This window comes from Crinia signifera, chromosome 1 (assembly GCF_055691185.1).
Source record: "Crinia signifera chromosome 1, ASM5569118v1, whole genome shotgun sequence".
Lineage (NCBI taxonomy): Eukaryota > Metazoa > Chordata > Amphibia > Anura > Myobatrachidae > Crinia > Crinia signifera.
Window position 1 is genome coordinate 356,743,607 of NC_139217.1, and position 144,179 is coordinate 356,887,785.

The window sequence follows — 144,179 nt, forward strand, 5'->3', positions numbered from 1 at the left end:
ATCAAAATGGTGACACCTGATCTTCAAACCATCAGCACGTTATTGCTACAGTATATAATCCACCTTGTGACACCTGAGCGTCACACCATCTGCACATTTATGCTATATAACCATCTTGTGACACCTGAGCGTCACACCATCGGCACATTTATGCTATATAACCATCTTGTGACACCTGAGTGTCACACCATCGGCACATTTATGCTATATAACCCATCTTGTGACACCGGAGCGTCACACAATCAGCACATTTATGCTATATAACCATCTTGTGACACGGGAGCGTCACACCATCAGCACATTTATGCTATATAATCCATCCTGTGACACCTGAGCGTCACACCATCAGCACATTTATGCTATATAATTCATCCTGTGACACCTGAGCGTCAAACCATCAGCACATTTATGCTATATAACCATCTTGTGACACCAGAGTGTCACACCATCGGCACATTTATGCAATAAAACCCATCTTGTGACACCGGAGCGTCACACCATCAGCACATTTATGCTATATAACCATCTTGTGACACCTGAGGGTCACACCATCAGCACATTTATGCTATATAACCATCTTGTGACACCGGAGCGTCACACCATCAGCACATTTATGCTATATAATCCATCCTGTGACACCTGAGCGTCACACCATCAGCACATTTATGCTATATTATCCATCCTTTGACACCTGAGCATCACACCATCAGCACATTTATGCTATATAACCCATCTTGTGACACCGGAGCGTCACACCATCAGCACATTTATGCTATATAACCATCTTGTGACACCTGAGGGTCACACCATCAGCACATTTATAGTATATAACCATCTTGTGACACCGGAGTGTCACACCATCAGCACATTTATGCTATATAATCCATCCTGTGACACCTGAACGTCACACCATCAGCACATTTATGCTATATAATCCATCCTGTGACACCTGAGCGTCACACCATCAGCACATTTATGCTATATAACCATCTTGTGACACCAGAGTGACATACCATCAGCACATTTATGCTATATAATCCATCCTGAGACACCTGAGCGTCACACCATCAGCACATTTATGCTATATAATCCATCCTGTGACACCTGAGCGTCACACCATCAGCACATTTATGCTATATAACCCATCTTGTGACACCTGAGCGTCACTCCATCAGCACATTTATGCTATATAATCCATCTTGTGACACCTGAGTGTCACACCATCAGCACATTTATGCTATATAACCATCTTGTGACACCTGAGCATCACACCATCAATTTGCATGTGCACTGCACTCGTACTGCGAATGAATAGTATGGGTATGTGACATCGGTCATACTTTGACATCATAATGTCAGTGATGGAGAATGGGCAATAGTGTAGTTGGCACCCATTAAGTATTGCCTATTTCAAGCACAAATTCCTTGAGTTTAGCCATGTAAACCTGATAAATTTATGAATACTGCTGGGCTTTGAGTACATTACTTCTGACCACCTGAGACCCCCTGGCCACATCCTGTATTTATTATGGACAATGTTTTGATTGGCAATATGCATACTGTGTTTACAGAAAATGTGAGTGGATCAATATAATGCAAACAATGCGTCTGGAAATGAAACGTTGGGTTCCTGCAACTTCCCTATGTATACTGGACAATATTATATGGCCAACAATGGTGGTTATTAGCATTGCACATGTAAATAAACTTGCACATATGAAACAGACCTTTGACACTTATCTGTGATCAATATAATCAATTTTGCCGTCCACGTCCCTGACCTGCTCCCAGCAGGGGTAACTCTCCGGAGCGGGTTATATCCCCCATAAAGTCCCCCAGAGGCAGCGCTGAGGAGTCCGTGTGGCCTGCGGAGAGGGGGCAGATGAGCCGGGACCCCCCTACACGCTGCACTCGGGCGCATCAACAAGTGCGCGGCAGCAGGGGAGCGGGAGGGCTGCATATCCCAGGGTGCCCAGCTATCCATCACCGGCCCAGGGGGCCAAGCACTGCCTCCAGCCAGTAGGTGTCACCACCAGCAGGCTTCTGGGCCGGTGCCTTCAAGGGGACGCACTGTCACGCACAGAGCAGCCTCTGCCCCGTGATCTCCTGGTGCTCACTGTCCCCCCCCCCCCCCCCCCCCGCTGCTGCGGCATGTCAGGGCTGAGGGGGGAGTGTCCACACGCTGCCGCGCTAGCAGCTTACACTGTCAGCGGGAGGAGACTTCTAGCGCGGCAGCGGCTATTAACTATGCAGGGCAGGCAGAAACAGGCAGGGCGGAAATCGGCAGCTATGAAAGGGGCAGGGCGCAGCGCCCTGTGAAATAAGCCTAGCCGGAACACTACTACCCTGTATAGCACTGACTTGCTGACACATTACATGTATCTATAGCAGCCTACCCTGTATAGCACGTCTTACTGACACATAGTGTGTATCTATAGCAGCCTACCCTGTATAGAACTGGCTTACTGACACATCGTGTGTATCTATGGCAGCCTATCTGTATGGCACTGGCTTACTGACTCTTTGTGAGTAACTATGCAGTAGCGCACGCAGGGGGAGTTTCTGAGTACCCAGAAAACCCCCCAAGGAGTCTAAGGGCCCTTGGCTGAAAGCTGAGGGTCCCCTCTTTCCATGGGTACAAGAATTCTAAAAATCGGCCCTTGGGAACCGGAGATATCTGACTTCAAAGCAGTGGTCCCCATCCAATCCTGTTAATTGCTCTTCCCAGTCAGATATTTCAGGTTCTGCCTGATTAAGAGTTTTTCTGAGGGTATATTCCAAAAGCTGGGATTCTCCCCTTTGATGGAAACTAGTAGCTTGTCTCTACTGTTCCCAAAACCAGATATATCAGCCTTCCAGCAGCTGGTTACTGCTCCAGCTCCACACACCTGGTATGTAGTTTTATATACTCGTTGGCAGATTGCTCTGCCTACTGAACTCTGATCCCCTAGTCACCAATATCATTTGGTAGGTGGGATTCTCTAGTTTTTAATTCCTGGAAACTGGAGATATCTGCAGTCAAGCAAGCTGTCCTCCCACCAGAAAATTATGAATAATAAGCCCACTCCACTATACACCCCTCCTCTGCATATTAAACATCCTCTACCACCCTGGAAGTTATGTATCAGGGCCCCTTCATTATGCCCCCTTCTCCCACCCCATCTACTACCATCTGTGCAGTAAAGGTGTAATTAGTGGAAATTACTGATCCAGGCCCTACATGCTGAGCGGTTGATATAATACCCCCTACCACCTGGGGGACATCAAAGCTTCCCCCACCCCTACCGCTGGAGGATCGGTAGGTGCCCCAATACATTGCTATGCCCAGGGGTCTACACTGCTGTTGACGCCCCTGTATGTGTATATATATGTATATATATATGTGTGTGTGTGTGTGTGTGTGTGTGTATGTATATATATATATATATATATATATATATTATTATTATTATTATTATTATTTATATACATTTGGTCTATCTATAATACTTTAACTGACCCGGCATATACTGGGTCACCTAAGTGTCCATCTCCGTGCTTTGCTCCGCCCCTCTGGAAACCCCCTTCTGAAAATCCTGCGTTTGCCACTGACTACACTTGTAATACAGCGGTAAACTATGTGCCCTGCAATTGATATATGTACCCTAATAACTGCATAAATATTCTGTCTTTGTTACAGTCACTGTCATATAGGATGCAGTTCTTGATGTACTCACAGTTGCTATTATTACTTGTTTATTGTGTGTGTGTTGTATGTTTATTCACAAAATCAATAAAAACTACTGAATTAAAAAAAGAAAAAAACAAGTGAAGGACTGGATGAGTTCATGTGTATCGCAGAGGTTGAAGGATTAAATCAAGCTGGTTTAATAAAGCTTTTACGCATATAGAAAAACAACTAAACAAGGCCCACATAACGTCTTTGAGAATATCAAATTAAAGTTTGTGGAGCGAGCACAAATATGTCTTTGCATTGATCCCAAGTAGGCTTAACAAATAACAAAGAATTTGAAGAAAAAGATGAAATAATGTACAAAAGAGAAATATGATCTGAAAGAGCGGATGATGGTAAAAAAAAGTCCAGGATGAAAGAACTAGAAGACTTTCGTTTGCTGATGGTGATGAGGAGCCAAAAAAAGAGGGTGGTTCTGAGTTTGAATATGGCGGAGACAGGAAGCTAAACAAAGTTAAACAGAAATCAGTGACAAGCGATGAAGGTCAAGAGTCAAGCTGAGGACAGCAACTAAAAGCAGGCTAAGCAGAGTAACTAGCAGAAAGCCAATATGCCAGAAGTGTCCGGGAAGTGAGCAGCTCAGAAGACTTTTTGTACTCACATTAAACAGCTTTAACAAGCAAGAGCAGGACGAGGCTCAGATTATGCAATCTCTTCAAACCTTAAGGCAGCGAGTGGAGGCTCCGTCACCTCTGCCTCCACCGGCACCTTCAGCAGCTGCAGCCCCAGCTGGCCCCTCCATATTCCGAATCCAGCAAAGTTCTATGGGAGTCCCAAGGAATGTCTGGTCCAGTTCGACATACAAGCATCTTCTTTCCTGTTTGAGAGGGCAAAGGTTACATACATCATTTCGCTACTGACCGGACAAGCTTTGGCATAAGCCTCTCCGCTCTGGGAGAAAGACGATGCTATTACCAATCAGAGTGCCAACTTTATTGCTGAATTCCGGAAAGTGTTCGATGAGCCTGGTCAAGTAACCTCAGCTGCTTCAGCGATCCTTCGGCTTAGACAAGGAACCCAAACTGTGGGTCAGTATACATTGCAGTTTCAGACCTTAGCTTCTCAGCTGGGTTGAAACGATGAGGCCTTGATGGCAACATTCACTCAAGGTCTTTCGGAAAAGTTCAAGGATGAGTTGGCATCACGAGAACCAGCTACCTCATTGGATAGCCTTATTTCTCTGTGTACCCGAGTGGACCTGCATCACCAAGAAAGGGAAAAAGAGAGGGAGCAATCTCGAAGATTCAGTTTCAAGTTAGCTACTTGATTTATTCCTCCTGCGTCTTCTACCTGCTCTGCTCTGCAAGCTTCTGCTATTCAACAGGCTGAAGAACCAATGCAAATTGGGAAATTTCGTCTTCCTTTTGCGTAGAGAAAGAGAAGATTCAGAAATTGCATGTGTTTATATTGTGTTATTTCCTGGACGCTGACCAAAGCATCAGGGGAAACAACAAAGCTTAACTGATCATGGATGGGGTGGTCAGTTTAGGTACCTTGTTATACACCCCTACTCGAGTCTCTGCAGTGGGATTCACTATTGATGTCACACTTCTGGATCAATGTACTCCCATCGTTCTCAAGGCCTTCTTGGATTCAGGAGCCGATGGAAATTTCATTACAGCACAGACTGTGCAGCACTTAGGAATTCAGTGTCAAGAGCTGACCAATCTCCTTCATATCATAGAGCAGTGGTTCCCAACCTTTTTTCTCTTCCGTACCCCTTGATTAGGCTTTTCATTGATGAGTACCCCTCCTCTCAATTTAAAATATAGACAGCACTTATGAGTGGAAGTGAGTGGTATGACGCTGCTTCTTCCACCTGTGTCAGCGTGTGGCAGATGATCGCTGATGTCTGAGGGTGGCACGGGTAGCTCCCAGTGGATTGCTGGTCAGGCAAAAGTAGTAGTAGTAGTAGTATGTTTATTTATAAGGCGCCGCAAAGTGTCCGCAGCGCCGTACATAGCAAACAAAAAAAACAAATTACAAGGTAACGTACAGGGTGTGTTGAAAAATACAGTATAAATAGGGGTATAGCTGGTAGAACTAAAATCAGCATCAGTTCAGAAGTAGGTGTGGAAATTGTCGAGGAGACTGAAGATGAAGTAGAGGAAGGGAAGAACAGGACAGGAGCACAGGTGAGGTAATGAGTTTGGGTGAGTACGTGAGGAAGGAGGACCCTACTCATAAGAGTTAACATACTAAAAATAGTTGGGTGGATGAACGAAATACAATAGGATAAGAAGGAACGGAGGGGAACGGAGGCAGGATAGGAGGATCAAAAGAGGTTAGGAGGAGGGATAGGCTAGTCGAAAAAAGTGGGTTTTGAGGGAGCGCTTGAAGGAGGTAAGGGAATCAGATAGCCTGATGGGTGGCGGGAGGTTGTTCCAGTGCAGGGGGGCAGCGCGAGAGAAGTCTTGGACACGGGAGTGGGAGGAGGTGATTAGGTGAGAGGTCAGTCGGCGGTCAGCGATGGAGCGAAGAGGACGGGAGGGAGTGTGGATAGAGATCAGTGAAGAGAGGTAGGGAACTGTGGAGGAGGACAGAGCCTTGTAGGTGGTGGTGAGGAGTTTAAAGAGAACTCGGAAAGGAATGGGGAGCCAGTGAAGAGATAGACAGAGGGGGGAGGCGGAGGTAGAGCGGCGGGAGAGGAAGATGAGCCTAGCAGCAGCGTTAAGAATGGATTGGAGAGGTGCGAGGCGGGTGAGAGGTAGCCCAGAAAGAAGGATGTTGCAGTAGTCAAGGCGGGAGATGACAAGAGAGTGAATGAGAATTTTGGTCGCGTCAGTGGAGAGGAATGGTCTGATGCGTGAGATGTTGCGTAGGTGAAAGCGGCAAGACTGTGAGAGAGCACGAATGTGGGGGGTGAAAGAGAGGGAGGAGTCAATGATGACACCGAGGCAGCGTGTTTGGTCGGTGGAGGTGATCTCGGTTTCACCAATGCTGATGGAGATAGTGGGAGAAGAGGGGATGTTCGGGGGATGGAAGATTAGAAGTTCAGTTTTAGCCATGTTTAGTTTCAGGAAGCGTTGGGTCATCCAGGCTGAGATGGCCGTGAGGCATTCGGAGACCTTGGACAGGAGTGATGGGGATAAGTCGGGGGAGGAGAGATAGATTAGGGTATCATCAGCATAAAGGTGGTAATGAAAACCATAGGAGCTGATGAGGGTGCCCAGAGAGGTGGTGTAGAGGGAGAAGAGGAGAGGGCCAAGGACTGACCCTTGGGGAACACCGACTGGCTGTGGGGTAGTAGGAGAGGAGGAGCTCGGAGTAAAGACGGAGAAGGAGCGATCGGAGAGGTATGAGGTTAACCAGGAGAAGACCGTGCCAGTGATGCCAAAGGAGTGGAGGGTGTTGAGCAGGAGAGGGTGGTCAACAGTGTCAAAGGCAGCCGACAGATCAAGCTGGATGAGGATAGAGAAGAGGCCTTTGGATTTAGCCGATAGTAGATCGTTAGTGACTTTGGTCAGGGCAGTTTCAGTGGAATGTAAAGGGCGGAACCCGGATTGGAGGGGGTCTAGAATGGAGTTAGCAGTAAGGTGGCTTAGGAGACGATTATAGGTCAGACGTTCTAGGAGCTTGGAGGCAAAAGGGAGGAGGGAGATGGGCCTGTAGTTGGATGGAGAGTTGGGGTCCAGATTTGTTTTTTTGAGAATTGGGGAGACAAGAGCGTGTTTGAAGGAGGAAGGGAAGATCCCAGAGGATAGGGAAAGATTAAAGAGGTGAGCCAGGTGAGAGCAGACTGACGGACTGAGACGACGGATAATATTGGAGGGGATAGGATCGAGCGGGCAGGTGGAGGGAGAAGCGGATTGAAGGATAGATTGGACTTCCGCAGCAGTGGTGGGGTAAAATGAGGACAGGGGTTGGAAGGAGGGGAGTGGAGATGTAGGAGGGGAGGAGGGAGAGGGTGAGGTCATGGCAGCAGTGATGGCAGTCCTGAGAGAGGAGATTTTGGTTGAAAAGTAGGTAGCAAAATCAGCGGCTACGATGGAGGACGGAAGAGCTGGAGGAGGGGGGGAGAGCAAGGAGTTGAAGGTGGCGAAGAGCCTGCGGGGATTGGATGATTGCGAAAGGATGAGGGACTTAGATTCCTTGGCCAGAGCAAGGACAGAGCTGAAGGAGGAAAGAATGAATTTGAAATGGAGATAATCCGCAAGGGAGCGTGATTTCTTCCAGAAGCGCTCAGCAGTGCGAGAGCACTTTTTAAGGAATCGGGTGATAGGCGAGTGCCACGGTTGGGGGTTGGAGCATCGAAGGGGGATAGAGGAGGGAGGGCAGGCAGAGTCCAATGCCGAAGATAGGGTGTCATTATAGAGGGAGGCGGCGAGGTTCGGGCAGGACATGAGGGCGATTGGGGCGAGAAGAGGACACAGCGTGTTTGAGAAGGCAGCAAGATCAAGTGTGTTGACGTTATGCCGTGAGACAATGCGCTTGGGAGGGGGGGTGGGAGAGGGGGAAGCAGTGAGGGAGAAGGAGATGAGGTGATGGTCAGAAAGAGGAAAAGCCGAGATAGTGTAGTCAGTAAGGGAACAAGAGCGAGAGAAGACGAGATCGAGGGAGTGTCCTTGGATGTGGGTGGGAGAGGTAGTCCACTGAGATAGGCCAAGTGAGGAGCAGAGAGAGAGGAGTTTGGAGGTGCCAGGATCAGCGGGGTTATCCAAGGGGATGTTAAAGTCACCAAGAATGACAGATGGCAGGTCAGAGGAGAGGAAGTGTGGAAGCCAGGCGGCGAAGTTGTCAAGAAATTGGGAGATAGGGCCAGGGGGGCGGTAGATTGCAGCGACACGGAGATGGTAGGGGTAGTATAGACGGATAGAGTGAGACTCAAAGGAGGAGAAAAGGAGAGAGGGTTCAGGGTGAATGACACTGTGGGTGCATGAGGCTGAGAGGAGAAAACCCACACCGCCACCTTGGCGACCGTCAGGTCTGGGAGTGTGAGAGAAAGAGAGGCCACCATGGGAGAGAGCAGCTGGAGAGACAGAATCAGAGGTGGAGAGCCAGGTCTCGGTGATAGCAAGGAGGTGGAATGCTCTAGAGATGAATAGGTCATGGATGGCAGGGAGTTTGTTGCAGATGGATCTGGAGTTCCATAGTGCACAGGAAAGAGGGGGGGTGGGTTGTGTATTTATGTGGATAAGGTTTTTGGGATTGCAGAAGCGAGGGATGGTCGTTGGGAGGGTGAGACGCTGATGACGCTGAAGACAGAACCATAAGTGACACAACATGGTTCTTCTCCATAGCAATGGGTCTTCTTCTGCCATCAAAATACTTTTTTTCATCTTCCGCCATTACCAATATTATTTTCAAGTACCCCCAACTGGTCTGCAGAGTACCCCCAGGGGTACTAGTACCCCAGGTTGGGAACCACTGTCATAGAGGTAGATGGGAACAAGTAACATTCTCCAGCATATGTTCCATTACCACACCAATCTTTATGAGAGTAGAAGCTCTCCACATAGAGACTATTTTTTGTTTCTTCCGTCGGCAGAGAATCCTGCTATTCTAGGCCTACCATGGCTTCAGTTGCACTCGCCCACCTTAGACTGCAGGAAGCCGCAAGTGTTAGCATGGGGTTCAGATTGCCCTGGTCGGTGTCTCACCAAGGTCAAACGTTCCCATTGTGCAATTTCTTCGGCCAGTTTGTCTTTTAGCTCTTCGCTTCTGGCACCCTTTCAAGCTTATGTTGATGTGTTCAGCAAAAAAGAAGCAGAGAAGCTACCAGTCGAGGTAGGCTAGTGGGGGTGTGAACAGGTTTGGAAGACGTGTACCACGTCTGCTCGCCACGCTTTGGGGCTGACGTGGATAGTTGGGGTGTTTCAGGAACACATTTTCACCTGTCATGTCTCGCAGGTTAAAAATGGTGGTACTTATGTATTAGCTAATATCGGGCGGTGGGGATTCTGCGGCGGGCGGGGGCAGCTGGGCGGACATGGGGGGTTGACTTACAGTGGCCGGGGTGAAGGACGGGTTGTGGGCCGCCCGGCGGGGATTAAGCGGCGGCCGAGTGGGGGTGTTACATCCAGACGGCGGTGCAGCAATGTCCGCCATTCAGCGTAGTCACCGCTGGGGGAGCATCACATGGTTTATCAGCTCCCCCAGCGGCACTACGCTAATAGTATACATTGCTGGCGCCGGGGAGAACTGTCCTGGCGGCTGGGACTGCGGGGAGCCGGAGGCACCGGGGACATCCTGGATGGTAAATATCATGCACACACACACACATTACACAATCATATCCCCACTATCCACGTCATACCCGCAGTCTCCACGTGGGTGTGGAGTTATTTTAGAAAGTGTGGCGAGCCCGAAGCGTGGCGAGCGGCTCAATGCACTCGCCACACTTCGGGCTCGGTGGCTCGCTGCACTTTCTAAAATTAACTCCATGCCCACGTGGACACTGGGGGTATGACGTGGATAGTGGGGATATGACCCTTTATGTATTAGCTGAGCTCCAGTTACATAAGTTGCGTAAATTGCTTAGGTTACGTAGTTTACATAGCCAGCATAGTGGTGTATTGGTATTCTCAATACACCACTACGCAAACTATGTAAGGGGCGCCCGGCTAATACATAAGTACCAAAATGGTCAATGCTTCCGACACAATGGGCCTTATCCTGATCTGAACTCAGTACAAATTTGTTTGGAAAATCGGCAAAACCATGTGCATTGCAGGTGGGGCAGCACTCCGCACCATGGAATTGCCGGTGCTCTGCTGACAGGTCACGGGCATGACTTATCATCCGTCATGCCTGTGGTGCAGTGTGCGCAGGGCATACCGGCCCCTGAGTCCCAGGGGGGCCCACACCGCAAATGCTGCATACTTTTCTATTTTCAATACTTACCCTCCAGAGTCCTGCAACACCACCCTCAGCGTTGCTGAATCCCTGGTGATCTGCGCATGTGCAGCATGGTCCTACAGCGACACGCTGCTGGTGCCACTACAGAGATCAACGGGAAAAAAATGGCCGGCTGGAGGAGGCTCCACATGGGCCTCTTCCTCTCTATAAATGCCTCTGGGTTTTTTATAATTATAAATAGGTAAATAACTATATATAGCTTTATTAGGTTGCTTCTAGCAAATAATTTCTGGAACACTCTAATAATAACTGAACAATTGATTAAGAGAGCGCACTGAGGTTAAAAAAGAACAAATTAATATATTTTGAGGCAATATTGGTCACTACTAATTTATGTACATAAAGAATAATAATGGACTATACATTAGACATATACTTCTCCATAAAAGATTATTGCTCAAATTGCACATTCTAGAGCGCTATGCACAACCTCCCCATATATACAGCAGTCAAAGTCAGTTTGCATATAGCAGGTTACCTCACGGGGGATCCCAAAGCGGTTGGACCCAATAAGGTTAAATTCAAAACTCTGCCATATGTGGGAAATACTTAAGGGTGCACAGTCTCAGAGTCTCTTACCACAAACACAGCCCATGATCTGGGGGTCCAAGGAGGCAGTGGACCAGCCAATGGTTGATGTCAGTTCGGAATGCAGTGGGTATGTGGATGTTCCCAGCTGAGCAATGATCATTTTGTCTGCCAGAGCAGGGGAGAGAAAAAACTCCCTTCCAGCGATAACTGTCACAGCTGATGCACTGCATGTTCCCCCTGTCGGCTCCAGTGCGCATGCAATGATCTTGTTGGCATCATTTCCCGATAGCCGCAGCAGCCACTATGTGGGCTGTCAATGGGGCATCGACACCTGCAGCTACCGAAATTGATAGCTGCAGGAGTCAGAAAGGTCATTACTGAGAACTGAGGTGAACTTTCTAGACCTAAAAATATAAAATATTGAGAATGAGAAAATTGAGACCACTATATACACCACACCGTTTGTTTCCAACACATACATTGACCACAAAAGTAACCATCTGAGCAGTTAGTTCACTAATGTTCCAAAAGTCCAATATATATCAAAAGGAACTATTCTAATGAAAGTAACTTTAAAAGCAGTTCAGTGTTAATGATGTCTAAATTGGTTGATAAAGGTTATAAACCAAGTTTACTAAATAAAGCCTTTGATGAAACAACAGATATTCTGAGGAGCAAATTATTGGAAAAAAGGGCACCATCTAATAAGTTCTTCTCCAACTTCCATTAATTGTCCTTTAATACCCAATATTCCAGCTTTCATAAATCTATTGAAACTTCAAACGTAACTGAGATCTATTATTAAAAGACCCAGTTTTGGTTAACATACTTCCAGAAAGACCTAAATTTATATATAGGCATGCTCCAAACATTAAAGACCAACTGGTCTCTAGTGCATACATGGAAAAACCCTTGGGAGAGACCTAAGCTCCACTGGGGCAGGGACTGATGTGAATGGTGAAATATTCTCTGTAAAGCGCTGCGGAATCTGTGTGCGCTATATAAGAAACTGCTAATAAATAAATAAATAAATAAAGGGTTTTACTGATGTGACTGCTCTATGGCCTTTATTCAGATCTGATCGCAGTACAAATTTGTTTGGAAAATGGGCAAAACCATGAGCACGGCAGGTGGGGCAGATGTAACATGTGCAGAGAGAGTTAGATTTGTGTGTGTTATTTTGTTTCTGTGCAGGGTAAATACTGGCTTCATTATTTTTACACTGCAATTTAGATTTCAGTTTCAACACACCCCACCCAAATGTAACTCTCTCTCACATGATACATCTGCCTCACCTGCAGTGCACATGGTTTTGCCCATTTTTCCAAACAAGTTTGTACTTCGATCAGATCTGAATAAGGGCCCATGTGTAGAGTATGTCCATCATCTTGCAATAAATACACTGAAGTCATACTGAATGAAAGGAGATTTAAATATAAACAATTTATTACATGTAAATCAAGTTACGTGATCTTTGCCATTCGTTGTTCATGTAACAAAATTTTGTTGGTAAGACAACCAGGAGCTTAAAAGTACGACTCGCAGAGCACGTAAGGAATATTAAAATGGGGTATGCAGAGCACCCCTTCTTCTTATATCTCAGAGACCAACAAAACAGTTCTTGTGATTCTCTAACAGGTATCCGGACTGATCATGGACTGACTCATGATAGACAGTGATATGGTTGACCACTAATGGTCAACAGTCAAAAGGTCGACAGAGTCAAAAGGTTGACAGGATTTTAAGGAGCGACACACAATAGGTCGACAGGATCTAAAGATCATCATGGAAAAGGTCTGCAGGGTTTAAAGGTCGACAGGCAATAGGTCGTCATGGTCAAAAGGTTGACAGGGTCTAAAGGTTGACAGTCAAAAGGTCGACAGGGTTTAAAGGTCAACACACAATGGGTCGACATGGTCTAAAGGTTGATAGGGTTTAAAGGTTGACAGGCAATAAGTTGACATGGTCAAAAGGTCGACATGGAAAAGGTCAACATGAAAAGGGTTGACATGCATTTTTTTACTACATTTTCAGCTGACATGTTCCGACAGGCGGTATTTCATGCCCTACCATCCACTAGGGCGTGGAGGGAGAATAAAATAGTGTTCCGAGCCCGAAGCATGGCGAGTGCAGTGAGCCATGCGAGGGGACGCGATACACTTAGACAGTGTCCATGTCGACCTATACACCCTAAAAACATTGAAAACTCATGTCAACCTTTTCCATGTCAACATTTTTGACCATGTCGACCTTTTCATGACGATCATATAACCATATCGACCTTGTGACCCTGTCGACCTTGTGACTGTCGACCATTAGTGGTCGACCATATGACTGTCTATCATGAGACAGTCTATAACCAAAATAGAGATACCCAGCTGGCGAGAACCAAAATGCGCTGGCTTTATGATTTAAATGCATTAACTCCAAATGGTTTTAATCACGAATTCGAAATGAAATGCTTTTTAGTATGATGTAATCATAATCCATATAAACTGCTTCGGATGCATTTCTATTTTAATGTTGTTTTTAAACTTTGTTGTTTTATTGTCTATTGATATTCATGTATATACTGTTATGCATAATTTTGAGATTACCCTGCTGGTCAGTAATTTTTCATGAAGTTTACTGTAGCCCTTAAAAGTATGATTTTGAAATTCTAATTGTAAAGGCCCATACACACAGAAGGTTTGAGTGGCTTTCAGCTCAAAGCCGCACAGTGTGTATGCCCCGGCGATGAGTGGTGAGCGTTGCTATGTGCTCCCGCATCATCGCCAGGAAAGCCGCTCATCTGCTGGTATTACCAGCAGATGAGTGGCTTTGAGGACGGCTTTGCATAGCAAAGCCGTCCTCCCCTCTCCGTCTGCATTCCACCATACGTCACTTCCGTGGGTTCCACACTCCGGAAGCTAACGATTATTTTAGGCGTTTTACTGTTTATGTTTTGCCTAAAAAATCTACTACAAAATCCAATATTCTATTGGTCCTGGTGCACAGGACCATAGTAAATATGAGAGTGGCACTGAGCTATCAAGATAGAATTCCATGTTTTGTACACAAAACACGATGTAAACTCCATTAACCCGGAAACAGTTACCCAGCAGGGTATAAAGATAGCTACAGATTCAGTCACTCTGTAGCCTTGAAAAATACAGCAGCTTGCTGCCGAAACGCGTTGGTCAAAAGAGAGACTGATCTTTCTAACTGGGCTGTGGCCTTGTCCACTCCCGGCCACTACTCAGGTATTATTTGTTTTTATTCTATTTTAACCATTTGTATTTTATTTTTGTAATAAATCTGTGTGACCCTTATTTTCATACCACGCCACATGTGAGACTATCCATTTGGGATGTTCAGTGATAACGACCATTAAAGAAACCATTATGAGTATGCTGTCGCAAGTTGTGCTGTAAGTACTGTACGCACCCTTGCTATTCAGGAACTCTCACGTATGGTGATATCCCATAAAGAAACCTTTATGAACACAGTGTAATATGACTTCTTGTAAGTTTGGTATGCCATTCAGGTTCCCTATGCACCTCCATTAATTGGAAATTCCACAATTACCAAAACTTACACATGCCTTTTTTTCCTTTTTGCTATGAAAAAATTATATCTGGACCCATACCAATGAAGCTCTAAACAGTTATTTTGGATCTAAAGAAACCATTATGATTTGTGAGTTCGGTACGACTTCACCTACTTTCCCCTTCATTCACATCATCTATTTACTTTGAAATCTTACATGTTTTATTCTTTATTTTTATTCTATATGAACATCACATCAATTGTTCACCATCACCTACTACACGGAGCCAAGCGCCATCAGTGTTGTTTTCTGGTTACAGTCAGAAAGGTCAGTACTGCCCACCGTTCATACATAACCAAGGGCGTAACTAGCATAGGTGCAGGGGGTGCAGCTGCTATGCTGAGAGGGGCCCACTTTGCCTGTCAAAGTATCATGTGCTGTATATATTTTTCAGCATTAGGTGATTAATAGTGACCCTTACAAACTTTTGCTATGCGGCCCACATATATATAGTTATGCTACTTTACATAACCCCTGCATAACTGCGTGTTATCTTAAAGATAACAGTGCTGATACTCCCATAGCACACTTCTTCTGGAAATAAATGATAGATCGGCTAAATTGACCAAAAATCCCATCCAGAGACATAGGCATGGATAGGCCATTCCTCCGATGTGTAAAGTGATCATTGATGTGACCACAACACTTTCAGTTTTGGAGCCATGGTGTGAAACTGTGCATGCAGGGGTAAATGTACTAAGATGGGAGTTCTTTTGAATATTGGATGTTTCCCATAGCAACCAATCAGATTCTATCTACTATCTTCCAGAAAGTACTAAAACATGAATAAGAAGTAGAATCTGATTGTTTGCTATGGGCAACATCTCATCTTCATGATCAGGATCTGGACTATGGCCCTTATTCTGCTTGACTCACAAAGCTGCTTTGCGAGTCCACCAAATGTCACCCAACCACCCCCCTTACATGCCGAGTTCCCTGCACAGATGTGAATAGATGTTTAGCATAAACATCCATTCGCAGCCTTGGGTGCAGGGGAGAAATAATTTGATGGTCGCCAACCATTGAATGATTTCTCCAGCGCACCCAGATGTAAGACACCTCTTTGGTGTCTTACCTGTGTGAGCGCCCTGAGCGGGAAGTGGGTGGGCAGCTGACATCAGCTGCCCGCCCCCGGCGTCACCAGCCCAATTGCATGGGAACGCCCAGTGTTTTAATGGGAATGCCCATGAAACGCTGGGCTTTCCCATGGACACAGCAGCCCCACGCCCCCCACCTGCACTACTAGCCTAGGTGCAAACAGGATGGCACATGCCACCGAGTGTCTGCACATGTGCATAATCACGCATGCTCAGACACTCGCCATTGCTCCCCTGTGCGAACATGCAGGGGAGCAAGGCAATCAGAAGAAGGGCCTATGGGTCAACATGCATTAGGTTAACATTCAATAGGTCAACCACTATTGGTCAGTATATTTTAGGTCCACATTCAATAGGTCGACCACTATTGGTCAACATCCATTAGGTTGATGTGGACAATAGGTCAATAGAATAAAAATGTCAACATGGTCAAGATGAGTTTTCCAATTTTTTTTTTCATTTTTGAACTTTTTCAGCCTTTAGTATCCACATGGACTGCAAATGGGAATGGTAAAATGTGTTGAGCGCAGTGGTAGGTGAGCGAGGCATCTGGCCTGTAGTGTGAGCCATGCAAGGATAAGCGTACTGCAATCTAAAATTGATACAAAAAAAGTTTAAAGCTCATATTGACCTTTTTCATGTGTGGCAACCTTTTTCCATGTCCACCCTGGGCATTCAAACTTTTGGGGCCAACTTAGACAATGTCAACCCTATGATCCCCACCCAAAGCTGGGTACACCCAAAACGATTAATTGCATTACATATCGGTGACATGGTTTAGAGCGATATATAGGCCGCATCACTCAGTGAGTACCCCATTGTGACATAATCCCAGGGGTCATTATCTAGGCCGACCTGTCTGGCATGCTGCATGCCCAATGGGACAAACCGGGGAATGACGGCATGCATCGTGCAGGAAACACATGCCGTTTACTGTGTATTCTGCATAAGTGCACTGCTTATAATTGCTGTAACATTTATTACCTCTGGGAATGGAACTGTGTTAGCGTGGAGGTTCTATCCCCATGTTTGTGTGTGAGATTAGCAATATCAGTAGGTGAATAGCATCTAATGAAAAACCAAAGAGGTGTATTGTCTGATATACTGGAAGTTTGATGTGCATAGAGTATATCTCCCCTCTCCATCATAATGTAGGTGAAGTATCCAATGTCGCATTTATATCACATGTATTTAACATGGAGAGACGAGTGAAATATATGTCTCATGAGATGTCTGTCAGGAAATACGTGGAGCAGCAGCTGGAAACATCCTCCTGGGGGTATCATCAGGCTGTTGCCCTCAGGCTCTACCCATTGTTCTCCCGTGTCAGTGGCGGCCGGTGACCCTCCTCCCTGCGTGCGCTCTAGTAACAAGGAACGCCTGCTCTCTGCTCCGTGTTTCCAGTAGGACGATTTTAAACCTAACATCCCGCGGGCTTCCGGTCTCGGTGGTGCGGGTGCCGGAGCGGGATGGAGCGGCGCTGAGAGGCGGCTCCGCGGCGGGGACCAGCCTGCACAGAGAGCGGGGGGGAGAGCCCCGGGCCTCAATGGGCAACCGGAGCTGACACCCTGCTCCGGGCACAGCGGGACAATGAAGCTCCTGAAACCCACCTGGGTTAATCACAATGGTGAGGGAGGAGCGGGTGGGGTGATGGAGTGGACCCGGGGAGCCGCGCATATCGAGAGGGCTCCAAATGAGTAGAACTTGTAAAGGGCCGGTGCCTGGTCAGTAGCCAGAGTTAGTGTAGGGGTGGCACCTGTGTGCCCTGGCTAAGTCTCCCCCTGGGAACCCCCATTGTCAGGGCGAGGTCAGACACCCATCGCAATGTAGGGGTTACTGACTGTATGTAATCCCCGTCAGCAGTGTGTCAGAGATTTGCAGCCAGGTATGCTGCCCGCATACCTGGCTGGAAAGCTCCATATTCCCCGGCACATCCTGGGCATCTACCTGCCTCCTCCCTCTTGCTGATTCCTGCTGGGGATGGAGCAGCGCCCTGTAGTGCTACTGTTGCAGCTGTCAGGATGCGATACTTGTGTTACCTTTATACATATTGCTGTGTTCTTGTATAACTTGCCTTGTATACGTGAAGTACACTATATTAGTGGGCTGCATTATGTTAGTAGCTGAAATACTCAAAATGCTCTGTTTCATGTAAACAAAGCTGCATATTTTTTTTTTTTTCAATTGTAGGCAAACCAATCTTTTCGGTGGACATTCATCCCGATGGCACAAAATTTGTTACTGGAGGACAAGGTGGGTGTTGTAGATGTGAAATAGTCTCAAAATCTATTAAGAGTTGGTAGACAACCTAAGTTTCTTTTTTTTTTTTGAATGAGTACTATCCTCCTGTATATATGCTTACCCAGAGGCATTATTAGAGCTGCATCTTTTCTCTGAGTTTAATATTGCGCTATGGAAAGCCGTCCACCCCCTGCTGACAGTGCCAGGCAGGGGGAAAGCAGATGTATCTGGAGTCTTTTCATCCTATGCTTGCTCTAGAACTGAGCATCTGAACTTAGGGCTGTTGTAAGGCACATACACACTAGGAGATTTTCATTTCAAAAGACTCTGAAAAATATATCTTTCACCAAAGTAGTACATACAGGCTGACCTATTTTCCTCACTGAGCAAGAGATTTTCAGTAGGTTAAAGACTTTGCTGAAAACTTTCATCATAACCATAACAAATTATACATTGGGCGCAGTGGCGGCGGTAACATATACATTGCTGGCTTGCAAAAAATGTAAGGCATGGCTTTGTGGGACAGAAGATGCCGCACACCGGAATGGCCATTACACATTATGCTGCACACCGTAATGGCCATTACACATTATGCCACAAGTGCCGCTTACCTACATGCTCATTGCTAGGGTTTTCTTGTTCCTTGCCAGGGGTAACATGCACAGTGCCAGGGGGAAGTTACTGTGTGCCCTGCACTGTGCAGTAAAGGATACAGCCGGGCAGAGTGGTGGGAGCCAGACTGTCTCAAAACAAGTTTATCCGTCCATGGCGTGGCTATTGTAATGGTTCTAACTGTGCGGAGTTTGTATTTTCTCACTGTACTTGCATGGATTTACTCCAGGTATTCCATTTTTCTCCCACAATCCAAAAATCTACTGGTAGGCTAATTGGCTCCCAACAAATTAACCTTAGAATGTCTGTGTGTGCGTGTACTTGTGGTAGGGAATATAGATTGTAAGCTCCACTGGGGCAGGGACTGATGTGAATGTTCAAATATTCTCTGTAAAGCGCTGCAGAATATGTGTGCGCTATATAAGAAACTGTAATAAATACATGACATGCTGACTCGCCAGCATATCGGAACTCGTGGCCTGGCAGCCAATCGGGCATCGGTGGCTTTTATTTGGCTGCCGGGCCCCAAGCTCCAATTGGATTGCGAGTCGCGTCGTTTGAAATAGCCACGCCATGGACGGATGGACCTGCTTTGAGATAGCCGGGTTTCCTACCGCTGTGCCCGGCTGTCTCCTTTAGTGAGTGTATGGACCTTAAGTGTTCTCTGCTTATATACCGGGTATTAAACCAAGCATATACAGATAGTGGTGGATATGATCTATAGCTGGGGTAGCCAACACTAGTCCTCGAGAGCTACCAACAGTGCATGTTTTGCAGGTCTCCTCACAGAATCACAAGTGAGCTAATTAGCTCCATCTTTTAAAATGTGTCCGTGATTAATGAGTGCAGCAGCTAGGTTGTCTGGAAAATGTGAACTGTTGGTAGCTCTCGAGGGCTAGGGTTGGCTACCACTGATCTATAGAGATATGCATGTAGCTCCAGGGTAAGCAGTGCAGGTGCAATTATGACCCATTTGCTCTTAACTCTGCAGAAGCCTCTCTTTAAAGATCTGGAAGCTTTGTTAAACTGTATTTCAAAATACCGGCTAAGCCTGTATTGGGCCAGATGCACCAAGTGTCAAAAAGTGATAAAATGGAGAGTGTTAACAACCAATCAGCTCCTGTCTGACATTTTTCAAACACCGTCTATGATATGGCAGTTAAGAGCTGATTGGCTTGCTGTTTATCACACTTCATTTTATTACTTTTTGAAGCTTTGTGCATCTGGCCCATTGTATTGCTGAAGGCCTAACAGTTCCTAAGCATCCTGCACCATGCATTATTTATTTATTTACTTATTTATTTCCAGGGCAAGATTCTGGAAAAGTTGTTATCTGGAACATGCCACCTGTTGCTAAGGAGGAAGATGAGAAGAATGAGAGTATTCCCAAGATGCTGTGCCAGATGGACAACCATTTAGGTACCAGACCACATCGCAAATAGCTGCTCTGGGGGTTCACACCTCTTGGTTGAACAAGAGGCAAACTTAAGATGGTGTCAAACAACCCAGGGATGGGGACTAGCGTTGGAAGAGAGGACACAGTATGAGCAGTTCGTTATCCTCACCCTGCTGTCACTTTGGAATTGGATTAATCTTTGCGTACACTCTGTTTCAGCCTGTGTGAACTGCGTGCGATGGTCCAACAATGGAGCATATTTAGCGTCTGGAGGAGATGACAAACTCATCATGGTGTGGAAGAGATCAGGGTGAGCTGAGGACATCTGTCCACACTGCGCCTCGGCTTGTGCTGGAGTGTATTGAAGTGTCTCACTTAAGGGATTATAAACATTGAAAATATGTCTATGTTCTGTGCCAAATATGAAGCCTGTTTTATATCTTGTTGATATTCATGTCTAGGGGGTCAGAGAAAATCTCCCTAATCGTCTGAATGTTTTAAAGCAGACATACTGCTTTAGAGTATTTATTTAATTGGCCGTGTGGCCCAGCAGTAATGGAGTCACACCTGGCCGTAGAGGATATCCTGTGATTGGAGATGGCTGTCACTTGATTGCGTCATATATGCTGCAGAATGCCTCTGGTCACTTATAATGCATTTATAAATGTAGATGTTTCAATCCCCTTTTGCACCTGTAGATAGTATTTAGTCTTTTTTGATTTTATTATTATTTTAGCTGAATTGAATTCTCCATGGCCCATGTAACATATAGGGGGGGGGGGGGGGAATGGTTTTGACAACCTTCCTAACGAGTCTGATTTTATACAGAACAAACAATAGAATAAGGGGAGTTTGTAGTATGGACACTGAGCAATGGTACTGTCAGGAAGTGCACTATTATTATTGGGATAGTACTCTGTGACTGAAGCACTTCCTTTGTCCTACATAAAGAAGAAACATGACGGACTATTGGATTAAATCATAGGAGAATCATACAGTACCCAGAAATGATTGGCTAGACTGCATGACATGTGATGGGATGTATCCAGAAGTATATAGGATATTGTTCTACTTTGTGCTCATCTCTCAGATACATCGGACCCAGTACAGTTTTTGGCTCCAGCAGCAAACTGGCAAATGTAGAGCAATGGCGCTGCCTCTCCATCCTCAGGAGTCATTCGGGAGGTGAGTACCTTATCTGAAAACATGATTTACTACAGACCTATCTGTCTCCCTCACAATAAATTGCAGTGTCTCATATAAAATAAAGCTTTACTTCACCTGCGTTGTGAATTTCCTCCTGTTTTATCTCAGATGTAATGGATGTGGCATGGTCTCCTCATGATGCCTGGTTGGCTTCCTGTAGTGTGGATAACACGGTTGTTATCTGGAATGCTGTGAAGTTCCCCGGTAGGTTATACACCCCTTCTGCAGGTTATACTATGTTTGATCATCCCAAAGTCCTGATTGAAATATTTAATATTGTCATTTCAAAATTTGTATCTGATCAATATGTTTCTAATCTTAGAAATCATAGCTACATTGAAGGGTCACTCCGGATTAGTAAAGGGACTGACTTGGGATCCCGTGGGAAAGTACATTGCATCTCAAGCTGATGACCATAGTCTGAAAGTTTGGAGGACCATGGACTGGCAGCTGGAAACCAGTATCACAAAGCCCTTTGATGAGGTACAAGATATGTGTTGGAGCTTTTGAGCAAATATTGGTCTTTCTGTGGTTTGTCCAATTCTCAGCCTTTTATGCATATGTTACACAGTATTTTTACATATTGTGTTTCCTACAGTGTGGAGGGACCACCCATGTTTTGCGTCTTAGTTGGTCTCCTGATGGACATTACCTAGTATCTGCTCATGCAATGAACAACTCTGGCCCAACAGCACAGATTATTGAACGTGATGGCTGGAAAACCAACATGGACTTTGTGGGACATCGAAAAGCTGTCACTGTTGTGGTAAGGTGACATCTGATATTCCTTTGTTAAATAGAATGTTACATTTATGTTTCGTTTTTTTTTGTTGTTGTTTTTTTCAGTTTATGTACTTTGCCAGTTATAAACGCCTTTCTCTATGTTGTTCCAGAAATTCAACCCAAAAATCTTCAAAAAGAAACAAAAGAATGGGAGCTCCAGCAAGGCGAGCTGTCCTTACTGCTGCTGTGCGGTGGGGAGCAAGGACCGCTCGCTGTCTGTGTGGGTGAGTGAGGTCTTCTAGTGCAGCGCCCATATTATGATGATCTGTATTTCAGGGACTATATGTCCCATTAATAAAATGTTTATGGGACTTATTTGTTGAGTAGCATATCTTGCTTGCTTTACTTTCACCACAAAATGTTTGTTTTGCGGTTTAATCCATTTATTTTTTATTTTTTTGCTGAATCTCAAGGTTGTGTGACTGAATGCTTGTAGATCTTTCAGTTATCGGAACACGTTCTAGCATAACATCCACCTACTTATCTAATAAGACTGTCTGATTTGCTTTGGTTTATTTTTTTGCAGCTCACCTGCCTTAAGAGACCTTTGGTGGTAATCCACGACCTGTTTGACAAATCTATTATGGACATCTCATGGTACTATATATACTCAATTATGCTTTATGCTGGAAATGTTCACATTTTTTATGCTCTTCCTCGTATTACTCTACCATTGCAGTTGGCAAGTTAAAGGGGCGCAAATTGATTGTAGCATTCATTGTAACAGCCTTCTCCTACTATATGTGTATGTGCGTTACAGCACATAAAATTTTGCCTTTTTAAAAATTAAAATATTCTCTATTCACTGAGTTTAGGTGAAGGGTAATGGAATGAGCTCTTGATTTGTTAAATAGGGTTATTAACTTACTGATTGATAACATTGCAGATCTACTTATGCATCATTCTTAAAATTGTCATATTAACTTTAGAGTGAATTGTGGGCAGAGCGCTACCTGGGAAAGGATGCATGTCTGGGTGCGCTGCTGAAAAGGGCATGTTGCCACTCAGGGAACGTCTGGCATTTGTGGAGATTAGCTTTCCCTTCACTGTGAATAGATGCCATGCACATGGCATTATTTCCACAGCATCTTACAAAGTACAGAAACCGTATTCCCAAAACAAAAAATGAAATGCTGTAACCTATTGCTTTTTATTTTGTAATCAAAAAAATACATTTGAGAAGTGTTTGCTGTGAATTAACAGCACATTCATCCAGTCTTCATTAATGTTTACCACTGTAATCTACTTATGCCTGTCCACATTGTAAATAGTAGATAGACAAGAAATATAAATTGTCCACCCTGGATTCTAATTGGGCACTCGATATGTCAGTTTGACACAAATGTACTAATGTCAATTAAGATATATATTTAGTTTATGCACATTTTTAATTTGTTATATGCCCCCTTATACGTATGTCCAACAAATTCAAGTTTACACTTTATAACAGAGTATCCTTTAATAAAATCTGTGATCGTCCAATAAAAAAATTATTTTGCTCTTTGTTTAAATAGTACCCGATTGCTGATGATTATTATTACTACTCCATGTGTATCACTGCTTTGTTGAAGTGATCGACGTTTATCCTTACATTTATTGGTGTCCCAAGAGTTTAATTTGCAGATGAACCTCTAGAGAAGTGACAGCAGCTCTGTTCTGTGCATTATCACTCTCAATCCTTGTTTCCTTCCCCTTCATTATTATAAAATAAGAGTCAACAGCCATGCTCTGTTTGTTTTCCAGGACCCTGAATGGCCTGGGCATATTAGTATGTTCCATGGATGGATCAGTCGCTTACTTGGATTTTTCACAAGATGAGCTTGGTGACCCACTAAGCGAGGAGGAGAAGGTACTGTGAAACTCATCCTTCCTGTATTTTGACAATATGTTGCAGCTGGAAACCATGTATACAATATTTGTTTCTTTTGAATCCTGCTACTTTATATGGGTATTTCTACTGTCCACATTATGTTATGCAATATGCATTGCAGAATAATATCCATCAAAGCACTTATGGAAAAAGTCTAGCCATCACCACGGAGTCCCAGCTGCCCAACACCATCATAGAGAACCCGGAAATGCTTAAGTTTCAACAAAAGAAACCACTGCAGACAGATGTAGAGCATGCCTTTGCTCACAGGGATGCCCCAGCACCAAAGGTGGCCAGTATGGTAAATGGCGAAAGTCTAGAGGACATCAGGAAGGTAAGAAGCTGCCACTTAATGACTGCATTTGTTTGGGCGTATCTTTCACTAACCGCATGTGTTTATTTTTTTTTGAGAGTACCTTATGCTGGGCATACACAGTAAGATAAAATGCTTGCCAGACTGACATTATATGACACTGCAGACATCCGGCGCACACACACAGTGAAAGATCAACAGTGTGGGTGAAATTTTTATAGGATGAGAGAGTTAGAAAGTAAGCGATTTGGTGAGAATCTCCAGGTTTTTTTTTTGTTTTTTTTAAAGCAGCAATCCCTTATACTGCAAAACCAGTTTGTTGCAGTGTAAATAATTGCCGCTTTAAAAAACCTGAAGATTTCTTACCAAATCTCTCACTTTCTGAATCTCTCATCCTATTACATTTCCCCCTGTATGTCACTTGATAGCGGCACTCTGCCATGTCCTTTCCATGTGAAGGAACAGGGGAAATGTCCATCCATCTGTGGCAGCCACAGCAGGGCACATACTGCCTGATGCGACCAGTCACTTTGAAAATATCCAATCTAAGGGACATTCTGGACGATCCGGCACATCTGACTGATCACTGTTTTCAGAACCGTCGCCTGCATACACGCTGCACTCGATCCATGTGATATCGGCAGATTGGACAGATAATTGCACTGTGTATGCCATACATTACTAATCACTTGATAATCAAAACAGAGCTGGAAACCTTCAGAATTAGTTACTTCACTCTTATGTGCATAAGTACATAATGTACCAAAGTAAAGCCAATTTGTAGGGTATGCGGTCATTCAACAGGCAATAGGCCCACATGGAAAAGGTCAACATGAGTTCTTTATTATTATTGTTATATTTTTTTTGAACCGACTTGTTCATACTTTACCGTTCCAACAGGCATAGAGGTAGAAGCATGGCGCAGGGACGCGGTACGCTAATACAATGTCTTTGTTGAACAATGACAGTGATGGCTAACTGACACTCCAGCTGTTGTTGAACTACACATCCCAGCATGCCCTGCATGCAGTTTTAGCATGGCCAAATAGTAAAACTGTATCAGGGTATGCTGGGATGTGTAGTTCAACAGCTGGAGTGTCAAGGTTAGCCATCACTGACCTATGATGACAGACACCAAAAATAGTAAATAAAAACAAAAAAAACCTTGTGGACCTTTTGACCATGTAGACATAATGCATGTTGACTTTTTTCATGTGTCAACTTATTGCCTGTCGGCCTAAAGATCCACACCCAAATTTAGAATACTTTGGGCTTGTAGCATATAGTTTATGCTTTTAAGAAATTGGCAAAATGAGGGTAAAATAACTACTGAGGCTCAAAATGCAATATACAATGTTTAAATAGGGGCCATTTAACATAAGTGACTGGGAAGGACAAACTGGATTCGGTACTTGTGTAGTTTCACGGCGCCACCACGCGCACAGTGAAACTTTGAAACTTGGCAGCCTGCCAGACGCTCTGTGTTTACTGTGCACGTGCCGCTCTAGCTATTCTCAGCGCAGCGCGTGGCTGCTTTCCTGATGTAGGCTACGTTATCAGCGTAGCTCTGGGCAGCAGCAGCGCACGCTGCCTCGCGCTGACAGGTCACTGTGGTACTTGTAGTTCCACAGTGAAATAGGCAGTCCTGCGCACTGATGACAATGCGGGCACGTAAACTGGACACCCTGGCAATTTAGACGCTAAAGCGTCTAAATCCAGACTCCCCGAACTGAACACCCCGGCGATTTAGACGCTAAAGCGTCTAAATCCAGACTCTCTGCAAACCACTAAGACGGGGGCATCTAAATTTAGACGCTAAAGCTTCTAAATTTGGCAGTGTCTAGGGGTACACTATTAAACCTGTTCACAATGACACTAGTCGACGTAACAGCTGTCGAACTTGTTAATTCCGCTATCCACGCCAACCATGTATTCCGCGGGGCTCGCTGCGCTCGCCACACTATATAAATGGCCCATGCGATGCGATTTTCCTACGCAGAATAGTCCACTAAGCAAATTGCTTCGTGGGCGCTGTGATAATACACAAGTACCGGTAACTGGTTTCCACCATTACCATAGCCAAGGTCAGGACATGCAGTAGAAAATGCATTTTTGGAATGTACTCAAAATCCATTCTTTTCGCTGATGTCTGGGCAGACAGTGCATATCCAGCAATGTGACTGAGGTCAGGGCAGGCTGCTGACAGTATCTTCAGGGTTGTGGTTGCAGCATGTGGGTAGACCGTGCATCCCCAGAAACGTGGGTGTGGCCGGAGCAGGCTGCTGCATCACCAGGGCGGTTGCTGTGGCAGACCTTACATATGAAGAGGTCAGGGCAGATAGCCCACAGGATGGAGTAAATTTACTAATGCTGGCCACACATCAGACCAACTTTCCTCCAACCATCCAACTAGTTGCTTGGATGGAATAAAAATATGGTACTGGATGGGAGCAAAGGACAATCAGAAATGTGCTCACAAACCCAGGAAAATGGAGAAATACATTCAGTCAAATTGTTTAAATCAAACAGGTTCAACTACAGTACCGTGTCTGAGCGACAGCTGTTGTCCTTTACCAGATTTTGGGAGCAAATGTATGAAGTAAATATTACATTTGCTCCCATCCAGTACCATATTTTTATTCTATCCAATCAACTAGTTGGCTGGTTGGAGGAAAGTTGGTCTGATGTGTGGCCAGCATTAGATGGGCGTTCTATTGTAGATGGAATGTTGCCCATAGCAACCAATGAGAGTATATCTATTATCTTCAAGAACAGGGATGGGGAACCTTTCCAGCTATTGTCGAACTATGCATCCCAGCATGCCCTGCTACAGTTTTTCTATTTAGCCATGCTAAAACTGTTGAGATATCTTCCACCCTGACAAAAGTCCATTCCATCTGACAGCAGGACAGGGACTGCTACATACAGAGAGGGCTGTGAGGGCATGATGTAGCTCAGGGATTCAGTGGGACAAAATGGAGGAGTTAATAAATGTGAATACTAGTTCTTCATTGTTGAGTTTATTTATAAATGGCTGTAATACCTGGCATTGCCCGGATTTGAATCTTCAAGTTATCAATGAGTTGGATGTAATGATCAACATGAAAGTAATTAGCAGCTCTTCCAGCACACACTTCAGGTGGCTGCCTAGTGTGTTTGCTGTTTTTGCAGTGTATCACTGTTTTTGCAGTGTATCACCAATAGCCCTAATCACTTTTACATTGCAACATGAGTTTAAAGTCTGCCTCCCATTATCACTTTAGCTATTCCAAGTCTTTTGAGTACACATTTTATTTATTTTTCTACCTCCATTTTTGTCAGTTTTTTAGTTAATTGATTTATGGTTATTTCAGGTAATTGAACTATGGTTCTTTATTTTAGTTCATTAAAGTTTTCCTGTGTTAAAGTACTGCCCAATGTACACCAATAGAATGTCCAACCGGGACCTTAACTCCTCTAAAACCTGCCAATGATACAACTGGGTCATCTCGCGTTGTTTCTTTTCCATTCTGTACATGGCCGTCCCACCTGGACGGACTGATAGAGAACAATGAATTGTGTGTGTGTGTGTGTATTAGTTCCAATACTGCCGGCACTCACTCAATACTTTCAACTTGCTCTGGTGCCTGAACAGGCATACATGCAATCCAAATCCCCCAAGAAAGGCGATAAGAATGACACTGTCGTACAGCAATTTAAAAAAACTTTTAGTGAAAAGATGCGGGTCCGCATCTTTTCACTAAAAGTTTTTTTAATTGCTGTACGACTGAGTGTCGTTCTTGTCGCCTTCTTTGGGGGATGTGGATTGTGTGTGTGTGTGTGTGTGTGTGTGTATCTATGTCTATGTATGTCTATCTTGTAGAAAAACAGCACTCACAATATTCCTCCGGAAGGTGCTGGGGTGTCTATAAGCTCAAACCACACTCCTTGTGGGTCAAATACATCAAAACGGTAAAGAGCGCACTCACCAGACTTGTATAAAGGGTAAAACTTCAAGACTTTATTTGATCCATTTTGAAATTCAAAGCAAGGTGACCTTGCTTTGAATTTTAAAATGGATCAAACAAAGTTTTGGAGTGTTCTCCTTTAAACAAGTCTGGTGAGTGCGCTCTTTACCGTTTGGATATATGTATATATGACTTGTGGGACAAGTTGTGGCTAGGTCTTACATATGTAAATAAAAACTTTTTAGTGGAATTTGTGTCTGAATCTGAAAATGAATTATTCAAAAGATGCATTTGTTTTATTTAGCAAATCTATGTTCATCAGGAAAATAGTGGTTCTTTAGCGGTATAACATTTTATTGTCCAACATAACCTCTAAGCTTCAGTTTTAGTTAGGTTAACTATATTTAGTGGCTGCTTTTGTCCCCAATCCTCTAACCCAGCTTCTAACCGTATCCCTGAGATTATGAGGAATGAATGTTAAGCTGAGAGATGGCGGTTATATTTTTAATGGTAGTAATTCTATGTTTGCTGCAGAATCTTTTAAAGAAACAAGTTGAGACACGGACAGCTGATGGTCGGCGTAGGATCACCCCATTGTGTATTGCCCAGCTGGACACTGGGTACGTATGTGTGCTATAGCTGCAGTTTGCCTATTTAGTCAGATGTCACAAAACTGAATCTGGATTTTTGAGGCTCACATAGTGATTATTCAAATGTACCATTGCAGGGACTTTTCTACAGCGTTTTTCAATAGTATACCGATATCTGGGTCACTCGCAGGGTCGATGCTCTCCTCTCAAAGCAACCAGCAACTCATATCTCTAGATTCGAACACTACCAGCTCAATGGGGGCAAAGTCCAGCCTAGAACCTACAGGGAATGCAAAACCAGCAGAAGAGACTGCAATTAAAGAGAGGTATTGTATGCATGTTCTCCCTTTTCATTTAATTTAAATAAAAGAAAAAAGTTGGAAAGGGTAGAACAATTTAAATATGCATTGGATGAATGATTTAGTCATTTCAAATAACTAAGCATCAAAAAGGGTTTAGATTATACCTCAAAGACAAAAAAAGTGCATACTAGATGGGCCAAGTTATTCTCATTTGCTGTCAAATTAGGCGCTTCTTTAATTATTCACAGATTCTACAATGGAAAGCAAATTTGTTTTGGAAACTCTTCCAAACACTCTTTTAATAGTAGTTTCCACTTGTAGATTGCTTTCACCTGTCTGTCCTATTTAGTATGGTAGAAGTCTGCTTTTGAAGACTACCACTTTGTACTTTCCCTCTAAAGCAGTTGTGTTATAGTCTGGGGCAGGCCTAAAAAAGGAACCAAAAACTGAATAGGGAAGTGAAGTTGAAGTATACCTTGTGTTATCCAAGACCTAATAATATTGTCAGTGGTACTGCTGAACAGTATTACATGTACACCACAAGTGGTTTGCAGCACCATACATTGACACACAATAGAACAATACAGGGTACACAGAACTACACATAAAAGTAACTGAAACCGCACAGGTAACAATTAGCAAAGGAGTTGTATGCATAGTACCAGTGATGGGTCGTTGCTAGAGAAGAGCTGCTGTTATAGATGGTAGCTGAGTAGGAGACTGCTGTATTTGAAGAGTGAGAGAAGATGGCCTTGCTCCAAGGAGCTTGCATTCTAGAGGGAGGAGGAGACAGGTGACCTGAGGTGCAGGCAATCTATGGGCCTGATTCAAAGTTTATCACTATTACAATAGTTATAATATCCGTTTGATTATCAAATGACTGCGTATGGATCGTAGCACACATGCACCAGCCCAGATAGAGGAGTAAAAAAGTGAAAGGAGGTTCTTGCATAATTTGACTGACAGGAATTTGGCATTTGAGGGTGCTAACTGGCCATTTTCTAAGAGTATCTGAACAAATCATATTGGGTGGTGATATTTTCACAATTCACTTGCAGAGTTGTACAGGGTGGGTTATCTTTGTCTGGGCAGCGGGTATCTACTATATGTAATCTGCAGCAATGTAGATGAGCGATCACCTCTGAATTAGGCCCTGTGGCTGAGCTTTGGTTTACGAACTCCACAGCCCTAGATCAGAAACTTTTGATTGGAAAAATACCTATAATGGCTAAAGTCCACGCAAGCTACATTGGTACCTTTTTGGTAGTGTGCCCTCTATGCAAAGGCTCTTTTTTTATACACAAATAGAAGCTACACCTATTTATTTTTTTATTTATAAATGCTGTTTCTATTACAGTGCAGTAAGCATCCTTTACTCGGATCTACAAGAAATTACTTCAGTTACCAGAAACCTGCTTTCCTTAAATGCGCCATTTCCAATCCCATTGTACACCAGAAAAATTGGAAATGAGTAAACCCTCCCCCAAAAGTGACAAGCAGTGTCTGCACAGCGTAATCATTGCTATAACAATGCAGCTACAAACAAAACAATACTGCAATTAATATTGTACAATTGCATGAAAAATAAGTCAATAATACTGCTTTCACATTGCACAACCTGCTCTGACCCGGTTTTTTAAACGTTTCTTTAACCGAGTCAGAGCAAATTTAACCCCCTTCACATTGCATGTTGTAAACGGTATATTACTGGTTAATTACCGTTTTTGTACCTTTCACATTGAACCTGTTGTGAAAGGTAAACGGTAATTAATCAGTAATATGCCATTCCTCCCCTGGTGCTTGCCAGCGCACACTGCGCACTCAAGCACACCAAGCAAAGCTACTCCAATGATGGGCATTAGAGCTGCATTGCTCAGGGGCTGACCCGGAGGCGGCAGCCAAAGCAGCAGCCCACCGCCGCCGTACCAACAGCCAGACCAGTACCTACCTCCCTCCCCTTCCCCGGGCAGAAGCCCCACTCACCCGCCTTCAGCAGCATCTTGCTGTGCGGCTGCTGCCTTCACCTCCTCCGCTCCGACCTGCGGGAGCTGTGGCCGCGCAGCTGGGATGATTTGTGGAGGCCTGTTAGGAGCACTCCCGAAGCGGCCGCTGCTCGGGTCCCCGGGCCACCCTCACCCACGCCTCTCTGATGGAGACTTCCGTGGGACCGGCCGCAGGCAGGGGGCAACGTGGGAACCGGCTGTTCGCCGCGGGGGAGCCTTTTCAGGCAGACTTCCCCTCCGTGACCCCGGCCGTCAACGCGGTCTTCTGCTGTTTCCCCAGGTACCTGGGGAGGGTGTGGGAGATGCCGCTTTACCTGGGGAGGGTGTGGGTGATGCCGCAGGTGCGAGGGGGGGGGGGCGCGAGTTTCCACTGGCCAGGTACCAGGGGAGGGGGGTCAAGTGTGTAGGGTCCAAAATACCGGTTCAGACCCGTTCACACTGCAGAAAAAATGGGTCTAAACCGTGTAGGACTCTGCTTTTTAAACGTTTTGAATTACCGGTTCTCTTGAACCGGTAATTTGAAACTGGCACTTTCACACTGCAGCTATAACCGTTTTGAAACGGTTAAAAATCGGCAATTTACCGTGTTATAGCTGCAGTGTGAAAGGGGTATTACAGTCAAAAACACAAGTAGATACCAGGCATGGCACTGAGCTAACACCATATATGGCTCGGTACAACAAGGTGAATTATAATCTTTGTACAGACAAGGGTTCCATGCTATTCATTATGTTAAATGGGCAAAATCCTTATGTTAAATGCCAAACTTGCACGATGTACACACCCCTTAAGAGACCTCTTGGCTCTCTGGTTTCTGGTTCCCTCTCCCTGTACCTGCCGTGCAGCCTGGCAGTTTCCCGCCCACCGCGCTAATTACATATGCACTACGCTGTCTTATAGCTTCTGTCTGTCCTGCTTTCACACTGCAAGCCTGCTTGAGACCAGGTATTTATGTGCAGTGTGAAAGGGGTTTAAAACGTTAATATACCGTTTCAAAATACCAGGTTTCAAACGTTTAGGCAATGTGAAAGCAGCATTAGCTGACATTAAACATTTTGAATATTTTTAGTGTAATTGTTATTGCTTTTGATTTTTTTTTTATGCTGTGGCATCAATAAAAAAAATAAGTGTTTAAAAAAACAATAAGAAAAAAATAACCATGGTTTGAGCCAAGGTGGTTTAACCTAGCCAACCCTGATTTTTAGGAATATCTTATGTTAAGGAATTTCTTAACACGTTCAAGCTGGAAAGGTAGACCCTGATCACTAGTTGTTATGCTCGCTTGGGCAAAGACGTAAGTTTGTGGCTATTAGCTAACAGTTGTGAATTTGCTGACTTGATTTGGTGCATTAACTTATGTCAGAGATCCACCAGTTGAGATTACCTAGACATTGGTAGGTGGGCTTGTATTTGTGAGCTAAAAACTAAGGCAGGTACTCATTCAAGCAAGGTATGTACCTCCTGATTTATTGTGAAGCTGCTGTGGCAGCCTCATTGAACAATTTGTAAGGCTTCACTCAGGACTATTCATACATCCATGTTCAGCTAGGGTGCATTTTCAAGGTTAATCTGACTTTCGGTGCTTCAGGAATGATTTGAAGCAAGTCTCAACAAGACTCTAATATTGTGGAGGAATCTGGTTTGGAAGAAGCCTTCATTTAAAAGAAGCTGTGAAGAATTTGATACCAACTTTTCCTAAATTTTCAGTCTTTCGGACTTTTCAAGTGTTTCTCTATTAAAATGTCTTTTTATCCCATATGACACTCACAAGAGTGTTTTACTGGCCTCAAAACGATCAGTTGGCAGATAGATATACATGACCGTAACAAAGGAAAATGTTAAGGATCAAGTCCCACTTTATAATCACTGGGTGGTGCCCTCCCAATGTTCGGGGGGGACTCCGAGGGCCTTGAAACAAAGTTTGTATGGAGCAGCTTTGCAAGGTGGTTACTTGCTCCTCTGTTCATGCCTTTTACCAGTTTTTTTGTTTTAAAGATCCTGTCTTCGCCACAAAGTTCTGTGGGTTGCTGAATCTGTATCCCTCTCCCTATTTCTGCTTTGGGAACTTGAAATAGGGGGTTATTCAATGCGGGATTCCGACTGTCGGGATCCCTGGTTTTTGTCCAGCTTGACAGTATACTGACTGGCGGAATCCAGTGTTTCGCATGTCCACTGTTGAAAGGGGGGCGTTTCGGCGAAAACTGCCATGGATGGCCGAGATCCATTCATGAATTCGACAGTCTGCTGCCATTTTCGACAAAACAGATCCGTTTTGTCGAATTACGCCTTCAGTGCTGTCAGAAACAACAGCATTGAATTGGCGGCCGCTGCTATTTCCCCTGTCGGAAATAGCGTTGGGGATTGAATGCCGCCAAAGTGGTAGCCTAAGCCGGGATTTTGTATTACTCATAAAAACCCTTTCTTTGAATCTAGCTGGGGGCACTGTGTTTCTACCCATTTTTGACATTATTTCTTTTATTCTTGTTGACTATTCTTGTCTGTTTTAACTGTGCTTGGCTGGTTGAACCAGGTAGCGTGTAGAAGAGGAGTTTAAATTCAAGATGTGCCAAACTCTCCCAATAGCACCCTACACCTTAAGGCAGCAGTGCCCCAAGCTCTTTTCAGAGAAAGTCATATTTTTGTTATTGTTCTCATCACAAGGGGGCATGTGATAATGTAGAGTCTATCAGTAAGAAGAGAGATCATAATGTTTGTAGTGGAAATTATTTACATTATGCAAACCACCAATAAACTCCAGGATGTTTTTTATAACAGAAATAAACATTGTATTCTCCAACCATTTATTTTAGTGGAAATGCCTGCCCCGTTACTCCTTCAGCCCCCACAAATGTGACTGCCCAGCATAAAATTGAACCCATGAAAGCACTTGACTCTCGATTCACTGAGCGATCGAAAGCAACCTCAGGGACAACAGGAGTTCCACACATAAACCAGACTGCTCCAGACAGGTATGCACTGTCATTTCTTTTTTTTTCTTTTCAAATGTTTTTGAGTTTAGTTCTAGAATAAATTAAATGGAATTATTTGTATTTCCTTTTTAAGTTAAAGCATTATCTAAAATGCAAAAGCACCCCAAATTGTATGTCATTTAAGATTAAGAAATTGGTACAAAATAAAATTGCCAATCACATTAATAAGCCCCATACATCTAGAGTGTATCAGGGGAATTCCCACATCCACTGGCCAATATCTCCTTCCACTGTCTAGTTCCACCAAGGGACTTTCTCCTGGGGTCACTAACTCACTTCTGCTGCATGTAGTGCAGCATTGGTCTCTGGTTCTTTTGTTGGTCAAATTTAGCAGTTCTCTACGAATTCGCATCCTTGCGAGTGAACCAGATTCTGCCTTGCGAATGGTGGTAAGCCGGCCCACCATTCGCAAGGCGCGTACGTTCTCACTGGCTGCAAATGGATGTTTTACATAAACATCCCTTGGCATGCCACTGGGACCCTCCCACATCTTTCGATGGTCACTGACGCTGTTCACATATGCGAATTGCCCAGTCCGCCAACCCACGCCAAGGATTATTATTAATTGCTCCACAAGGGATCCACATCACCTAAACATAACCAGGCACAGTAGGAATTAAACAAAGACTAAAAAAAAATCTATAATAGAGGGTACACATGTTGAGAGATGCACTATTTCTCTTTCAATGGTCCTGGTGACACAGCTCAACATTGGGATGTAGGAGGGTCCATAGGAGCCAGGCACCTATCCTAAAGCTTTTGGAGGGTAGGCTCCTCCCTTCTGCATCCCAGACTCCTCAGTTCGTGTTAGGTGCCCACTGGAGTGGGTGCTATTCTAAAGGGCTGCTGGAGCAGCCGAAGGATTAGAGTTAGTTAGGAGTTTTTTATTTTATTAACTTTTACACTAGCTAGGTAGGCACAGTGTGAGGATTCTTACTGAATCCTCACACTGCTAGCGCAGCAGGAGCTGACAGAAGCGCGTCCTGTCAGCTCGCTGTGCACAGGGGAGACACTGTCTGGCCTCCCTGTGCAGCGCTTACAGCTTCTATCAAGAAGCTGCCTGGGCTCCGGAGCGCTCTGAAACCGGCTTCACGCTAGGTGGGGATCATGGGGGACAGGCGCTCCGTGATGGTGGCGGCCATTTTCTGCGGAGCTTACACACTGAGCTCCTATATGAGAGGACAGCAGTGTGTTACAGGCATGTTCCAAGTGGTCCTCAGCAGAGGGGGAGACACTGGAACTTGGAGATCCTGCAGTGGGAGCGGCTGTCTGGGGGTGGTTGGCGCCAGAAGCCACGGACCCCGCAGCAGCAGGGACTTGGTATCTTCCCTCACTCTGTTTTGGCGCCATTCAGAACGCTTGCAGCGGAGCTGAGCTGGCTGACAGATCCTGGCAGAGTGATTGGATTTCCTGGGCATCGTTTTCCCCACTGTGAACGCTTCAGACAGATAAGTGACTGAGTACATTGGCTCTGTATAAAACGCCTGTACATTTTGCGCTGTGACTGTGTTAATTTTACATCATGTCTGAGCAACAGTCTGTGGCTTTGGGGGAGGGAGCCCTTAATGCATTGAGCGCCTGCAGTGTTTGTACACTGAATTTTGCAAAATCAAATCGAAATCTAATAGAAATTTGAATGGGCATCGAATGATTTTTCTACATTAGATGCAGATTTGATCCTTATGCGCACTCCCGTGTAGTGTATATCGAATAGAAATAGTCTTGTCAGGCAGGACTATATAGTACAGATCTGTACGACATGGTCAGAATCGAATGTGAACACTGTAACTAACCCAGATCAAATTGGGCTTGAATAGAAAGTGAAATCTCACCGTGTGTACACACCATAGCACAAAATATCACAGAACATAGATTAGGGAAGAAAATCCCAGGGCATTTTTTTCAATCCTGGGATTCCGTATATCAGATCAAAAAGGTCGGAGGACGCGTACCGCCGCCCCTCGCAGGATCGCTGCGCTCGCCACGCTTCGGGTTTGCGTTGATCGTGGGGTGGCGTTAACAATTGGGGGGGCCCAGGGTGGCTATTTGGGGTCTGTGGGCCATTTAACATTGTTCCCTATGTAAAATCTGGTCAATTGACCCATTTAACATTGTTCCCTATGCGTAATCGCGTCGGTTGCATCGCATGCGATTTTTTGGCTGCATGCGATGCGACCGATGCGATTTACATTTTAACATTGATTTCTATGTAAAATCGCGGGCATCGCATGCCATTATAATGGCATGCGATGGGCGCCGTTCTAGGTAAAGAGTACCCATTTTTCAATCGGACGGGCACATTTTACATTCAAAATTTTACATTAGAAATGAAAAAAATAAATTCACTGCGCCAGGATTACACATTACGCCACAAACCGCGCTGACAGGCCGCTCACCTCCTCTGCTGTTCGCAGCTGTCAGCTCTTCCAGCCTTACCTCAACGCTCTAAGCAGAGGACTGGACTTACATAGCATGGTGGAAGGGCGCACAGTAAAACTTCAAAGGGGCAGGGCGGCTTTAAAGGAAGAAAAAAAAACTGTCTGGGTGAGGCACCCTGTAAAACAAACCTAGAGTGAACGCTATCATTTGAGGACACTGTGTTTTTTCCTGTTTATGTTGCTTTTTTCCTTTTTTTTTGTTTTGGCATATGGAGCTTTCTTCTTTAAAAACTTAACTAAATATTTTGGAGCTCTGTGAAGTGAGGGTATTTAGAGGGCTTTAAATGTGCCTAACTCCCATCTGTAACATTGCAGTGTTCTCCAATTAAATCCTTTCTAGAATCAGCTGATGATACTGGACACCAATACTTTGTTTTTTTTCTAACTTCTACGGTTGCTGTGACTGTTAAAGTACCTTGTTTTCACTCATTCAATTTGGGCTAAACTTCTATTAAATACATTTAATAGAAATATAACATCTAATTTTCTTGGGTTTAACAGACCAAAAGAGCCAAGTGCTACAAAGGAAGCAAAACCTCGTGAACTCCTCGAAAGTAGCAGCGATAGTGAGGAAAAGATTCTGGTAACCAAATCTCACTCCAAACGAAAAGCAGAAACTGATGCGGACCTTGTGGAGAAGAGGAAAAAAGGGCGACCGCGGAAAGACTCTCGGCTCATGTCTGTCTCTCTTACTGTGCAGGTTACTGATGGTTTTATATATTTTCATATATGATCTGTAAGGGTCAGATCTTTTTGTTTTATGCATTTAAACAATATTGGTCACAATCGCTGTATAGTATAAAATGTACTAATTTGGCGCATTTTATCACAAGACCCAGGCAAAAGAGGCATATATAACCGTGCAGGACATGCGATTTACCTCTCTGATCTTTACGTTTACAAAATTGAAATGAGTGTGTAACATCCGTACATTTGGCCTGTCCAGGATACTGATATTTATATATGTTGGGTGGAATATCTGTCCATTGCTTGCACTGATTTGTTAGAATAGCGTGTGTGCTGTATGTGCACTATGCTATATGCTGTACTGCCATAAGCCTCTTTCTCGCTCTCTAAATGCCACAACTGCACAGAATAATAACAATGAATGGGGAAGAGGGAAGCAAAAATAATCATAAGTCACTTTATGGGGGTAGTAGGAAGCAAATGGCAATCAATGCCCACTGTGTGTACAGGTTCAGTCATTGGGAACAGATTTGCGGTGGTGCCCAGGATAGTATAGGAAGGAGACAGTGAGGAAATACCTCCTTGCCCTTAGACCAGTGGTGTAAAACTCGTGGCCTTCAAGCTGTTAAGGAACTACAATTCCCAGCATGCCCTGCCACAGTTTTAGCAATCCTTTATATAAAATCTGTGGCATGGCATGCTGGGCCGTGTAGTTTCACAACAGCTAGAGGGCCACGAGTTTGACACCACTGCCTTAGTCAGAAGGGAGTAACTAAGAGCGTGAACTGGAAAGGTTGATGGTCAGGGTTATGGAGTAGACTTCTGATTGCTGATGGTCTTTGTATTGAGTTTTAAGGGCTCGTTTACAAATATGGAGGCGGTCAGATGTTTCCTGTACAGATGTAGCCCTGTTATTCAGGTTTATAATAGTTGGTGCGTATAGACACATTTTAACGTACAAATCTAAAACAACCAAAAAAAAAGTGGAATAAAAAAAAGTTGCGGTTGACTGGGATGCGTACCCGAGGCGCTGTGCATGGCATGCTGTGAGCTTAACTGCTAGGCCATTAGGGATACTGTACTGCTAGCCTGTCATCTCAGTCACACCTTATTAATTATTTTATTAAGTGTTTAATGTAAATGCTGCTGGGCGGTGGTGGGCTCCCTCGTAGCCGATAGTCTCGGCCCATCACGATGTTGTACAATTATTATGCGAAGTAGATGCTCATTTAGCCCCATGGACTCTGTAGAGAAATGTATGCCGAGCTTAGCCCACTTTTACAGACCTTACACAGTGGCAGGACGATAACATGGCGTCCGCCCTTTATGGAGCTACAGTAAGCTCTGCATACTGTACACAGGTGAAGTTGGAAGCATAGGTAGACCGTTAATGGAAATGACGCTTCACATATCCATCCGCGGTACTTTCGTTTTTGTACTGTAGTTTACTGTTGAAGCAATTGCCACCCAGCTGCGAAGCAGTGTAATGCTTTTGCCATAGTATGCCTTTGTGCGATATAACGGGACATTTTTCATGGCCCGTAACGAAGTCAGGATGGCAGGCCAAAATGATAGATGAGCATGGCTACATCTGTATGTGCAAATTCACCTATAAAGTAAATCTCATAGTTACATAGTTACATAGTAGGTAAGGCTGAAAAAAGACTTGCGTCCATCTAGTTCAACCTGGTATAGATATCCATTGCTGATTTGGTAGGTTCTGGTATTTTACAGACAAATTATATTTCTTATTTGTACCCGTGGATGTTTTTCTCCAGTAAATGTTTGTCCAACTTTGCCTTAAACGCATTTAATGAGCCAGCCGTTACCACCTCTCTGGGAAGAGAGTTCCAGAGTTTGACTGTTCTGACCGTAAAGAAATTCTTTCTACTAGCTGAATGAAATCTTTTTTCTTCTAACCTATACTCATGCCCTCGCGTCCTAGATTCCTTTCTAGTAGAAAAGAGGGTACGTGACAGTTCCTTATATTGGCCCTTGATATACTTGTACATGTTGAGCATGTCCCCCCTTAAACGTCTCTTATCTAATGTAAATAGTCCCAAATTGCTTAATCTCTCCCCGTAGCTTAAATTCTCCATTCCCCTAATAAGCTTTGTTGCTCGTCTTTGGACTTTTTCTAATTCTATGATGTCCTTTTTATAGTGTGGGGCCCAGAACTGTACTCCGTACTCTAGGTGAGGTCTCACTAATGCTTTATATAGTGGCATAATTACCCTCGAGTCCCTAGTTTCCATTCCCCTCTTAATACATGCCAGAATTTTGTTGGCCTTTTTTGTAGCTACATTACGATGGGCACTACATCCTAGTTTGCTGTCTATTTGGACTCCTAGATCCTTTTCAAGTATGGTATTACCCAGTTCCTCTCCGCTAAGGTTGTAACTTGCACACTGGTTGTGTCTCCCAAGGTGCATAACCTTACATTTATCTACATTGAACCTCATCTTCCATTTTTTTGCCCACTCATCTAGAATTGCAAGATCATTTTGAAGCATGGTGACATCTTCTGATGATTTGATCTCATTTGGGAATACAGTAATGGTGGACTTTTTTTTTACAGTACTTCATAGAACAAGTGTTTGGGGGTTTTTGCGGGTTTTTTTTTTTTTTTTGGTGCCTTTACCCCCAGCCTTTTTGTGTATTAACATTATTTTGTCTACCCGATTAATAGGCTGCGTAATGATAGGTGTGGGCTGAGAATGTACCATTTTTTTACATCCCCGGTTTCCAGCATGTATCACATGGGGTGATATATCTACACTTAAATTATTGCAGTTTTTAAATGTATGGATGGTTGTCTGGTATTGACACAGCACAACCTTGCTAAGTATTATTATATGGGGAGTCCAGTTTTCAGAACAGGCAGGTGCCATTTTGTAGCTCACCCTTAAGGGGGAGGTGCCATCCCCATGCAGCACAGGCCCTGCTCCTTTGAGACCTCTTGTACACAGAGCAGCTGGCAGAACAGACAGGCTTTAGTCAGTTTAACCCTTTTGAGTGCCAACGTCTCTGTTAAAGATGTGCAAATATCCACAAAATGCCAACGTCGTTCACATATGTTATATAAATTAAAATAATAAATATTGTATAAAAAAATGATTATATGGTTATGGTGTGCTACATATTAAGTTAATAAACTGGTTTCCTCGTATATGTATTCTTTCAATCTAATGAACGTATTTTATTACTTTTTTTTTTTTTCTTTTAATTTTTTAGTTAAATTCTTTGTAATCCATGTTCGTTACTTTCATAAATTCACTTTTCTTTTTAATGCAGTCTCAGGTGGCATCGACATCCGAGAAGGAGTTAACAGGCATATCAACACCAATGGTAACAATTCGGTTACCAACCCCAGCTGCTCAGAAGACATTTACCTTGCAAGTGAGTGCATTATTTCAGGCTTTTTTTTTTTTTTTTTTACCATTCTTGTATAAATAATTGTTTCAGAAAGTGACATTTCTGCACCAGTGCACATATTTGTATACTACTGGTCTGATTTTTCTGCTGTGTTTAAAGATATTTAAGTCATTCTAGAACGAAATAGTTACTGTTGAATCTGAACACCAAACACCCCCCTCCCTGACACTGCTCTCTCTAAGCCCTTCCATCTCCTAAAACTACTATGTTTATTTAGTGCCTGCAGGAGGATAGGTACAAAGATTTACATTTAATGGGGTTTCTAGAATTTTTTTTTCCCTCATATTCGCTTTTTTTAATCCCCTTTGGCAATCAAGCTTTTTAGAGGTGTAGACCAGTCCCAGCAGCCGGTGTCTGTTTCCTCAGCTGCAGGGTCACCAGGCACCTGCAGGTGCTCTGTGGCCAAAGCTTTTATTTACCAAATGCCTCCATTAGCTGTACTTGCAGCGCAGCACCCAAGAGCTGCAGCTTTCATGTTACACTGCTTCTCAAGTTCCGGTTCATGCAACGTTCAAGTAACCACAGCTTACTGATGTAGCAGTGCGAGGCCGGGCAGCAAAGCAGGTAAGTACACCAGAGTCTGCTCCTCAGGTGCCGATTCTTACAGAGGGCAATCCCATCTCTTTGGTTCCTCAATGAGGGCTGTGATGTAGTTCCCTCTTCTCAAAAAGATGAAGGAGAGGTTCTTGAGAACTCTGATCTGGAAGTTATTTTGCTACCAATGGTGGACTAGATTCCCAATGGGTGGAATACTTGATCATGGCTTTCCAACACAGCAGAAACTCAGGAGACTTCATTATCTAGGGGGGGGGGGGGAGCTTTTAGTCACTTTACCACTCTTCTAGTCAGTTAAATATCCTGTTGTCCCCTCCCTAGAAACATCCAGATAAGAAACTCCAGATTGTTACTTGCTCTCTACCATTTTCTATTTGAAGAAAGATCTGTTGCAATTACTACCATTGGTGGATCTATCCATTTCCCATCTGTCTAAGAAAATTACTATTCCAGTACCGGGTGCCACTTCATTGGAATCAACCCTTAAATCGTTTACACAGCAGCTGTGATTTCTCTGGGTTGGCAAAGCAGTTAGGGGATGGGCAGAATTATTTAATTCTAATGTTTCCCATTAGTTGATACTTTTAGCAGACCATATTAAGGAATCTGTGGTGTACCATGGAGACACGCGTGACAGGCATGTTTCAGCATTTGTGCCTTGTGCTGTAGGAGTTGGCAGGTGAACACTGATTCCAAAAGCGGGCTTGGAGGCTTTTCCATTTTCTAGGGAAGTGGTCTTTGGTCCAGAACTAGACATAACGATTACCCTCACTACAGTGGGCAAGAGTACTTTTTTTCCATGATCTTCTGCGGAGCCTTGCCTGCTGCAAGAGGAAGAAACTCATTCGGGCATCAGTCTGGTCTTTCCCGCCATATGGATCCAAGCCCATGGAAATGCGCATGGCCAGATCCAGACCGTACTGTAAAAAAGCCAACACCCTAGACAATCGGAAGTCTTGTGGCTCAAAAGACCCTAACTGAACACCAATGGTAAAAGGTGCGCCACACCCCATCAATAAATTCGGGATGAGGAAGGCTTTCTTTTCGCAATAATGGTCTTGACCAACGCAGAAAAAAAAACCTTGGTCCTCAGGATTTCAGTTTCAAGAGCTATGCCGTTAAAGCCAACCTAGGAAGACCTGGATGCAGGCACAGACTCTCTGTAAGCAGGTCCTACCATGGGGGAAGCCGCTAAGGAGGCTTCACTAAAATGTCAAGGAGGTCTGCAAACCAAGCCCTCTGAGGCCAGTTTGTGGCCAGGAGAGAAGCCACTGCTGATTCCTCGTTGGGTCAAGCAGCCAAGGGAGTAGGGCCCCCGAATGGAACATGTACACCTGAGAGAATGGCCAGGGGCCAGACAGAGCATTTACAAGGAACGCCTCTAGATCTTTGGAGTGAACTGTTATGCTGAAGCCTACTATTGATCGGAAGGCCATCGGATCTATTTGTGGGAGGCCCCAGCGATCCACTAACAACTTGAAACCATCCTCATGGAGAGCCTACTCGCCTGACTGAATGTCCTGTTGGCTGAGAAACTCTACTTCCCCGTTTTACGCTTCTGGGATGTGTACAGCATACAGAGCGAGAAGATTGCACTCTGCCCAGTAAAGGATCGGAAGCAATTCTCTCATGGCGGTCATGCTCCTGGTCCCTCCCCGGTGAATGATTTACGCCACCGCCGTGGCGTTGTCTGTCTGGACTTGGACAGAACCAGATGGTTAGCACTGGTCAGTGCCCAATAAAATGGTTCGGAGCTCAACAAAGTTTATGGGAATCCTGGCTTACGATCTCAACCCCCGACCCTGCAAGGAGAAGCTCCCGAAGACAGCTCATCAACCCCTGAAACCTACATCGGTCTTGATAGGTGTCTGGAATGGAATGCTGATGTCCCTTCCAAAAGTTTGGAGGAATGAAGCCACCAAAGAAGAAATGTTTGTGTTTCGAGCTCTATTGGAGAATGGTTCCAATGACAGAGCATCTCCAATTGCAGAGGTGTGTAGTGTAGCTGGGCAAATTCTATAATTTCGTAATAGAATACCACCTTCCGCAGGACCATCATGGACTGGTAAATGTAGACTCTGCAATGCTTGAGGAACGTTCTCAGGAGGTCCTGTAGAGCACTACAACCCTGTCTTCTGGAAAGTAGACTGAGTAGTGGTGCCCAGAGTGCCACCAGGTTGATAATAGTTTGTGTTGGAACCATGCTGGCCTTCTTTATTAGCCCGCCATGGCATTGAAACAGGTCTAGGGTCAGCTGAACATGGCTGTGAAGAGTGTCTGGAGGCTGTGCTAAGATTAGTAGGTTGTCCAGGGGTTGGGATCATTTGGTCTATTGCATTATGGTCGAAAGTCATTAGGTCGAATCCATTAGGTCGACATGGGAAAAGGTCGACCTGATTCTAGGTCGAAAGGTCATTAGTTCGACAGGTCATTAGTTCGACAAGGTCATTAGTTCGACATTGTCTATGTCGACATTCACAAGGTCGACATGGGGTTTTTCACTGTTTTTTACCTGAATGTCAACACAGTCGACATGGACACAGTTTAAAGTGCACTGCATCCCCTCGCATCGCTCGCTGCGCTCGCTATGCGTCAGGCACGGTGCCTCGCTACGCTCGGCACACTATTTTATTCTCCCACCACGCCCTAGTGGATGGTAGGGCATGAAATACCGCCTGTCGGCACATGTTGGCTCAAAAAACAGTGAAAAACTCCATGTCGACCTTGTGAATGTCGACATAGACAATGTCGAACTAATGACCTTGTCGAACTAATGACCTGTCGAACTAATGACCTTTCGAACTAGAATCATGTCGACCTTTTCCCATGTCGACCTAGAGTCATGTCGACCTTTTAGCATGTCGACCTAATGGATTCGACCTAATGACTGTCGACCATAATGCAGTAGACCAAATGACCGCATCCCGTTGTCCAGATATGGCAATAGATGGACTCCCTTAGCTCTCAAGGACCCTGCCATGATGGCCATTACCTTGGTAAAGACTCACGGGGCCATTGACCCATGGCAAAGGCAAGGCCATGAATTGATAATGGCGATCTCTGGCTGCAAAGTGAAAAACTCTACAACTACTCCATCCTGAAAGCTGCTTCAGGTTGAAGACGGGCTGTAAGAACCGTCCGGCTTCTTCAGGAGGAGCAGGTACGAATAACACACTGAGATAGTGTGGTAGCAGAGAATGCAAGCCTGGACCCTGACTGTGAGGTCTGGGGGAGGCAGGGGGCCTTTCTCTCTGCTTGCTGTGACCTCAGTGGCACCTGAGCAGCATCTCTCATGCTGAGAGGAGGAGGGGGAGAGAAGGTTCCCCAGGGTGGGAAAAAACCAGAGTAGGCAGCTACCAGCGGGCTGGGGACGGAGAAAATGGGGAAGCTCCATCCCCTCCTGGGGCCGCTGGATCCCCGTTCAGCAGAAATTCCCTGGTGGTCTAGCGGCCACTCGGAAAAGACTGCCAGGGCCTCTTAAGCGTCCTGCCACCTTGTCGGGAGAGTGACTCGTGATTGCAACAAGCAATGCTCCTGGCGCCACGTCCCCTCAGGGCATGCCAGAGCCCGTACTGAGGAGGCTCCGCTTACCTGATCCGGCCGCGGTGTGTCCCGGTGTGTTGCTGAGAGAGACGGCTGGCAGGTTTGGCCATGAATGTCAGCAAGCCAGCCGCGGATCCGGAGAGCATCTTGGTGTATTGCATAGGCTTGCTCCAGTAAAAACATATACAATTAAAATAAAATTGAAGTTTAATTAAAGTATAATCACAGGGCTGAACGCAGCGGACATCCTGTGCCAGGAGGCACCAAGAAAAAACTGGAGCCTGTATGGGGCATGAAGGAGGAGCTGCACTCAAAGAAATCTAATCTCCTTGGTGCCTGTAGCTGAAGCTCTACCCACACCCCACTGTCCCACTGTCTCAGTGTCCACCATATGCATGAAAGAAAAAGCGTAGTATACGTCACTCAAAAAACCACTGCAATTTGACCGGGAGCCCCCATTGACCACCAAAACTTTACAGCCCATAATACTCTCCATGTACGTGGCACTCCTGTCACTCCAATAATACAACAGTAGTCCCTGTATGATCATACAGTACAGGATACATACATACAGGAGTGATGTAAGTGCCACATACATGGAGAATGTATTATTGATCACCTTGGCAGCACGGTTTGTGCGTAGATGACATACAATTCTGAACTTCTAGCGATGGCCCTGGTTTTGTGACAGGATTTCTTATTTTTTATAGATCAGCGCAGAACCCTCAATTTACATTGAAGTAGAGAATGATGTCCGAGCAGTGGCGGGATCAAAATTAAGCCGGCTGAAGTGTAATCGAGAAGGGAAGGAGTGGGAGACTGTGCTCACAAGCCGGATCCTTGCAGCAGCAGGCAGCAGGTCAGTCTGGTGTCACAGTTGTGTGTCTTGAAACCTTTTTGAACACTGGGGAAGTTGGATTAATGGTCAGTTCTTTCTTTCATTCTAGTGACATGGTGTGTGTGGCCTGTGAGAAGCGAATGTTATCTATGTTTTCTGGAAGTGGAAGAAGAGTGTTTCCTCCAATCATCCTGTCCTCTCCCATCTCCACATTGCAGTGTACAGGATTTTATGTGATGGCTCTTACAGCAGCAGCTGCGCTGTTTGTTTGGTGAGTACAAACCACTAAACCAATTACGAAAGTACATTAGCTGACTCCTGTATCTACCATATGGCTAACTGTCTTGGTCTCTTGTGCTGCTCCATTTTGTATGAAGATTATTGTTCTCATATGTGAGGGAAACATGCAGGGGAAGGGTTTCTTATAAATTATCCTATGTGTTCAAGAACAACTCTGGCTCTAGCTTAAGGGGTTTTGTAATTAATTAATTTTCCCTTTCTCCAGGGATGTCCAGAACCAGATAGCTATTGTAAAGGATGAGTCTCTGCAGCCCATCTTATCAGGTAACTGAGGAATATTACTGTGTATGTGCATACTATGTGGCCATTAATCAGATTGATGTATAAAGGTGATGTTTGATAACTATTCGCATTGATCTTGCATTCTTTTCTTTTTACCCCAGGTAGCGATATGACCGTGTCCCAGACCCTGCTTACCCAGAGAGGTATTCCTGTGCTGAGTATGTCCAATGGGAAATCCTACTGCTTCAATCCTGCACTTTCCACATGGTAAGGAATAGCACTGTAATGTATGCACAATAATTTCTGTGTAAACCTCTTTTTAGTGAGGAGGTTGGACTGCGGTAACAGCAGTTAGAGCTTACTGGTTACTGGAAGGCTTTCTGTAGTCCTCGCTGCGTTTCCATGAACTCGCTGTGACATATAAAAAAATAGACAACAAATTTGGAAAAATGCATTCCACCTTTTAAGGGCTTGCTCGTTTCCTCTGTATGAAGAGACATAGATGTCAATCTGGGTTTTTTATTGAAATAAAGATTAAAAGTTAAGTTTTTATTTACAAATTAACTTTCCAATATTTTTCTGCAAATGTGCCACACCTACACCAACCTTTTCTACATCCGACCTATAGAAGTATTGCCCCAGCAAAGAGTTGCCTGCATCTCCATTAGTTACCTCAAAATAAACGGCAGATCCATCATTTAATATAGACTCCGTCCCCCATGATTCAGCTACCAGGACATCCGAGTGCTCACTAGGCCAGTATCGTGTATTAAAGAGCCCACCCAACAGCATGCCAGACACACACCTGATATGTCATTGGAGACAGTCCATGCCTCATCCAGGAAGTGGAAATGTCTCAGAGGAGATCTGCTGTCCCTTTATTCAGCCACTGGTTTCACAATGTAAATGCAGGGAAACATCTCTGCCACATTACAGGCTGTGCTGCCTATGCTCCCTCTAATGCATCTATATGCATGTTATATTCTTCTAAGAAATTCTGAGTGTCACCTTCTTTGCCTATTGTGAGATAGATATATATATTCAGCTGTGCAGATCGATCGGCAGGCCGAGGGGGTTTCCAGGTATTCAGAAACTCCCCTCTGTGTGTGCCAGTAGAATTTTTATTTTATTTTTGTCCATCTTGTATTGTTTAGAGATGATGATGGGGAGAGGTCAGGAGAATGAGCCAATACACACATGTAAATTATTTTCTGTGCTTTAACCCTACTGCCAACATCTCACCCACTACAGGAACCTGGTGTCTGACAAGCAGGACTCTTTGGAGCAGTGTGCAGATTACAGGAACTGTTTAACCTCACAGGAAGCGATCATGTGTTCCGGACCACTAGCCATAATTCAAGGACGAGTGTCCAAGTAAGAAAATGTTAAAGCCAATCAGTGTGACACTATAGAGATTGTAGTCTGGTCTCTTCTTGTAAGCAGAGAATAAGTTTGAAGGTGTCTTGTGTAAAGTATCATTTAAAGCAGGGGTGGCCAAACCTGTCCTCGAGATCTACCAACGGTCCATGTTTTCCAGATCACCTAAGATGGTGCACAGCTGTAGTCAATACGAACGGTCACATTTTCAAACCTGCTGCCTTCATTCTTACTATAGATTCTATAGTAAGAATGAAGGCAGCAGGTTTGAAAATGTGACCGTTCGTATTGACTACAGCTGTGCACCATCTTTGGTGATCTGGAAAACATGGACCATTGGTAGATCTCGAGGACCGGTTTAGCCACCCCTGATTTAAAGTATTCACATCCCTAAAATGTATCACTTGCTGTTTGTCTGATACAAGCTTGTGTGTCCTTTTGCAGTGCAGGCAGACAGGCCGCTCGCCTTTTCACAATGCCTCATCGAGTGCAGCAGGAGACCACCATGGCTCACCTCGAGGACCAAATTGCGGCTGCCCGGATGCTACAGTCCAGCCAAGAATACAGATACTGGTTGCTCATCTATGCACGTTACCTTGTCAATGAAGGTGAGATTGAAACCAAATCAACCTAATACGAAAACAAAGAAAATTATGTCAATTGTAAATAACTTATACCTCAGATGCTTATGTAAATCAATGACGTAAACTATTAAAAGTGTGTCTAAAATGCATTTCAAAAACTGAAATACAGTAGCCATCTTTCAATGCAGACTTCAATAAGGGCCTGTAAGGTTCATAGTTATACCTTCATATCACTGGTATCTGATTGTGCAGGTTTTGAGCAGAAGCTGCGGGAGGTTTGTCAGGATCTCTTGGGACCTGTCCATCACTCATCTGACAGCCACTGGGAATCTAGAATCTTGGTAAGATGCTATGTTTTCTATATCCTGTGTATGTCCACAGAAAGAGTAGATTTAGATTAGCGATGCACTCCGAATGGCCACAAACCTAATGGGCGCCTCCAGAAGGCAAGGTACGGGATGTCAGAACGTGTAAAATAATACTTTAAAGCATGTCCTGGGCACTTCTAGTATCACTGCAAGTAGGATGGTAATTCATAATGTTTGCAGTTGTACTGCACCGAGATGTCAGCAAGTATAAATTGCAACTTAAAGCATTTGACACACTCCAGCCACATTGTCTTGCATTAGGAGGAACCCAAGGCCAACCACACCAGCATATTGTCTCACAAGGGGTCTGAGGATCTCATCTCTGTACCTAATGACAGTCAGACTACCTCTGGCGAGCATATGGAGGGCTGTGTGCGCCCCCCCCCCAAAAAAAAAAGGAAATGCCACCTCTCACCATTACTGATCGACTGCCAAACCGGTCATGCTGGAGGATGTTACAGGCAGCGGAACGTTCTCCTTGGCATCGCCAGACTCTGTCACATGCTCTGTGTGAACCTGCTTTCATCTTTGAAGAGCACAGGGCGCCAATGACGAATTTGCCAATCCTTGCAAATGCCAAACGTCCTGCACAGTGTTGGGCTGTAAGCACAACCCCCACCTGTGGACGTCGGGCCCTCGTACCACCCTCCTGGAGTCTTTTTCTGACTGTTTGAGTAGACACATGCACATTTGTTGCCTGCTGGAGGTAATTTTGGAGGGCTCTGGCAATGTTCTTCCTGTTCCTCCTTGCACAAAGGTGGAGGTAGCGGTCCTGCTGGGTTGTTGCCCTACTACAGCCTCCTCCATGTCTCCTGATGTACTGGCCAGTCTCCTGGTAGCGCCTCCATGCTCTGGACACTACGCTGACACAGTAAACATTCTCGCCACAGCTCGCATTTATGTGCCATCCTGGATGAGCTGCACCCACTTGTGTGGGTTGTAGACTCCATCTTATGCTACCACTAGAGTGAAACCACCGCCAGCTTTCAAAAGTGACCAAAACATCAGCCAGAAAGCATAGGAGCTGAGAAGTGGTCTCTGGTCACCACCTGCAGCACAATTCCTTTATTGGGGTTGTCTTGCTAATTGCCTATAATTGCCACCTGTTGTCTATTCCATTTGCACAACAGCATGCAAAATCGATTGTCAATCAGTGTTGCTTCCTAAGTGGACAGTTTGATTTCACAGTGATTGACTTGGAGTTACATTGTGTTGTTTAAGTGTTACCTTTATTTTTTTTGAGCCGTGTATATTTGTTTGTTGGGGGATTTTTACACACATTTTTTTTTTTTTTCATTTGAATTTATATAACAAATGTAAGTGACGCTGGCATTTTTAGTGGCTATTTTGAACATCTCACAGATGCTGACACTCAAAGGGTTAAACAAATGTATAAATTGTTTGCAATTCTTACAATTGCCGTTAGAAAAAAAATTACATTTTTTTTTTTTGTCCTTACTTTGTTCATCAGGGTCTCCGAAAAAGAGAACTGCTGAAGGAACTCCTCCCACTTATCGGACAGAATCTTCGTTTCCAGCGACTTTTCACAGAGTATCAGGAGCAGTTGGACAGTCTGAGGGACAAATAACATTACTTGGCTCCCATCCTTATCCTGTTTTTTTTTTTTTTTTTTTTTTTTTCTTGAGTTGTTCTCCTTTGCGTGCTTGCCTGCTAGTTTAAGAAAACAAATGGCAAGGCAGCTCCCACTGTGAGTAACAATGGTGCTGAGAGGAAAATGCATGGACATATTAGGAGTTATTTAATGGAGCCACTCTAGCCTTTTGTTCATCAGCTAGAAGCCCTGTGATTGCTCTGTCTTTCTTGTTCACTGGAAGACCGAAGATTGCGGTTGACACGTTAAAATATACATGAGAGGATGTTGGCCATCGTTTGCAGGAAAAGCACAGTATGTTATTAATACACTTGAATCGCATTGCCCCATCTATATTTAGGGTTGTTTCCCATTGCTTAACCAAGACCTTGCACTATACAGATGTAACTGATGGCTGTATTGACGTGTCATAATGCAGCCAAATTTCACCTGTGAATAGAAGAAGAATGAGAATGCTGCCCTGTCACAAACTATTTTTGTACTAGACTTTGCAAACTTGTAATACTTTCCACAGGCCAACAATCAAAGCCTACATTTCTGTTGAATGTGGGATATTATGATCGACTGCTCTGTTTAAGTACCCCAACAGCTGAGTCTGTACTCATTCAATTCTTAATTTTTAAATGTTTGTAAAAAAAAAAAAAGAAAAAACCAAAAAACAGGTTTTTTTTTCCATTCCTTTTCTAACTATCAATTAAAAAAAAAACCTCAATTGAATCCTTTGTTTATTAATTTTCTTCCAATCAGATTATTTTGTTGTGGAGAGCAGAGGGGTGGTATTTCTATATTAGATAAATGTATTTATGCTTTTTTTTTTTTAAGGTTAGCTGCAAGCTAACCGAACATAATCAACTATGATTATACAATCACAAGGACCAAAGAAATAAATGAATGACTGTTCCATAAAAACATCTCCCAAATCAACAGGGGTCTTCTAAAAGAGAAGCTATAGTGCTAACTTTAGGGATTATTTTGGTTCACTCTTTCTGACAAATTCCTTCTTAGATGGACAAAACCATATGAACTGCAGGGGGGCAGATGTTACTTGGAGAATTGGATTTGGGTGGGGTTTTACTTCAAATTGAGATATATATATTGCATTGTAAAAATAAAGCAGCCAGTATTTACCCTGCACAGAAACAAAATAACTTGCCCAAATCTAATTCTCTTTTTTCTCTTTACATCTGCCCACCTGCAGTGCACATGGTTTTGTCCATCTAAGAACGAATTTGTCAGTGAACCAAAATAACCCCATTTGTTCTTCAAAGCAACTCGGGAAGGGGGGTTGGGGGTTAGAATTCAGAGGGAAAGAAGAGAACCCACTTTCGCATACGGTGTATACATTAATAACCTATGCTGTGGCTTGAGGATATCTATTACAGCTATAATTCCACTGGGCAGCGAGAAGCCAGTAGCCTGCTAAGTCAAGGTCCTGGTGATTGTTAAATTGTGGGTCCTGTCCATCATATTTGATAGAATGTGCCTCCCACACTGATAAACTGAATGTACACATGGGGAAAGAGAATCCTTTCAGGCATTGGATGCCATAGAGCAGTGGTCGCCAACCCGTCGCTCGCGAGCTACCGGTAGCTTGCCTGAGCGAAACGGGTGGCTCAACCACTGCTGCCTGCCCGGTCCGCCCGCCCGCTGTTGCTGCTGGCTTGCGCCGCTATAGCTGCCACCTTGCGCCGCTATAGCCGCCGTCACCTTCCCCTGCTGTAGTCCTTGTTACGGGGACCAGAGGAGACAGCAGGCGCTAGAAGTCATATTTGACCTCTAGCGTCTGACAGGGAGCACCGCGCTAAGCGCTCCCGGCACTTCCGGGTAACGCTGCAGCGCTGTGTTCCCTGTCAGATGCAAAGTCAAATATGACTTCTAGCATGCTGTGGGGGAAGAACGGACGGACTCCATAAGCCAGCAGGGGGATGATGGAGCTGAGCTCCGATGCTACAGCAGCCAGCAGGGAAAAGTTTATTATGGAGAAATTTATTGTGGTGCATCTGCCCACTATGCCCATGTGAAGACGGGCATAGTGGAGGGGGCAAGCAGTGACCCCCTTGTCAATGAGCATTAACCCCTGGCAACAAAAATGAACCCCTGACAGTAAGCAGGTAATTTACATTTTTTTATTAGAAGCCTTACTGTGGGACATTGTGTGCAATATGTGTAATGGGCATCATTTGTGTGGCACATGTTTAATGAGCATCAAGGTGTGGGGCATATGTATAAAGGAGCTTCACGTTGTGGGTCATAGGCAAAATCGGCATCACGGTGTGTGGCATATGATTAATGGAGCATTACGGTGAGGCATATGTATAATGGTGCATCACGGTGTGGGGCATATGTATAATGGTGCATCACGGTGTGGGGCATTTGTATAATGGAGCATCACGGTGTGGGGCATTTGTATAATGGGCATCACGGTGTGGGGCATATGTATAATGGTGCATCACGGTGTGGGGCATTTGTATAAAGGAGCATCACGGTGTGGGGCATTTGTATAATGGGCATCACGGTGTGTGGCATATGTATAATGGTGCATCACGGTGTGGGGCATTTGTATAATGGAGCATCACGGTGTGGCCTATGTTTAATGGAGTAACACGCTGTGGGGCATTTGTATAACGGAGTATCACGTTGTTGGGCATATGTATAATGGGCATTGTGTGTGTGTGTGGCATATGTATAATGGAGCATCACGCTGTGGGGCATTTGTATAATGGAGCTTCACATTGTGGCATATGCATAATGGAGCATCACGGTGTGGGGCATTTGTATAATGGAGCATCACGGTGCGGGGCATATTTATAATGGGTATCACGGACTGCACTATTGTGGTCATGTGTATCTGGCACTGCACTATTGAGGGCATATGTGTATCACACCCCCATTTTCCATGGCCGCACCCCATGTGGCTACAGCTCTTAGAGAGCTGACTATTCCCCATAGCGGAAAAAATGGGGGATGTAGCCTCGCAGGAGTTTGGCACGCGCAGATGACTTCTCCTCTGCCTCCAGTGTTGGGAGGTATGTTTTCGGGCATTGCAGTGTGTGGCATAATGTGTCAGGGGCATTACAGTTTGTGGCATAATGTGTAAAGGGCATTTTTTTTTTAGCTCTTCGGGCGGTTTATTTTGTCGTGAGTAGCTCCCGACCCAAAAAAGGTTGGAGACCACTGCCATAGAGGATACACTGTGGCAGAAAGTCTCCCTAATAGCAATGCTGATGGAAGTTTTTGCCTGCATAAGCTTAACTGCAGAGCAGCCCTACCTGTCTGTTCCCAAGAAGCCTTTTTTTTTTAAGCATACCCATTAAAAATGTATTTAAATTTGTATCAAATACACCAATAAACTGTGATCTAAGGGTGCCCCCACCCAGAGTTTTCTTTTTTTCTCTTTCCTCCACTAGGTGACACTGGAGAGTTACAGTGGGGAATAGAAGGCGACCACAGGGAGCTTGGGCACTTTAGAATAAATTAACAGTGACTAACTCCTCCCCTTCTACTTCCTCTCCTAGGCAGTCTTAGCATGTGCCCTGCGGGAGCTGGGTGCGTTCAATGCTCACTCCTGAGCTTTATAGATTTTTAATGTAAACTGATGCTACAATCAGCAAGAGGACAGGCAGGTCCCTACCTGCCTGCGACGAGGGCGCTGTCGGCGGGTTCGGTCGCAGCTGCATGCAGCTTGCCTCAGGTACCCGGCTGCAGGATCCACAGATCCTGAGGTCCCGTCGCCGCTGCTTGCAGCGCGCCTCGAGGACCAGTCAGCACGCCGCACCCGACAGCCAAGGCAGGGGTAAGTATAGCACTGATCCCCCGCTAGCGGGGGATTCAGTGTAAAAAGCCGTGGCAGCGCACTTTTTAAATACAGCGCCATTCTGAGGAGCGAGAGCGTGGCATGCTGGGCACTTCCGCTTCCTCCTTCTTTGTAGGAGCGGCAGCCATTGAAGCAGCAGCGTGATCCGCGGCTCCCTCGAGGCGTCTGTGAAGTGCCGGTGACCCTGGTTCAGTGAGTCACAGCGGGACATAGGAGGTCAGGGCGGCTTGGACTGTGTCCAAAAAGGTCCCTTAGCCGGCGCAAGTTATATTTATATACAGTGCGCGTATCGGGCTTGTGGCAGACTCTGCCTTTTTTCTATACCTCCTCTGCTGTCCGGTATTTCCATCTCTCTCTACCTTCTGTGTAAGATTACTGAGTGTATGATGGCTGGTAAAAAGATTGCGTGCAAGAAGTGCAGCAATAAATTCGCGCCACAGACGGAGGGCGCCATTTTATGTCCCTCATGTGCTGCATCCCCAGCCCCCACTCCATCAACGTCGGGGCAGGATGTGCCTGTATGGGCTTCCCAGTTGTCTACAGTGATTTCTCAGCTAGCTTCTGAGTTCTCTTCGGCCAGACAAGATAGGGATGCAGCCAGGGATCAGCAGGCAGAGTTAACCTCTGCTGTGGAGAGTCTGTCTAGAGCATTGCATGCAGACACCTCTACACCCCCTCCCCCTAGACTGGCTTCTGCTAATAGGATGTTTCCTCAGGTCCCTCTGTTAGATGATACAGATGATGACATGCCAGCTCTAGAGGAGGGTGAATTTCATGACCCTGATGCTCAGCCTGAGGATGAGCCTGATGCTCCGCTTATACAGGACACTGATGTCCCCTCTCAGGGTTTAGAGGACTTAATACAGGCAGTCAGGTTAACCCTCAATGTCACAGAGGAGGTGAGACCTGCTGCGCGTCCCTCAGTGTTTGCTAAAAAGCAAAAACAGTCTGCATATTTCCCAGCCTCAGAGGAGCTGGATGATCACTTGCAAAAGGCCTGGTTACATCCAGACAAAAAGTTTCAGGTGTCTCAGAGATTTTTCACTGCCTATCCTTTTCCTAAGGATGCTAGGAAGTCCTGTGAGACGCCACCTGCTGTTGACTCTTCGGTATCACGCTTGTCCAAAAAGACAGCGTTGCCCATCCCAGGAGCCTCTACCCTTAAGGATGTGTCTGATAGGTGGTTAGAGAGTACGCTGAAGAATATTTATTCAGCCGCTGGTCTTTTACAACGTCCAGCACAAGTGGGATGTTGGGTCAATAGGGCCATGGAGGTATGGGCATCCCAGGTGGCCTCCTCGCTAGACCCAGGGGCAAGTGATATGTTGCTCTTAGTGGAACACATACGTGAGGCTGCAGGTTATTTGGTAGAAGCATCTTCAGATGTTTGTATGCTTGCGGCCCGTATCTCTGCCCTCTCAGTTTCTGCTCGCCGTACTCTTTGGTTGAGACAGTGGAATGCAGACGCCGACTCCAAAAAGGCGGTGGAAGCATTACCCTTTGCTGGCGAGGCCCTCTTTGGTCCAGAGCTGGACAAAATGATTTCTCAGGCCACAGGGGGTAAGTCTCAGTTCCTGCCCACTGCAGCCCCTCCCCCATGTAGGTCATTTCCTACTACTGGAGGGCAGTCCTTTCGGTCATTTAGACCCACCCCCAGATTCAGGGGTAGGTCTAGGGGAGCGGCTACTAGCTCCAGAGGCTTCCGAGGAAGAGGCAGAGGTTCAGCCAGCGCTCCAATCCTGGATGCAAAGGTTACCTCCAAGCCCTCGGCATGACTCCCCCAGCCCCTGTCCAGAACACAGGGTGGGAGGCCGGCTGCTATTTTACCATCAGGTATGGGCCGGTTCATGCCAGGACGCATGGGTAAGGGACCTGGTAGCAGTAGGCTACAAGATAGATTTCTTGTTGCCTCCTCCTCAACGTTTTTTTCCCACAGGTTTGCCAGCTTCACGGGAAAAAGGCAGGGCCTTGCAGGCCGCCATTCAAAAACTCAGGGACCTAGGGGTGGTTATACCGGTCCCTGAACCGGTAAAGGCAAAGGGATTCTATTCCAGCCTTTTTCTGGTTCCCAAGCCGGACGGCTCAGTAAGACCCATCTTGAACTTGAAGCAGCTCAACCCCTTCTTGCGGTTCAAGATGGAGTCACTGCAGTCTGTCATTGCAGGCCTGGAACCAGGGGAGTTTCTTGTATCCATCGATATCAAAGATGCATACCTGCATATCCCCATCTGGCCTCCTCACCCGGCATACCTGCGGTTTGCTGTCCAGAACTGTCACCTGCAGTTCCGAGCCCTCCCGTTCGGCCTCTCCTCTGCGCCCCGGGTGTTTACCAAAGTGATGGCTGTCATGATGGAGATACTCAGGGCTCAAGGAGTTACAATTGTCCCTTACTTGGACGACCTTCTGTTGAAGGCTCCGTCCAGGGAGGTCCTTTTGCACAACATCCACCTGACGCGTCGGATTCTGGAGTCCCATGGCTGGATGCTCAACATCCAGAAGTCACAGCTGACCCCATCGCAGAGGATCCTGTTCCTAGGGATGATTCTGGACACGGTCCAGAGAAGGGTGTTCCTTCCCATGGACAAGATCTTGTCCCTCCAGGAGGCGGTTCGACTGGTGCTGCAGCATCGAACGGTCACAGTTCTCCTTTGCACAAGGCTGCTGGGAAGGATGGTGGCCACGTTCGAGGCGGTGCAGTACGGGCGGTTTCGATCTCGCCCCTTCCATCTGTGTCTGCTCCGCCAGTGGACAGGTTCACACCTGTTTCTACAGCAGCGGATCTCTCTCTCCCATCAGGCTCGGGCTTCACTGGCGTGGTGGCTCAACTCCAGCAACCTGCAGGAGGGGCGGAGGTTCGCCATACACAATTGGACGCTTCTCACCACGGACGCCAGCCTCAGGGGCTGGGGAGTGGTCACGCTGGGCCTCCACTTCCAGGGACTGTGGACCCCGGAGGAAGCACAGATGTCTATCAATGTGCTGGAACTGCGAGCAGTGTATTATGCCCTGCTCCAGGCGGAAGTGCTTCTTCGGAACAAGGACATCAGGGTGTAGTCGGACAATGCCACGGCTGTGGCTTACATAAACAAGCAGGGAGGCACCCGCAGCCGTGCAGCGATGAGAGAGGTGAAGAGGATTCTGTGCTGGGTGCAGGAGCACGCAGGGGCCGTGTCGGCCATTTTCATACCAGGCGTGGAAAACTGGGAGGCAGACTACCTCAGCCGCCGGGACGTCCACCACGGAGAGTGGTGTCTGAACCCTCTGGTCTTCCAGACCTTGACCCGTCGGTGGGGTTGTCCGCAGATAGACATGATGGCCTCCAGACACAACCACCAGTTGCCCCGGTACTGCGCTCGGACAAGAGATCCACAGGCGGTGGCAGTGGACGCTCTCACGGCACCCTGGACGGATCAGTTTCTTTACATCTTTCCTCCAGTGCCTCTCATCCCTCGGGTTCTGCAGAGAATCCGACGGGAGTCGGTGACAGTGCTGTTCATCGCCCCAGACTGGCCTCGCCGGTCGTGGTACACGGTCCTAACAGGCCTGTTAGTAGACGAGCCATGGCCTCTGCCTCTCTGCGACGACCTGCTAACACAGGGTCCGTTCACCTGTCCCAACTTACAGCATCTTCATTTGACGGCATGGCTGTTGAGAGGTCCATCCTGAGGAAGGCAGGGATCCCGCAGGCGGTGATTCCAACCATGATAGGAGCCAGAAAGCAGGTTACCTCGGTGCATTACCACCGCATCTGGAGGGCCTATGTGGCCTGGTGCGAATCCAGGAGGGTCTCTCCTGTGAACTTCAAATTGGCCAGATTGCTGCTGTTCTTGCAGAAGGGCCTGTCCTCAGGACTCCGGCTGGGGTCCTTAAAGGTTCAAGTATCCGCCCTCTCCATTTTTTTCTAGAGGAAGCTAGCTCTTCTTCCTCAGGTACAGACTTTCTTCCAGGGGGTGTTGCGGCTGCAACCTCCCTTCAGACCCCCTACTGCTCCATGGGACCTGGATGTGGTACTGGCCTTTCTCCAGTCCTCTGTATTTGAGCCTATGGAGGAGGTGGAACTGAAATATGTCACTTGGAAGACTGTCCTACTGTTGGCCTTAGCTTCGGCTAGAAGGGTGTCGGAGCTCAGTGCTCTCTCTTGTAAGGCACCCTTCTTGCGCTTTCACGAGGATAGAGCGGAGCTGCACACCTCTAGTGTTTTTCTCCCAAAGGTGGTCTCGGCATTCCACATTAACCAACCTATTGTGGTGCCGGCCTTTCGGGAGGACTCACAGGAGTCTGGGGCGTTGGACGTGGTCCGGGCCTTGCGTATTTACGTGGCCAGAACAGAGTCTGTACGTAAGTCGGATGCCTTGTTTGTCCTCTATGACTCCTTGCGTCCTGGTTGGCCCGCCTCCAAGCAGGCCCTGGCCAGGTGGATCAGATTGACAATTCGTCAAGCTTATGTGGCCTCCTCTAGGGTGCCACCTTCTTCTATTTCCGCCCATTCTACAAGGTCGGTGGGTACCTCCTGGGGGGCTGCCCGTGGAGTTTCTATACAGGATCTATGTAGAGCGGCTACGTGGTCTGGTCAGAAGACCTTTGTCCGCTTTTACAAGTTTGACACTTTTGCGGCAGCTGCTTCGCGGTTTGGCCGTTCTGTGTTAAGGGGCTCTCAGCGTCATCCCACCCGTGTTGGGAGCTCTGGGACGTCCCCACTGTAACTCTCCAGTGTCACCTAGTGGAGGAAAGAGAAAAGGGGATTTTGTACTTACCGTTAAATCCTTTTCTCAGACTCCATAGGTGACACTGGATGCCCACCCGACGCTGTATTTCCTGGTTACTGTTTGCTTTCAGGTTGGGTTAATTACCTGCGTTTAAGAGACTGTTATACTTAGTCTAAGTTCTAAGTTTTACCAAGTTTTCATGGATGAGTTCATTCTGTTATGAATGCTGTTCTTTGAACTATATATTTTCACTCTATGTGAGTGTGTGTGTGACTTATGTTATGTTTGACCTCCTCTCGGAAGTGTGTTGTTTTCCTTTCTTCCAGCTCCCTCCGGGCACATACCTAGACTGCCTAGGAGAGGAAGTAGAAGGGGAGGAGTTAGTCACTGTTAATTTATTCTAAAGTGCCCAAGCTCCCTGTGGTTGCCTTCTATTCCCCACTGTAACTCTCCAGTGTCACCTATGGAGTCTGAGAAAAGGATTTAACGGTAAGTACAAAATCCCCTTTTCTCCTCCTCTCTTGGCAAGCTTACAAATTGCTGTTCTAACTCCGGGGTGCACCAGTTATTCACAGTTGTTTGGTACCACATAAGGTACTTGTGTATTATCTGGGCGCCCGATTTTTTTCATCGCAGGGCAAAAAAATCGCATTGCATCGACGCGATTTGACCCAATTTTTTATTGTACAGGCACCCAGATGCTTGATTCCTATGTTAAATGCCCCCCCCCCCCCCCACACACAATTTTTTATTGTACACCCACCGTGATGGGTAATTACTATGTTAAATGGCCCCCCATTGTTAACGCCACCCCACTATCAACGCCAACCCAAAGCGTGGTGAGCAGCGGCGGTACGCGTCCTCCGACCTTTTCATACCCCCAGTATGAAAAGGTCGGAGGACACGTGCCGTCGCCCCTTGCGGGCTCGCTGCTCTCACCACGCTTCGGGTTGGCGTTGATACTGGGGTGGTGTTAACAATGGGGGGGGGGGGCATTTCACGTAGTAATCACCCATCAGGATGGGTGTACAATTAAAAATTGGGTATGGGGGTGCATTTAACATTGTAATCAGGCATCAGGGTGCCTGTACAATGTAATATCGGGTATAATTGCGTTGCATCGCATGTCATTATAATGGCATGCAATGCGACAAATATTAAAATTGTACACTCTGCCCGGGAAAGGCTCAAAATCATCCAGTCGCATCGCATGCCTTAATTAGTGGCATGCGATGCAATATATCGGGCGCCCAGATATTACACAAGTACCCCACATTATTCCTCACACATACCAGTGCGGTTATACTCCCTCTCCCATGCATATATGAACATATTGGCTTAATAAGGAATGTTAAGACTGATATGGATAACATATAGCCGCTCGCAATGGTGGCTAAACATTTTTTCCAGGAAAGAAAATCTCAAGACTTCTAAATATTCTGCCTGGAGATAATAAAGTTGTTGTTGCCTCATCTGATCCCCAAAGTGCCCCAAGCAGCTTTTTTATGGGTTGTGCATTTGAAATTTGGGGTCAAGACGGAGCTGTTAGCCTTGTTTCCAATCATTATATCACTTTAATACAGTCCTGTAGAGGACCAGAAGATAAGATGTTGAGAAAACTCTTGCTCCTAAAGGGCCTATACATGTAGAGATTTGCTGAGCGTTCTGATCGATGCTAGATCTTTCAGAACGCTCAGAAAGATCGCTCAGCACACAGCGAGATGTCGGCGCTATGTTCTGAGCGATCTGTCCGGGCCAGTGTTTGCCGGCTATCGCTATGGCCCTTACACACAGAGCATTATAGGGGCATTTTCTAAGTGATCTAGTGAGATTGCTTCGACAATGCCTCTAAAACGCTACGTGTGTAGGCCCCATAAGTTGTGGACATATTTTCACATGCCACAACTCACAGGGTGTTCTATTTGGTACATAGTGTTGGTTTGTGGAGAACTGAAAACTACAATAACCTAGAAAAATCGAAAGTTGTACTTGCAAGTGGCCATCAACCAAAGCAGTCATGTAGTTCTGATGGTTTTGGAACATTCCTCAATCTGAGTCCTTCTTTCGCACATAACTACTTCTCTAGCATTAACTTCTTACTGACAGAATTAATGATGGTATTGCTGGATTCAAAGAAATCGGTATGTTATAATATCTTAACATTTATCATGTAGATGCTGATGAAATGTCAACATATAGGGCCTTATTCTGGTCGATGCGTAATTTTCCGAATTCTTTCGGATGCCGTTTTTTAGCCGTCTGCGCATGCGTGGGCAACGCTATGCGCATGTGCCACGCACGGACTCCGTACTCGTTCTCACTAATACCGTACAGAAAAGTGCACCCCATTCACTTGGGAAATATGGGCGTAATATGGGCGTCATTCGGAAGTACACAGGGAAGTAGTTTCAAAGTGGGCTAAACTCGGCGTAAACATGGGCGTACACGAGGGAGTGCACTTATTCTGGTAGGTGTGCATTCAGACTGAACACCGACTGCAAACGAACCAAAAGGCAGAAAATATGCGGTCTCCATAAGCAAGCAAGTATTGCTTTGCGGACACCACTCGGTCATGCGCTAGGCATTCGGAACGCCCAATTAGTATGCCCGCACCTGAACCAATGTCAGCTGAACACAATACAATCCACTCCTCTACTCATTAATTACACTCTTGTCATTGCTTCAATTGGAACCATTGCAGCTTAAATGGACCATTACAAAACACACAAATCTATGCTGAAAGCACGGCAGCATTTTTTACACACATTTACACTGCAAGCAATGGACAGAACTTGCTATCACTAATATAAATATCCATGTCACTTTTACATTCACCAATAACAGCACACATTTGGGGATCAAATGAAAAATTTATTACAGTTAGGGAAAACAAAATTTTAAGAGCATGTTATTTGGCACATGAAAGTTCAGATAATAGTCGTGAGTTTTGCGTTAATACACCACACCGGTGCGTACGGGCAGGTTCCCGTCCATTCTGACGCTGTAAGACCGTGCAGAATATGTGTGTCCACCCCACACGCAAGGACCGGTGGGCGTTTCTTCGTACGATGTCCGCACAGCGTGGCGTGCGGTCCGAAATAATTTGGAAATTTACGCACCAACCAGAATAACCTCCATAGTCCCTGGTGGGCTAGCAGTAACTTTACCTGCTCCTAAAGGGTGCATCTGCTTTTCTCCTTCATCCACTAGGTGTCACTGGAGTAACAGTGGGGAATAGAACTAGTAGTCATTGTCTGTTTGTTGTCTGGGTTTTAATTGTCGGGTTATCCATGGTGTCTGTCTATATTGTCTGACTTTTCTGTACGTCGATATTTTCCTTGTCGGAGTTAAGCAGTTGTCTAACAATTGTGTGTCTGTTATATTGTCGGTGTAATTGTTGTCGGAGAATTCCCTATCAGAAACTCGTCCGGCACCCGAATAGAACTACAGGGAGCATGGGCACTTTAAATTTAAAGGAGTGTGGCCAACTCCTCCCCTTCTACTTCCCCAGGCTTGCCTACCCTCCCGGAATGGCCGGGAGCCTCCCGGAAATCGGGTCCTTCTCCCGGCCCCCCGGGAAGGTGGGCAAGTCTCCCGCATTCTGGGATTTGCCCCGCTCCATCCTTGCCCGCTGGTTAAAATTTCATGAAATCGCGGGTACGCGGGGAGGGGGCGGGGCTTAAATGACGCGATCGCTGCATTTCGCGTCATTTCGCGGCATTTAAGCCACGCCCCCTCCCTCTCGGCCCGCGAATCACGGAGGTTTTCGTCATGGGGGGCGGGGCCAAGTGCTGTCAGCCTTGCTCCCGCCCCCCTGATGTGTTGCCTCTCCGGGCTTCTCCCGGAAAGGTGAAGATAAAAGTAGGCAAGTATGTACTTCCCCCTCCTAGGCAGTCTTAAAATGTGCCCTCTGGGAGCTGGTCACACTCTGGCTTGTTCCAGGGCATAATGTAGCTTGAAGTTTACAAGTTTTTGCACAGGCAGGGTTTTGCTGCTGCCTGTCTGCAACGTGGGAGCTGCTGGGGAGACGCAGCTGCATGCGGCTCGCGCCCCGGTCCCCGGCTGCAGAGACCACCGCCTCCGTTTGCGGTATGCGTTCCGTCCTACCTCAGCCCTACCTCCTCTGGCCAGCAAGGCAATTGGTATGTATGCCTGACCCAGCGGTTAGCCGCGGAGATCAGTTTTCAAAGATGCCTGTAAAGCAGGGTCCTGTTTAAAACATGGCGCCAGAAAAGGGAGAGGGAGCTGCCGGGAGGGCGGAGCTACCATGTGGTATGCTACCAGCGTCCCTGGCTTCTCCCCAGCGTGACTTTAACAGCGGCGCGCATTTTTATGTACTAGGACGCAGCTGCACGCTTCCAGGAGGCTCCCCATGCTGTGACAATCTTCGGACTCAAGAACAGCACTCCTCCCGGTGTCCAGACCTGCTACGGCTCCCCAGGTTCTCTGAGCAGACAGTGGGGTTTAGAGCTCGGTGAGACAGATTGGGCTGTATGCAAATTAGGCTATAGCGCTCCCTGATATATACAATAGAGCTGTTGTTACCCTGTGACAGCTTCTACCTTCTTTTACTGTCTCTCCTGTCCAGTGTTTCACCCTGGTTTTCTATGTACTATCATCTTGCATGTGTGTACTTTTTTTAACTTGCTGATTGTTGTGTATGTATGTATGTATATATATATATATATATATATATATATATATATATATATATATATATATATATAATTTCAATCACAGTTAACATGGCAGGAGGAAGCTCCAAAAAAATTGTGCAAAAAGTGTTAATACAAAGCTTACACAGTCTGCTGAGTGTACATTGGTGTGTGACAAGTGCACCCCAGATCTCCCCCTCACTCAAGCACAGAGTTCCCCTGCTTGGGCTCTACAGCTCAATGAGGTTATATCATGCATGTCGTCTGAGCTTTCAGCCTCACAGAAGGACAGATAAACCTCCAGAACACAGCAGAGAGAGATTTAACTCTGGCTGTGGAAGGTTTAAATTGAGTAATTTTTAAATTAAGTTTGCAAAAGAAAACAAACAAAAAATAACAGTACAGACAGAAAAGTATCAATAGATCAAAAGGTGCATGTAGGAGGTATGTAACAGCCAAAATAGTATTTATTCAAGAATATATAAAAGCATCCATATGTATTCGCGCACATATCATGTAGGATATATACAAGATGAATACCATCCCCTCAGGATATAGACAAGTATACATTAAATCGAGTACCCGGAGGTGCCATCCGGTTTCTCGGGAACGGAGAAGTAGAAGGAGGCATAATTACATGGACACAGCGCATACCAGATCATTAAGCACCATTGACCCGCATCGTAAAATGACCAACTAACAAAAACATCACTGTCTAATAAACCCACTACCATTAATAGAAAAACAAAAACCTCCCAAAGGACCCAAGCAAACATCACACATAACCCACCACCCTGTACTACCCACCCCCAACTTAGGTGTACCTGGATCCCTGCAACTATATTACCCCTATACCCATTCTGAGCCCTCCACCATACTAATTAAATCTAAACATGCGTATACACGGGGCGATATATCGGCCGTTGATATCTTGCCGGGTGATATGTCAGCGAGCGATATAACGCTCAATGCCCCCTTTTCATCGGCGACCAGAGATGGTCGCTGATGAAAAGAAACCTCTGCCGGCAGTGCCGCAGAGGTAATCAGCTGGTCGCAGGAACTGAAAACTGGGGCGCGCACCCGGCGATTTATTGCCGGGGCACACTCCCATCACTAGCAATATGGTCGCCAGTGACCATATTCCTAGCGATATCAGCCCTTATCGCAGCCGTGTGTACACGGCTTTAGTCTTACTGATACCCACTCACCTATAAACTTCCCCTCCCAATAAGTCTAAACCAGCTAAAGCTGCACTAACCAACCCTATAAAAACTAATTCCCCCCTCCCTTAACCCTAAAACAAAGGATAAAGAAAAATCATGGTTTGACTGGGGCATCATATTAATAACCATAGCCAGGGCCAAACTCGACCTTCCCACCAAAATTTGGATATAAAGATCAAGCAGTAACCCAGCCAAATATTAATAACATGGAGTTTCAACAAGGATAGGCCTCGCTCTCCCACTAAATATAAGTAAAGCAGACCTGCCTACAGGTAAAGCAGTAATCTTATACATATATAGGATACAAAATCTCAGTATGACAAGCAAACAGGATATGCGATTATCATTATATAGCAACAAAGGAGCAACCAAAAATGGCAAATGTGGTGGGAAAAAGTCAGTCTGAGGAGCATTGTGTCCCTCCTGGAGAGGGTCATGTTGGGAGGTATGGTAATGGCAGCGTCAGGTCTCGGGTGGCACGCAGGATTTCAGCACTAGACAGCGCAGTCACGTGTGTTACACCGCCATGATGGTACGCCTGGAATTTTAGTTCCAGCGCAGTTCTCGGGTCGCTTCCCTTATGTCATTTCCTGTTACTTGTTTCGCAAAGAAAACCGGAAGCAGTTGTGATTTTATTTGAAGGCTTTCTGAGTTGGTAGTTGCTTGGCGTTCTGAGTTGCGCTGAATTTATCGGTGTGTGCGTGCAGTAACAGCGGTAAAGATGGGGAAGCGACAGCACCAGAAGGACAAGATGTGAGTACGGCATAATGTGGCCGCAATAGCTAAATGGCTTCTTCATCAGTTTACTTTAATGTCTGCCAGTGCCGGGTGACAGGAGCATATACTATGCAGATGCCATGCAGCCTAACTTCTCATCCGACAGCATCACAATCTAAGAGATCGTTTTATATCTGTCCCAGCCTCCCTCAAGGTACTTGGTGTTTTTGGAATGGAAGCAGGAGAAGAGCACTCCATTCCCTAGTATCGCATTTTTCAGGCTATGTAATGCACTTGATCATCTTCAAACCGTAAAAGGAGCTGAAACGTGTCGGCACTCATTACTGTGCCCCTGGGATGGCCAACAATTAGGATAATGAGAGGGTCTTCCATAGACCGTCTATGTACTAAGCCTAGGATAGAGACAGCAGCAGAATATTGGCTTCTAACTGCCCGGTCACAAGCTGGGTTTAAAAAGTGACAGCATGGAGCTGGTTTGTTGGTGCTTTGTGGTCATGACAAGCAAAATATCTACAAATCTTGCAAAGAGCCGTGATCCCCAGACCATCTCACATGCATGCTACATGACTATCCTATCTCTTTCCATGCCCATCAAACCTTCCCAGGTGTGTGGTGCTTGTATGGTTGACCATCAATGTTTAGCTGCAAGTGTTTGTTTTTACCATCAGTGGTGGAGAATTGTGCGACTGCGAACTGCAATTCACTGATGGTTCAGTCATCTATTGCAGACATGTCCAAACTGTGGCCCTCCAGCTGTTGTGCAATTACACACCCCAGCATTTCTTACCATAGTTTTAGTATTCTCTTATAGCAAAACAGTGTTAAGGCATGATGGGAGTTTCTTAACAGCTGCTGGGTTGTAGTTTGGACATGCCTGATCTATTGTTTTGTGGTTGCATACATTAGGACATTTGATGGTACTTGACTTCTTGTGTAATATCTGGGCGCCCGATGTGTTTGATTGTATGCCTTAACTTAAGGCATACAATCAGATGCGATGCGACGCGATTTTCAGTAAAATCGCATCGGATGCAACCAGATCGCATGCGATGGACGCAATTTTCCATTGGATTCAATGTTAAATGGTCCCTGTTCATACCCCCACTATCCAAGTGGGCATGGAGTTGATTTTATATAGCATGGCGAGCGCAGCGAGGGGACCCGGATTACTTAACAACATGTATTCCGCGGGGCTCGCTGTGCTCGCCAGGCTTCGGGCTCGGTGGCTCGCTGCACTCGCCACACTATATAAAATCAACTCCATGCCCACTTGGATAGTGGGGGTATGAACAGGGACCATTTAACATTGAATCCAATGGAAAATCGCGTCCATCGCATCGCATGCGATTTGGTTGCATGCGATGCGATTTTTCCGACCCGATCAAAAAATCGGGCGCCCAGATATTACACACTGTTCAGTCTTAAACTGCATACACACTATATGATAAAAGCAGACCACAATATTAACAAATTCCCTTGAATTCCCGGAGCTACAGAATGAACAATATAGTACATACACACTGAATGATTTAAAAACGACAAAGATAAATTGTTTAATTTACCACTAACAGTCTTGTGTTATGAAAAAAAATAATCTTTATCGTTCCTACACATTCCTGCACATCGCATCTCATCGCATTGCATTTGAGATGCAATGAGATGAGATCTAATACAAAAAGTATGTGCAGCACATACTATTTGTACTAGATTTCATCTCCTCTCATTGCATTGCAAAACCTATGCAATGCGATGAGATGTGATAATAATTATAACGTGTGTGTGGGCACCTTAAGAACTCGACAGCTCTGTGCACACAAAGATTTTTCTGTCCAATCTGTCTGGCAGGAACAAAAATGTATTGTTACTGTATTTGAGAAAATTAAATTGATCATTTGCTCACAAACACTGTAATATGGATAAAAATAATTGTTCGTAATAGGTTTCATAACTCAAACGGCTTTAACCAATTTATCCGAATCACTTTTGTTTGTTTTTCCAGCATTTGGAAGCAAAGTGATTCTCATATGCTCCCATACATTACCAGAGCTTTGTTCCAACCCAATAGATTGGACAGATAAATCTGTAGGTGTGTACCTAGCTTTATTAGTGCTCCTTGAGGACCGAGTTTGAGAATGACTGCCCTAACATCATGAGTAATGATGATTAATTCATAAGTTTTTCTTCCATTAGCAGATCAACACTTAAAAATAAAATAAGTCACTTTTTTGGGGGGGGGGGGGAATTATAGCGGGCCAACTCTCAGTATACCGATATCGGAATCCTAGCTGCTGCTACCCCGACGGGGGTGAGTGCAAAAAAGCCCCTTGCAGGTTATATTCTCCCTCTATGGGGGCTTTGAACCCTCCACGAGGGAGATTAGCCCCTGTTGGTCGGGATCCTGACTGTTGGCCAGTCATTCCATTTAGGGCAGTAACGGTCACTGAGGGAACATAGGACTGCAAGGTTGTCATATCCACTGTAAGCACGGTTTTAATGTGAATCTATACTATATGCACAGGTGGGATCTTTATGACACTATTGGCAGTGGTCATCATTAGTGTTAAAATAAGCATCTATTCAGGAGCTGTTAATTCTTATTGTATTGCCCACAAACCACAACTATTATGGGTACCAGGTGAGAGGAACATTGGAAAGTATTGTTTGTTTTTGCTAGTCTGGGCCACTATAAGCCCAATTTTTTTTAAATTGTTTTTTAGTATGCGAAGAATAATTCATACCATTACTTCACTAGGTACATTACCTGTGCAGAGTACACACACTTCTATGGTGGAAAGAAACCAGGTAGGATTTATTGGCATACCTCTGAATGGCTATATTCCTACTCCTATACAGGTTGAGTATCCTTTTTCCAAATATCCGTTATCCAAATTATTCAGAAGACCCATACATTCCAGAAAGGGGGGGGGGAGGGGGGGAATTATTGCTAAAAGCTCTACTGGGGGCATTATATGTAACTGACACTAAATATGTGCAAGAAAATGATTGCCTGTCATTCAAATTCAGTACCTGAGATAGTACACAACCTTTGTTTCATGTTTTAAAACCTTGTTTTCTTCTCCTTACTTCATGGCAGCCGGACAATGGGTTAATCCCTCTCTCCCCTCTTAATTAGACAGGTAGTTTTTCCCTAGGACACGCCCCCATCTCCACCTGTACATTAGCTAGCACCTTCCCCCATGCCTTCAGTCTTTTTCCTGTCTCCTAGATAAATAGACAGGGTAGTGTAGGTTTCTTATTTTACTTACTGGTAGTCATTATGCTGCCAGTCCTGGGCAGCATTGGGATGGCGGTGCCGGTTCCCTAAAGAGGTCCTGGCTGGTGGCGTGCACCCCCAGACACGGAGTCCCTGGTGAGCGGCGGGAGCCTCTGATGGTTCTCAGCGACAGGCCGGCGTGGGTCCCGGCGCGTGTGTGTAGCGGTGGCTTCCGGCGGATGTTCATGCGGGTCAGCAGCATGCGTTCCACTCAGGGCACGCTGCTCTGACCTCAGCCGGCTGACGGCGCGCCCCCGTATGGCGCGCAATGCTCTGCCCCGCCGTGTGCGGCTCACTGGGGCCGGAAGTCGGGTTGGCGTGCGTTCCAGCGTCGGATGACACGCACGCTGCCTGACGCCAGCCCGGAGGGCGGAAGTAGCCTTTATAATGTGCCTGGTCGGTGTTACAGGCGCTTCCTGAAAGTGTACTGGACCCAAGGTTGTGTGTAAGCGCCTTGTGTGAGACATGGAAGAGGAAGCCTCTCAGAAGGTTTCTGCATTGCTGCCCAGGTAAGTCCTCTCTGAGGACTGGTTTCTTATGTTAGGTTTATGCAGTATAGTTAGTGATTACTGTTTGTTTAACTTTTTAGTGTGCCTGTGGTGACTAAGAAGAAATTGGCTAAGAAGAAGCATATTAGTAAAACATGCATTGGATGTGATAAAGTTTTCACTGGTGAAAAGTCCATGTGTCAGGGCTGTGCTAAGGAGGCCGATGCCAGTATTGGTACTGTATCCCAGATTAGCGTATTAATGACTTGGATGAAGGAAAACTTTGTTTCCAAAAAAGAATACCAGGGGAAACGGTCAAGGTCTCAGACCAGTTTGTATCTAGAATGTGATGTGCCTGCGGCTGCAGACACTGATGATGATATGGGGTCTGGAGCCTCTGGTGCAGAGTCTGGCTAACTAGTAGAAGAGGAGCGTTCTTTTAATTTGGAGCTTGTGGAAGTTGTCCTTAAAGAGTTGTATAAGACATTGAACTATAAACAGCCAGTCAAGACTGAGTATGATGCTTTGTTTGAGGACAGATCCAGGAAGGGAAGGTGTTTTCCTGTTCACAAAGTCGTCAAAGAGATACTCACTAAAGAATGGGCCAATGCAGATAAGCGTATTGGGTCTGTTAAAAGGACAGAAAGAATGTATCCAATAGAGGATGCGGAATTCCTAAAGTGGTGCAATATCCCCAAAATAGACGCTGCAGTGTCCGAGGTCACCACTAGGACGACAATTCCCCTAGAGGACGGTGCCTCTCTTAAAGACGCTATGGATAAGTGTATGGAGAGTGCCCTGAAGAGGCTGCATATCTTCAGTTCAACCTCCATTAAATCAGGGGTGGCCATTGCCTCATCGGCCAGAGCTCTCAGAATCTGGTGTGCTTCCTTGCAGGAAGATCTACAAGAGCGTGTCGCCAGAGAACAAATTATTAGTAGTCTGGCCCAGATTCAGCTTGCCGTTGATTACATCTGTGAGTCATCGTTAGACGTGCTGGATTATTCAGCTAAGGCATTGACGTCTGGAGTAGTGGCGAGGAGGGCCCTGTGGCTTAAGTCCTGGGCGGCAGACTCACACTCTAAAAACAAGCTGGCTACTCTGTCGTTCGAGGGTGAATTCCTCTTTGGCGGTAAACTAGACCAGATGGTACAGAGAATGTCAGGGGGTAAGTCAGCCAGACTTCCCCAAGATAAGAGGGGAAGGGGGTCCAACTATTTCCCCAGACAAAGTTTCAGGCAGGCCAGATCTTACAGACCTGGGAGGCCATTTCGGGAGAGATATACCTCGGGGATCTCCAGGGCATTCTTCCGACAGACAGTTAAAAGAGGCGATAAAAAAACAGTAACAAACCGGGTCCCGTGGAGAGTATCCAGGTTGCCGGAAGACTGTTGCAGTTTGCCCACGTGTGGGAGCAAACGGTTCAAGACGCTTGGGTACTAGAAGTGGTGTCCACGGGATATCGCCTAGAATTTCTTTCAAAACCCAGACGGGAAAAATTTTTAGTTTCTCAAATTCCAGTTTCAAGGGCGGAGCAAGAGGCTCTGATCTCAAGTATAAAGTATCTGGTGGAGTCAGGAGCGGTAGAGTCTGTTCCGGAGGCGGAGGAAGGCCTAGGGTTTTACTCTCGCCTGTTTGTAGTGACAAAAAGTTCTGGAGGTTTCAGAACAATCTTGGATTTAAGAGATTTAAACGCCAGAATCTGGAAACGCAAGTTCCATATGGAGACAGCCAAGTCTATACTTATGGGACTAAGAAGGGAAGACTACCTGGTCTCAATAGATCTAAAGGACGCTTATTTTCATGTCCCTATTTTTATACCAGACAGAAAATTTCTCAGGTTCTGTGTCAAAGGAAACCATCTTCAGTTTACCTGTCTTCTCTTTGGCCTTACGTCCTCGCCGAGGATATTTACAAAAGTACTAGTGGTCATGATAGTGTCTAAGGAAGAAGAATATAGCAATTTGGGCCTATCTGGACGATCTACTCATCTCAGCAAGATCAGAGGCTGAAGCCGTCCGAGATGCAGATACAGTTGTCCATTTCCTACAGGATCACGGGTGGTTGATCAATTGGAGCAAGAGTCACCTGTCCCCTACACAAACTATTCAGTATCTGGGCATTTGAGGTTACTCTGACCAATCAGAGATGCAGCAGAATTCAAGATCTGGTAGATGCTATTCAAAGAAATCAGAAAGTTCCTCTAAGACTGGCAATAAGTCTTCTAGGAATGATGGCGTCTACAGTGGAAGTGGTTCCGTGGGCCAGATGGCATATGAGAACACTGCAATGGTGTCTTCTTCCTTATACCAGGAACCAGGTTCCTCTGGACCGCTACATCACGTTACCCCGTCCAGTGGTTCTGTCTCTGCATTGGTGGCAAAGCAGGTATATGGCGTCCAGAAAAATGTCTCTCTCAAGTCCACAGTACGTAGTCCTGACAACGGATGCAAGCGCCACAGGGTGGGGAGCGCATTGTTTAGGCAAAACTACCCAAGGTATCTGGTCCATTCAAGAGTCAGATCTGTCATCAAATCACAGAGAACTTTGAGCGGTGTATATGGCCATAAGAGTTTTTACCATCGAGATAAAGGGGGTCCCATCTGCGAGTCTTCTCAGACATCATAGCCACGGTCGCATATATCAACAAACAAGGGGGGACAAGAAGTCGCCCACTGTTGGAAGAGATTTGATTGATCATGGTCTGGGCAGAAAAACATCTCTTGTCTATTTCGGCGCTGCATGTGCCGGGAGAAGAAAATCAACTGGCAGACTTCCTAAGCAGAACTCAAGTATTGCCAGGGGAATGGGAGTTGAAGGACTCTGTCTTCAGGCAAATAGTTCACAGATTTGGCCAACCATAAATAGACCTCATGGCGACTCCAGAGAATGCAAAGACTCCTCGGTTCTTTTCCAGATTCCCGACGCGGAGTTCAGAAGGGGTGGACGCTCTGTCCCAAAGGTGGGAGTTCACTCTAGTGTACATATTTCCACCTTTCCCACTCATCCACAAAGTGTTATGGAAGATCAGGTCGGAGAGAGTTCGTGCAATAGCCATTCTTCAATACTGGCCCAGGAGGTCCTGGCTTCCGATGGTAGAAAGCATGGCGGTGGCAGAGCCATGGTTTCTGCCAATATCGCACAATCTCCTGACGCAGGGTCCAGTAATGTGTCAAGATCCGCAGAAGTTACATTTAGCGGCGTGGAGCTTGAAAGGAAGCAGTTAGCGGACAAAGGTTTGCCTCCAGACGTGATAGACATACTTCTGCAAGCAAGGAAGAAGGTGTCGTCTGACATATATTACAGAATCTGGAGAATCTTCGCTGAATGGTCAAAGGATAAGTTCCCATTTCCCAAGGCAAAAATATTGCATGTCTTACAATTCCTCTGTGAAGGTTTCAATAAAGGACTAGCAATAGCGACTCTGAAGGTACAAATTTCGGCTCTCAGCGCCCTGTTGGATAGGAAGTTGGCAGACCACGTGCTGATAAGGAGGTTTTGTCAAGCAGCAAAGAGAATCCGTCCAAGAATTAGACCAATAATCCCTCAGTGGGATCTCAATCTAGTGTTAAATGGTTTCATGGCAACTCCATTCGAGCCATGTGATAGGTCTAAACTAAAATTTCTCACATGGAAAGTGGTGTTCATGGTGGCTATCACGTCAGCAAGACGGGTGGGGGAGCTGCATGCGTTATTATGCTGCAAACCCTATCTTAAGTTATTTCCGGACAAAGTAGTCCTGAGAACCAAACCTTCATTTTTGCCGAAGGTGGTTTCCTCGTTTCATATGAGTCAAGATATTGTTTTGCCTTGTTTTTTTCCAAACCCAACCAGTAGAAGAGAAGAAGATCTTCATACGTTGGATATGGTTAGAATAATAAAAAAAATTTTTGGACCGAACAGCAAGCTTCAGGAAAACGAGATCATTGTTTGATCCCACAAGGGGCGAAGAAAGGATTCGCTCCTTCAAAACAAACTATCTCCAGGTGGCTCAAAGAAGTAATTTGTTTCACCTACAAGAAAGTTGGCCGGCAAATCCCAGAAGGCATAAAGGCACACTCGGCTAGAGCAATGGCAACTTCCTGGGCGAGAGAGGCTAACGTCTCGGTCAAAGACATATGCCAGGCTGCGACATGGTCGTCCATACATACTTTTGCAAAACATTATGCATTGGATGTATCTGAAGAATCTTTTGGGAGCAGAGTTCTACATCAGGCCTTGATCTAAGGTATTGTAGCCCACCCTACTGCTTTGGTATATCCCATTGTCCGGTGCCATGAAGTAAGGAGAAGAAAGTTACGGATTATACTTACGGTAAATTCCTTTTCTTCGGAGTACTTCATGGCAGCCTATAATATTACCCCCTATATTATGTTTGTGTTTTTCCCTAGGATCGGTGGCGGAGACATGTCAAAAGACTGAAGGCATGGGGGAAGGTGCTAGCTAATGTACAGGTGGAGATGGGGGCGTGTCCTAAGGAAAAACTACCTGTCTAATTAAGAGGGGAGAGAGGGATGAACCCATTGTCCGGCTGCCATGAAGAAAAGGAATTATCGTAAGTATAATCCGTAACTTTATGCCCAAATAAAATATTTGTGTGCATTTCATGTGTTTGATGTCGCCTCAAGATACTTAATTGAAATATAAAAGTATTCAGACATACAGAATAATCCATTAACCAAAATTCTTCTGGTCCCCGAGCATTTTGGATAAGAGATACTCAACCTGTACTGTAAAAGAAATATACTGGTTTTTTTATTTTTATTTTTTTTGCCTTTTCTACATAATAAGTTGGTTTTTCATGTATTTATATTAACAGATTTAGGTAAATATAAGATTTCTTAACGTCTCCTTTTTTTGTACAGATATTCCAAAGTCAAACTTCAGACGGTTATCGTTTGATCATTGCAGGTGTGTATCCCATGATGCTGTATTGTTGATTCTGTAATCATTTGCAAAGTCCATTAAGAAGTTTTAGTTTGCCGTCTGGGATAAACGGGGTATCTCTACACTAGGTGATCTATACCTTGATAATGTACTCAAGACCTTCCAAACGCTCCACTCAGACTTCTCTATACTGAACTCTTACTTCTTCAGACGTCTCCAACTACGCCACGCCCTCTTCACCCAATTTTAAAACCCCCCGATTCTGCTCGACTCCCGGTAAAGGCCATGGTTTTTGGCGTCCCCAACTCCCACTTAGGCTGTGTACACACAGGGGCAATTTTGTCTAATATCGTGGGCAATATAGTCGCTGAGCGACCATATTGCCCGCGATGGGAGTGTGCACCGGCGATATATCGCCGGGTGCGCTCTCCCGTTTTCTCCCCCGTAGTGATCACGCAGAACATGCTCCTGCGACCAGCTGATTTCCACTGCCGGGCTCCCCCGGCAGTTTCTTTTTCATCAGCGACCATCTCTGGTCGCTGATGCAAACAGGACACTGAGCGATATATCGCTCAGCGATATATTCCCCCCCCCCCCCCGTGTGTACAGGGCTTTAGTCTCTCGCTTCTACTCAAGGCTTCAATTACCTGTACACTGAGATACTCTGCCGCAGCTCCGTGCTGTCTGGCAGTCCGACCTGGGTCTCCTACATGAGGAAACTTGGGAACTGGCACTTGCTGGCCCTCGTCTCTCAACTTTAACTGTTAGGTTCCCACAGATCCAGTTTTTTATACTGCACAGGATATATTATACACCGGACAGACTGTATCGCCTTGGTAGCATTTCTGCCCCGAAATGTCCTAAGTGTGGTACATTGGATGGCTCGTTTTGGCACCTACTTTGGTCATGCCCCCATATAGCTGCCTTCTGGTAAGGAGTTATTGATGTTATCATAAACACAGGCATGCCGAGGGATGTCCTTTTGAGGTACTTGTGACTTATCTGGGCGCCCGATGTTGAAATTGTATGCCAGTACCCTAAGCATGCGATTTGACACTATTTCCCTTGAAATTCCCTTGAAGAGAAAATCGCGTTGCATTGTATGCTATTGTATTGCATGCGATTCGATTTGATGCAATTTTAATATGTACAGGCACCCAGATGCCTGTTTCATATGTGAAATGGCCCCCCAGACCCCATTTTTAATTGTATACCCACCCTGATGGCTAAATGACCCCCATTGTTAAAGCCACCCCACTATCCTCCGACCTTTTCATACCCCCACTATCCACGTCGGCGTGGAGTTGATTTTATATAGTGTGGCGAGCGCAGCGAGGGGACGTGGATACCTTCACAGCTATACGCGTCCCCCCGCGGGCTTCACAGGTATCCGCGTCACCTCGCTGCGCTCGCCACGCTTCGTGCTCGCTGCGCTCGCCACACTATATAAAATCAACTCCACGCCGACGTGAATAGTGGGGGTATGAAAAGGTCGGAGGACGCGTACCGCCGCCCCTCGCGGGCTCGCTGCGCTCGCCACGCTTCGGGTTGGCGTTGATAGTGGGGTGGCGTTAACAATGGGGGGGCATTTAGCCATCAGGGTGGGTATACAATTAAAAATGGGGTCTGGGGGGCCATTTCACATATGAAACAGGCATCTGGGTGCCTTCACATATTAAAATCGCGTCAAATCGCATTACATGCAATCTGATTGTATGCAATGCGATTTGACGCGATTTTTAGGTGCGATGAAGAAAATCGGGCGCCCAGATAAGTCACAAGTACCCCTTTTGACTGCGGTATGTCTACTGGCTGCCTTAGAAGAGGACTACGTAGACTCTCCAACCAGACACTATGTGATAAATCTGTGCACCATAGCCAAGGTGTGCATTGCCAGAACGTGGCTTGCTAAGAACTTGCCTACACAATCTTGGCTTAGGCTGGTTAACGAAACTATTTCTCATGAGAAATGTACATACCTAGCCAGGAAAGCCAGCCATACATTTCAGGGGGATGCGGTCAATTTGCCGGCGGTCTGGATCCCGGCGTTCAGAATCCCGACACTGGAATCCCGACCGCCGAAATCCCGAAACTTTCTCCCTCCGTGGGTGTCCACGACACCCATAGAGGGAGAATAAAATAGCGTGCCGAGCGTAGCGAGGCACCGGGCCCGCTGCGTGGCGAGCGCAGCGAGCCCGCAAGGGGGGGTGATCCACGTCGTCTCCCCCCCCCCCCCCCCCCCCCATGTCGGGATTCCAGTGTCGGGATTCCGACCGCCGGGATTCCGACCGCCGGCATTACGTATCGGATCCATTTCAGGCAGTCTGGTCCAGGTGGCTTGACTCACAATATGCTACTAGTGAAACATGAGTCTTCGAGACCCAACTTTTCCCTGCGGCCCACTGCCGACCTCTATTTCTATATACCTATATGCATTTATGTACATATACACTTGTTGCAAACTTTTATTCACTTCATTATGCATGTCGTATGTCATACATTGCGCAATTTATGATTGTTCATGATCAGTCAACATGCATAAATACTTTCTCTGTTGGCTTCTCTGTTGGCTTTATGTATAACATGATCCGACAATGAATTCACTTGAGCAGCTGTTTGATTTATCATACCTTTTTTTATTTCTGTATTTTGTTACAGGAAAACTGTATAATCTACAAAATTTACAATAAAAATTATTGCATTTAAAAAAAAAAAAAAAAGTTTGTTTACACATTGTTAATGGCCTTATGTATTTGTTTGCTGATGATGATATATAAAAATGTAATCAATGGTCACTTTATCAGGCACATTTAACCAAAGGTAAATTGCTCCCACATTTGACCACAAACATGCAGTTTGTATGCTTGATTCCCATCACTATCAATTCCTGCTCCGAAACTAGTTTCCTTAAATCTTATCCATCAGCGTCGGGAAGCAAGAACCAGGGCTCGTTACACCAGCCATTGTATGTCCATTCACCTGTGTCACTTGTGGGGTTGCTGCAGTTCTAAAAGAAGACGGGTAGCAGCGCTGGCTAAAAAATGAATAAAATTGGGTTAAAATAACATAAAATAAATTGTAAGGATTGGACTGATTGTACAATTTAAAAACAATACATTTTATTCAAAAATAAGACCAAAGAATTGCTGGTATAAATGCAAAGGGCTATTCGAAGGGAATCAAATCGCAATGTGGGACTGTCCGTTCCTATTATGCCTGGGGTCAGGACCATATAAAGGCCCGAATTGGAGTTTGGGCCGAGACCTTTGATAAAGATGTTGAGACGGCGAAACGCGTCAGGTGTTGCCCTATCCCCACTTTTAATTGGACTGTTCCAGACCAGCTTTGTACCCTATTTGGACCTACCTAACCGTGGGCACTTTACACCATCCTGAAGGACCCCAGCACCATCTTTGGGAGTTCCAGCCTTGGGTGTCTCCCCTAACCTGGACGGTGACTCGGCCCAAACTCCAACTCGGGCCTTGAGTCCCAGGGAGAGAAACCATACACCCCAACTACGTGTCTACAGGTGGACGGTAACCCAATTCCATGTTTGCATTTGCACTTTATATGGTCCTGACCCCAGGCATAATAGGAACGGACAGTCCCACATTGCGATTTGATTCCCTTCGAATAGCCCTTTGCATTTATACCAGCAATTCTTTGGTCTTATTATTGAATAAAATGTATTGTTTTTATATTGTACAATCAGTCCAATCCTTACCATTTATTTTATGTTATTTTAACCCAATTTTATTCATTTTTTAGCCATCGCTGCTACCCTTCTTCTTTTTGTGTACTGTATATCTCGGGCCTGACAAACCCGACATAAATCAGCAGCTGCTAGTGATCCAACCCAGGTCACAGTGCCACCCACCCCAACCTCCTTCCTTGTGGAGGAGAACAACTCTTTCTTCTTGCTGCAGTTCTAGCTGACCAAGCAGTGGATCATAGCTACATTCAATGGTTTAATTTTGGCTGCTGTACAGCTCTATGCTGTTGGCTGGCTGTAGGTCATTGATTACTATGCCGAAATCATGCATTCTTCTTAATAGTCACCAACACCAGGACCCCTGTTTGCTACTTGTTCAAGTAGTAACCAATATTTGGATCACCAGAAATGCTGTTATGTAGTTAACACAAGTGGTGGTATCACATATAGAATTGGGCCGTTAAAAAAGCAGCGTGTGACCCTAAAGTGCTCATTATTATGCACTTTATGAAATGCAATTGGATGAGTATCTTATTGGGGGAAATTTACCAGCACAAAGGCCGACATGCATTGAGTCGACCACAGAAGGTCGACATGTCTATGCCCCTGCGTCGTGGAGGTATGTGCAGGGGGGCAGCTATGCGACACGAGATGTGTGTGCAATCCTACCAATCTGTGGCATGTCCAGAAATATCTCTGGAGAGCCTGCTTCTGCAGCGCAGCTCAGCCCAAGATATTTCTTTGCATACTACTGAAGAGTGCAATAGGGTGAGGTATGGAAAAATCTTAACGCTGCGTACCACTTGTGGCGCCTTATAAATAAAAATATAATAATAGTTGGCAATGGATCAGCACATCCACTCAAACTTGACATGCAAAGGTAAATTGCCTTCAGTCTGAGTGTAAATAAAGATCTAATTAGCATGCAGTTTAGAATTTCTATACTTTTTTTTTAATAGTTCCTCTGCCTTGATTGACTGGTTGGTCTCCTAACCATTATATTTAACATCTATTTTTTTTTTTTTACTTAAACACTCCTGCCTTACCTCTCCCCAGCCTCCTTAGCTCTGCTGCCTGCCTCATCCTGCTCAATCTCTACAGCCCCCTCTGCCTATTTCTACCAAGCTCTCAGCCACACTTCTCTTCCCTACATCCCCAGCCTTATTTCCTCCCGCCATTCTTCCCAAGCTCTCTGCTTCTTCTCATCTTCCCTAATAACCACTTCATTCTAGCCTTCAGTGTTTCTCCCAGGTTGATCCAAAACTCTACAATACCCTCCCATGCTTACCCAACCTCACAGACTACAGACTTGTTCTTACAGCCCTCCTCCTAATTCTCCAGCCCCTGCCCTGCTATTTCATTGTAATCTGTCTTTATATTATTGTATTTTCCATTTCAGCCTGTCTTTGCAGCCCTTTGAATATCCTGTTTGCACACCTGATGGAATCGTGTTTGATCTACTGTAAGTATGTGTTTTCACTAATCCTACAGTATCTGTACAAATTAGAAACCACTGGGGATTTGTTGACCCTGATCAGGTACCTAGGACTGGCTTCTGTCTTAAGGTGCCCATACGCTGTGCGATAGGCACCATGCGTTTTGTATTACATCGCATGAGTTTTGATTACGATGCAATGGAATATAGTGACATTTTAGGCTGGATCAAGCTGGCAATTACATCAGGGCATGAAGCACCGTGAGGAAGGGTTGTGGGTGTCCACACAGATCAGTCTTCTTCATCTTCTCTTTTGCTCTTGTACACCTGGAGGAAGTTTTTGTAAGTCTTAGCAAGGGCCACATACAGCTTGAGAAAAATGGTAGATATACTTGGGTCTGGTACGCGGGTACATTCCTGCTGTGGATCCTGGCAGTAGCGCACAGCCATGAGTGGATCCGTAGGGTGAAATTTACTAAGCTAAGAGTTCTATTTCTTATGGGATGTTGCTATGCGCAACCAATCAGATTCTATTGATTATCTTCTAGAAGGTGCTAAATAAATAAGTAGCTTCTGATTGGTTGCCCATAGCAACCTCCCATGTGAAATAGAACTCCAATCTTTTTAAATTTACCCCTTAAAGCGTCTGTTTTCTAGTAATCCAAAAAAGAGCCATAATCTACAGCTTTCCCTCTGATATCTAGTTTGTTGACTGGACTGTTGAATTTCATATAAGTGTCATGTCATGTTCCTACAATGTACAAACTGTTTAGTCAATGCAGCTGTTCTATAAACTGTAGGATCGAAACCTCACATTGAAAAGATCAGAATATTTAATCCCTTAGTATTCCCTCTTGTTCTCATACACCTCCTCTATGGTTTTTCAAATATTGCGGTCTCCTACTCTGCAACTGTCTATATCCATACATCTTTTTACTCGTAAACCTTCATCTCTTCCAACGGCAGCTTCCTCTTGGTAGTACGTGCACAACTCATTTTGCTTCCTTCATCTCAAATGAATTGTGGTGCTATTTGTTACTTAGGCTCTACTTTAAAATTTATGTTGCTGTAAAGGCAAGTTATGTGTCTGCTGTATTCTTTTAATCTGTGCATTACAGTATGTTCGGTGCTGCAAACCACTTGTGTTGCCTTTTTATAAATTTTTTAATAATAATAATAATAATAATAGAACAATGCCACAGGTCATACCGTGTACACGGTTTCCTAATTTGCTTATGGAGTTGCTCATTTGTTGTTCTACCTGTTTTTTTGATGCTGGGAGCGGATTTTCCTGTCCCTCTCAATGCATGAAGTGGGGAGGGAAGGGAACCCCTAATGAATGGTGTCCAGAACAGCAGAAATCACAACCCACATAATGGGTATCTAGGCATGAAACGTAGAAATAAAGATGATTTTACCTTTTGTTTTTGTTTTCTCGCCAGGAGCATTGTTCCATGGATAAAGAAATATGGCACGAACCCCATCACTGGAGAAGTGAGTGTCTGTGTTCATATATGGTCCTATAAGCCAAACATTCCTGCAGCTTGCTTTGAACCTTTTTTTTATTTTTTATTCCTTAATATTTCTCCTGTGCCGTAGTTGATGGAAAAATATGCTCCATCCTTAAATGTTATCCTTTTCTCTTAAAATAAAGATAAAGTCTCAGTCACATTGTCAGGCAATAGTAAAAAGGAAAAATGGGGCACTGTATTTACGGTAATAACTTTTATGATTTAATAGACAATCATTTGTTTCACTGTCCTTTTTAAGTTAGCAAGCACATACACAATCTAATATACCAAGGTAAAAACAGCAGAAGGACCTAAACATCCATTAATACATGTTCGATATTACTTATTGGAAGTTCTAGATTCTGGTACACAGGTGTATATGTAACACTGGGCCTTATTTTGGTTCATTCTTTCTGACAAAATCCTTCTTAGATGGGCAAAACCATGTGCACTGCAGGTGGGGCAGGTGTTACTTGTGCAGAGAGAATTAGATTTGGGTGGGGTTTTACTTCAAAGTGAGATCTATATTGCAGTGTAAAAATAAAGCAGTCAGTATTTTCCCTGCACAGAAACAAAATTACTCACCCAAATCTAATTCTCTCTGCACATGTTACATCTGCCCCCCTGCAGTGCACATGGTTTTGTCCATCTAAGAAGGATTTTGTCAGAAAGAATGAACCAAAATAAGGCCCACTGTAAGATAGGTCCAAAATGCTGACCAGACATTTCTATTTTATTTTTTATACAAATGATAGACGTTAACATGATTCTATAAACTTTTCTTTACGAAAAAAGATCTATGCAGTCCCTTTTTTGAACACTAGATGGTGCCAAGTTTCTGTTAAGCGCAGCCCCGTAGGTTTATGCTGTGCTCATGTTACCGAAACACACTTAGAGCTCTCCAAAAGTTAATGCAGTTACAATTTATAATACTGCTGAAAAGATGACTCATAACATGAACATCTGACCGAGTCCTAGTGTGTTTATAAGGAACGTCTATTTGTGCTAGGCTTAAATGGTGGTATAGATATGAAGGTTTGCAATACTAAGTTAATGATTAAACTTTTACCTACAGTTTTACTAGCTTGCTATGTAGATGTCTGAAAAGAGAAGTCTTTCTAATAAACATTGAAATCATTCAATCCCCTATGTCGATGTGCTTTTACTAGCATTTATTCTAGGAGGGTGCAACATGTTTTCAAATTGGCCCTTAATTCACCCCTGTTAATACCTCCTATAGTGTTTTGCCACTTGTAGAACTGTGTGACATCAGAATTAATACATGTGAGAAAAAAGGGGAAGTGACTTCGATCACCACAGCAAGCAGTATTGAGTACAGCATACATCCAGGTACCCTGGACCAGGAGGGCCACCAGTGATTGGGGGCTGCTGGTGTACCCCCTCCTAACGTGTAACCACCACGTGTTTTACTTTTGTATTGTATAGAATAAATATAAAAGGTCCTGATTAGTTTTAGAATGAGTTATTTCGCCATAATATTGGCAAGTGAAGATCAGATGGACACTAAATGAACTCACGGTATAGAAGTAATGGGTGAGGTATTTCTGTGCCGCTTGTTTAAAAATAAAGGTATATTTACATTACCGCATCTATTCTGACCCACTTCTCAGCTACTGGGTAATGTTCCACCCAGTCTGTCTGCATATTTTGCATATCTAGCATGCTGTTGGCATGTATAAGCCAGCCGTGCACATGTCAGGCTCCATGGGCAGATGCTTCATGTATACCCTGCAGGCATTTCAACAGTGCATAAAGCACTTTATTTCACATAATAAAACATGTGATGTGTAAATCTGTGCAGCGTGTAGAAGTATCCTAGATGGATGCTGATAGGACATGATACGGAGATCCGTCACCTTTCCAGCCCCAGTGTACCCTGTAGGGTGATTCTGCCGTTGAGGTCTGGCAGCATGTGTACTACAGTACCAATGTCATTTTATTTCTTCTTTTAAAAGTAGGCAAGGTCATCAGACGCACACCCTGCAGGGGACAGTGTCACCAACCCCTCATACTGACAGTGCCAGCTTCTTTATAAAGTAGGTCAGGGACACTCCACCCTGATTCTTTTAACCTATGCCTTGCCAGGAGGGCAGAAATAAAATAATGATGATTACTGAGTACATTAATTTTGTTTATTACACTTTCACTGCCAGAATTAGCTGTGTCATATAAAGTGGGCGGGTGCTATAATTTGGGAGAAATCATGTTCTGAGTAAGAACAGTAGGAGGATATGGGAGGGTGGGTGGTAAGGCAGATTTACTAGTTCTTTCTCCCACATTGTCGTTTTTTTTTTTTTTTTTTTTTAGTTTTTTTTTTTTTTTTATCAGCTCCACTACTACTTACATGTGACAGTTTACTATCCACCACCCACCTCCCCTAGCTAGATTTCCAGGTGCTGGCTATTCCTAGATCTGTAATCAGATCCGCTCATTGCTTTAACAATTGCAGCTTTTACGTGATCTGTTCGCCCAGGGCTGTGAGATGAGCGCCATAAAAGATGGCCGCACAGAGTAGCCCCTGGGACTCCAGCTTAGGGAAGGATCTTAATATCATTAATTACATAGGTGGTAGCCAGGCTTTAATGCAGCCATTCAGGTATGTGTATAGAAATGTAGTAGCGCATTGTATTTGTAATCTAACTGAAATAGACCAGTGTTGCAGTATTATTGATGGGCAAAATGACTACTTCAAATAGAATTACCCTGTTTTTGTGCAGAAACTTGAAGCTAAAGCTCTCATTAAGCTGAACTTCGCCAAGAATCAGGATGGTAAGTTGGATGCATTTGATTTGTCTGTTACAAGGGTAAAAAAAAAAAACTGCTTTAATTACTGTGTGCGGTTAACCAGTGATGAGTCCCAAGGGTGCGCTTGGCGTGGCTTTGTGTCCGCACACTCCTGAGGTGTGAATGGAAATCTGCGTTAACAGCACCCTCAGGGCTTACCGCAGACAGTGATTGAATAGCTCTGTGCTCTTAAACCCGGAGCTTATAGCCTGTGGTGAAAGTCCCCCTACTTAGTCATATTGATCACTTTAAGTCCCACTTAATTCATATGACATATTTCTGCTTCTATTAGCACTGTTTTACCTTATACAACGTATTTGTGCCGAGAATACAGCATCTATTTTAAACCAGTACTAGACTTTTAGTAGGAAAATCCTACCCATAAAATAGGAGTAGGCAACCTACGGCACTCCCGCTTTTGTGTAACTAAACATCCCAGCATGCCCTGCAACATCAGCTGGTGTGTCTACCCCTGAAATAACAGATGGTCTAATAGTAGATCTAAAAACTGTCTGTCATATCGCTGATTAGTCTACAAATAAATGTCTGTAACCTTCATTATTCTAGTTTTCTAGACCACTTTGCTGTAATAGTACTACCCAGAAATCTTTCCTTAATGGGTAGATGTTCTAATGCCCGTAGTGGGGGAAGTTGTTGCTACAGAGCTTCTTTATAGTACAGCTAAAATAACTTATTTTATGATGTTTTTTGTATTGTGATTATATTATTATGGAATACAGTACCTTGATTTACCAAATAAATGGAATTTGTGCAATGTCCTAATTCATTTGTACCCCGTAACTGTTAAGGGATTTGCCTTGCATGCTAAGAATTACTATGCAAGATCTAGAATGCTCTGTGCTAGTAATGACCTAACTGGGTTTATTCTGTTCAAATTTTATCTCACCAGGGAAGTATCACTGTCCTGTACTATTCTCTGTATTCACCAACAACTCCCATATTGTGGCTATTGGCACAACTGGAAATGTCTTCTCAAATGAGGTAGGAAAATCCTTAGACTCTGCAAACATACACATTTTCCACAAAATATCCATCATGGGTGACTGAACACTGTTTCAGTGTTCTTTCCAGCGCTGTTTTTTTCGGGCGCTCCGTCTGGCAAGGTGCATTCTTCTGGCCGGGCAGAGTGATGCGCTTTGCCGGGCAAATCGGTGGACGACCCAGCCAGCAGGTCCGGCTATTTCAAAACGCGTGCTGGCTCAATCACAAGCCAATCGGAGTTTGCGGTCCTGAAGCTAATCAGGAGTCACAGTGGTGGTTCCTTATTGGATGTCATACTGCAAGCTCTGTGTAGCTCGCGAGCCTGCACAAGTTTTGAAATAGCCTCGGACTTGCTGGGGCTACCCTCTCACCGGCGCGGTGTCTCCCTTGCAACCCGTAGCAACGAGCATGTAGGTAAGCGGAACTTATGTGGCATAATGTGTAATGGGCATTACGTAGTGTGACATAAAGTGTTTTGGGCAGTAGGCATGTAATGGGTGTGTGTGACGTAGTAGGCATTATAGTGTAAATTTTTGTCTGGCGCTCTGTCCTTATTTTTACTGTGTGTGTGGTTGGTGTAGGTAGAGAGACTTTTCTTTTTAACTACAATGAGTGCCAGTGCAGCGCCCCACTATTTTTATTACGGTTACTTCTTGATGCCTCTTGGCTGAAAAAAAATTCTAGGGGGTATAATGTGTTTCAAGCCATGTCACTGTGGCTTAAAACTGTTTACATTACAGACTGGATCTGGAGTTTTCACAGGTTTTCCCTCTAGTGACATTTAAGGATTACATAATGTGCAATCCAGCACACCTTATTCTTTTAGCATGCTACCAGTGTCTGTGCCAGGTTCAACCATGGTCATTTTTTTTTCTTTGACTCTTTCCCACCAAACTATGACTCTCATTCCCCAGCAATAACAAGGGTTATAAGATTGGTAAAAAAAAAGGGTATTACTTTAATTGAGATCCAGGCCTCCCTGATACACATAGTAGTAAACCACTTAAAGCACATTCCTGTAATGTTGCATGATTATTTCTAAAGGTGCCCATACACGTTGCGATTTTAACATGCGTTTTGAACTTTTAAAGTTCAAAACGCATCGCATTGGTTAAAATCGCACAGTGTACTTGCGGGGATGCGATGCGATTCCCCACGGGTACAATATTGTATAGCACAAAAAGTATCTGCAGGCAATACTTCTGGTGCTACATCGCATCACTTTTGTAGCACATGCGATGCGATGTCCATTAGATAACTATAAACTTAAAAACCAAAACATCGCTACAGTACTGTACATCGCATTGCATCCCCTATAAGTGCCAATATCGCACGGCACCTTGAAGTTCAAAACGCACAGCACGTTAAAATCGAAACATGTATGCGCACCTTTAATGTTGTATCATAATAATTATACATACTATCTATGTAAGAAAATAAATATTGTTCCTCCACCCAGGCTGTTGAACAGTTAAATATTAAACCAAAGAGCTACAAAGACCTACTAACAGATGAACCATTCACCCGCCAGGACATTATAACTCTTCAGGTAGGAAAGTGCATTGTTTGGACTTCTGGGGTGCTATTACATCATTTCATATAAATGCTATTAATTATCATGTGTGGAAAATATCATCTTTGACGAAACAAAAACTATGGCCTAGCATGGTTATGGATTTCCAGACTGTTGGCCAATGAGAACAAGTATAATAAAAAAAATAATAATAATGTTATTGCTAATGAGAAAATGGAGATGATAGGATTCAGTAGTTGCAAATCAAATCAACCGTATTAACATAAGGCCGGTGGGCTGTGTCCACAACCCTCGGAGGGGGGAGTTTACATTTCCCCTCTTCAGCATCTGAGAGGTTTATACATCTTGATGCTACTGATTTGCCTCGTGAAAGAGGTGCTGGTATAAATCTTTTACCCCTGATATGATGTGCAGTTAATCTACATAAAAGACATTCTGGATCCTCTCGGCACAAGTGGTTTAGGGTTAGATGTCTGGCTGCAGAATATCAAGTAATGGAGAGAGCTTGTCTATCAGATGTAAAAAAAAAAAAAGGGCCTGTGTTTGTAAATTAGCCAGAATAAAGGAAGAGTGGCCACAATTTGATGTTGAATTCTACGGATCAGTCAAGATTACCAGCATCTGTCTGCGTAATGATTTTATCTCTGTGGTTTGATCCATATTTGCAGCACTTGATTACATTAGATGAAATGGTAAATAAAGATAAGAGTAGCAGGTGTTTCAGATAACAGATCTGAGAACCCTGCAGCAAAGTGACAGCAAAGTACCTTGGCAAGTAGATACACTCTGCTTGAGTCAGCGATAGACCGGAGAGCTGTATTTTAAGTGTGGCAGAGTGAAAGTCCAAGGAAGCGCAGAATACATCCAAGTTGGCACAAGAAATGTCACCTGCATAATTCTAAATTTTGATATGCAATCCTTTAAATACCAGTGCTAAATAATAAACTTACAATATTTTGCAGATACTCAGTTTGTACTTGGGTTTGTTTTGTGTCCACTAGGATCCCACTCAGCTGGACAAATTCAATGTGTCAGATTTCTTTCATGTGAAGAACAATTTGAAAGTTACAGATCCTGGTGAGTTGGTTCTCTGGCTGCTGGCATCCATAGAGAGATTGCTCATGTGAATTAATAACTATATAGTTAGTATGATTCAAGGGATCATGGAGCACCGTGTTTTACATAAATTATAAATGGACACTAAACTATGCAGTGTTGTTATAAACATGCAAATTTGTAATTAGTATCTTTTTTATTATCAGAACTAAATTTCATTTTGAGGGGTAATGGGGAGCCAGTGTAGTAACTGGTAGCAGTAAAGCAACAATGGAGACAAAATGAGGTAATAAGCAGAATTAAGGACAGAGGGCCAGATTCTCTAAGCTTCAAAAGTGATAAAATGGAGAGTGATAAACAACCAACCAATCAGTTCTTGTCTGACATTTTTCAAACAGTCTGTAACATGGCAGGTAGAAGGTGATTGGCTGGCTTTTTATCACTCTCCATTTTATCACTTGAAGATTAGAGAATCTGGCCCATAGTGAGGAAGGATAGGCGGGGGCAAAAGATGGTGAAGGTGTGGATAAGAATTTCAGTAGCATTAGCAGACAGGAAGAGAGCAGAGGAAGAAATTTAACTTTGTGTATTGCCAGCATAGAGTTAGTATCAGAAGCCAAAGGATCTGATAAGCTCATAGAGGGAGGAGAGAAGAGGATACCCTGACAGCAAGGAGTGGTAAGAGGTGGCTGTAGATATGGAGAAGAAGTGATTGAAAATATAGGAGGCAAACAAGGAAAGAGCAGATTTGCGGTTCCCCATGTCGTGGAGGGTTTGTAGGAGAACTAAGGTAATGGTGCCATATACCACTGTGAGGTCAAGGAGTATAAAAATAGTGAAGGAATAGTTGGACATGTTTGCAAACGAGAAGAGAACCATGCCCTGGCTGGTTTGGCGGAGGAGGTGGTATCCAGTTGTGTGAATTGCTGGTTGTTTCCCTGTTTGTGTTAGAAGGAGAGAGGGAAATAGAGCCTGAGGGATGGGATTATATGGTGGATGGATATTGTTGAGGTAAAGAGGTTGTCAAAGTCAAGCCTACTGGAGGAAGTTGAAGGTAGCAAAGAGCCAGTAAACATAGTAGACTAAAGTGTCTGTTTACTAAGCCTTTGAGATGAAAAAAAACTACCAGCCAATCCGGTCTGAGCTGCCATGTTACAGGCTATTTGAAAAATAAGTTATAAGCTGGCTGGTTGATACTTATCTGTCTATTTTATTGCTCTCCAAGGTATAGTACATGGACCATATCATGTCTAAACTAAAAGACCATACAACTCATTTGTCCTTGGCTTGAAATGGCTGTTACCCGAGAACACCAGCTTGCTTGTGTATGTTGGCCTAGCCTTCACATATGGACATATGGAATTTTTTTTTATATATATATATCTAGATGAGGAGAAGGCCAGGCTGGACCCAGCATACCACCTGAAAAATGCCAACATGGAAACAAGGGAGACGCTGAGCGAGCTGTACAAAGAGTTCAAAGGAGATGAAATTCTGGCAGCAACTATGAGAGGTCCGCAGAAAAAGCCGACTGATAAACTAAACGCTGTGAGTGTCCACAAATCAGTTTTGCTATGTCGTTTTAATAGTCTAAAGTGCTAACAAGGCTCTTTATGCAGGCACATTATTCTACCGGAACTGTGAGTGCATCTTTCACCTCAACAGCCATGACTCCTGAGACCACCCATGAGGCCGGTAAGTCCAGCTGTCCTCTCTGTGGTGTTGTTCACTCGGCAGCACTACCTAACTCCATCACTACATACTGTAGCTGCACTATGCTAATGAGGAAATACAATAAACTGTATTGTCTTTCTGTAATGGGGTCTGTTAGACCGAATGCTGTCATTAGTACTTATTTATCGTCTTAATCCTGCCTTCCCTCCATTGTTCACAGCTACAATTGCAGAAGACACTGTGCGATATCAGTATGTAAAAAAGAAGGGATATGTCCGTCTGCACACCAACAAGGGTGACCTTAACCTGGAGCTGTATTGTGACAAGGTGAATGCTTTGTAACCTACAATAAGGTACATTAGATCAAAATGTAAAAGGAAGTGACCTGCACAAGTTTAATGTAATAAGGCAGCACAAGCTGCTACGTGCATGGTAATTGTTAATCGCTTGGTATGATTCATAACGTGGGCGGATGTGTCTAGTCTGAGATAACCATCACTATGCTGCTGTTCACATTTAACATTTTCATGATTGATGTGCTGCTTGCTGAATCGTTAGGGAAAAATGCAACATAATTAAAAATACCAACGTAACAAGGAGCCTTACAGAGGCTTCACTGCTAAGTGATAAGTAAGAATGTGTTTGTTTTTTTTACCTTCATTTTGGAGGCTGTGTAGCTGCCATAGCAACACCTTATCAGCTTCCAGATATTTTTCTTCTTTGTTACTGTGGCAACTGTGGAGACCCGGGTGTGTCCTACAAGCTACTAACCAAGGGGGTTGTGGATGAGAGAAATACAGTGTTAAATATTTAAAGAAGTTGTGACCCATTTTATGTGACATGAAATGCCCCAAGGAATAGGAGCTGTATTATCAGTTCTACTAATCTAAGCATTAATAATTAAAAACGTTGGTAATAAAAGGATCTACAATAGCTCTTTGCTATCAACATGTTTGTAAATAAAAAGTAATTGTGCCAAAGCCAGTTTTTTTTTTTGTGGGAGAGGATGGGTCTGCCACACATATCTTTTCGCTATAAGCAGCTTTAACAGGAAACCGTAACGGAATATAGGATAGCTGTGAAATCTAATTTAATAATGTACGTTCTTAAGAATATTTAGACTGGTGGGAGCTTTATCAAAGGATAAATGGAGATGTTGCCTATGCCAACCAATCCATTGCTATCCAGTACATTGCATAAAATTATTGGTCGCTATGGGCAACCACTTTACGTTACTTTTTGTAATTAGTGCAGTCCTCCTTTTTTTGTTACACAAATACTTCCTAATTCTTGTATATATGTAGCAATGCATTAAATTTCATGAGTCAGTAAAATTTGATAGGATTTTTTAAAGCGGCAATCATTTACACTGCAAAACCAGTATGATTTTGCAGTGTAAATGATTGCCGCTTTAAAAAAAAAAAGCTGGAGATTTCTTACCAAATCTCTCACTTACTGAATCTCTCATCCTATCAAATTTCACCAATACTGATTTCAGAGACGCAGCCGCTGTATGTAAGTTTAGTTGGCGCCTCATGTTTCTGTATCTGAATGGTACATTTATTCTCCCTGCTAGACGCCAAAGACCTGTGAGAATTTTGTCAAACTTTGCAAGAAGAATTATTATGATGGCACCATCTTCCACCGGTCTATTCGCAACTTTGTGGTAAGTGATGTCCTGGGCATTCAGTACCTAAGCCAATCCCTGCCATGTCTACTGTGACTCTTTCAGTGGATGTTTATTGATCTTTTCAGATACAAGGAGGAGATCCTACAGGCACTGGAACAGGTAAGCTGCTCTAATTTCCACAATCATTCATTCAAATCATAATATTTGTGTATGATGCATCTCAATTACCAGTTAAATATCTCCTCCTCCTTTTTTTTTTTTTTTTATTTAATTTGCAGGAGGAGAGTCCTACTGGGGGAAGCCCTTTAAAGATGAGATTAAGCCAAATTTAACCCACACAGGCCGTGGCGTTCTTAGCATGGCAAATACTGGACCAAACACAAACAAGTCACAATTGTAAGTAACTGGTCTAGATCAGGGGTTCCAAAACCTTTTCAGGCTGCCTTGTTCTTGGCTCCCACCCCCCTTCAGATCCTCACACCCCCATACAAAGCCCTCTCTAAGTCTGCTTTCTAATACTCCAACTTCATCTCCCTTCCTCTGGTCCACCAATGACCGGCACCTCTACCATGGTCACTGCTTCCCATGCAGTGACCACTGTAGAGGCGCCGGCCATTGCATTTGTGTACGTGCATCTTGTCACCTCTCCATGCAATACCTTAATGTGGCGAAGAATTGGTTCTTGCTAAGGCCAGTCATAGTCATTGGTCCACAGGCAAGGACTTGAAATTAGGCTACAAGTCCTATACCTTTTCTCTTTCTAATGTTCACAAAATCATTTAAAAACTGTTTATTTTATTTTTTTTCTATTTCTTTTCTTTCCTCCTTTTCAAAGCGGGTTAAGAGCTAACCTTTTTATCCTTTTATCTTTCAGCTTCATAACCTTCCGGTCGTGTACATATCTAGACAAAAAGCACACTGTGTTTGGGCGGTATGTACAGAATACACATTGAGAGGGATGTTCTCTGTCTTCATATTTACATGATCTTCCGCTTTATTGTCTTTTTTTTTTTTTTTACTTTTTTTTTTTTACTTTTTTTTTTTTTATATAGAGTAGTTGGAGGATTTGACACTCTGACTGCAATGGAGAATGTGGACTCTGATACCAAGACAGACAGACCAAAGGTAACATTTCCTTACCAATCCGTTCATGGTGTTCAATCTACAGCTGAAGTTCTTCTTACAGTTCTAAAAACCCTGGTTAGAAGACAGCAGGGCTTGATCACAACAATCACTGAATGCTATGAAGTTTTCCTGTGTTCACATGTTGCTATATACCAGGCATTACCAACCACGGTCCTCAAGGCACACAGACAGTGCAGGTTTTACTGATATCCAGGCTTGAGCACAGGTGACTTAATTAGTACCTGAGTGATTCTGATGAAACCATCTGTGCTGAAGCCTGGATATCCCTAAAACCTGCACTGTTGGTGTGCCTTGAGGACTGTGGTTGGGAATGCCTGCTATATACAGTTATTTTATGACCATTATACTGAGGAAGCAGTTTGCATTTGCATAGTCTGTCAGAAACCAGTGGCTTAAACTGTTGTTGATGTAAAGTTATTAGAAAGAAACTAATCCCGTCTATCGTACAAGCATTTATCATAGAAGATTTTAGAAGTTACCTATGAGTTTTAATTGTATCTCTGGTTTGGTATGACCTGAATTGGGTGGACTGGGCTATATAGATAACCTAATCACCACTACTGCTTCTTACAGGAGGAAATCCGGATAGTGAGTAGCACAGTGTTTGTTGATCCTTATGAAGAGGCTGATGCACAGGTGAGACATTTTGAGTGGGCTTTTTTTTTTTTTATTGTAGTTAAAGTACACAATTACCCTTTACTATATAGCGAAGTGCAATCCGTTGTTTTCAGTCACCTTTAATCTAAGAGAAGCCACTATGTTCAATTCTGACTTATGCATGTAGGTTACTGTTAGCGCTTTCATCAGTGGCAATGTCAGTGTGCAGTGTTACAGCTCTGCCAAGATGCTTCTAAATGGATTTGGCAAAGTATTTTCACATGAAATCCATTATACAGTATAAGTCAACATTCATTATGTGTTATTGGAGGTTAGCTACGTAATACTATTGATATCTTTTATAATATTTGTTTTATTTTTGGTCTTGCATACCTTTTGGGCTAGCTCAGCGGTTATCGGACTTTTTTCTCTCCTGTACCCCCTCCTCTCAATTTGAAATATCCACAGTATGGGTGGAGTGAAAGTGAGCAGTATGCGTGTCCTTCTATTAAGGAGTACCTTAGTAGTGTGCACTCAGGAATTGGGTCCCACCTGTGTCTGACCGCTGGCTGTGTACTGTCTCTGGGGTTCCTGCCAACGCCTGTAGGATTAATGCCGCTGCTTCCTCCAGCCGTGTCAGCATGGGGTAGATGATCGCTTATGTCTGAGGGCAGCGCCGGTAGCTCCCAGTTTAATACTCGTCGGGCAAAAGCACAAGGAGATGCTGATGATGGAACCAGAAGTAATGGGACAGGGTTTGTCTTCATGTCAATGGGAGACTTCTCCCGCCAATATTGTTTACAAGTACCCCAGGTTGGAAACCGCTGGGCTAGATGTATCCAGCTTCAAAAAGTGATAAAATGGAGAGTGATAAACAACAATCCAATCAGCTCCTAACTGTCATGTTAGGAGCTGGGTTTGAAAAACTACAGGTAGGAACTGATTGGCTGATTATCACTCTCCATTTTATCACTTTTAAAGCTTGATACATCTGGCCCTTTTTATGTATTTAATGGAATGTGTTTTACAGGCATAGAATCCTTCTTACAATATGTTACTGATGTTAATGGGGTTCATGACCAGCTATAGAGGAGTTACTGATGGACATTCGAGATTGTATGGGCATAGTTTGGTATTTGAAGGGTCTGCTCAGTGCTCCTTCTAATCAAATTGTATGAGCACATCTGTAAAGGAAGAGTGTCTAGCGGCTGTGTAGGTCAGTCAGTATTGTCTAGTTGCAGATTTTTATACTCTGCCCTTTGACTTTTAGGTGGCATTGGAGCGGGAGAAGGCTCAGAAAGAAGAGGAAGAACAAAGAATAAGGGATAAAGCTGTGGTGCCTAAAAAGGCTCAAACGCAAGAGCCCAAAACTTACCGTTCAGGCATTGGAAAGTATATCAACAAAGCCGTGGGGTACGTATTCAATAATTGCACCGATGATGGGGTAAGCAAAAATACGTCCGATAATATTGCACTGAAATTAGAGTAGAGATAGTTAGATGTGAGTGGGCCTGTGCAAACTAAATTGCAGTGTAAAAATAAAGCTGTCCAGCATTTGTAGGCTACATAGAAAAGCTGCACCTATTTACCCTGCATGCTGAACAAATTTACAATTACCTCCTATATATTTTATTTTTTACACTCTGAATCCGGCCCACTGTCGGGGAAATGGGTGCTGGATGCTATATAAGGAAATGGCAGTGTGAGTTTCTTTTTTTATTTCCTAAAATGACCCGGTCAATAAGAAGTGGCCAGGTGTCTTCCGTTCTCATTTCACTGTGGTTTCTCGCTACGTGGAGTTGCTCCCTAGAGGAAAGCCTCAATGTTTTGTGCCTGCGGTGCTCACAGCTGCCTACAGCACGTACTCAGCAGTCACCGGGGTGTATGCAGTGCCAGGGGGTTCTCTACCAAGCTGCACCTGGACAGAGAAACTCCTTTCCTTGCTGTTATGCTAGCATCATGAGCCTGGCAGCATTGTCAGCATTTTATTTCTAAATTTAATTTGTAAACTTATAACTGGCAAATAAAACATGTGAAGCAAACCACACACTCAATAACAGCCTGGTATAGAAAATAACGAACTGAGGATATGTTTATTAAGCCCTTTATGGAGAGATAATGGGCGGTATCTAATTACCCGTGATTGGTAATGGCAGGTAATTGCTATCCAATTGCCAGCTGCTATCCAATTTGATCTGAAAAACTGCTGCAACCTAACTGCTGCAACCTATCTAGAATTTTGTTTCATCTGCCTAACAAAAGCTACATTCACCGTACTATTCTCTGTGAACCTGAACATGTGTGTTCTTTTTTTGTTTTGTTTGTTTTTGAATAGGGCAATCTTATTGGATGGCCCAATTAAAAAAAAAAAATTGAGGAAAAGTTATGGAAAAAATTTCACTGTTTTTTTTTATCGCAGAAAAATGGATACCCATAATCAGCTCCTAACTGCCATGTTACAGGCTGGGGTAAATGTATGATACCGGCGCATTTTAATGCCAGTATGGCACTTCCCTCTTCACCTTGGTAAAGCGTATTAGCACTGAGATGTATTATTATCTTGGCTGCTTCCCTCCCCGGGATGCCTGACAGCATCACCCTAGTGCTGTCGCTCTGTCTCTTTCCTGCATACTCCTCAAAGCGGCTCCAGTGCGCATACGTGGGATCTCGCTACTATAACCAGATCTCCCATGCACAGCTGGGAACTGCAGGAGCCACTGGCTATAAACTGAGCAACCGCACACAAAGCTGTGTAAATCTTGTTGGAACAGTCAGTGCTACTGACCGTTCCATGCCAATAGTGATGCGCCCTTGTCCTTCAGCATACTTCTCCTTCATACATGAGAAGCGGTATCCGCACCCTGACCTGGGGAGTATTGCTGCCACAATAAGCCTTTTTCATTCGCACCTGCAAATAATTGCTTAGGGTGTTGTGTGTAACTGCTGCAATACCTGTTTGCTAGTTACACAGGACTACAGAACAGGGGGATCCAGCCAGTCTTTTCAGGACTGCGCAGAGGCAGGTAGCTGGCCCCAACACCATAGTTATGGGCATCTCAAGGGAACACGGGAGGATTTTTGGTAGTTCTGCTACTAAAGATTGTGAAAACCTTTTACACAGTTGTTTAGTCTGTCTTTGATACATTTCTATACAACCTGTTGGCAGTGGTGCCTTTTTTGTTTTAGCAGCTAGGATACAGAGGGACCACCCACTCTCCTATAATCATTCCTGCCAGGGATCCTGCAAACGTAGCACTTGGCTGCTTTGGGCTCCCAGCCTTCCCCATTCACTGCACTCTGGATTGGTGTAGGTCAGGGCTCGAGAAATACCGGTCGCCATGGCGACCAGATTCTGCTTCCTGGCGACCAGATTTATTTATTTTTTTACAGGGAGGGAGGAAGCAGAATCTGGTCGTGGGCAGGACAGCGGCAGCGTGGCCGTCGTTTCCAGATCCCCCTGCTGCTGGAAGTCAGCAGCAGCGGTACCTGACACACACACACACACACACACACACACACACACACACACACACACACTCCCCTGACAGACAACCGGCAGCGCAGGCACCGGAGCCCGACCCTCTCCCCATTCTGCTGGAAATCAGCGGGGCGGGCAGTGGTCTCCCCACCCTCTCCTAACAGACAACCAGCAACGCAGGCACCGGTGCCTGACCCCTTTTCACCTCCTAACTGACCCTCCCCATGGTGGGCGGCAATGGGGAGATTAAGGGGCAGATTTATTAAGCTTGGAGAAGAGATAAACTGGAGATAAAGCGGAGAAAAGGTGAAAGGCGATAAAGCACCAGCCAATCAGCTGTGTTTGAAAAAGACAGTTGGGAGTTGATTGGCTGGTGCTTTATCTCCTTTTACCTTTTCTCCGCTTTATCTCCAGTTTATCTCTTCTCCAAGCTTAATAATTCTGCCCCTAAGAGCCTGCCACCAGTGAACTGGAGGCCAGCTGGTAACAAGGATGCCTGCATTCTCTCCCCACCATCTTCCACCTAACCACCTGTTGTCCCGTCATCCTATCACATTTCAAGTGACCCTTTCAACCTCACCCACTTTCATTCCATCACCTTACACCCTTTCGCCACCCCTCGCTCCCCACCCATCAACTCATGGGTCTTCAACCTGTGGCCCTCCAGATGTTGTTAAACTACATGTTCCAACATGCATTGCCACATTTTTTTCCTATAAGAGGATGCCAAAATGGTCAGTGCATTATGGGACATGTAGTTCCACAACATCTGGAGGGCCACAGGTTGAAGACCTGTGCATCAACTCCTCCTGTCTCCTCACCCCCTGTTTTGCCCCATCACCTCTCACCCTGTCTCACCCACTTTTGCTCAGTCACCTCTCACCTCACCACCACCCTCTTTTTGCCACCCATCACCTCATTACCCTCCCCTCACGACCTGTTACTCTCTACTGTCTCCCCGTCGCCTCATCCTCTCTCAGCGGTGCAGGACCTGTAATGGCGGTGGCCAAATAACCCCCCCCCCCTTCCCCCCTTGCTTTTATTTGTGGGCGAGTTATGGTGCCTAATGGTACGTTTTGTACTGTGCAAGGCGATGCTTGCTGTATCACAGTACAAAATAAGTGCAGCATGTAGTTTTTGAACTAGATCGAATTGCATCTAGTTCAGAACACATGCTGCTGTAGCTCATCACATGCATTTTGAACTACTTACGATGTGATCTATATAAAAACGCATGGTGTGCATCACATGTTGTATGGGCACCTTTAGTATGGCTGGCTCCTACACTTTTTCATCCTGGATCCTAGATTTAAAAAAAAATTGTCAAGGCCTGGTGTAGGTAGAAACCACTGATGTACTAGTTTACCAGGATGGATGATTAGTTTTTATGCAACATTTTTAAGTATAATTTTTTTTGCTTTTACTTTCTATTTTAGCAGATACTGGCTGTACAGAGGTATTTCCTCTAATGTTTTTTTTTTTACTTGTCATCCATAGAAAGCGGTCTGCCGATGATGACGATAGTGCTGCTTCTACCAGCAAAAAAGAGAGGGTGACTCGTGGTTTTGGAGACTTCAGCTCTTGGTAGAGAATTAAAGTTTTGCATTCTGTGGACTAAAGATGACCCTTTATTCCAGTGTCACATGTGTTGGACGCCTAATGGGGATTATTATTCTACTCGTTCGGTCAGTGGTGTGAAATGAATAAGGGACAACAGAATATTTTTATTTCTCCCACCTCCAAAGACCATTCACACATCCAGCACCTTGTTAGAACCATGTAAAGTAAGTTTGTTAAACTGCCAAGGGTAACATAACTGATGGGAGAGGTTGAGACAAACGTAAGTCTGACACCTGCTAGGTAGCTGTATAGCCATTATTGGGCCAACTGTTTTTTTTTTTGTCTCAGAATAATTAAAAATATAACTTTTTAACTCTGGCCTCTTCCAAGTATTTTGCTTTGTTAAAATTGGCTGACGCTTATGGTATTTGGGAGCAAGCTTTCTAGATTATGGAAATGTGATGCTAGCATTTTGTCTTCATAATTCGTGTCACATTGTGTCCATCTGCTCTGGGTTTCCTGAGAGTCCATGACCAGACACTGCGTTTTACTATATTGTTTTTGCACATTGTTTTGAAGACTGTGTAGCTGAAATATAGTTTTATTCCTATGTTAAGTACTTATTTAATCTTCCTGTCAACATGTGTTTTGCTACTCTTCAGATTGTAAGAATTGCTTGCTGTGGTCTGCAGGTAACACTCTGTAACTGTGTCTACTGTGCTCCTCCAGCGGCTGCCTACTACATTTGTTACGGTGTTACCTTTTTAGAACTATTTCTATACATATGGGCCCTTATTCTGGTTCACTCGCAAAGGCAAAATCCTTCTCAAATGGACAAAACCATGTGCACTGCAGGTGGGGCAGATGTAACTTTTGCAGAGATTTGGATTTGGGTGGGGTTTTACTTCAAAGTGAGATCTATATTGCAGTGTAACAATAAAGCAGTCAGTATTTTCCCTGCACAGAAATGAAATAAATCACCCAAATCTAACTCTGTCTGCACATGTGACATCTGCCCCCCTGAAGTGAACATGGTAGAGTGAACCAGAATAAGGGCCACGATCTGGCCATTGAGCAACTAATAACTCCTCATTATTAGATGACCTGTCCATAAAAAAACACTTCTAGAAAATGTAAAACATAACCAATATAATCGGTATATATTGTTAATATGCACCTATTTATCTGCATAGGTAGTGCGACACTTTCCATCGGTGAGTAGTTATGCCACCTTTTTGGGTATCCAGGTAGGTGTCCCGCAGCCTTGTGTGCCTTGTTCTACCCACATATCAGTAGTTTTGTATTCCTACTGAGGTACATCTCTTGAGCTCATACCGCCTATCTACATGTTATGCAAAATGAGTGGGGTATACTTATTAAAGGAGTGTGTCTAAATAAATAAATGTTCTTAAGGAACAATTAGTATCACTTGGCACCCACATTTTTTTTTCTCTTAATCTATAAATAAACATAGAAACATAGAATTTGACGGCAGATAAGAACCACTTGGCCCATCTAGTCTGCCCCTTTTTTAAACATGTTATCTTAAACCATATTTAATCCTTATTTCTTTGTAAGAATATCAATATGCCTATCCGAAGCATGTTAAAATTGTTCTACTGTAGTTGCCTCTACCACCTCTGATGGGAGGCTATTCCAATTATCCAGTACCCTTTCTGTGAAGTAATTCTTACTCAAATTTCCCCTGGATCTTCCTCTAGTTTCAGTGCATGTCCTCATTTTCTGCTGCTCCTCTTCCTGTGAAGAATGTCTCCCACCTGTACCTTGTTAAAACCTTTGATATATTTTAAAGTTTCTGTCATGTCCCCCCCTTTCCCTTTTCTTCTCCAAAGTATACATATTAAGATCTTTTAGTCTTTCCTGGTACGTTTTGTGATGTAGGCCATGCACCATTTTAGTTGCCCTTCTTTGTACAGTCTCTAATGTGTTTATATCCTTCTGGAGATATGGCCTCCAGAACTGAACACAATATTCTAGATGAGGTCGTACTAATGACCTATACAGTGGCATTATTACTTCTTTCTTTCTACTGCTGAGTCCTCTCCATATGCAACCAAGCATCTGACTTGCCTTCTTCATTGCTTTGTCACATTGCCTACCTGCCTTTTAAGTCCCCTGAAATAGTGACACTTAGATCCCTCTCTTCCTCAGTAGTTTCCATTATAGTGCCATTTATACTATATTTAGTCTACATTAAACTGTGTAGTTGCCATGCTCTTGACCATTCCTCTAATCCAGTGGTTCCCAACCCTGGTCCTCAAGTACCCCCAACAGTGCACATTTTCCAGGTCACCTGGCAGGTCCACTCATTTTTCAGGCACATTTGAAAAGATCCACAGGTGGAGACCTGCAAAACATGCACTGTTGGGGGTACTTGAGGACAAGGGTTGGGAACCACTGCTCTAATCTACCTAGATCACCAATCATTTGTTTTACCCCTCCTGGTGTGTCTACCCTGTTGCATACCTTTGTGTCATCTGCAAAAAGGCACATAATACTCTCAATTCCATTTGCAATATCACCAATAAATATATTAAAAAAAGACTGGTCCAAGTACAGATCCCTGGTGTACTCCACTTGTAACCTTTCCCTCTTTTGACTAAGTTCGTCTATGTTATAATAAATCCTAAAATATTTAAGTTGAGCCATATGTTATCACTCAGTACGACCTGACTGCAATATTCTGCAAACTGATCCACAATCCCTAAAATAAATTTTGTACAGTTAAAGAAAAAAAAAATTGCTAGGTGTCTCGTTTGTGTTGCATATTATACATATCTTTAGTTTAGTATGATGCTGTGTTTTAGAAATGGCTAGACCAGTGGTTCCCAAACTTTTTTGAATCATGGGGCCCTAGAGTATTAGAATTTTTTTTTGCGGTACCCTTAAGCAGGCCCGGTGATTGGGGGGTGTCAAGGGGGGCAATTGTGATGGGCTCCACCGATCTAGCCTGCACTGACAGCTGACAGAACCCTAAGCCCAGGCGCCTGTGCCGTGAACAGAACGCAGAAGGAGGAAAGAGGTGTGCGCCAAGGAACATCCTGCAGCCACCCCTTCCCCAGGAAGGACAGATTCACTGCTGCCTGGCTACAGCTGGCGTTCCAGACATCCTCTCAGGGCCTGCCCGACCATTATGGCAGGTTCACAGCTGCATAGAGCGCATCGCTGTGGGAGGTGACATGGCTGCTGCAACCCGGCTCGCAGGATCTAGCTCGCTGGTTAGACACAACCCCACTCATAGATCTGTCGGGTGTTGGCAACCCCGCTCCTAGGACACCGTTGGACACTAGTCACCCCCTGCATCCCTGTAGGAGGAGCCATTGCAACGCAGCATCAGTAAGCTGGGAGTAATCCATTCAGGTGAGGCCGGAAATTGGGGTGATTACATTGCATTTCTGGCCACACTGCATGGTTTGCCATGTAGTAGATAATAAGGTTTATGGTTAGGACTTGATCAAATAATTGGACTCCTACACGTGGAGAGTATGGGCTTAATGCTAAGTGGCACAGGGTCTCTCCTAGTGCTCCCTGCTCATAGGTACCACTGCTAAATTTACAAAAAAATCTGTTGAACAAATATGTTGCAAAACTAGTCTGTTTATTATCTGTCTTTACTAGAGGTGCAGCAGATAGACACCCCACACTGTAAGGCCGCAGGATTCACCCCAAAATACCCCTTCCATTTTGCATCACAATTCAGGCATACAAATAGGGTGCACAAAGCACACACCCATGGTTTATTCAGTGTTCCCCCGTCTGTACTGTTCCCCCTGCCAACGGGCTGCACTGTCCCCACAGATGCTGACTGCCCCCTCAACGGTTCTATGTGTAAGAGCGCAGGCTTCTCCTACCACTCTGCCACCCAGCAGCCATGTCACCGGAAGCCGCAATAATTGGTTGCTGGACTGCGAGCTTCGATGACTCACCAGCCGGCGCCATATCTGTAAGGCTGCCAGAGCGTATGGAAAAAGCCTGTGGTGAGTGAGCACTACAGGTGCAATTAAACATGTATGTTAGCAGGGGGTGGGGCCCCCAGAAATATCAGTGTACAGGACCCCAAGATTTCTGTTGCCGCCCTGCACCTAAGCCAAATTGTTTCTAAAATGCAGACAAAAATGATAAAATGAAGTCAAATGTGTTTTATACAGTGTCTTCCTTTTGGTCAGTTTTGTGGTGATACAGGATTTGCTTCTGTTTGTCCACATATTTTATGATGGGAAGCCACAAGCACTGGTTTTGCCTATTAAATTAGCAACAAATAATGGTAATTGTGCCTACCACCAACCCAAGGCACCCCTGCAAGTGCCCCAGGGCCATGGCACACTGTTTTTGAACCACTGGGCTAGACTCTTCTAGGTGTTTTTGTGAATACATTATCTATTTATTTATTTTTTGTGGTAGTAGCCCTTTAATCTAGTGCTATAAGATATTATCAATAACCTAATAGCAATCAGTGACACTATTCTCTTCTAAACCTGGCATTACTGTAAGTGCTGCTGACATTTCTTTACGTCATCCCATGACTCAGATGAAGCTGTTCTTGTAAGTGGATGCCTTAATGATTTCTGACAGGCTTGCTTTTAAGACAATACAGGTTGACATTTATGTGCAGTATAAATTACAAGGTCCATGTTATTTTCCTTGAACAGAAAGTATACATCATTCTGTGAAGAACCTATATCTCTTGTGTATTGATTTAATGCAGACAAAGTACTCCTTATGGTGTCCATACACTAGGGCGATATTGCATACAATCCTTTTGATTTCGACTGCATCTGTGATAAATCGAAGGATTGTATGCATATTGGATTGTATGCATATTGGATCTATCGCCCAACGCTATGACGGGCTTTCCCTGTGAATGTTGCATCAATAGATATGTGCTACACATAATACAATAATTATCAAATCGCTCACAATGTGGGCAACAGGAGCCTGGGTGGGCGGTGTAGCGGAGTGAGTGGCAGGAAGGCTGACGTGCGTGGTAGTCAGCGGCGAGCGGCAGAATTTGAAAAACATATCAAGCCTGGGCCGGCCCTCTGATCTCTCTGGGACACTGCATCCGATCACACAAGTGTATGGGGTACATAAGACAGCTTGTTACAGTCAACTGTTTGCCTTAAATCAAACATTACAAGAATAAAAACATGGCTTTTCGGATCTCTGGGGGAGGGGGGGGGGGGGTAATTGCACTAAAATTGTGAGCAGTACCTATCTGGGGGTGCAGTATGGCTTCCCGATTAGTCTGGTCTACTGTCCTTCGGAATCCAATGTCAAAATCCTGACTGTTAAAAGCCCAACAGTCGGGATCCCAACTTACAGAGGCTATTCTCTCTCATGGGGGTCCATGATCCCCATCCAGGGAGAATGGATCCTGTGGTGAGCTCACTCTGGCCACCAAAGCGAGCATGTAAAGGGGATTAGTAGCGTTATCCCGTGTCTGAGTCCCGGCAGTCAGGATTCCGATGTCGCGCTATAATTGTCTAATTGTCTGATTGTGGATTTGTTCTGTGAATTTGAAACTGGTTACAGCTAGGAGATGGTAGTGAAGTGCTGGAGAAACATTTGGAATACCAACACCTTGCAGCCACCAACATCATGAATTTCCCCCACACACCATGGAGGTGCCCAGGATTATCTGTACAGTTGGCCTACTGTAGTTTCGGGAATGTGTGCTGCCGCACATTGTGAACATTTTAAGTGCCCCATAACATGTTTATAAAGTTCATTAAATCCACTCAAGGAACTATTTGGTAATGAGATGGACATTTTAACTATTGAATAATGAAAGTTTTTAGTAATTTTTACTAACATTTTATTCACAGGCACATTATTAAAAATGTCATCTTGTTAATGTAGATTAATCAAATGCAAATACAGGATTGGTCTCTAATATCCAAAATTCCAATATACGAAACCCAAACTGTGTTATAGCGTGACTGGGGTAGTGACCCCTCTGCTTTCTGATGGCTCAGTATAAACATGTTCACAATTATTTAACATGTTGTATAAAATGACCTTCAGGCTGTGCACCGTATATGACACAAATGCATTCTGTGATTTCACTTGGGTCCCATCCCCAAGATATCTTATGGCATGAAATATTCGAAATGAGGAAAAATCCTAAATCTAAAATACTTCTGGTCCCAAGCATTTTGTATATGGAGGACTTAACGTGCACATCCCTTTTTATTTATTTCATGTAATATTATTTGTTTTATAAAGCACTTTTTCTAAAAATAAAATAAAAAACTTTTGGACTTCAGATTTATGTTTAAAACCTGTATCTGCTGAATAACTAAGTAATTGTGTTTAAAAGGCAAACTATGCAGACCTGACTACAATCAGACCATGTTTTTCTGAGGAATTATCCAATGAAGTGAGAGACTGTGGAAATGTGGCCATACATTGCTCCGATGTCCTGCAGCAGTGTAAAGCCAGCCAATGCATCACAAGCAAGGTCCCGGGCAGCAGGAACGCATGCGATCCATCACAATTTGTTTTGATTGATCACATGCGACCCTGCTCCCCGCAAGGAGTGAGGTCGGGTGGCCAGCAGGTCTGACCCCCGTCTCAGGTCCGATGCGCATGGGACCACGCATCGGACCTGAGGGGACATCAGACATCAATTTGGCCCAGTGTATAGGGGCCTTTGAGACAGGTCTGTTCAGTCTGTGGCTTTTCAACTGCTGTGGAACAAGTCCCAACATGCTTTATCAGCTGGTCAATGGGAGGGTATGTGGAGGACTGTATTTTAACAGTGAGAGAGAGAGAGAGAGACTGTAAACAAACCAGCTATAAGAAGTTCCTACTTTTTATTGTTAACGCGTTGTAGGGTTCAAGCCTGAAACACTTGAACAAATCAACATTAATGGGGTCTATACAAGTGATTTGGGGGCATTTTCTAAGAGCTCTCAATAGATTGCTTAGAAAATTCCCGTTCATTGCTCCGTGTGTAGTAGTGATGTCGATGCGCAGCGATTAATATCCAGCATGCTGGATATACACTTGTAGGTTTATTGGCTCCCAACAAAATTAACCCTAGAATGTCTGTGGGTAGATTGTAGGTTTCAATGGGGGCAGGGACTGATGTGAATGTTCAAATATTCACTGTAAAGCACTGCAGCATATGTGTGCGCTATATAAATAACTGGTAATAAATATTAATCGGTCAGGGCCAGTGTACTCACTGGCACTGACAGATCACTCAGCACACAGGGCTGACATCGCTGTGTGCTGAGTGATCTAGCATCTCTCAGCACCTTTAAGCTGCCCATACACACTGCTAAGCGTGTTGTCCCGATGTGGGCTTTGAGGTGCGCGCTCCCGCGGCACCTCATAGCACAGTACAAAAAGTATGTGCTTGCACATACTTTTTGTACTTCGGTTTCATCGTATTGCATGCACAACGGATGCACATGCAATGCAATGTGATCCGTGCTAGTACAGCAGCATGTATGGGCTGCTTTAGACCTCATAATACGCATTTCATTAACCATTTAAATACTTTCATGTTTCAAGGGGGTTTTTTAACCCCAAAAGGTTCAGAAGTGTAAACTATGTTTAGTTGCAAATATTGCTCAGGTTTACATGCACTACGGAAGTGTGCACTTTTAGATGTCAGCTCTGACTCTGGGGAAAAGGACAAGCAGGAGGAAGGCGAGAATTTGGAGGATGTGTATCCAACACAGGACCTGGAACCTCTTATTGTTGCCATTTATGCCATTTATGCCATTTATGGATGTTTTGCATTTTCCTACCGAGGAGACAGAAAAGGGCTAGTGTCGCCTTTCCTGATTCAAAGGATTTGGACGACCTTTTTAGGAAGGCTTGGTTTTCCCAGATAAAAAAATTTCCAGGTTCCCAAGCGTCTAGTGTCCACTTTTCCCTTCGCTTCAGAAGGCAGAGAGACAACCGCCGGCAGTAGAAGCCTCTGCTTCTTGTCCGTTTTGCCGGTTCCTAGGGCTACTGATAGAAAATTTGAATGCATGTTAAAATCTGTTTATACTATGGCAGGAGTTTCCCAGAGGCCTGTTCTCGCAAGATGCTGGCTGACACACGCAAATTCATTCATGGGTGGGTCCGATTCAGGAGGGCCTGTCGGGTGAGAAGTCTCTGGTTGAAATGACAGCATTGGTTAAGAACGTTCAGGACACGCCAAGTGTCCTTTGTGATGCCATTAAAGTCATTGACGAAAAAACTTTACTATGGCAGTTTCGGCACGCTGGTCCTTGTGGCTGTGAACTTGGGTTGCTGACATGGAATCTTAATGGAGTGTTGAGGCTCTTCCCTTTATGGTGGAATGGCTGTTTGGAGGGGAATTGGATTTTTGGATTTCTAAGGCCATGGCTGGAAAATCTACTTTCCTCCCTTCTGCTGCTTCGCCTGTCAAATGCAGGTGATGGTAATCATAAATTAAGAGGGAAGTCCAGAAGCAGAGCATAGTGTCCCTCCTGGAGAGGATCATGTTGGGAGGTATGCAAACATTCCTTTCGAAATCCTCCCTTGCAGTCCTTTCGTCCAGGGGTGCCTCTAATGCCAATAGGGTAAAGTTGTGTAAGCCCTCTGCAATTAGCTCCCAGGAGGCTCTGCCTCCTCCAAGCCTTCGGCCTGACACCATACCCCCATCTCTGGGGGACTGGAGGTGGGTGCACTGTTACAGATCTTCAGCCCTGTCTGGGATCATTCCTGCCAGGATACCTGGGCAGGGATACAAGGTGGAGTTTTGTGCTTGCCTGCCTCTACAGTTTTTCAAATCAGGTTAACGTCCTCTCAGGATGTTCAAGATGCGCTGCTAGTGGTGTTAGACAAATTGGGTTGATCCAAGATCGTTGCCCCGGTTCCTTCTCAGCAGAAAGGACTGGGTTACTACTCGAAACTGGATGGTTTGATGAAACCTATTTTAAATCTAAAATCGCTGAATCCATACCTGAAGGTGTTCAAGTTCCAAATGGAATCCTTGAGAGCGGTGATCTCCAGCCTGGAAGTGGGGGGAGTTTTTGGTCTCCTTCGATATAAAAGACTCGTACCTCCCATATTCCAATTTGGCCGCCCCATCAGGCATACCTCAGATTTGCTTTCTTGGAGGATCATTAGTTCCAGGCTCTGTTTTTTGGACTGTCCATGGCACTGAGGGTATTCACAAAGGTGAAAGCAGAAATTATGTTGCTGCTGCGAATCCGTACCTGGATGACCTTCTATTAAAGGCAGGGTTCAGGGAACAGCTTTGTCAGCCACCTAACTGTTGTCCCAGCTAGGTTGGATTTTGAGTTATCAGATATATCATCTAGTGGCTACCCAGAGACTTCTTTTTCTAGCAATGTTTCTGGACACTGTGGCCCAGAGTGTCTTCCTTCTGCCAGATGAGGCAAAGACACTCCAGGACTTGGTCAGGGAAGTTCTGAGACTGAACCGGGTCTCAGTACATCTGTGGGGCTGTGTGGCCATAGATCTGATGTCATCCTGGCTCAACAAGAAACTTCGGTTGTATTGTGCCAGGACCAGAGACCCTCAGGGGGCGGTGGATGGGCTGATGATGCCCTGGTCGTATCAGATGGTGTATCTGTTCCCTCTGATTCAGTTCCTGTCCCGGGTGTTCCACAAGGTCAGGAGGGAGAGGGTGCAAGCAGTTCTGAATCCCCCTAGATTGGTATTGTAGCATGTCTTGCAAGTTTTCTGTTATGAATGGTGTTGGTTTGTTTGTCTCACCACTTGTATCTTTAGTTTCCTCTCAAGTATGTCTACCTCCTTCGGGCACAGTTTTACCTAGACTGGGCTGTGGGAGGGGGTATAGAGGGGAGGAGCCAACCCACCCAGAAGTTTTTTGTGCACAGGCTCCTTTGACCCCATCATATTAAATTAATCCCCAGTATCCCTTATGGACTCAGAGAAAAGTATTTACTGGTAGGTATTTAAAATCCTATATTTTTAGCACACAAAGGAGTAATATGGCCCTACACCAACTAAGGAAATTCAAACTGCCGCGGGAACTACTGTTGCTCTGCAATCATCCAATCTGTGATCTCTTCATCAATGTTAGTCTGGTATGGCTCGGCCTCTTGATAGCAAAAGATTACATCGAATTGAGAGAGTAGCGGAAAAAATCATTGGTTCAGATCTCCTGGCGATTGAGGACATCTACAGGTCAAGAGTCCCTTAGAGGGCAGATAGGATTATCAGGGTCCATCTACACCCTGCTCATGACTTGTTCAAAAGGTTGCCGTCCGGTAGGAGGTATAGCTCGCAAATAGTGAAGACAGTCAGGCACAGGAACTGTTTCTTTCCCCAAGCAACCACAATATTAAACGCTACCTATGTACCAGCGTGATGCCCCCACCCATATTGTCACTGTCATATTACTTATTAGTACTTGTTATTACTTGTCATGTATATCCTCGTGCATTGCGTTGCACTGTATACTTGGCAATAAAGATATTCTGATGCAATGCCGCGATTTACGTCACTTGACCAACAGACCCCTGCCGACGGGCTGTTCCAGGAGAGTTGTTCTCCTTTTCAGGGGGGGTTGGGAGGGGGACTCTATTTCTGGGACCCTCCCGGCCATTCTGGGAGGGTAGGGAACCCTTGCACACATTTACACTAGTGTTAATTTTTTGTTAGCCAATTCGCCTGCCTGCATATATTTGTATTGGAGCACCTCGGGAAAAAAAACACGCAAGAACGGGGGAGAATATACAAATGTACGTACATACAGCGAGTACTCCTGTATCACTGAGGATGAATCTTCAATCCTCTTAAAGCCTAAAGCCCACATACAGTCTCTTGCCCTGCGCTACGTCAATAATGTTTTATACACTTTGCATTGGATAAGACCATTATTTAAAGTACACAGGTTTCCACCCCCCAAGACAATTTATCTAATAAAAATCTAATCTAAAAATCAGTTTACATTGCACACTTATAAGAGAAGCCTCTATTACATATTAACCTGCTAATCCCTAACCATGAAGGGCAAATATTGGACAGTTCATGATAAACTGCCCTACTTGGCACTGATAACCAGACACATTCCGATAGTGACATTTCCTTTATGTGCTCTGACAATATGTAGGTAAGACAATTGTATTTTGTTTCATCTGAATTGTTGCATTGCGTTTATTTACTTTGTAAAAATGTCTGCACTTTTGGAAAAACATTTTCTGCAGATCATTTGTCTGAGATATTAGAATTGAGTGTTCCTCGTTTTGCAGTGTGTGTGAATTCAAGCCTCTGGTGATTTTCTTAGAAATCAGCATTTGATTTATATTGTATCAAAATGACCTGGCAGTAAATCACCAGACAAGCCTTGGGGGTAGATTTTCCAAAGCTTTTAAAAATCAAAATTTGTGTTCTAGAATCCCATCAGATTCTAGTCATTACTATGTTGCACACGGGAAAATGTATAATCGAAATCTGTTCTATCCGATGGCTATCTTTATTCTGCAACTTACTTGCCGCCTTTTACTATGGTCCCCAAAATGCTTTATTCTGATGTAACATTGATATTTCTGGCTATCCAGAAACAATGCTTGTTTTTATCCCAAGCTGACAGCATTGTATCTCTTGTCCAGGGGTTGAACTCTAATAAAAAATTGTGGTACAAAAGTTTTTATAAATATGGAGCCAAAACAAGAAAATAACTGCAAAATGGTTAGTCTCGCAAAAAAAAACCCCACATGGCTACATTTATCCCATATTGCTAGAAAGGGAATGCAGTGACTATCCGTATGCCGGCATTTGATATACCGGCTCCGGCATCCTAATTCTTAGAACCAGCTCTGGGACTCCAAATAGATTGTTAAGTATGAGGGGCTAGCTATCATGCAGCTAGTTATGGTGGGGGGTGGTGGTGGTGGGGTGGTTAGGTTTAGTCACTAGTGGGGGGACTTGGGAGGGTAAGGTTAGGTCTGAGGGTAGGGGGTGTTAGTTTCAGGAACCACAAAAGGGGGATTTATGGTTAGGCTGTGAGAATGGAGGGCGATTAGTTTTAGTAACAAGCGGTTAGGCTGCTAGGAGGGGGGGGGGGAGTAATACTTACCTTACCCCTGTTGGGATTCCCTCCATCAGGGTGGCAGTGTCTTTACTCTAACGGCTGGCATCCTGGCTGCTGTCCATTCAGTATACTGTCATTGGATTGACCACTGAATGTTGACATGGCCAATATGTTTAAAGTCAACATGGATGGAAGGTCGATAATGGATAGATTGATAGTGAAAAAACCATGTAGCCTTTTTCACTTTTTTTTTTTTTTTTTTTTCAGCCGACCGGCGGTATTTCACGCCCTGCCATACACTTAGACGTGGAGGGAGAAAAGAATAGTGTGCCGGGCATAGCAAGGCACCGTGCCCTAACTGCAGCGATGCACCAATATGGTGTCCATGTTGACATTTGGGACAAAAAAAGATAAAAACCCATGTCGACATGGCCATTGTCAACCTCATGCTTGTGTCGACCTTTCATCCATGTCGACCTATTTCAGGTGTCAACCTAAGTCATGTCAACCTTCAGTTGTAGGACCCAATGCATGTCAACCTTGAGTTGGTCGACTCAATGATCCATACCCGTCCATCCGTATGCATCCCCTAGAAAGTGGTAATAATTATGTTTGTTGTCACTGGCAGCAATTGATTTGTTACATTATTAATGGTACTCTTTACCTAGAAGGGCGCCCATCGCGGGCATCGCATGCCATTATAATGCCATGTGATGCGACCGATGCGATGCCCGCGATTTTACATAGAAAACCATGTTAAAATGTAAATCGCGTCGGTCGCATCGCATGCTGCCAAAAAAATCGCATGCTATGCGACCGACGCAATTACCGCGATTTTACATAGGGAACAATGTTAAATGGCCCACAGACCCCAAATAGCCACCCTGTGCCCCCCCAATTGTTAACGCCACCCCACGATCAACGTGAAGCCGAAGCGTGGCGAGCGACCTTTTCATACCCCCACTATCCACGTCGGCGTGGAGTTGAGAATAGATAGTGTGGCGAACGCACCGAGTCCGAAGCGTGGCGAGCGGATGCGGATACCGGTGAAGCCTGCGAAGGGATGCGTATAGCTGTGAAGGTATCCGCATCCCCTCGCTGCGCTCGCCACACTATCTATTCTCAACTCCACGGCGACGTGGATAGTGGGGGTATGAAAAGGTCGGAGGACGCGTACCGCCGCCCCTCGCGGTCTCGCTGCGCTCGCCACACTTCGGGTTCACGTTGATCGTGGGGTGGCGTTAACAATTGGGGGGGCACAGGGTGGCTATTTGGGGTCTGTGGGCCATTTAACATTGTTCCCTATGTAAAATTGCGTCGATCGCATGCGATTTTTTTTGGGTCGCATGCGATGCGACCGACGCGATTTTTTTACTTGCGATGCCCATGATCAAAATCGTGGGCACCCTTCTAGGTAAAGAGTACCTTATTAATTTAACATAAGCAGGTTTGTGATGCTATAGTTCTGGTTTTCCAAACATGGACTTTTTAAGGTATGGATGCTATGGAGACTGGAAGAAAACAGTGAGATTGTTTATGTAGAAATGCGTCATTGGAGAGGCCTCTGTTAGTGTTTGATGTGAGACAGCTATAGCAATACCCACGGGGACCTGGTTTTATAGATCTAAATGTGATATGTAGCAGACCTAAGATGTATCATTGTTTAACTCTGTATACTCCTGTAAGAGCTAAATGTGTACAGGCTATATTAACAGTGGTTTTAGTTAGTTTTAAGGTTTTAGTGATGTTTGATGGTTTTTTAGTGCTTGTTTTATTATTATTATTATTATTATTACTATTATTATTATAATTTTATTTATAAGGCGCCACAAGTGTTTCGCAGTGCCATACAAAGGAACAATACAGGAAGACAAAGCTTGGCATAACATTGAATAAATAACAAAAATACAGTACAAATAAAGAGCGCCACAGTTCAATACACATTACAGCTTAAATCTAAGTAGTGAGGACTCAATCAACATACAACTAGAGGCTTGATGCCAATGATGGAGATGAGTATGCGGACGAAGATGGTCACTGTGTGTTTGAGTATAGGAGAGCTGTGAGTGAAATGTGAAGAGAAGAGGGCTTTGACAACAGGAGGGAAGAGGGCCCTACTTGGAGGAGTTTACAATCTAGTAGGAAGGGGAGACAGACAGATTACAAGAGGTGCAAGCAAGGGGGTGGTGGTTAGATAGCAGGATGTAAACAGGCAAGGGGTCGGAGAACCAACTGGTTTATGCAGTGGAAGGGTACGCTTTGATGAATAGGTGAGTTTTCAGTGCCCGATTGAAGCTTTGCAAGGTCGGGGAGAGTCTATTGGAGCGAGGGAGTGCGTTCCACTGAAGGGGTGCAGCACGGGCAAAGTCCTGTACTCTAGCATGGGAAGCAGTGATCAGGGTGGAGGAGTGACGACAGTCGTGAGCCGACCGTAGAGGGCGGGAGGGTGTATGAATGGAGATGATGTTAGAGATATATGGAGCAATGGAATTAGAGATGGCCCTGTATGTGAGTGTGAGGTGTTTGAAGAGGATTCTGTAGGGGAATGGAAGCCAGTGCAGATTTTGTTGAAGGGGAGTGGCAGAATTAGAGCGGCGGGAGAGGAAGATAAGCCTGGCTGCAGCATTGAGGACAGATTGGAGAGGAGCCAGTTGGGATTGAGCGAGGCCGGTGAGGAGAACATTGCAGTAGTCGAGCCGTGAAATGACCAATGGATGATCAGCTTAGTTGCACTCTGTGAGAGAAAGGGCCTGATGCGAGAATCAACTTTATTGGCCATGTATATTTGCGTATACTAGGAATTTGGTTTGGATAGCTGTGCAACAGCCAGTTAGGTACAGTTAAACAGTGACAGATATACAAACACATACAGGCAGTGGCAGCTCTTACCCTTGTGGAGGAGGGGGGCTGCCGTGATGTGGGCCCCCCCTCCGATGCCACTGCTGCCAGTGTGCTCCCTGCTGCTGCCGGTCCCAGCCACTGATCCCCTGCAGGGGGCTAGGGCATGCGCAGTAACTTCATACATACTGTTCATGCGCTGGCCCAAGCCTCCATGGGCTGCCTTTGCAGCAGTCTGCGGAGGCTTACTCAGGTTCCCGAGTCCGGCGCATGCGCAGTGTCGTCCGTGTCACTGCGCATGGGCAGAACCCGTTTTTGGGGTTGCCCCGCATTTGCGCATAGAGAGGCATCCCAGAGGGAAGGAACACCTCCCAATGGGACTACCTTAAGTGACTGGCAGGTCGGACTTCCAATAGGTAATCACTGTCAGTCACATTGAAGCCAGAGCAGTCTCACAGACTGCTCTGGCTTCATAGGCAGAGAACAGTGGCGGTTTTTACCTGGGGGGGGGGGGGCTGCAGCCTGGGGAATATAGATGCGGGGAACACATACTCGCTGAGCTGCACAGCGCAGCGCCTAGACAGCCATCAGCGGCGCCACTGGTCGTTGCTGCAGGCGGGTAGGTAACAATATAAGCAGGAACAGTACAGTTATCACACAGTGAACATATATCGCACTTTAAGCAGACAGTACAGTCATAGCAGAGACAGTTCCGTTATCACACAGGAGACACAGGGTTACATATGACTGTCAGGGGCGTAACTATAGCACCGCAGCCCCCGCCACCGCGGGGGGGGCGCTGTGCATGTGGGGGCGCCGGGGGCTGCGGTGCTATAGTTACCCCCCCCCCCCCCAATCCCCCGCAGACTTACGTATTTTGCTGGTCCCGGCGGCTCTGTTCTTCTGATGAGGACCACCACAAAATGGCCGGCCCCATATAGCACACTGTTCTCTGAAACTGTCTGCTGTATGGGGGCGGCCATTTTGTGGTGGTCCTCAGCAGAAGAATGGAGCCGCCGGGACCAGCGCGAAAGGTAAGGCTGCGGGGGAGGGGGTTAGCATAGGCGACGGGGCGGCCGGGGGGGGTGCTTGACGCGGCGGCGGGGGGTGGTGGGGGGGCGTCCAAAACGTAGCTACGCCACTGATGACTGTGCACAGTTATGCATTGTAAGTGTGTATGAAATGCATGTAAATGTGTTCTTGGGTTACCATACACAATAGCGTTTTACTTGTAGGCAGGGCATCAACACTGAGCTCTGAAGGGTTTATTTAAAATATTGTTAATCCAAGTTAGAGAACATGATAGAGGTGTTTATAGAGCTTGTACGTTTCCTGGTGCATTTAAATGTGGTGGATAAAAATGTAACAAAGTTACATAGTAGGTAAGGCTGAAAAAAGACTTGCGTCCATCTAGTTCAACCTGGTATAGATATCCATTGCTGATTTGGTAGTTCTGATATTTTACAGACAGATTATATTTCTTATTTGTACCCATGGATGTTTTTATCCAGTAAATGTTTGTCTAACTTTGCCTTGAACGCATTTAATGAGCCAGCCGTTACCACCTCTCTGGGAAGAGAGTTCCAGAGTTTGACTGTTCTGACCGTAAAGAAATTCTTTCTACTAGCTGAATTAAATCTTTTTTCTTCTAATCTATACTCATGCCCTCGTGTCCTAGATTCCTTTCTAGTAGAAAAGAGGGTGTGTGACAGTTCCTTATATTTATTTATTTATTTACAGTTTCTTATATAGCGCAGCAGATTCCGTTGCGCTTTACAATAGTAGACAGTGATAAGACAAACTGGGTAACAACAGACAGACTTGAAGGTAGGAGGGCCCTGCTGCAAGCTTACAATCTATAGGGATATAGGGGGGAAACATAAGGACAGGCACCAGTAATAGCAGTTACAAGTCCAGAAGGGAAGCTATATAATACATAAGTGCCTCGGAGGGTTATGCATGTAGAACTTAAATATGATAGGCTTGCCTGAAGAGGTGAGTTTTCAGGGAACGCTTGAAAGTTTGGAGACTGGTGGAGAGTCTTAATGTACGTGGAAGGGCATTCCATAGGATGGGAGCAGCCCGATAAAAGTCCTGTAATAATGAATGGGAGCTAGTGATCCGTGCAGAAGAGACGCAGATCTTGTGTAGAGCGTAGTGGTCGAGATGGGAGATATTTTGTGATAAGTGCAGAGATATATGCTGGTGCAGTATGGTTAATAGCTTTATATTGGCCCTTGATATACTTGTACATGTTGAGCATGTCCCCCTTAAACGTCTCTTTTCCAATGTAAATAGTCCCAAATTGCTTAATCTATCCCAGGAGCTTAAATTCTCCATTCCCCTAATAAGCTTTGTTGCTCGCCTTTGGACTTTTTCTAATTCTATGATGTCCTTTTTATAGTGTGGGGCCCAGAACTGGACTCCGTACTCGAGGTGAGGTCTCACCAATGCTTTATACAGTGGCATAATTACCCTTGAGTCCCTAGATTCCATTATTTAGATTCCGTTATTTTATGTTTTTTTTTGTTGTTTTTTTTTATAACGATACCTTTTTATGGCATCATAACCCCCGCAGTGCTGCGAAATGACACTTTCTATTGGTCTTACTACCGGTTACTTTTTACAAAAAGAGTCCTACAATTAAAAAAAAAATCAGAACATTACTGATTTAAATGTTCTGTGTTTAACTCCTAACATGCATGTATGTAGCTGTGTAATTTCTTATAGAAATATCCATGAACTTTTTTTCTGGTAATGCTGTGACATACTACACATGTGCGGTTACAAAATAATGCTTCAAAGCAGACTAATCGAGATGTAATTATGTACGCAGCTGAAATGGGTATAGTAATAACAAGACTCTCTTACACCTTACATCGTTTGTGTGCTTTGCACTTGGTTTGAAAACACAAAAGCCAGATGCAGAATTTGAGCACTGGTGGGGAACCACCCTCAGTCTTAAGTTTTTTATATTTCCTTGCACATCCCATGGATAACCTGACTACATTCAGCAACTGTAATTTGGGGATGCAACTGAAAGACATCTACAATGTTACTTTGTGTAGAGTAGCCAGAGTCACAGATTGTGTAAATTTATCCTACAGTAGGATAAATAAAATCAGGTTAATCATTATTAATTGTAAAACCAAAACCATTCCTTGTGTGGCCGCACATGTAAGCAGCCCAGCTGCTCATTTCTTCTCTCTTTATTGTTTCTGGCTTAGTGGAGCAGCTGCATATTTCTGGTCTATAGGCCTCAACTTCTTAAGAAGACAATGATGCTCATTTACAAACCTGTGCGTCTAACTAAAAGATGTATACTCAGAGTAAATATAACACCTAAGTGTGAACCCAGTATGAGTCTGGGGTGGATTGATTTACAGTGACTAGGTAGACAGTAGGGATGCTAATCCTGGGCATTTTTTTTTTTTTCAATGTATGCCCCCCTCCCCCCCCCCAACCAAAGGTCACGTATGTTAATTACATGGTTAGGCGGTGCGGGGTGCTGCACTGAGTGAGCAGAGGGGCAGCAGCAGAGCGAGCTGCAGACGTGTGTGGGAGTGCAGTCGGCACAGCGTGACCTCTGACATCATGTCACGCTGTGCAGAACCGCACGCCGTGTCAGGAACACCTGGGAAGTGCATGAGCGAGTGCTCAGACACTGTATGACATTAGACTGCGCATTCCAATCCCGGGATTGAAATCCTGGTGATTTTGTGGCCAAATCCCGGGATCCCGCCAGTCCTGGGATTGGCCACCCTAGTAGACAGTCAATAAGTCGACTGTGGACAAAAGGTTGCTTAAGCGAAATGTTGACATGAGTTTTTCTCTTTCAATGGTCCTGGTGACACAGCTCAACACTGGGATGTAGGAGGGTCCGAAGGAGCCAGGCACCTATCCTAAAGTTTTAGAGGGTAGGCTCCTCCCCTACTGCATCCCTGGACTCTTCAGTTCGTGTTAGGTGCCCACTGGAGTGGGTGCTATTCTAAAGGGCTGCAGGAGCAGCCGAAGAATTAGAGTAGTTAGGGGATTTTTATTATTTTATTAACTTTTACCCTAGCTAGGTAGGCACAGTGTGAGGATTCTCATAGTGAATCCTCACACTGCTGGCGCAGCAGGAGCTGACAGAAGCGCGTCCTGTCAGCTCACTGTGCACAGGGGAGACACTGTCTGGTCTCCCTGTGCAGCGCTTATAGCCTTTTCTAAAAGGCTGCCTGGGCTCCGGAGTACCCTGAAACCGGCTCCACGTTTAGGTGGGGATCATGGGGGACAGGCGCTCCGTGATGGCGGCGGCCATTTTATGCGGAGCTTACACGCTGAGCTCCTAGATGAGAGGACAGCAGCGTTGTGACAGGCATGTTCCAAGTGATCCCCATTTGAGGGGGAGACACTGGAACTAGGAAATCCTACCTAAGGAGCGGCTTGCTGGGGGTGGTTGGCGCCAAAAGGTCACGGACCCCGCAGCAGCAGGGACCTGTGGTCTCTTCCTTCACTCTGACTTTGGCGCCTTTCAGAACGCTTGCAGCGGAGCTGAGCTGGCTTACTGATCCTGGCAGAGTGACTTGGATTTCCTGGGCATCGCTTCCCCGCAGTTGAAACCAACAGACAGATAAGTGACTGGGTGCATTGCTCTGTATAAACGCTTGTACATTGTTTGCACTGTGTATACTGATAGATATACATTTATCACTTGCATCATGTCTGAGCATCAGGCTGTGGTTTTGGGGGAGGGAGCCCTTAGTGCACTGAGCGCGTGCAATGTTTGCACACAAAAATTTGTCCCTGAGCAGATGGCCAAGGGGGGCTTATGTATTACTTGCGCTGATGTGAGACCCATGGGCAGTGATCCCCATAGGGCAGAGCATATGGAACCTGCGTGGGCCAGGGCCCTAGGCAGGTCAGTAAACGCTTTGGTGCAGCTTTTGGACAGGCAGAGTGATGGGCTGGTAGAATCACAGAGACCTATGCCATCATCTCAGCAGTCGTCTGGCTCCTTGCCTCTTACCCAGGCAGATCCTGCACTTATCCAGGTGATGCAGGATACTGCAAAAGGCATTAACAGGTTCAGTGAAATGCTGGACAAAATGGATGATGTGGCAGGGACCCCTAGAAGGTCTTATGCTTTAACTACTGTGGTAGATGAAGAGGAAGGAGAGTATACTGACATCCCCTGGGATCAGGGTGATGATTTGGAAGAGAACTCTGCTGCTGGTATAGAGGATCTCATTGTAGCTGTGAAGCAGGCTTTAAAGCTGACTGTGGAGGATAAGACTCCTGTTAAAGGTGTTTTTAAGCGACAGCGGAAGGAGGCTGTTACTTTTCCTTCAGATGAGGGGTTACAGGAATTGTTAGAAGGGGCTTGGAAAACTCCTGATAAGAGGCTTCAGATGCCAAAACGATTCCTTAATCTGTACCCCATGCCAGAGTCTCATGCGGAGCTCTGGGAAAGGGTCCCAGTTGTGGACGCTTCAGTGGCACGTTTGTCCAAGGCTACTGTATTACCAGTACAAGGCGGTGCAGCTTTTAAAGATTCTGTGGACAAAAAGCTGGAGGGAAACCTCAAGGCTATTTTTGAAGGGGTGGGGTTTACCTTACGACCCCTTATTGCTTCAGCCTGGGTTTCTAAGGCCATGATAGAGTGGGCTGGTGAATTATGCACCATGCTGCAGGCTGACCCGGGTGCATTACTGCTTGCAGAAAAGATTAAGGCAGCAGCAGAATATGCAGTTGAAGCAGAGGAGGAAGCTATTAAAATGGCAACCAGAGTGTCCACAGTCTCCATTAATGCCAGGAGAGTGCTTTGGCTTAAAGCCTGGGAAGCAGACAATGAGTCCAAGAAGGCTCTGGAAACATTAGCCTTCAAAGGAAAGGTACTCTTTGGTACCGAATTAGAGGAGATTATAAAACAGGCCACAGGCGGCAAAAGTACATTCCTGCCGGCCTCCTCAGCAAAGCAGACATCCAGATTTTCTGCTTTTAAGCCGTCCTTTCGGCCCTCCCCTAGAGGTGGTGCGTCCTTTCGAGGACAGTCTTTCAGGGGAAGGTTCAAGCCCTCTAGAGGCAAGACACAAAAGTCAAAATTTGGCTCTTTTCACAAGAAGCCTGCCAATAAAGGAGAGGATAAACCCTCTGCATGACTGTCAGGGGCTTTGCCCGACAGTGACAAAAGTGGGCGGGCGTCTCACACACTTCAGGGACGCTTGGGCTTCTCTAGGCCAGGATGCCTGGGTGCTAGACATCATAACACAGGGTTACAAAATCCCTTTCAGAGGGCCACCTCCGAAGAGGTTCATTCCCACATCCTTACCAAAGGAGGCACGGCTGCGTACAGCTCTTGTGAGAGCAGCGCACTCCCTTTTGGAAAAAGGGGTGGTTACACTAGTCCCCAAGACAGAGTGGAAGAAAGGCTTTTACTCCACGCTGTTCCTGGTGCCCAAACCAGACGGGTCTTTCAGACCAATACTAAATTTGAAGTCTCTAAATGTTCATTTATGGGTAGACCATTTCAAAATGGAGTCTCTACGGTCAGTACTCCTGAGTCTGGACCAGGGAGAATTTTTGGCGTCCATGGATGTCCAGGACGCATATTTGCACGTTCCTATACACCCGGAACATCAGACCTTGTTGAGGTTTGCCATAGGAGACCTGCATTTACAATTCCGGGCGTTACCCTTTGGGCTAGCAACCGCGCCAAGGGTATTCACAAAGATAATGTCAGTAATGGCGGCGGTGCTGAGGCTCAGGGGAATCACAGTAATACCCTATTTGGACGATCTCCTGTTCAAAGCAGAGTCAGCAGCCATGCTGCAGAGTCACTTGGCAGAGGCCATCAGTTTTTTGCAGGCTCACGGCTGGATTTTAAATTTGCAAAAATCTCAGTTGGTACCGTCACAAAGGCTCCAATTCTTGGGAGTCATACTGGACACCCATCTTCATCGGGTATTCCTCCCGGAGGTAAAGGCCAGGGATCTGGTCACCCTAGTCCAGGAGATTCTCAGGGCTCAGAGCATTTCAGTATGGAGGTGCCTCAAGCTCCTGGGGAAGATGGTGGCGTCATTCGAGACGCTTCAATTTGCCAGGTTCCACTCTCGGAGGTTCCAATGGAACATTTTGTCAGCCTGGTCAGGAAACACTTTGACCATGAAATCCGAGATGATAGTGCTGTCTTCGGACACCCGAGAATCCTTGAAATGGTGGACAGAAGTAGATTCCCTTCAGTGGGGTCGGTCATTACAGACCTGGGACTGGTTGATAGTAACTACCGACGCCAGTCTCAGGGGCTGGGGGGCAATAGCCCTGGATCTCAGGCTTCAGGGCCTGTGGACGGCAGAGGAATCAGCGTTACCAATCAACATCTTGGAGCTGAGAGCTGTCTGGAAAGTGATTTCCTTGGCGGGAGACAGGTTACAGAACCTCCCTTTGAGGATTCAGACCGACAATGCCACAGCTGTGGCGTATCTGAATCACCAGGGAGGTACACGCAGCAGATTGGCCATGTGGGAGGTATCCAGAATCTTCCTATGGGCGGAACAGAATGCTCCAGCTGTATCGGCTATATTCATCCCAGGAATAGAGAATATAGAAGCCGACTTCCTGAGCAGGGAGGAGCTCAAGGAAGGGGAATGGAGCTTACACCCTCAGGTGTTTCAACAAATCACTTCGATGTGGGGAACTCCGGATGTGGACCTGATGGCATCCAGGTTCAACCGTCAAGTGCCCAGGTTCTATGCCAGAACAAGGGATCCACTAGCGGAGGCAGTGGATGCCATGACTATTCACTGGCAGGGAGATCTCCTTTATGCATTCCCACCAGTACCAATGTTACCGAGACTTCTGAAGAAAATACAGGGGCAGAAGGTTCCAGTGATCTTAGTGGCCCCAGATTGGCCAAGGAGATCCTGGTACTCGAGGCTTCAGAGGTTGTCTGTGGACTCATGGCGTCTACCTCTGAGACCAGACCTTCTAAGACAAGGCCCGTTCAATCACCTGGATTCAGATCGATTGATTTTGACGGCCTGGCTATTGAAACCACCATTTTGAAAAGAAAAGGGTTTTCTGAGGCAGTAGTACAGACGATGATAAAAGCCAGAAAAGCTGTATCTTCGGCTAATTATTATAGAGTCTGGAAGACTTATATTCGATGGTGTGAGAGAAGAAAGGCTCATACATCTCATTTTAAGCTATCAAGAATGATGGAATTTTTACAAGATGGTTTTTCATCGGGCCTAAGCCTTCAGTCACTGAAGGTACAGATTTCGGCCTTGTCCATCTATTTCCAGAAAAAGATAGCCATTTTGCCGGAAATTCAAACCTTTTTACAAGGAGTATCCAGGTTGAAACCTCCATACAAGCAACCAGTAGCACCTTGGGATCTATCACTGGTTTTGGAATGCCTTCAAAAGGCACCTTTTGAACCTTTAAGGTCGGCTGACTTTAAGTTTCTCACGTGGAAGCTAGTGTTTTTGTTAGCAGTAGCATCTGCTAAAAGAGTTTCAGAATTGGGAGCTTTGTCATGTAAATCTCCCTTCTTAATTTTTCATGATGACAGGGCTGTTTTAAGAACAGTGCCTCAGTTTTTACCGAAGGTGGTATCTACTTTCCATTTAAATCAGGAGATAGTTCTACCTGTGTTTCAACCCCCAGAGGGTTCTAAGAAAAGGGACAAGTTGAGAACTTTGGATGTTGTGCGTGCCTTACGCATATATGTGGACAGAGTGAAGAGTGTCAGGAAGACTGACACATTGTTGGTATTGTACGACGTACACAAAATTGGTTGGCCTGCATCTAAGCAGACTATTGCTAGGTGGTTGCGGTCTGTGATAGCCTTTGCATACACCAAAGTGGGTAGACCAGTACCGGCCAAAATAAATGCGCATACCACCAGGTCAGTTGCCACCTCTTGGGCGGTTCGACATGGGGCCACAGCTGAGCAGGTTTGCAGAGCTGCCACTTGGTCATCTGTTCACACATTTGCCAAATTCTATAGATTCCATGAGTTCGCGTCGGAGGACGCATCATTCGGGCGAGCAGTGCTGAGAGCTGCAGACCTGAGCGTACCCTCCCAAAGGACCGGCTCTGGAACGTCCCAGTGTTGAGCTGTGTCACCAGGACCATTGAAAGAGAAAAAGGGATTTTTGTAAGAACTTACCGTTCGAATCCCTTTCTCTGATATGGTCCTGGTGACACAGCGATCCCTCCCTTACGCTCAGTAAGTATGCCAGAAGTTTCATGATGTTCATGTTAAAATGGTTAAAAGTTAACAGTTTTCTGTTATAAAATGTGCATATAATATGTGCAGGCGTTTGTACTGAGTTATGTATTCCAGTGGCTTTGAAAGATTGAACTGAAGAGTCCAGGGATGCAGTAGGGGAGGAGCCTACCCTCTAAAACTTTAGGATAGGTGCCTGGCTCCTTCGGACCCTCCTACATCCCAGTGTTGAGCTGTGTCACCAGGACCATATCAGAGAAAGGGATTCGAACGGTAAGTTCTTACAAAAATTCCTTTTTCACATACCGACATGAATCCCCAAATAGTCACATGTACCTTCAGATGGTTTGCTTCACTTGCTCCACCGCCACTGTGCACTCTGCACACTTTACCATTCCCAATCATACATTTGGCCACAAGTCTAATGCTAGAGAGCACTCACAAAACAAATCTAATAGCCTCCGAGTTCAGCAGCCGTGCTTGGAGCCTTTTTAAATTACAAAGCAAAATCATGCATTATAAATGACTACTGCTTTAATAAAAGTTTGGCCAGCATTCCATGCGGCCACCGAACTGTGAGGCTATTACATTTGGCCAATGGACATTCTGCCCAGCTCGCTTGGCTATCAGATTCTGAATCAGGCCTTCACTTTAAACCTAAGACCATTATTTGTTTCAGTAGACAATTGAAATCCACAGATTCTTGTGATGTAAGTGTTATGTGCCGTCAGTATAATCATACTTGCCTATTTTGAAAAACTAGTTTAAGGGAGATTATGGCTGGTAATAGAATTTTGCACAGCGCCCCATTGAGAGGGCGTGTCATGCTCCACCCAAAGTGCGTGTCTAGTTCCATATATGGGCCCTTATTCTGGTTGGTGCGGTAATATCCGCGTGCGTTCGTGCCACCGATGTTTTGTGTCTGTGCATGTGCAGAGGCGTCTCTGCGCATGTGCGAGCGGGGCGTACGGCCAAAACCCACATGAAATGTGAACACTCCGAACAGGGGGTGGAGAGGGGCGTGAAGGGCTATTTGGGCTCATTACCATATGCATACGCCCCGCGTTTCATGGGCGTTCCCATGCAAACACTGGGCGTACGTATGGTAATGCGGCCGTGACGCACGTGTAGGGGGCGGACATATGACATCGCCGGATGTCAGCTGCCTGCCCAGATCCCTGCTTTTGCACGGAAAAATGTCCGTGTGGTCTGAGGTTGCGGGAGCTGGTGGAGCACTCGGTCTTGCATTCGATGGTCTGCGACCATCGAATGATGGGGGAGGTTCCCTGAGATGGAGGAGGCGTATTCCGTGAAAAATACACGTGCGGTCCGTTCGGCCAGCTTCTTACCGCGTACGGACGGAGTTGGCGATCCGTATGGAAGGCGGGGTTTCGCACGCACGGTCCTGGCCGCATATTCGGATCCGGCCGCACCGATCAGAATAAGGGCCATGGAGATATTGAGAACGTGGCAGCTAGAAGCGTGGGTGTGCACTGCTACATCTGAGAGGAATCTTTTTAAATGACTTATATCCAAATGTAGATGAGCCCCAAAGCAGTTAGTAAGAGCTACTATACTTGGTAAAGTGCTGGGAAATGGCACTGATGATTCAATGTAAATGTATCTATCTCTCATTCCCTTTTTCCCCAAAAATGTAACAGTGTAATGTGGGCTAGGTGAAATGAGGGAGATTGCTAGACTAATGAGGGAGAGAGGGGGATTGCTGCTATTTCAGGGAGTCTCCTGCAGAATGCAGGAGGGTAGGCAACTATGAGTATAATATTTTATGTTCTGTTTTTCTTAACCCTGACAACTTAAATAAAAAAAAACAATTTTTATATCCTCTTCATTTTAATGTTTGTTTTAATAACCTATTTTGCTAGCATTCATTTTAAGAGGAGATTTTAGTGCACACAAGCTAAGCCCTGGAGCTTATTATATAGAAAGGGCAGCAGGAAGGACACTTATTAGCATCACTGTGTAAGCAGCTGTTGGTCATGACTGACATATGGCCGGTGTGATATAGTTCCCATGCTCCCAGCATAGTGCATTCTCTTTCTTGTCATTTGTCCATCTGCTATTTACTCAGATTCGCACAATCTACAGTTATTTTGAGAGAAAGCCTCAATTGTTTTGGGTAGTGTAACAAACATTCTGTACATGTGGCCAAATTCAGCACAGTAAAAGAAGCTGTTGGCTATCAGTCTAATCTCTTCTGTATTATATTTATACACACACTTGCCAGGATCCTCTGCTGTAAGTTTCGGGATGCTCAGCATTTTCAGCATCCAGCACATTCTGCCATTTGTTGTCTGGTCACAGGACAGGGTTTTCTAGGTTTGTGCTGTGCTCAGGCTGGCAGGAAGCTTTGTTTGTATGCACTGTTCACCCAGCCTGACCGGTGCTAGAAATAGCACGCTACACAGAGGAGCATTCAGCCCAGCAACTGGCTGACTAGCGATACACACTCACACCTCTGTCATCATTTGCATTGATTGCTGCTGAATGTGGTTCTGTGTATAATATAGACTAACGACCCGTCCCAGCTTCCCACAGGAGTCATTTTTAATTTACATGTACAACAACCTATATTTGCTTTCTGTCGGCAGGACGTTAATACAATACTTAATTTGAATGACAGTGCTCATCAAAAAGATATGTCGACACCACAACAGACTCATTTACTATAGATGAGCTTCGTTTGGGGACTATGTAAAAGCCGGACCCGGACAAGACCCCGCACGACCGGACATCAAAATCTGCAGTCCTGAGCTTGTACTGTACGGTCCAGGGGGTGTCCCGTCCTGGGGGTGTCTTGTCTGGGAGGATGTCTGTGATAGCTTTCACCAGGGACATGGGGAAGGGGAGATTACAGCCTCCCCGTGTGGTCTGGACAAAGCCGTGCTGTACACAGTAGTTAATAATGGACATGATTGTGTCTTTCACACGGGACGGCCGCTGCCCGGTTGCAGCCGGATGTCACCACTGGAAGGGAAGGCTGCCTGGCTGTGGCCATCCCCACCATTGTAAACTTCTGTGTCCGGCACAGCTTCTTGGACGTGCCGGGTTTCGCCGCCCAGCGTCAGCCGGACCATGTGAAACAGCCCTTACGGTTTTTACTATGTGCCAGACCATACAGGCTTAAGCGAAAGGTTGACATGAGTTTTTCACACCTCGACATGAATCCCCAAATAGAGTCACACGTACCTTCAGATGGTTTGCTTCACTTGCTCCACCGCCACTGTGTGCACCCCCCCCCCCCCCCAGGCAGGACACCCCCCAGACCAGACACTACAAGCTCTGGGCTGCAGATTTTGATGTCTGGTCCAGGGTCTTATCTGGGTCCAGTTTTTACCCATACCCCTTCGTTTTACTCTCTCTCTCTCTCTGTGGCCATTGTCTTCAATCATCCCTGCACTCAGAATGTGGTTTTCTTTCACATGCTTTCTCCTCAACGCACACCAACGGTGCAGGTTTTAGTAACATCCAGGCTTCCGCACAGATGGTTTAATCAGAATCACTCAGGTACTAATTAAGTCACCTGTCCTGAAGCCCGGATATTACTAAAACCTGCACTGTTGGTGTGCCTTGAGGACCATGGTTGGGAATGCCTGGTTTATAGCCACCAGCCTTGGGGAGGGGAAAGTAGCACAGTCACAAAGAGGTGAAGCGGGGGGTGGAGTTGGGGCTGGGTGTCATAAGAAGAGGGCACAGGTGCACCTGGAGGTAGAAGGCAGAGGTACATATAAGAACGGAAGTGATTGGTGCATTAGGGAGGCAGAAACACTTGTGGTGAGGGGGGTCAGAGGCATGCTTGGTGAGATAGGAGACAGTGGTACATATGGGGAGGGAAGATGACAAATGGAGAGGCAGTGACACATACAGATGTAGCTCATGTCTGCAAATGCATGCCGGCACATGCATCACAGTATACAAGTCGCCCCTTTTCCATGTCAGATCCACAATATGTGGCTACATCTGTATGGGGAGAGGAAATGATAGGTGCGTGTGGGGAGGCATTGGGCAGAAGCACTCATGGGAATAACTTTCCTATATATTGATGACTAATGGGAGTAGGAGCATTAAGGAGAGATGTGGTGGAAACACATGAAGCATGAGCTGTGGTATCCTGATGCCTTCTCTGAGAGCACAGCTACTGCAATACCACAGTTGCCCAGTGTGTGCACTGTAGAGCACTTCCATTCTTTCTGATATTGTCACTCTTTGTAAAATTGGCATGTAACTGGGGGTATGGGTAATAACCGGGCAGTACCCCGGAACGCGGGGGTAAGTGCATTGCCGGGGGTGTCCTGTATGGTGGGCCTGCTCTGACACCTGTAACCAGGGAGAGGAGAAGGGAAAGAATACAGCCTCCCTGCATAGTCGGGGGTGTAATTAAAAACTGGAAAGGTCCGGACCACACGGGGAGGCTGTAATCTCCCCTTCCCCATGTCCCTGGTGAAAGCTATCACTGGGACTCTTCAAGCTATCACTTTGACAAGACACCCCCTGGACCGGACACAACAAGCTCCGGAAGGCAGAGTTTGATGTCCAGTCTTTACTTAGTCCCTGTAACTTGCACATGGCTTGTTTATACATTAGGAAGCATTAGGTATAGACATGACCCGCCTGCCTCCTTGCCTTGCACTGTTGTTTTATTATTGTTACTAGCAGCAAGTGTATGCCCCTATTACATATACTATGACAGTATTCTATGTGCATATACACATTTGTTATTCTGTTTGCAATTTCTTTTACGTTTACCCCTGTTGCTCAGAAACATTGTGGTTCCTTTAAAAAGTCTATTAACTGGGTGCAATGGATGTGATTCAGCGGGATACGGTCATTGGATCACCAACCAAGTAGGTCGACATGCAGATAGGTCGACATGTTTTTTTTTTTTACTGTTTTTTTGAACCGACAGGCGGTATTTCATGCCCTGCTATCCACTAGGGCGTGGTGGGAGAATAAAATAGTGTGACGAGCGTAGCGAGTCATTCGAGGGGACGTGGCGGTACGTTTCGGTGTCCATTGCGACACAACATGTGCCGACAGGCGGTATTTCATGCCCTACCATCCACTAGGACAGTGGTTCCCAACCCTGGTCCTCAAGTACCCCCAACAGTGCATGTTTTCCAGGTCACCCGGCAGGTGCACTCATTATTCAGGCACATTTGAAATGATCCACAGGTGGAGCTAATTATCTCACCTGTGATTCTGTGTGGAGACCTGGAAAACATGCACTGTTGGGGGTACTTGAGGACCAGGGTTGGGAACCACTGCACTAGGACATAAGGGTAAAAAAAAACATGTCGACCTTTTCACTGTCGACCTAATGACCATGTCAACATTACCCATGTTGACCTAAAGACCCTGTCAACCTTATGACCTGGTCGGCCTTTCCCATGTTGACCTTCCTGAATCAGCCATACTGTAAGTGTCATCCACTTGAGGTTTGCTCTGGAGAACTGGCATCTGACCAAGCTGTCTCAGTCAACTTGGTTCACATGTGTTGCCCAAACCGTATCAGGCCAAGTGGTCAGGTCACTGTGGGTCTGGCTGCTATTACTAATAAGCTGATGCTTCCTGTAGCGTGAGAAAACAAGAGAACTGTCTCACAGACCTGTGCAATTAGAATATTAATAGAAAACATGGTATGTGTGGGAATATTTTGCTGAATGGATATTGGAGCAGTGTGAAATTGACTTTACATGCATTTGCCAATGGACTTGCCATGCAGCAGTGTCGCTCCCTTACTAAGGTGATCACTTCTTTATATTTCAGTCAGCATCCTATTAGTATGTAATGAGTCATATCAAAGTAGGTATCACTCCGTGATGGTAACCACTTAGACAGTGTATTCACTATAAGCAGGAAATACGCTACTTTCTCTGTAACCTGCCAGCGTAGAATGGTTCTTTTACATGACTTCCCTTTTCAGTTAAATATCTCTGTGGAATTGTTAGCAGATGAGACACCGATCTGATCACTCAGCTCTGAGGCTGAACAACTGCATCTGCTAGTGTGTGGGCAGTGTATTAAAATGATGATTTATAATGGAGATTAAGCCAATTTAAAAAAAAAAAAAAAAAACTCAATCGTGACCACAAAAGACAGCCATTTTGTCAGTGTGCCTGCTTGATCTACCACCGCTCTCTTGGCCTTTTTTGAGCTAGCAGCCACCATCTATGACTTGCAGTAACACGCTGATTTATTTATTTACAGTTTCTTATATAGCGCAGCAGATTCCGTTGCGCTTTACGTGTCAGCCTGTAATGTAAAATGATTTCTGTTACTCAACCAGTTATTTATAATGATGACCGCACCAGGCCAGTATGCTTTGTTTCTGGGTTTGAGGTATCACCCTCTTGCTGTCCCCATCTCCCCTTCTACGATGACACTGTAGCAGATCCTCAGCAGCTCTCCTGTCTTGCATCCAGTCTCTTTGCAGCAGCTGAATCAATTGCACTGACTCATACACTGCTGACATCTTCCTCAGGCTGAGCTGTGACATCAGCTTCTTAAAATAGACCCTGCTGCTGGAACTGCTCCCAGCCTCCATCTATAGGCCCTCTGTGTCTCTGCTCTATAGGTCTCTTATTCATTTCATGCTGGGTACTTGAGGCTCTGTTTGCATTTTTTTCCCCCTAAATGTACGATTTCCACTCTGTATCGCTGGAGCCACAATCTATTACGTGTGCTTGTTATTAACCCCTTAGTGAACCATGTAGTGGTCATTTTGCAGGGGATTCTGTGAACACTCGCTCACAGAAAATGTTCTGTCTTCTGTCAGCCTAGATCATTTCCAGTATTAAATCTGACTCAGTGCTATGACCTCACTTCTCACATTTTATAGAGCTACAAATTGATACATGAGATATAATACCTAGTATGTAAGTACAAAGTGGCTTGTGCTTTCAGCATATGCTACTGTACCTTAGATCATCTCGTATTGAGCTTTACCAAGCTACAAACCAACATTTCAGGGCACTTATGCTCCTTTGTCCAAGTGAGACCTGGCTTAAACCTTGGCACCTTTTGTGTGAATAAACATCATCGTTATTTGGGAATCATCTGGGAGTGCCGCTGCTTGTTTGACTGCTGCATGATAGAACATAGAATATATATAATATAACAAGGAGAATTGGCACTCTCTCCAATAAACTGCAATTAACCCGGGTGCCTTCTGGAAACATTGGTACTAGTAGAAAAGGCTGCAACACTCCTGGGTTAGTTTTTTTTTTAGGCGTATTTATATATTAAAGCATCATTGCAAGTACAACAACCGATGTTGCAATGCCTATAAGGCATTTTTGTCAAGGTAGACAGGATCAGAAAAGATATGACAAACCCGCTGTTTGCAGGAACAGAACTTAAATGCTTACCTGTCACGTGCTGACCGACGGCCAGGTGTGGAATGGGTACAACGTCCAGTCACGGCCACATCCCCCTACACCAGGGCTGGGCAACACCGGCCCTCCAGATGTTGATGAACTACACATCCCAGCATGCCTTGCGTCAGTTTCAGCATGGCCACATAGCAAAACTAATGCAAAGCATCCTGGGATGTGTAGTTCATTAACATCTGGAGGGCTGGTGTTGCCCAGCCCTGCCCTACACTGACATCATGCCTGCTTGCCTGCTGCCATAGCAACCTGCCTCATCCTGGGATATCTATGAAATATTATGATCCTGCATAAGAAATAAAGTAGGATCTATGTTACAAGGTTAATGAAAATTAGGCACAGCAGTCCAATTTGCCCTATAATTCCAAGGGCTCAAGCTCCCCACTTTGTACACTCCACCTATTAGAGACTGGATGAATTCGGGATCATGCAGGAATCCCAAAGAATTGAAGTCCAGATGTTTCTGGACTTCACCGCAATTTGTAAGGTAGTATCCAATGACCCAGATTTTGGCAACTCGCAGTTTGGAGATGGTGTCAGTACCAAATGTCTCAGCAGCTCAGATGTCTCATCCTTATACAAATATCTCAGCTCAAACCATCACCAAAAGTATCCCGGTGATACCCTATTCTAAACTCTTGGTGGACTTTATGTTTAAGGATTCACTGTGTTTATTTTAATATTTTATATGTATTATATTAATTACATTTTATTATTAAAATTGTTATATTTTTGCGAAACGTCTGGTACAATCATTGTTTCAGCCAGCGCTCTTTCTTTTTTGCTACCTTGTTATTGTTTGGGTTTGACCACCCTGTGCCAGCTGCTGTTGATTTGCGCACCACACATACCTCTTTCTTTTTCAACTTAGTGAAAATTAGGCTAACGGCGTCAAAACAAATCTAATCCGAATCTCTATAGAAAAATACTCCAATTTAGTGTCTCATTTATTGCTTGTGGGTGCACTGTTTTGAAGACAATGAATCCGTTTTCAAAACGTGATAGGAGTTTATCTCGATCACCTACTCTCATTAGTGGGGACATATGATCTATCAAAATACATTTTAAATTCATTACTTTTTTTTTTAGCCTCCATAAAGTGGCGGGATACCAGTTGGTCCGAATTTCTAGTATGTATTGCTATCTTGATTGCAGAACTAATTAATGCCATCCTGTCACGGATGGTGCCAATGTATTTACCCATGTAGTGGAGATTACATGGGCAGAATATCAAGAAGATAACATGGGTCATAAAACATGCTTAAATTCCCGGCATGCAATACTTGCAAGTTCTCACAAGTTGTACAGTTCAAACTGCGGTAACAACCTGGCTGTTTGGTTAGAAAGGTGGTAGAAATTGGCTCTTGACTGGTAAAGTTGGTGATGTCTGTATGAACTGCAATATCTCTAATGTCACACCCTCGGGTGTAGCATACCCTTGGTTTGGAATTGTGTAAGTAAGGCAAGGACTTACCACGTAAGTCCAGTGGGCCACAAAGCTGTTGTGGCCCGCTGGACCACTGTACCAGCGGTAGTAAGTTCCGGCTTCCACAGGAATATTTCCCCTGTTTGTTTGGATTTGTAGTGAAGGAGATCCTCTCTAGGCATATGGAGGACTTCCTCTTTCAGTTGGTTTAAAGTCCGTAGGTCATAACCCCGTTAAAGAAATTATGTACTACGATTTTAGCGCTTTGTTCTGCTTCTTCTCGTGTGCTGGAAATTCTCGCTGCCCGCATGAATTGAGATTTAGGTAGACCCTTCTTCAGTGGTTTAGGGTGGTGACTTGGAAAAAGTAATAATGTGTTCCTAATGTTGGAAAAAGTCCAAAGAAGAGCAACAATGCTAATAAAAGGAATGGAGAATTTAAGCTATGAAGATAGATTGAACTATTTAGGATTGTTTAAGCTAGAAAAGAGATGTTTAAGGGGGGACATGCTAAACATGTACAAATATATCAGGGGACAATATAAGGAAGGACTCAAGGACACGGAGTCATGAGTTTAGATTAGAGGAATGAAGATTCCGTTCCATTAGGAAAAAAAAAAATTTACAGTCAGGGCAGCCAAACTATGGAACTCTCTTCCTGGATATGTGGTGGAAGCAGACACTATAAACACATTTAAAATAAGGTTGGACAAACATCTATTGGTTAAAAACATACAAAGGTATAAACAATAAGCATAATCTGTCCTTAAACATAACATTAAATATTACATATAACATGGGAGGAAGCTAATATACCAAGGTTGAACTGGATGGATGTGAGTCTTTATTCAGCCTTAAATACTATGTAACTATGTAATTAATAGTGCCTGATTGGATAATATGTGTATTTAATAGGGGAATCCCAGTCCTTGATGGTTCTCATGTGTAGCTATAGCTTTCTCTGTTCCCTGGACCGTAACAGGAATAAGTCGTCTATAGAGCGAGTGTATACAATGATCCGTTGGATTATCCTTGGGTTACTGAAGAATGTTGCTTTCTCTTCCGCGAACATATATACCTACTGTATATGCATCCAAATATTATACGCGAGCTGTAAAGTCCACGTATAAATACCAGCACACCACCATTAAAGTAGCTTCAAAATGTATTATCCCATACAGGGTGCATATCAAACAGACTGCAGCAGCAATATACTTATCTAGAGGCTACATCAGATGGTATATGAAAAGGAAATCCACAGCATCATGAGCATGCAAATACCAAGAGCTGTTTCTGTGCCAAACCGCACCTTCATCGTGGGTCAGCCATCATATTATTATTATTATTTTTTAAACAACATGTAATTTTAGGGGCTTTGATTGACTTGAAAGATGAATAAAACAAGCTTAAATATATTCCTTAGAGTAGAGGTATAGTTACTATAAAAGTTACTCACATTGTTGGTGCTAGGGAGTTGCAGTGAGTTGAATATAGTAACTTTTATGTGTCAGCGCTAATTAAAAGAAAAGTGTGTTATGGTATTGGTGTGGCTGTCATCATTGTTGTAAATGTTTGATTAATTAGTTTTGTAACGCTGTCTCTCTAGGGCTATAGCTCTTGTACCCTACCCAAGACATTGAGTTTCTTCTAGTTTTCCACCCCGTTTCCAGCACTACATCATTAAACAGCACAACAGTCTTCTCTGTTCATTGCCTGGACTTGACTTCTTCCTCTCCTTTACCCCCCACATCCAGTACCTCAATCAATCTTGTCCCTTCCATGTTCACAAACACACCATCATCAGGCCCTTCCTCTTCATTACCACTCATCCACTCTAATCTTCTTGATATTTCAACATCCTTCTGACTTGTCTCTTTCTAAAACACTTTCTCCTCTTCAGTCTACATGTATAACTATAGGCCCTATAGAAACCAATTCCTTATCTTCACCTACAATGCCCACACCCATCTTTCTTGCCATAATTATTCCCTCCTGCCGCCTCTGAACAACCAACTACCACCTCCTGTACTCCTCCCCCGGCAGCTTAAGTCTCACTGCTGTCTCTCGTTCTGCTCTGTCTCTCTCTCTCCCTCAGACTACCTTCCAGCCTGCAACAAAGCTTCCCTAAGAAACCACCTCTTGCTTTCCCTTGCCAGTGTTCCTTCTTGACCCCAACCCTATGTGTATTCTGCCACATAAGCTATTCTGCTGCTATATTATCTGCTACTTGTCATGTTATATTGTATAATGCCACTTACATCATTTTCTATGATATCATTTTATGGTAGGTCATGCTGCTTTGCACATTTGTTTTGCCTAATGTGCAGTACTGTGGAACTTAAGTTACATCTTATCAATAAACAATGATGGTGACGATGGTCATGTGCCTATGACCTACTCCCTAATATAAAGGTGGGTAGTAGGTCATATTAACAAATAGTTCAAACGAGTTCTCTGACAGATAGTGAGTACTGTGATGGTCAGTCTGTGTGGACACATGATGATTTGTACATGGAAGATTACCAAGATGCTTGTGCCTGAGCAGGATCAGTTATGCACTGTGCACTGGCTTATATGAACTGTGTCACTCCCAGTTTGAAATGCAATAGAATTACACATCTTCTACAGATAAACTTAGATTGGTAACGCTGTAGGTGGTTTCCAGACAGGATTGAACGGTGGTGTGGACAGATGTTATGATGTCATACTCTGAGTAAGCACATGTGGGATGCAGCTGTTGTGGAAACAATGGAAATAGAACCTTCCTCAGTTTGTCCCAGAGGGAGGGAAAGAAACATGGGAACATTTTGAAAGTACCGAGCTATCAAAACATGTGTATAGAGCTTTATAGGAGCACACGTCTTTAACCTAATTTCTGACATTCATAACTACCAACTTTTTTAATGCTTTTATATTCAGACACATTCATGTTACATAGGTTGGGATAGATGTCGGGGGATGGCACGGCACTCTCATGCTGGGTACACACCAGGACGACTAGGGCCCGATCCCCTCAATCTAGATCCAATTCCGACCAATTGGATGTAGATTGTGTGGTGATTGGGCCCTTTTCTGTCCTGGTGTGGACCGATACCGATCCGATGCGCGGTCCCGCGGGTCGGTCAGTCGTTATTGAGATCCTACCTGCTGCAGGTAGGATCTGAATGACAACCATACAGCCGAGTGCGGGTCGCCATCGGATCGGACCCGCTCACGGTGCACATCGTGAGCGGGTCGTGCCCCCCCCCGCGTCACTGTGAGCGGGTCGGACGAGACACTGACGACCCGCTCACGATGTGCATCGTGAGCGGGTCGTCGTGGTGTGTACCCTGCATCAGCGTTTCGGTTAATGCAGGTTATAGGCAACATTTCAATAACACTTTATTTTGGCAATTTTATATGGCTCAAAATTCAAATGCTAAATTATATACCTTTATCACCCAGTGCACATGAGACGCAGAAACCGGAGGTCCGTGCATACAGGCATTTCTGGTCTGACGTCATCTCACTCCACCAGCCGCTTCTGTGACCCATCACCATAGCAACTAAGACAAACATTTCAAAATCGCCACATAATAATAGTTCATATGTACTCATCTGACATATGTTGGTCTACCATTAGTACTAAAGCATAATGTCCTGATTGTATTACTGCTGCTGAATAATATCTCACAAACTGACTTATCTCTGAATCATGGAAAAAGAAAAGGAGATAAATACTTTAGTCAACCGGATCATGCAATGTTATATTCAATTAGGAAAGCGCTGAAAAATAATCGAAACGATATATCATACATCTACGTATGATATATAGGTTGAACATGCATCCATACTACCGTGCCTTTTCCTCAAAGAATTGAAGTCCCTTTTATGCTTAATTTAAAGCCTTTTTCCAAGAGTGTATTTTACTGTGGTTCATTTGCATCATGTAAGACAGCTAGACTCAGATCTGACTGCTGGTGGCTTACTTCCAGATCAGATAATTGTCATTTTACTTCTATATTGTGCCCAAATAGAGATTACTTTAGTGGAAGTTTTTCTTGTCCCACTCAGTGCAACTTTGATTGTGGTGGTTACGGTAATTCTTACACTGAAGTAACTTAAGGGGCCCCTTTCATCTGCAGGCTCAATCTGCTATTCCATTGACTGGATGCACAGATCGGCAGATATCAATTATCGGTGATCTGTCGGGGGATCAGGGATATTTAGCATGTTAAGTTCACAAATCCAAAATACCTGGCGGGATCGGGGAATCAGGATTTTACTCATGATTAATATCTCCCCCCCCCCCCCCCCCCTACATGACAGTCAGGGGATTGCCCTGATACACAGCAGGTGTATGGGCCCTAGTTCTTTTTGTTTTAAGTGGATTGCTAGATTATTTCTCAATTACTATTGCCAACTCCTCAAAAGTTCGGGGGTCAGCCAGAAGGGCCCATTTTTGCACTGTGTGGTCTAACACCCACATAGCATAGTTGCCTACCCTCCTGCAGGAAACTCACTGAAATAGTAAAGTAAGACATTGGTTCCCCCAGCACACTGAATGGTATTAGTAACAAATCTTGAACACTACATGATAATAGAATTCAGAGATATTGTTACATATACCTGCGCAGGTGTATGATATGCCCCCAAGCCACATCAAGGCTTCTCTGTTTATTGGGGATCCCTAGCGCTATATCTAGGTGCAGGGTGCGGCACCCCAAAAACTATCATAAGCTAGGAAGCCCAGTGCGGCACGCCAGTGAGATACTATAGTGTTAATAAACATTAGTGATCGGAAGCCGAAGCTATATGTAGTATATGCAGTGGTCGAAGTGGGGCGGTATACGGGGGTATGCCATACCGCCACTTTAATCTGAAGATAAAAAAAAAAACTTTTTTTCCCCCCTCAGGATGCTCTCTGATCACTCAGCAGCGCATATTGTGCTTTTGTAATACCCCTGTACAACGGGGCAGTCTGGCAGGGGACGTTGATGGACAGGGGGGTGTCCGAAGGTGCGCACTATATTCACTCTTTACTTTTCCATACCCCCACTTCAAAATTTCCACTTCGACCACTGAGTATATGTGTAGTGTTCAAGATTGGTTACTTATTCCATTCAGTGTGCTGGGGGAACCAGTAATGTCTTGCTTTACTTACTAAGTATTAACCCCTCCCTTGCATGCACCTGAATGGTATTACTGAACTAATTTGAGCATCTACCACTTTATGTAACTCCCTGAAATAGCAGCAATCTTCTTTCCTCTCCTCTCCTTTATTAGCCTAGCAATCTCCCTTATTTCACCTAGCTCACATTACACTGTTACATTTTTGTGAAAAAAAGGAATGAGGGATAGATAAATTTACATTGAATCATCAGCACCATTTCCCAGCACTTTACCAAGTATAGTAGCTCTTACTAACGGCGTTGGGGCTCATCTACATTTGGATATAATCATTTTACAAGATTCCTCTCAGATATAGCAGTACACACCCACGCTTCTAGGTGCTACGTTCACAATCTCTTCATATATGGAACTAGACTCGCCCTTTGGGTGGAGCATGACACGCCCCCTCAATGGGCCCTTTGCTAAATTCTGGTGGTTATTTTGGTTCACTCCTTCTGGCAAATTCCTTCTTAGATGAACAAAACCATGTGCACTGCAGGTGGGGTAGATGTTACTTGTGCACAGAGAGTTAGATTTGGGTGGGATTTTTCTTCAAAATGAGATCTATATTGCAGTGTAAAAATAAAGCCGTCTGTATTTTCCCTGCACAGAAACAAAATAACTCACCCAAATCTAATTCTCTCTGCACATGTTACATCTGCCCCCCTGCAGTGCACATGGTTTTGTCCATCTAAGAAGGAATTTGCCAGACAGAGTGAACCAGACTAAGGCCCTCTATTACCAACTTTAATCTCCCTGAAACTAGTGAGACAGACATCTCTACAACGTGCAAAGCAGAGTTTGTATCTGGTTGCAACCAGACTTTAGCCAGCAAAGCTAGTTTGGCCAGCTGAATCCTTCAAGGCTCAGCGGCCTCCAGTTGCCAGTCATGAATTCTTGGGCTTTTTCTGGGACCCATCACCCCAAACCTGTCGAGAATAGCCTTCTTAAGGCCAGAGTAGAAGCGTGCCTTAGCCACCATCATATTGAAATAAGCTTTCTGCACCTCCTTTGTCAAACAGGGTGCCAGCCTGTCAGACCATTCCTCTGTCATTTCAAATGCGTGGCCGTGCGCTCAAATGTGCAAAAGGAATGCTGGAGTGAGCTTTGGTAATCTCTCCCACTCTTGCCCACTTTTTCTCAACTCCTTTAACTTTTCATGCAGCAGCTGAATATGCACTTTCGGTCTTTCAGCCTGAGTTTGCTGCCTTTCAGCCTAAGTTTGCTGCCTCTCATGCAACATCTGAATTTGTGCATGCTGTCCCTCGCTCAACATCTAAATCTGAGCTTGCATCCCCTGTATCTGGGATTGCGGTTTAGCATGGTTGTTCCCAATGCCTTTTAGTACCTGGACAATAGGCTGGGGGAATGTGGGGATTACATTAGGGATCTCTGGAGTGTACACGTATTGTGAATAAATTCTACTTGAAATGGGAACTTAATATTAATTCCTTACCAGAAGACACCTATCAGCAAATTAGGAAGGTATGAACGACTTGGTCATTGCTAAAGTGTCTGATTTAGCCCTTGTATAACAGTTTGACTGTTTGAACATTCATCCTGAACGTTTATTTGATCTGAATTGCTTTTATAAATGATAGATGCATTGCCTAATTTCTGTCTCCCTCCCATTTCCTTCCCATTCTTTTCCCCCTCCACCACTTTCTCTTTCTTAAAGTCCCCATACACAGGTCCAATTTGGACCAATTTTCACATAATTCTGAGGGATCGGGTCGATACATTGGGTGAAACTGTCCCATATTGGAGGTGTTTGACATCAGATCTGATGTGCTTTCCTGTGTACTTTGGATTGGATCCTAGAGATATTATTTGCAGAACATAAGATCAATCGGACATGGACCATCAGCGGCACATCATGGGTGCTTTGTAGCACCCACAATGTATCGCATCTGATTTCCCTTGAACTCCACCTGCAGCTCCCCGGGAGATGACAGTTCAAGTGCCACGTCGGAAGGAGCCCTGCAAGGGAGCTCAAGGGAAAACAGGTCCGACTTGTGCATCAGACAACTCGGAATTGTGTATGGCCATCTTTTTGCTCTTTACTTTGTGGGTTTTTTTTGTACTTGTGATTTCAGTTTTGAGAATTTATTTTTAATTTTTTTAGGCATTGTGTTTGTTTTTTTAAGTTTATTCTTACTCGAAGTGTTGAATCCTTTATTCAATTGATTTTGTTTTCTGTATATTTTACAATGCATGTCATTTTCCAACATTACTGTATCATACTGAGTTTCACAATAAAATAGTTTGGTACGCGCGATTTTTTTTCATTGTACTGCATCGCATCGCAATGCATCGCATTGCATTGCATGCAATATAGTGGCATACAATTCATGCGATGCGATTTTTCATTGTAAGGACCTGATTTTTAATTGTATAGTCACACATGGGTGATTTCATACCCCCACTATCCAACTACGCATGGAGTTGATTTTATGTAGTACAGAAAGATAAGTTTGAGGTAAGAGTGCGCTAGGATCGGCTGCCTTGTGGGGTAACAATGATAGAGTGGTAACCCTAAAAACCACAAAAAGACATGGATAGATAAAAAGGATTATCAAAGTCTCCTCCACTGGCGCTGAATGTTACGTCCCTGTAGATAAAGGGGCGGTCCTCTTCTCCAGAAACTAGGGAAGGTTTTATGGGTAGAATACCGTACGCCCCTTTTGGGGTAAAGGGGGTCCTCTTCTCCGTTTATAGGGAGTTCAAAGGGCAGGGTCCACCTGGAAGGCTACCACGTAAATGAAAGATGTTCACGTCCCTTATCAGCCTCAGTAGACAGTCGTGGGAACCCAAAATGAAAGATAGTTGGGGGTATGGTGTAAAATCATTTATTAAATATACAATTACAAACAGATAAAAAAGGAAATGGAGCCACTTGGCATAGTACCGTATATGGTGGAGAACTAGGATAACATCAAAGTTCTCAAAAAGGCTTAAAATGAGCGGGGTAGATCCCGGGATGATCACAAGTCCACGCTCGATCCAGATGCCAATCAGTAGTGCCAAGGAGGGTCCACCGTCCTCTTTGTGAAAAGTCCAAGGAAACACACTCCAAACGCGTTTTCGATTGCTGCCTGCAATCTTTCTCCTTGAGTTTCTTGAGTTTTAGTTCTCTGTTCCCACCACGTGGGTCCTTTGGGACATGATCGATGAGCATGCACCGTAGAGTGGATATTTGATGGCCCAATTTTAGGAAGTGCCTTGCCACCGGTTTGTCAGAACTACCTGTGGCATAGGCAGCACGTATGGATGTACGGTGGTTGGCCATACATTCCTTAAAACATCGGGTTGTCAACCCCGTGTAATACAACCCGCATGGGCACATCAAAATATAAATAACAAAGTCCATGCTACATAAGAGTTTTTTCTTTATCTTGATCTTCTCGCCACTGTGTGGGTGAGGGAAAGTCGCCCCAGCGATCATTGAATGGCAAGTGGTACAGGACGTGCACCTGAAGCATCCAGGTTTGCCACCTGAAAGTAGTGGCTTTTGGTGAGGGATGCATGGTTGGTCGCATCAATAGTTGGCGAATATTGGGACCTCGCCGATAGGCACTCATAGGTGGTATCCTTGTATCCAACTTGAGAGCAGGATCGGTGCCTACAATCGGCCAGAACTTTTTATAGATGACTTTACTCTGTCCAGATGCATGGTCGTACGTGCTGACATGGACCAATCTGTTGGCGGCTTTATTCGTTTTGGTCTGTATATTGTTACGGAACTTTGTCCGTGCTTTTCTCAGACATCGGTTAATGACCACTGGTGAGTACCCCCTGTCCAAGAAGCGTGCCCGCATCTCATCAAGCTGTAACTCAGTGTTTTCAGTATTGGAATTAATTCTTAGTACCCTAAGAAATTGCGATATGGGCAGGCTCTCTTTCAATGAAGTAGGATGTTGACTGCTGGGATGTAAAAACGTATTTCGGTCAGTGTCCTTTAATAAGTATTTCTATATGGCCAGACCATTTATGAGATAAGGCTTATACATTTACCTTGCTACTAGGCCTTTAATTGACTACCAGCCAATTTTGTCTTGCATTTTTTTGACTAATTCTTTTGTTTTGAGTAATACTTCTGTTGTGTGTCGCACTCCAGTTCAGCCGGTGTTACACTATGACACAATTTGGTGTCAATATAGTGGATGAGGCTCTACTGGCGTCCGCACAAAACACATTCATATCTCTGACGGATGACGACGCCGATAAAATTTATTTTGAACAAATAGAATTCCATGACTTACCAGCCGAAACCTCCTCTGACCTGTACCACAAATTATTACGTTTACGTAAACGTGAGACTGACTTGTTACTTCACGGTCAGTTTCTCAGTGAGTACCACCGGAACAAGAAGATACCCAGGGGGTTTAGGGTACACAATGTCCCGACCCTAGGGCGTAACAACCCCTCTTTTTGTTCAAGGTGGTGTGGAGTCCTGAACAAGTGTTCAGCTGACCTCATTCTATTAGTCATAGAGGAGGTTGGGATTGATTTAAAAAAGGTACGCTCTGAGCTTGAAAGCTTTAAAACCACACATTTGAAAAAGCTCACGGCCGATAAAAGTGAAGCGTGGCTTGATAAAATTAAAGCTCAGGTTGATACGTACCACCAAGACCTTGTCCAGTTCAAGCGTAAAAAACTTGATTCTGTGAATAGTGATTACAAAAATCACCAGGTTTATCGCTGGTTGACCGGTGATTCTAACGACACCAGGGGACGGCGCCCCCCACGCCCATATCGGCAAAGGACACACTTCGCTGAGGGTGTTTCCTCTGAGGGTGATACCTCAGACAGCTCTGGTCATCGTAAGCGACCTTTTTTCAATCAACGACCACCCCCCAACCCGCCCTACCAGTCAGGCGGAGAACAAGGAGCCACCAAAGGAGGGGAGGGTGGAAGGGTAAGGTATCATCGGAAAACCAAAAAACAGATATGATATTTAATCTTTCATCGTACCCACTTAGTGACATTGAACAGAAAGTTCTTTCATATGGTTTATCGTTTATACCAACCACCCCGCATGATCAGTTTCAGTGGTCAGTAGACCATTATAAATTTTGCCGTAAGCTTAGATTGAGGGAACAGTTTGCTGATTCAGTTAGTATTCTGGAACCCCCCAATCGTTGTATAAAGCCCAGTACCTATGACCCAGTATCAAGAAACGCTAGTATCTCCACATTCTCCAGGATGGTGCTTAAAGAAGCCAGTGACCAAATTACATCTAAACCGTCCAAAGTCCATGCTACATAAGAGTTTTTTCTTTATCTTGATCTTCTCGCCACTGTGTGGGTGAGGGAAAGTCGCCCCAGCGATCATTGAATGGCAAGTGGTACAGGACGTGCACCTGAAGCATCCAGGTTTGCCACCTGAAAGTAGTGGCTTTTGGTGAGGGATGCATGGTTGGTCGCATCAATAGTTGGCGAATATTGGGACCTCGCCGATAGGCACTCATAGGTGGTATCCTTGTATCCAACTTGAGAGCAGGATCGGTGCCTACAATCGGCCAGAACTTTTTATAGATGACTTTACTCTGTCCAGATGCATGGTCGTACATGCTGACATGGACCAATCTGTTGGCGGCTTTATTCGTTTTGGTCTGTATATTGTTACGGAACTTTGTCCGTGCTTTTCTCAGACATCGGTTAATGACCACTGGTGAGTACCCCCTGTCCAAGAAGCGTGCCCGCATCTCATCAAGCTGTAACTCAGTGTTTTCAGTATTGGAATTAATTCTTAGTACCCTAAGAAATTGCGATATGGGCAGGCTCTCTTTCAATGAAGTAGGATGTTGACTGCTGGGATGTAAAAACGTATTTCGGTCAGTGTCCTTTCTGTATAACGTTGACCCAAGGCCTGAACCATCTTTGAACAGTCTCACATCTAGAAACTCAATTGTAGCAAACTGGATATTAGAGGTAAATTTAACTGGCTCCTCAAGATTATTAAGGTATTCAATCTTCAAATTGAAATCATTCTCAGTGCCAGACCATAAAATAAAAACATCGTCAATGTATCGGTAGTAGCGGAGTATCTGATGACCAAACATGGGGTAAATGTGGTTTTGTTCATACGCAGCCATGTACATGTTAGCGTATGATGGCGCTATATTTGAACCCATGGCGGTTCCATTTTTTTGCTCATAAAACTCCGCCCCATACATGAAGTAATTTTTTGTGAGTATTAGATCTACCAGACCAAGTAAAAATTCAATGGGTGGCTGTTTGTGGCCACTCGCAACAAGACAATCCCTTAAGGAATCAATGCCCTGCCGGTGTGGGATTATGGTGTATAGTGATTGTACATCCATAGTGCACAACCACACACCGGCAGGAAGTACATCAATCTCACCAATTTTGGCCAGAAAGTCACCCGTATCTTTCAAGTAACTACTAACACTTTGAACAAGCGGTTGGAGGAACTGATCAACATAGACCGCAAGCGGCTGGAGGAGTGAACCCATTGCGGAAATAATGGGCCGCCCCGGGGGTTCCTCCAGCCGCTTGTGGATCTTAGGAAGAGTATAGATAATAGGGATCACAGGGTGATCAACAGTGAGGAACGACCAGGTCTTCTTATCAATCCACCCCGCATTCAGTCCCGTAGTCAGCAGACCATCAATACACTTTTTTGTTGTCATGGTGGGATTCTGCCTCAGGTGGGTATATGTTTGCTGATCGTTTAGTTGCCTCAGTACCTCACGGTCATAGTCGACCCAGTTTTGTAGAACAATTGCCCCGCCTTTATCGGCGGGGCGGATGACTAGAACCCTATTGTTTTTGAGGGAAAGGAGGGCTTGGCGCTCAGTGGTAGAAAGATTGAAGTACCTCGGTTTAGATGTAATTTGGTCACTGGCTTCTTTAAGCACCATCCTGGAGAATGTGGAGATACTAGCGTTTCTTGATACTGGGTCATAGGTCCTGGGCTTTATACAACGATTGGGGGGTTCCAGAATACTAACTGAATCAGCAAACTGTTTCCTCAATCTAAGCTTACGGCAAAATTTATAATGGTCTACTGACCACTGAAACTGATCATGCGGGGTGGTTGGTATAAACGATAAACCATATGAAAGAACTTTCTGTTCAATGTCACTAAGTGGGTACGTTGAAAGATTAAATATCATATCTGTTTTTTGGTTTTCCGATGATACCTTACCCTTCCACCCTCCCCTCCTTTGGTGGCTCCTTGTTCTCCGCCTGACTGGTAGGGCGGGTTGGGGGGTGGTCGTTGATTGAAAAAAGGTTGCTTACGATGACCAGAGCTGTCTGAGGTATCACCCTCAGAGGAAACACCCTCAGCGAAGTGTGTCCTTTGCCGATATGGGCGTGGGGGGCACCGTCCCCTGGTGTCGTTAGAATCACCGGTCAACCAGCGATAAACCTGGTGATTTTTGTAATCACTATTCACAGAATCAAGTTTTTTACGCTTGAACTGGACAAGGTCTTGGTGGTACGTATCAACCTGAGCTTTAATTTTATCAAGCCACGCTTCACTTTTATCGGCCGTGAGCTTTTTCAAATGTGTGGTTTTAAAGCTTTCAAGCTCAGAGCGTACCTTTTTTAAATCAATCCCAACCTCCTCTATGACTAATAGAATGAGGTCAGCTGAACACTTGTTCAGGACTCCACACCACCTTGAACAAAAAGAGGGGTTGTTACGCCCTAGGGTCGGGACATTGTGTACCCTAAACCCCCTGGGTATCTTCTTGTTCCGGTGGTACTCACTGAGAAACTGACCGTGAAGTAACAAGTCAGTCTCACGTTTACGTAAACGTAATAATTTGTGGTACAGGTCAGAGGAGGTTTCGGCTGGTAAGTCATGGAATTCTATTTGTTCAAAATAAATTTTATCGGCGTCGTCATCCGTCAGAGATATGAATGTGTTTTGTGCGGACGCCAGTAGAGCCTCATCCACTATATTGACACCAAATTGTGTCATAGTGTAACACCGGCTGAACTGGAGTGCGACACACAACAGAAGTATTACTCAAAACAAAAGAATTAGTCAAAAAAATGCAAGACAAAATTGGCTGGTAGTCAATTAAAGGCCTAGTAGCAAGGTAAATGTATAAGCCTTATCTCATAAATGGTCTGGCCATATAGAAATACTTATTAAAGGACACTGACCGAAATACGTTTTTACATCCCAGCAGTCAACATCCTACTTCATTGAAAGAGAGCCTGCCCATATCGCAATTTCTTAGGGTACTAAGAATTAATTCCAATACTGAAAACACTGAGTTACAGCTTGATGATATGCGGGCACGCTTCTTGGACAGGGGGTACTCACCAGTGGTCATTAACCGATGTCTGAGAAAAGCACGGACAAAGTTCCGTAACAATATACAGACCAAAACGAATAAAGCCGCCAACAGATTGGTCCATGTCAGCACGTACGACCATGCATCTGGACAGAGTAAAGTCATCTATAAAAAGTTCTGGCCGATTGTAGGCACCGATCCTGCTCTCAAGTTGGATACAAGGATACCACCTATGAGTGCCTATCGGCGAGGTCCCAATATTCGCCAACTATTGATGCGACCAACCATGCATCCCTCACCAAAAGCCACTACTTTCAGGTGGCAAACCTGGATGCTTCAGGTGCACGTCCTGTACCACTTGCCATTCAATGATCGCTGGGGCGACTTTCCCTCACCCACACAGTGGCGAGAAGATCAAGATAAAGAAAAAACTCTTATGTAGCATGGACTTTGTTATTTATATTTTGATGTGCCCATGCGGGTTGTATTACACGGGGTTGACAACCCGATGTTTTAAGGAATGTATGGCCAACCACCGTACATCCATACGTGCTGCCTATGCCACAGGTAGTTCTGACAAACCGGTGGCAAGGCACTTCCTAAAATTGGGCCATCAAATATCCACTCTACGGTGCATGCTCATCGATCATGTCCCAAAGGACCCACGTGGTGGGAACAGAGAACTAAAACTCAAGAAACTGGAAGCAAGGTGGATAGCACGACTAAACACTATTGACCCGAAAGGGTTAAATGAATATAACCACCTTGGCATATTTTTACAATAAAGCTCCTACCAGACATAGTGTTCAAAAACACTAATTATAAAAAAAAAATTCTCTTTCTTGGCACATATACTACCGGGATTTTTTTCTATCGCCACTGGTGTTAGCAATGACTATGGGACTTTGTCCC

The 144,179-nt window shown here is 44.8% G+C and overlaps 2 protein-coding genes across 2 annotated transcripts; both read left to right on the top strand.

Annotated features, from left to right (window-relative positions):
• The first annotated feature begins 17,162 nt into the window (after window positions 1-17,162).
• On the top strand, window positions 17,163-50,737 carry HIRA (histone cell cycle regulator). The gene is made up of 25 exons (XM_083149203.1): window positions 17,163-17,435; window positions 17,999-18,061; window positions 19,970-20,080; window positions 20,277-20,367; window positions 21,148-21,242; window positions 21,372-21,467; window positions 21,586-21,746; window positions 21,862-22,029; window positions 22,157-22,270; window positions 22,573-22,643; window positions 23,790-23,895; window positions 24,038-24,250; window positions 28,711-28,796; window positions 28,904-29,092; window positions 33,882-34,040; window positions 37,001-37,199; window positions 40,481-40,585; window positions 45,430-45,578; window positions 45,667-45,828; window positions 46,063-46,121; window positions 46,241-46,346; window positions 47,331-47,453; window positions 47,901-48,064; window positions 48,293-48,381; window positions 49,880-50,737. Exons 1-25 carry the CDS (start codon window positions 17,399-17,401, stop codon window positions 49,994-49,996), a joined length of 3,033 nt encoding a protein of 1,010 aa, XP_083005329.1. The 5' UTR covers window positions 17,163-17,398; the 3' UTR covers window positions 49,997-50,737.
• Window positions 50,738-64,983: 14,246 nt separating this feature from the next.
• PPIL2 (peptidylprolyl isomerase like 2) lies at window positions 64,984-98,370 on the top strand. The gene is made up of 20 exons (XM_083149215.1): window positions 64,984-65,171; window positions 67,909-67,958; window positions 73,784-73,829; window positions 78,917-78,979; window positions 80,395-80,446; window positions 83,202-83,253; window positions 84,179-84,270; window positions 85,730-85,819; window positions 86,806-86,881; window positions 88,248-88,408; window positions 88,480-88,555; window positions 88,755-88,861; window positions 90,111-90,200; window positions 90,290-90,323; window positions 90,443-90,560; window positions 91,039-91,095; window positions 91,217-91,289; window positions 91,884-91,946; window positions 93,178-93,320; window positions 96,883-98,370. Exons 1-20 carry the CDS (start codon window positions 65,140-65,142, stop codon window positions 96,971-96,973), a joined length of 1,566 nt encoding a protein of 521 aa, XP_083005341.1. The 5' UTR covers window positions 64,984-65,139; the 3' UTR covers window positions 96,974-98,370.
• Window positions 98,371-144,179: the final 45,809 nt, after the last annotated feature.

Excerpts from the sequence above, each read along its gene's own strand:
- HIRA (XM_083149203.1), top strand. The coding sequence starts at position 17,399 with ATGAAGCTCCTGAAACCCACCTGGGTTAATCACAATG. Across the intron at positions 22,030-22,156 it reads GAAAAGCTGTCACTGTTGTG|AAATTCAACCCAAAAATCTT; the intron begins GTAAGGTGACAT and ends ATGTTGTTCCAG. Across the intron at positions 48,065-48,292 it reads ACGTTACCTTGTCAATGAAG|GTTTTGAGCAGAAGCTGCGG; the intron begins GTGAGATTGAAA and ends CTGATTGTGCAG.
- PPIL2 (XM_083149215.1), top strand. The coding sequence starts at position 65,140 with ATGGGGAAGCGACAGCACCAGAAGGACAAGAT. Across the intron at positions 85,820-86,805 it reads AGGACATTATAACTCTTCAG|GATCCCACTCAGCTGGACAA; the intron begins GTAGGAAAGTGC and ends TGTGTCCACTAG. Across the intron at positions 88,862-90,110 it reads TGGAGCTGTATTGTGACAAG|ACGCCAAAGACCTGTGAGAA; the intron begins GTGAATGCTTTG and ends TCTCCCTGCTAG.